The following is a 144,179-nucleotide window of genomic DNA, read 5'->3' on the forward strand; positions in this document are numbered from 1 at the left end:
AACAGTTGGTTTCATTGACTTTCTCTTTATCTTTCTTTTCCATTTTCTAGTTGATTGATTTCCATTTGTTTATTGTTTTCTTCTTCCACATACATTTAGTTTGCTTTGCTTTTCCAAGATGGTTAACTTTCATTCAGTTTGAAAGGTTTTTTAATTTTCCTTGTGATTTTTTTCTTGGACCCTTCGCAATTGTTTTTTTCTCTCTCAATCCTACTCTGCCTGTGTACCAACTTTTTTCTCCTGTACATTCATTCATTCAACAAATATTTATTATCACCTACTATGGGGTATTAGGTACTGTTCTAGGTACTTGAGAGATATAAGTGAATAGAATAAATATCCCCGCCTACACAGAGCACACGTTCTATTGTGGGTTACAGTTTTATGATTTGGCCTGTATTTATTCCTATTGAAGGGTTTCCTTCCTTTTGAAGTCTTGACATACTATTTCTTCCTATATCTCCATTATGACTTTACAGTACTTATTTGCAACTATGAAATATCAGTGACTTTTACATTTAAAAAAAACTTAATACTTCATATTTATACCTTAACAGTTGATTCAAACCACCTGTCTACACGTATTTCCTAAACTTATAATCATCTTTTGAGAGAGATGGTGTGTATGGGGAGATGTATTCTCGTCTGTCTTGTTTACGCTTTGTTCTGTCTGAAGGCAGGAGGATGGACTGGATTTTCATAAGCATCTTTTAGCTTTAGGATTCAGTCATCACAAAGGTTTCCTAACATTGCCAACCAAAAAATTACTGAAGTTATCTCTCTGACTGCTGGGATTATGGCGATTTTAATTTTCTCTTTTGCACTTTCACTGTTTAAAAAATGAACAAAGGAAGGAGCCCTTCCAGTGACCTAAAGTCTTGAACATAATTAACACCTTTTCCTGGTCTCTTGCAGAGTGATCCTAGTTTTTAAAATAATGCTTTTTTTTTTTTTTTGAGGAAGATTAGCCCTGAGCTAACATCTGCTGCCAATCCTTCTCTTTTTGCTGAGGAAGACTGGCCCTGAGCTAATATCTGCGCCCATTTTCTTCTACTTTATATGTGGGACACCTACCACAGCATGGCTTGCCAAGCAGTGCCATGTCCACACCCGGGATCCGAACTGGTGAACCCCAGGCTGCCAAAGTGGAACATGTGAACTTAACCACTGCACCACCGGGCCAGCCCTAAAATAATGCATTTTAAAACAAACAAATAAATATAAAATGAAACAAAAAATGAATACTCGATAACGGATTAATATCCAGAATATATAAAGAACTCCTACACATCAACAAAAAACCCCCCAACAATTGGATTTAAAAAATGAGTAAAAACCTGAATAGACATTTCTCCAAAGAAGATACAAATGGCCAATAGGCACATAAAAAGATGCTCAACATCATAATCATGAAGGAAATGCAAATCAAACCCACAATGAGATACCACTTCATACCCTGTTAGAATGGCTATTTAAAAAAAGAAGAAAATAACAAATGTTGGCCCAGATTTGGAGAAATTGGAAGCCTTGTACACTGTTGGGGAGAATGCAAAATGGTGGAGCTGCTGTGGAACAGTATGGTGATTTTTCAAAAAATTAAACACAGAATTGCTATATGAGCCAGCAATTCCACTTCTGTATATATTCCTAGAATAAATGAACATAGGGACTCAAAGAGATATTTGTACACCCATGTTCATAGCAGCGTTGTTCACCACAGTCGAAATGTAGAAGCAACCCAGGTGTCCATTGGTAGATGAATGGATAAATAAAATGTGGTATATACATACAATGGGCTACTACTCAGCCTTAAAAAGGAAGGAAATCGTGACATATCCTACAACATGGATAAACCTTGGCATTATGATAAGTGAAAAATAAGCCAGTCACAAAAGGACAAATATTGTATGATTCCACATATCTGAGGTACCTAGAGTAGTCAAATTCATAGAATCAGAAAGTAGAATGGGGTTTCCCAGGGACGGGAGGAGGGGAGAATAAGGAGATGTTTAATGGGTACAGAGTTCAGTTGGGGAAGATGAAAAAGTTCTGGAGATGGATGGTGGTTATGCTTGTAGAACAGTGTGAATGTACTTCATGCCACAGAACCATACACTAAAAAATGGCTAATTTTATGTTATGTATATTTTATCACAATAAACAAAAATGAGTACCCCGTCTTGCTGCAGGTACTATGCAGAGGCAATTTTAGAAAACAAGAAGCCACCATATTTCAATGCCAGATAGTACATTTTCTTTTCTTAAATTAAATTTAAAAAATGATTGCTTTGCTTTGGGGTCGTCACACTTATGGCTAGTGATTGAAATCTTAAAATCACAGTAAATTCAGCTCTGAGTTCCTGCAGCTACATCAATTTCCTATCTAATTTTAAAAGCATTTAAATTAGTCTTATTACTGCTCATGTGCTTATTCAATGTGCAATTTAAAATGTATAGGGTTGTGTAACATGGTTGAGTTAACTCTGTCATGGGAGCCTCATTAATAGAATTCATTGACGCTATATTATTTTTAGTACTGCCTTAAGACATCTTTATCAGACACTCTTATTCAATGATTCCTTTTTCCTTTATTTAATCCCCATACTTTACCTTCATTGTTCTTTAGTTTGATTATCCTATTACTACAGCAGAATATCTTCTAAGTGCTTTATGTTAAATTCATAGGCTATTCCACTGCATCTTCGCAGCAATCCTATCTATTTTAATAGATGAGAAAACTCAGGCTCAGAGAGGTTGAATAACTTGCTAACAGTCACACAGTAAGTCACTGGCAAAATAGAAATTAGATTTAGAGCAACCTGTATCAAAAGTCTTGCCTCAACTCCACCAGCGTGCTTTACTTTACATTGTTTATCAGTCTTTTCCTGAAATCTCAATTCTTCCGTGATGTGGGAAGAGAAGATATAAAATGCACATCCCTGAAGAATGGCCCTAAGCTAAATAGAAGCTTAAAGAAATGATACATGGAACAGCTTCATGTTAATCTGGACTCTTTCTTTCCTTTCTTTCTTTTGCATTTGTTTGCATTTGGGAATATTTCCTATTGTTCTTTGTTTCTGAGTTTACATCGTGTCCTGAACAGTGCAGTAGTTTATTTCAATTAATGCTTTCTTGTTCCTCGTACATAGTTTCACTCTGAGTGCTCTTCTGATAGGATGAATGCTCGGCTCTTTCATCACACGCAGGCAGAATTCTGCTTTCCTCAGTAACTCGCCCCTCTCCTTCAAACACTCCCTGCCCAAGGCTGGAGCCAAGTGTTCGTGCTAATTCTCAGAGTACAATCCAGAATCTTTTTGACCAGATCAATTGACTTTGCCACCAGTACTTCCACACTACTCTACTCCTACGCGTTTTCCTGTTGTGTCATGTACCATTGTGGCAGACACTGTCTGTCATGGCCAAAGTTTCCGTACCTATAGGAAACCCTCTCAAGGGGTTCAACCAGCTAATTCCATAGCTGGAGGCCTGGTGTTTTTCATAAAATGAAGTATGGAGTACCCTATCCCCTTTAGGTCTGGATTGGTGGTCCATGCATCAGGAAAGGACGTACCCAGCCTTCTTAGCCTGGAGTTTTCAGGCACTTGCAAGAGAGGCGGTGGTTTATGAAGCCATCTTCAAGGAGCCCACAACATAGTCTGGCAATGGGTGGAAGACAGCAGCTTGACCTTTCCTCACCCTTATTCATTCAACAAACATTCATTGGATACCTCTGCTCTTCTATGTGGAGCTTTCAGTCCAGAAGGACAGACAGACAGACAAAGTGGTAGAAAATTCTAACGCATTATAGGAGCACACAGGAGGGCACACAATCCCACCTTAGGTAAGAGTGGTGTAGGGGAAGGTGATTCCTGAGAGGAGTAACCAGATGAAGGGGCTAAAGATATTCTAGAAAGGGAAGAGAGTGCAACAAAGAGTCAGAGGGAAGGAAGATGTGACACAGTAGCCAGAGGGAATACCCCATGAAGAAGGGGGCTGCTCTGGTAAAGGGTCTTGTGGAGCTGGAGGGTCTAAGAATGTGTATCTAAGTTGCTGCAGTAGTTACTAAAGAAGAATCTACGTGTGAGATTAAATTTAAGAGGCCTGAAGGAGCCACATCATGAGGAGCCTTGTAAGCCATTCTAAGAAGTATGGACTTCCCCTCAGGGCAGTGACAAGAACTTGAAGGGTTTTCAGGAGAGGACTAAGTGATCCCTCTGGTTACAGTGCAGAGGATGAACTGGAAATGAGTGAGACTGGAGACATGAAGACCAGTTAGGAGGCTGTTGGAATAATCCGACTATGAAGGGGAGATCTTCCATTGGACCCACTTGCTGCATTGTGGTTGTGGGTCTCTGGGGGAAAATCCAGAGCAAATTTGTTTACTACTCCACCAGAGAGTACCAGTATTCCAAGGCCAGTGGTTCTGCAACTGCAAACCCACAGCTGGCCACTGACTGGGGTCAACACATCATGGCGAACCTGTTATGCCTGGGGTCCTCCACTGGGCAGGATGTGGAAAATCACAGAACGTGACACTCATCTAAATTCTAAGCCTTGTCCAGGGGAGTTGTTGCAAGTCTGTAAATCCAAAACCTGGCACATCATCAATTTTTCACTGATCCGTTCCCCCACTCCCTGGCTCCATACACTTTCATGACCATGTAAATTCCTGTCATCTGTCCATTTGAGTGCCAATTTCTTTTTTTTTTAAGATTTTTTTTTTTATTTTTCCTTTTTCTTCCCAAAGTTCCCTGGTACATAGTTGTATGTTTTTAGTTGTGGGTCCTTCTAGTTGTGGCACGTGGGATGCCGCCTCAGCGTGGCCTGATGAGCGGTGCCATGTCCTCGCCCAGGATCCGAACCAGTGAAACCCTGGGCTGCTGAAGCAGAGCACACACACTTAACCAATCGGCCATGGGGCCGACCCCTCAAGTGCCACTTTCTTCATGTAATTTTCATTTTCTAGGCTCCAAATGAGAATTAACTGTCCTTAGAACTTTGTGTAGACAGTTAAAAATTAATTGGGACAATGAAGAAAGTTACAAATAATAGATCAACTAGACTAGGGCACAGTCCTACCCCTTACCCCAGATAAATCACACAGTGTTTCATTGCTGGGTGCCTCCACATTTGCAGTGCACTGAACAACTTGGCTGAACTTGTCCTAAGTAATCAACTATACCTCCATTTAACACTTACTTTGACTTAGAAATAGTTTATTTTTATTTAACAAATATTCATATAGCACTGTGTGTCAGCCACACTCTAAGAACTTTACAAATAAGCCTCTTAACAACTCTATGATGTAGGTACTAATATCATTCTCCCCATTTAGAAAGGAGAAAACTGGGCCACTGAGGAGGATTTCACAGCTAATAAGTGACAGAACCGAGGAAACCTGGCTCTAGGGTCTGTGCTCTTCACCACAGTTATACGTGACCTCTCTCTCTTCCAGTAGATCATGGAAGCACCAAGCACTGCCAATTGTTTTTTTTCTGAATTGTAACTGCAAGCCCGAGATGTGGCAGGAGCAGGGAATACAAATATAAAAGACACAGCTGTTGCTCTACAGGAGTAGACCAGTTGTGTTTTGGACATAAACCCACAAAACTATGGCTAAAAACAAGAGCCACAATTCTGTCATCTGGGCCAGACTCACCCATTTGCAGACTGGAGGATCAGAGATGGCCTTACTCACGTCTGGCATCTCAGCTGGGGGAGCTGAACAGCTGGAGTCTGGTTAGGCTTCTGCCGTGGTCTCTCGTCCTCAAGGAGGCTAGCCCAAGTTTCCTTACCTGGTGTCTAAAGGCAGCAAAAGAGCAAGAGAGGATGCAGCGAGGCCAAATCCTAGGCTTGGAACTCACTCAGTGTCACTTCTGCTGCATTTTTTTGGCCCAAGCAAGTCATAAGGTCCACCCAGATTCAGGGTGGCAGATGGTTATCCAATGGCTTGAATTCAGGGACGTGTGATTCCTTCGGGGCTTTTTAATGACAATCTACCACAAAGAAGCTAACAGTTTTAGTGGGGAGACAATGTCACAGAACACAGGGCTATAATAGAGATGGGTTACAGTGTGATAGGGATGTGGGGAAAGAAACCCCTAAATCGGTTGAGGGGAGTCAAGGATAGCATCATGGAGGCAGCATTAACACAGGCCGTGAGACTTGGAAGACAGGTCATGTTTGGGAGGTTAACTTCGTGGGTGGCCCACAGAGGGATGGGGAAAGGAAGGAAGGGCATTCCAGGCAGGTAGAGCAGCAGGTGCAAAGGCATCAATATGTGGTACAAGAAAGCATGTTGTGGGGCCGGCTTAGTGGCATTGTGGTTAAGTTTACATGCTCTGTTCCGGTGGTCTGGGGTTTGCAGGTTTGGATCCCAGGCGAGGGCCTACAGACCACTTGTCAAGCCATGCTGTGGCGGCATCCAATGTACAAAATAGAGGAAGGTAGGCACAGATGTTAGCTCAGAGACAATCTTCCTTAAGCAAGAAAAGAGGAAGATTGGTAACAGATCTTAGCTCAGGGCTGATCTTCCTCCCCCCCAAAACGAAAGCATGCTGTACTTGGAGAATAATAAATAGTTCAGAATAGTAAAGGGCGCCTGAGCAAGAGTGAGGGTAAGGAGGTTGAAGAAGGAGGCCGAACCAGATCAGGAAGTGGCATGCGTGCCTTCCTAAGAAGTCTTCAAATAGTACCTTTAGGGAATAGGTCAGTGAGAAATTTTGATCAGGGCCAGCATTTGATCTGATTTGTGTATTTGAAAATCACTTTGAGAGTCCCTGAAAGGGGGCTGAGATGGAAATCAGGAAGACTGGTGAGAAGCCAATGGCAACATATCAAGTATAAGAAGATGAGACCTGAGAGAACAATGACATAGGGAGGAAAGAAGAGAAAAATGGTTCCAGAAATATTTATGAGGTAGAATGAATAGGATTTGGCAATTGAAGGAGGAATATAGAATGACTCCCAGGTTTCTGACTTTGGCAACTGAGTGGATACAGGTGGCAGAGTTTTAAGAGGAAAATGCTCATTTAAGTTTTGTATTACTTGATTGATTTTGAGATGCCTGTGTGACAATCTATAGAGATGGGGGGTAGACAAGTTGGATATACAAATCTAAAGCCCAGGAGAGAGGACCACACTGGAGATACAAATATAGAATCCATCAGCAAACACGTGGTAGTAAGAAGCCATAGATTTCCCAGAAGCGAACAGAGTAAAAAGAACAGAGGCTGGGAATGACTGACAGGGAGGAGCTACATTTAGCGATGAGAAGAGGAAGAAAAGTCCAGGTAGGAAACTTAAAAAGAAGAACTAGAAAGACTGGAGGAAAACCAGGAGGGGTGGTGCCCCACAAGTCAAGGGAAAGAAGAATTTCGAAGAAATTCAGAAAAATGCTTATCAGATTTGACAATTGATCACTGGTAACCATACTGAGAATAGTTTTATAGGAGTTATGATGCCAATATCCTGATTGCTATGGATTGAGGAAACCTGTGAGAGAATGCTTGTAAGTGTGATGATGGGTGAGGGGAGTTGCAGGAAGTCAAAGAGTTCCTTCATAGAAAGCGAAGTGATCTATGGAGAGGGAAATGTTTGGGCTTAAAGAGTGTGTGTGGGAAAGGCTTGTAATAGTGCTGAGAAAGAAAATCTTCTTTGAATGCCACTTCCTGCCAAGTTTCTGCTCAATATTCTTCTCACTTTCATGCCAAACTTGGGGAAAAATAATTCTCTCTTCCCTTTCACTCCTTAAAAACACTTTCATTGTACTCTGGCATTTGTCTCTATATAACAATGACTTTCAAAAAAAATCAGTGACTTTTGTGTTTCACCTGATGTACATTGTGTCACTCAATATTTTTTGTTCAAAAGAAGGAATATGCCTGATTTTCTTAAAAACGTACCCTGGGATTTTGTCTACATTTTTTAATTCTGATGTCCAAAAATGAAATGGGAATATAAGCTGGCTCTATTTCCTCCTAACCTCAGTGGAATGTTGGAGTTGATAAAGTGAGACTGTAAGGCACATTGACCACCTCTGAGATAAGTAGCTATAATTATATATTATACATATATAATTATATAGCTATAATAGCTATAATCTTCCTAATAGGATTGTTTCAGGGATTAAATGAGATAACGTAAAATTCTTAATAAATACCTGACATATAATAGTAAATGGTAATGACTCCTTATGTTTTAGTATGAAATTTAGCAAACCCAAATTTAGCGAGTGAAAAAAGTAGATCCAGCTATTTGGGCGGTACTTAGGTAGAAAAATATTTGGTGTTTATTTATAATTCTGGAAATTGCTTCAAAATAATCTTCCATGTTGGAGGTGGGGGACAGGAATTATTCTAATTTTGCATACATTTGGAAATTTCATAATAAAAAGTTATGATTTGTTTCACTCTATGTAACTATGTTGACGCAAAACACTTGGTATATTTAAATGTTATGAAAACTTAGTTTGTAACCCATCAAATGACTGCGGTGCAGACATCTTTTACCCCACTCCACTCCCCAAAGTAAAGGAGTAATGCAAGGAAGATTTAACTTGAAATGGAGATAATGATTTGAATTTACGGCTTTTATAATATCATAAATGGGCATCATTTCAATAACTAGTCTCAAAATATCTTTTCCACCTAACCAACTTCAGTCATCGTTAGAAAGAAACTACAAGTCCCAGGATGCACTGCACAATTAACGTCAAATCGAGGACCTCGCGTCTCCCAACTGGTTGTCCTCGCCTTATTAGAATGGGAATAATCCCGGAGAAAATTGACGTCTGTGACCCACAGCAGATTTTCGAGGCTTTGTACGGCGGAGTCGGCCGAGCGTGCCGTTCGCAGGGGCCAGCATGCTACCTTTCTGTTCAGGCGTCGCCTCGGGCAGCCTCATCATTTTCTGGGCCTCTGTGAGGCGGGAGGACTCCGTTAGTGCGCCTTCAAGATGGCGACGCTGTTGGCGGTAAATTCGGGTAAGTGCGGCCAGGGCAAAAGGGAAACTGGGACCCAGCGACGATCTTCAGTGAGAGACCCGGGCTGTCAGGTTGCTCGGAGTCCAGGCCCCCACTTGTGTTTGATGCCTGCTTTTCCTTAGCTCTGGGCCTAGACTCTGCCCCTCCCCAGTTTGAATGGCGCGCGTCGGCGCTGCGGCTCTAGCCCTCGAGTTGGGTTTGAGGGTCCGGGCAAGGCGGCTTGGTCTACCGGAACCCAGCCTGCAGTCTCTTGCAGCCCAGGGCTGAGCCTGGTCCCTCCCCCCCCCCCCCCCCCCCCCCCCATATCCCGTGGGGTGTCTGTGGCCTAGATTTCGCCTGGGCATGCAAGGTTCCGGCAATGAGTCCGGAGGACCCCAGGTATTTTCAGTCACGAGTGCAGGCTGAAAACTCGCACCTCAAAGTAGGGCACCGGGGCCCCTCGTGGAGGTTAGAGGGTCCTGCAGGAAGCGAGGATTATGAAGCCCGCAGTCTGGAAGGTGGCCGGGAAGGAGGTGCCATGGGTACAGCAGATGACTCCGAGCTCTGCGGGTGTGGCCCATCCCTGGATGCTCCTGGACCTTCGGAGCAGTAGATCTTCGCGGCGGGGTAGAATCTAGAAGGTAGTAAAGGAACTTGGAAGATTTGGGGTGGATCCTTTTCGGGTTCTCAATCTGAGTCGGTACTGCCCCCCAGGGGCGTTTGAAGAGTTGGGTGCGTTTTGATTGTCACAATTCCTGCGTTCGGCTGCTGGCGCCTAGTGGGCGGAGCAAGGATGCGGAAAGCCCTGCATGGGGCGGAGCGATCCTGAAAGCGAATAATTTCCAGCTCAGAATGTCACTGCCTGGATTGAGACGCATATAGCTTCATGGGCCAATTAAGAGTATATCTATATGGTAAATACTTGTAGAGAATGTCATTCAAGAGGAGTCTTTCCCCGGGCCTGGCCCTTGGCTGAGTGGTTGAGTTCCCGCGCTCCGCTTCAGCGGCCTGCGGGCCAGTTCGGATCCTGGGCACCGACATGGCACCGCTCGTCAGCCCACGCTGAGGCGGCATCCCACGTGCCACAACTAGAGGGACCCACAACTAAGATACACTACTATGTACTGAGGGGATTTGAGGAGGAAAAGCAGGAAAAAAAAAAAAAAAAAAGATTGGCAACAGTTGTTAGCTAAGGCGCCAATCTTTAATAAAAAAAAAAAAGAGGAGTCTTTCCCGGACTCCTTTTCTTTCTGTCTCTAATTATACAGTCTCTTTTTTTTTTGGTTTTGGCTTGTTATACTTTCCACAGGACTGATATTCATGAAAAGTTATCTAAATCTGAGTTTTGCAAATCAAACCATTTTAGAAACACTACGATAAATTCTTTTATAATAATGCATTATGTTTATTGAATACCTGCTGTGTGCCAGGCATTGGACTAAGTGTTTTACTTCCATTATCTCATTTAATCTCCTTTATACACCTATGAGGTAGCTGCTATTAAATACCTCATTTTTCAGATTTGGAAATAGAAACTTAGGGTAGGTAAGTAAGTTCCCCAAGGTTATACAGCTAATGATTCTAAGCCAGTCTTAGGTGCTTAAACTACTACATGCTACTGCTTAAGCACAACGTAATTCATTTTATTACATCAAATTTTCATATATCTGAATGTTAGTAATGAAGTTACTTCCTTAATATTGCTGTCCTGCCCTCCCACTCAGAAGGAAACTTAAAAGCGAGGGTTACATGTTTTGTTTTGTTTTTCTCTGGGAGAAGATTTGCCCTGAGCTAACATCCATTGCCAACCCTCCTCGTTTTTTTTTGCATGAGGAAGATTAGCCCTGAGCTAACATCCCTGCCAATTCTCCTCTATTATTTTTTGTATATGGGACAAGCGCGGCTGGTGAGTGGAGTAGGTCTGTGCCCGGGACCCGAACCCATGAACCTGGGCTGTGGAAGCTGAGTGAGCAGAGCCTTAACCACCCTGCCACTGGCCCAGGCCCAGGGTTGCATGTTGTAAGTGTGGTTATATACATTTCTTTAGTACATACTCATCCCAGTTACCATCATTCAACATAAATCATTGAAGGGAAAAGGAAAAGGAGTTGCCAGCAGCTGCAAGGGTATACATTATATAATAAGGCCTTGTGGCAAGAGTGTTTAATTGGTAACATAGAAAGGAAACGTTTTTAAAAGCTAAGAGTCAGGAGAATTTTTTTTTTTTTTAAATTAAACATTTTAGGGAAGCAGCCCAAGTGTCTGTACAAGGATGAATGGATAAACAAAATGTAGTATTGTACATACAATGGAATCTTATTCAGCCTTAAAAAGGAAATACTGTCACATGCTACAAGACAGATGAACCTTGAGGACATTCTGCTACGTGAAGTAAGCCTGTGGCAAAAAGACGAACACTGTGATTCCACTTATAGGAGATATAGAAAGTTGTCAAACTCATAACCAGAATGCTGGTTGCCAGGGGCTGCAGGGAGTTAGAATTGTCGTCTAATGGGTACAGAGTTTCACTTTTGCTAGATGAAAAAGTTCTGGAGATCTGTTGTACAACAATGTGAATGCACTTGACACTGCTGAACTACACTCTTAAAAATGCTTAAGATGGCAGATTCTATCTTATGTGTTTTTTACCACAATTCAAAAAAATTAAACGTCTTAGAGTTGTAGAATGGGGCAAAAATAGAAGTTGCAGAGTTCTAAGGCCTGCGCTTGAGTTTCAGCTGGGTGACTTACTAGTGACGTGACCTGTCTCATCCCGGCTGAGTAGACATACAGGCTTGTTAGTAAGCCGCCATTAACACTACCTGACAGTCCCTCTGTGGCACTCTGGTCACTATTGTCCTGTTCACATCACTGACTATTTCATACCTTTTCCACGCTCCTCAAATCTTTATCCTCCAACTGACCCCTCAGTCTCCTAGTCACAGAGAAAATAGATGCAAATGGACATGAGCTCTCTTTTCACCTTCAGATCTAGAAACTATATCTGTCCCTTTTGAATCACTTTCCCTGTGGCTTCCTATCTAAGGTAAATCCCACCCTTTATGCCCTTCTCCCTATAACCCCTTCTCTCTCGTATATTCACATCTCTTTCTTGCTGCTTTTCTTCTGCTAACCTCCCCTCTTTATCTTCATCTCATGTCTCACTCTGTCCTCTTGCTCCTCTTCACAAACTGTTCAAAAGATTCATCAGCATACACTGAATCCATTTCCATTCCTCCACTTCCTCCACCCACTCTAGTCTCTTCGCATCCTCCTAAACAGCTTTCAGTAAGGTTAACATGCTCTTCTATTTCACGAAGTCCAGCAGACATTTTTTAATTTTTATCTAGCTTGATCTTTTAGGATAAAGACCCAAATTGTTAACAAGGGCTAGGAAGCCCCGCTTGGTGTTGCAGTCTCCTCCCTTGCCAAACCCTTTTCTGTACTCTAGCTCTCTTAGCCTTCTTCTCTGTTCTTTGAGAATGCACTGTTCCCTCTTGCTGTGGGAACCCATGTGCTATCCTCTCTTCCTGGAATGCCTGTCCTTACCTCCCACCCCTCAGTTAAGTCTCACTTTATCCTTCAGATTTCAGCCTAATCATCACTTCCGGGAAGGGAATCCTTCCCTTCTCTTATGTCCTTGGCTAGGTCAGATTCCTCTAATATGTGATCTCTTGCCTTGGGTACCTTCTCCTTCATAGCACTTACCAAATTGGATTTTATGCTAATGTATAACTGTGTGATCCGTGTGTTTCCTCACTACACTATAAGCTTACCAGCACCTAGTACATGATGCATGAGTCAATAAATGTGATTTGCTGGAGGTGTCCCTAAACATTAAGGAAAATAAATGTATTTCTCAAATATACAGAATACTGTTGTTAAAAATACATCTTTAGTAATTTGGAAAAATTTTTAGCCTCCTTTCATTTGTAATCAAAGACAGACTGACAATAAATCTTTGTTGCAGTTACCTTCTGTGATGTGTTGATGTTAATGAGAGACTAAGGAGGCCAGCATACGTGGGTTTTTTGTGTGGAGATTTTTGACTTGTTATTGGATGCCTCCCATAAAGGAGGGAAAATAAAGTTTTTCTCTAAAACTCCCTGAGCTTGTTATGCTAAGTATGTATAGTACAAAGAAATGTATTTGTTCTTCAGAGGTTCTATTGTATATTGTGTTACTTTTAAAGATTTTATTTTTCTTTTTTCTCCCCAAAGTCCCCTGGTACATAGTTGTATATTTTTAGCTGTGGGTCCTTCTAGTTGTGGTATGTGGGACGCCGCCTCAGCATGGCTTGATGAGTGGTGCCATGTCGGCGCCCAGGATCCGAACTGGCTAAACCCTGAGCAGAGCGCGTGAATGTAACCACTCGGCCACGGGGCCAGCCTTGGTGTTACTTTTAAAGGCAGAGAATTGACTTCTGTCAGCTTTTTGTTAGATTTTTGAAATACCTGTGGTAAGGCAAGTTTCATATTTGCCTAGGAGTCATTTTTGATGTCTTTCCATTATACCCTGTGCAAATAAATTACCAATTCTGACCCTTCTCTACTGACAGGCCTTTCCTTTCTATTTGGCTGCCTTATCCTACTTACATTTCACCACCTCATGAGTGGCTTACCTACCTACCATCCTTGGTTCCTGACACTTCCTGTTCTAGTTAGTCCATGAACCACACCATTGTCCCACAATACCAATTGTGTTTTGTCATCTACTACTTGAAATTTTTCCACTTACTAATAGGAAAAATTCCATCTTGGACTGGAATCCAAGGCTCAAACCTGCTCTATCCTTTGCAGTTAGAGAAGGCCAACAAAATAATCTCTAGGGAAGTCAGCTAGTCAGCATCCAACTAGCACCTCACAGGTGGGCACCAGGATCCAGGGTTGGGTCCTCATTTTGACAGATTTGAACTCTGATATTTGTTAGTGTAGCCAGAGTAGATTACATCCCAGTAATTGATTTTTCTCCAAACTCAGGATCTAAGACAGATATATAACCAGTAAGCCAATTTATTGATCTTTTTTTTTTTTTGAGGAAGATTAGCCCTAAGCTAACATCTGCCGCCAATCCTCCTCTTTTTGCTGAGGAAGACTGGCCCTGAGCTAACATCCATGCCCATCTTCCTCTACTTTATACACGGGACGCCTGCCACAGCATGGCTTGCCAAGTGGTGCCATGTCCGCACCTGGGATCCCAACCAGCGAACCCCAGGCTGCCGAAGCGGAACATGTGCACTTAACCACTGAGCCACCAGGCCGGCCCCCAATTTATTGATCTTTAATAGGAAGTATATCTGCATGGGTAATCTTATTGGTTAGTCAGCACATTCTTTACTCTAGAAGCTTATATGACAAACTGTATTTTTTTTTCTGCTTTATCTCCCCAAACCCCCCCACAGTTGTATATCTTAGTTGCAGGTCCTTCTAGTTGTGGGATGTGGGACGCCACCTCAATGTGGCCTGACAAGCGGTGCCATGTCCGCGCCCAGGATCCGAACCCTGGGCTGCCGCAGCGGAGCTCGCGAACTTAACCACTTGGCCGTGGAGGCGGCCCCCTATTGGTTTTTTTTTTTTTTTTAAAGATTGGTGTCTGAGCTAACAACTGTTGCCAATCTTTTTTTTTTTTTTTCTTCGCTGCTTTATCTTCCCCAAATCCCCCCTGGTACATGGTTGTATATTCTTAGTTGCAGGTCCTTCTAGCTGTGGGATGTGGGATGCTGCCTCAATATGGCCGGATGAGTGGCGCCATGTCCGCGCCCAGGATCCGAACTGGCGAAACCCTGGGCTGCCACAGCAGAGCGCGCGAACTTAACCACTCGGCTAGGGGGCCGGCCCCAAACTGTATTTTTTAATCAGAGGATTGGCAAGTATGGGACCAAAGCAGGGGAAGCAAAGCAGGGAGCTGGACGATCTCTTTCTCTGTAAGGTCTAGACGTGCTGATTCCCATTCCTCCATATCCCCACGCCAAAGACCTAACACATCGCTTCCTGCCCTGCCCTTCAGATTAGGTTAGATTCTTCCTTTTATTTGTTCTCGCACCCTGCACTTCTCCATCATACCTTATATTATACTGGTAATTGTTTTTGAAGTCTGCATTCAATGTCTGTCTCTTTTGTCAATCTGTAAGTTCCATGAGGCCTGGGATCCTGTCTGTCTTGCTCAGTCTGTAGTCCCTGATACATAGAAGGCCCTTAGTAAATATTTGTCAGATGAATTAATGATCTAGCTTGACTGGTTTAGTCTGTCCCCTCCCTGCATATCCCCCATAAAAAATTTTTTTTGCAGTACATTGCTTTCTTCTGACAACATTGTTCATAAGATTGTAATGCATTTCATTAGGTTACAGCTCTCTTTCCTGTCATTCTTACTGTCCTGGTAGCTTTATTTGGATTTGTATTTCCTCAGATAGTAGTTAACCATTTACAACCACCCTTTAAAGTGTAGGCTATAGTTACTTCCAAGTTTCTGTTTAATAACTGGTTGGTTTTGACTTGTTTCCTTTTCATAGTCTTTATAAACACATATGAGTACCATGTCTGATTGTTTGCAAACAGAAATCTTGGGCTTCAGGGTAGTGTTTTTCAAACAGTGGGTCTAAAATAAACTCAATGGGTCCCCCATCAATAAAAGGAAACAGAAGACAAAATATCAGAGTGCATTTTTCTAATAAATGAATATTCATTAGTATTTCATATTAAACTTTTGTTTCACTTTTGCATGTGTGTGTGCACTGGGTAGATATGGAATGTTTCTTACCATGAGTTATAGTCAAAAAGGTTCGAAAGCCACCGCTCTGACCTCTGTAATCTCAGTGCTGCTCTTTGAATTCTCTGTCTTTCAGACCTATCTTTGAGCCTTTGCTCACACTTTCCCTTGGTTGTTGGTTGGATTTTCTTCGTCTTTCAGATTGCTACCCAAGTACAGCCATCCCTTAGAAATCCTTGACCATCATTTTACTCTCTTGAAATTCTTATATCTTTTGTGGCAACAATCATATTCCTTTTTTGTGTTGTCATTGAAATATTTCATTTATGTATACTTTGTCTCCCAAACCTGATTGTAAGTTTTTAAAGACCAGGATTGTTTCTCTTTTCCCTTATGGTATTTTACTGTTCATTAATGGAGCTTAAATATTTTTAGAGAAGTGAATTTGGATGAGTTTAGATGAATTTGCCTAAATATGTCTAGATGTAATCTTAATTTCTTCACTTACCAGAATGTTTACCAGATATGTCTGAAATACCTAAATCATCTTCTCAGACGTTTTCCCTTTCCAAATATTATGTATGGAGGCACTAATGCTTAGTGACTAGGGCGCATTCTGATGCTGCTGCCTCAGTTCACAACCTATTTATCCAGTGTGACCGTGGTGAGTTTCTTGACCTCTCTGCTTCATTTTCCTATCTATAAAATGGAGGAAGACATACTGCTGACCTCATAGTGTTTGAAATGAAATAACACGTGTAAAGACCTTAGAACTGTGCTCAGTAGCACATAGCACAACTCAGTATTCCTTATTATTATTACCTTTACAAGTCAAAATGGGATCCTTTTCATATGAATTTACAGAAGTATTCCTTATGTCTATGCTGTTTTGTAATAGCTAGTGTCCCAGCCAAAATAAAATACTTATTTTTCAGCTGCTAAGTTTTACATGAAATCTGATCCCCCCCCCCCCGCTTTTTTACCCTTGCTTTTCATTTGCATTCTAGGGAGGAACAGAAAGGCACTTATATTTGAGTGCCTACAATATGCCAGGCACTGTATTGTGCGTTTTATCTAGTTTATCTCATTTGATCCATTTAACCCTGTGAGGCAGATGATGTGACTATTTTATACATAAGGAAATTGAAATTTAAAAAGGTTATTTCCGTGTCTTATAGCTAATAAAGGGGCAAAATATCAGGTTCAGCTGATGTTCCAATTTAAAGTCAGGATTTACTTTATGTTGTATTAAGTTAGATAAAATGATGTTTATATTGTTGCTTGAGAATTCTAGTAAGTACACTTTTAATGTTTGGTTTGTATGTATGTTTGCTTTGTATGTATAACTTTGTACATTTAAAAGTAGTTGTGAGCATGGGTAAAATGTATAGACAGTAACCTTATATTATTTTCCAAATATATGTTTTATTTGATACTAGTTTTACTTATTTTTTCTTTAAGCTGCTAGTCTCTGGGGTCCTTACAAAGACATCTGGCAAACAGTGGGCAATGCTCTTTGGAGAAGACAACCTGAAGCTGTCCATCTTCTTGATATGATTTTGAAGAAACACAAACCTGACTTCATCTCATTGTTCAAAAACCCAGTAGGAAATTTTCTTTTTTGCTTCTTGGCTTTGCTTTCTTTTTTAAAGATTGAAGGAGCAAGTAAATTCTTAATGTATGTAAATGAAGTATGTTAGTTGTCCTAGTTCATTGATTCAAGTTTTTTCTAAAAATGTGGTTTTTCCTAGGAGCAGTTATTATCTTCTTTTTGTTCTCCATGGAGGTTACTATTATATTTATCTTTAGCTAGGAGATATCTTAATAATATTTGAATATGATTTAGAAAGTTCAGTATATTCCAGAAAAATGAGCTCCTTGAAATTTCTGACCTATAGTTAATACATCTAAACTCAGTAAGATTGATTATTTTATTAATTTCCAGGTACATTTCAACATTTTAACTCTTCATAGTGTCATGCAAGTTGTGTTAGCTGAAATAATTAATTCTTGCATATCATTAATCACTACATCTTGAGATCCTTTTTAACCAGGAATAGAGTTCTTTAGTGAATGGGATTCATATTTGGAAACACCTTTCCTTGCTAATTGACAATTTTATTTTTTAGACTAAGAAGACCATCTAAGAATTATTTATGGGTTCATCTTACCAGAAATGGCCTTTTGCTTTTTTAGCTTTTGTTTCTATCGTTAGTAGAAAGAGCCCTAGCCCGGGAGCCAGTTGAGCTGAGTTCCAGTCTTGGCTCTACCACTAGAGTTGTATGCCCACAGGCAAGTCACCTGACTTAGCTGGGCATCAGTTTTCCCATCTGTTAACAGAGGAGTTTGATTAAATGACCTTTGTGGCCTTTTTCAAAGTGTAAATTTTTAAGATCTTATGATCCATCAAGTAATTCTATTCTCTGGAAATAAGACTACATTTTCAATAATATATTAATAAACTATCATTATTAGCCCTACTCGTTAATTCAACAATTCATATATCCATTTATTTCCTACTTAAAGCCCTTATTGTTTTTATTTATTAAATATATAATTGGAAAAGTTCCTTAGGAACTTGAAAAGTAGTATGCTATTTTGTGTGCTTTCTCAAAATTTTGTAGTTCAGAGTTTAGGAGAAGCAGTTATTGAGAAGGTGGTAATAGTATAGAAAGTTGAATGTAATACAAAATGTTACCTCATAAAGGTCTAATTATAGATTATCTGACAAGAAATACTTCTTTTGTTGTGTCAACCGGGCTGCCTTATCATGAATAAACTTCTTTAGGTAACAATTTAATAGACCTTGTTTCCAATGTACCGTTTTCATTACATGATCTTATTTATTTTTTTTAATCATGGTAGCCAAAAAATGTTCAACAACATGAGAAGGTTCAGAAAGCCAGTACAGAAGGAGTCGCCATCCAGGGTCAGCAGGGGACCCGGCTTCTTCCCGAACAGCTCATTAAAGAGGCCTTTATCCTCAGTGACCTTTTTGATATTGGAGAATTGGCAGCTGTTGAGCTTCTCCTCGCCGGTAGGTTGACATTTAACTGAACCTATGGTAAGGTAGTGCAGAATTATAAAATTGTTCACTCGCACTTTAAAATATTACATCATTTAGATTGCAAAATGGTTTTTAAGTACGTAGTTTATTTTAAAAAACATATTCAAAATATTTCCTTTTGTTTATCTTTGAGTTTAGGAAGGCTTTAGTGATTGGAGTTGTTAAAGGTAATTTAACTGTTTTAAGATAGGCTTTTACATGGTAATTTACTAGGAAAGAATAACTGGCTGCATCTCAGAAGTTTTATCACACAAAGCTTTAATTGCCATATAATGAATAAGAAGGTATAGTCACTACTTTTTTGGAGTTTCTTTCTCATGGGGGTGATTCAGACAATGAATATGTCTAAAAAAAGATAATTTCAATAATGCTGAATTCTAGGAAGAAAAGAACACAAAGCAGTGGGATATAGAGGGTAGGAACTGATGCGGGGCAACTCTAAATAGGACACTTAGAGAAGGCCTCTCTGGGTTTGGGACATTTAACCTGAGACCTGCATGATGACACAGAGCCAGAGTTGTTGGCGAAGAGTGTTCCAGGCAGATCAGACAGCGAGTGCTTGAGGTGAGCACAAAGTCATGCTAAAGGATAAAAGACCACTGAGCCTGGAGCATCAGGAGTGAGGGGGAGAGTGAAGGAACATGAAGATAGAGCAGGAATCAGATCATACTCCATCTTGCAGACCATGAAAAGTATTTGGACTTTATTCTAATTGCAATGGGAAGTTGTTGGCCTGGGCTTTAAGCTGAAGAGTTACAGAATCTGGAATAAGTTTGAAATTATTTCTCTGGCTGCTATATAGAGAAAAGATTGAAATTTCCATAAAATAAATAATTCATTTTAATTATAATAGAGCCATGTGGAGAAGTCATGTGGGCCTTTTAGTTGAAAGAAAGTCTAATATGTCTAAAGATACCTCGTGGCTGCCAAAGTCCTTTTTAACCTAAGGCTACATAAAAAGTGTGATTTTGAGAACGAGTAAGGTAGTTTTCCCGTTCTATGATGGAGACGTTAACTGGACATGCTTGAGTTTTGAGTTTAACTCAGAACTTTCATTTAGCAAACATTTGTTTCGTGTGTGCTGTGGGCCAGGCTCTGTGTTAAAACTTCAGGGATATAAAGATGATTAAAACTTCAGCTAGTGTAAAGGAGCTCAGGGTCTAGTAATTGAGAAAGACATGGAAACAAATAATTATGACACCATTAGCTGCATCAATGCAAGTTTGTTGCAAGATTTAGTGAGGGTACAGAGGGAAGTGGATTAAATTGACCTCATGTTGTAGAGAGTTTTCATGAAGATCATGAGGCTTAAGGCAGGTGTTAAAAAATGAGTACATAGGCATATGTCAAGTGCAATAGGTGTGCACTCAGGAGGACAAAGGGCGTCCAGAAGGAGAAATCACTGGTATAGAGGTGTGAGGCAGTGAGATGAATTTGGGTGACAGAAGGGTGTGAAGTGCAGGAGTGATTGGGCTAAGGGAAGAAAGAAGCCATGGGAAATGACACTGAACTGTAGGCGAGTTACTTTACAAAAGACAAAGTGGAACTTATTCAAAGGAGAGCAGTTAAAAGGGCAAGTGAAATTGAAACATAAGAAAAGCTTATCTCATTTCCAGAGAAGACTCTAGGGAAAGGAACTTCCAAATATTTGAAAGATTTCATGTGAAAGAGACTAAAACAGTAGATGGATGTTTGAAGTAGAGGACCTTCAGGGCCCTGTAAACCCTGAGATTCTGTGATTTCTTTGAATTGAACATTGGTATACTGATTTTTGTCTCTTCCTAAACACATATGAGTTTATTTACTAATTATTTCTTAACTTTCTTCTCTAGGAGAGCACCAACAGCCGCATTTTCCTGGCCTCACTAGAGGATTAGTAGCTGTTCTTTTATACTGGGATGGAAAACGATGCATTGCAAATTCCCTGAAAGCCTTGATACAGTCTAGACGAGGAAAGACATGGACCCTTGAACTCAGGTGTGGTGCTTCTTAGGATTTCAGGGGTTAATTAGAAATTACTTGAAGAGTTATAATTTTAGAAAAACAAAAATTTCTCATTGACGTGTACAATTTTAAGTAAAGTATGTAACATAAATTGAGTAATAAATACTCCCTTATTCTGCCAAGAATGACACAGTAGTTTAAACTTGCTTTATTTTTTTACAAATATAAAATAACTCAAGTTATGGTTAGAAGCTTATTGAAACCCAATGATCTAGAAAGAATGAAAAGAGCTAGGTTATAATTCATCCTCGTTGTTTCCAGTAATGCAACATTGTTGTCAAAAGAGCAGCAGGGGCTGGCCTGGTGGTATAGGGGTTAGGTTTGCACTCTCCGCTTCAGCTGCCTGGGGTTTGTGGATTCGGATCCTGGGTGTGGGCCTACATGCCGCTCATTAAGTTCTGCTGTGGTGGCATCCCACGTACAAAATAGAGGAAGATTGGCACAGATGTTAGCCCAGGGCCAATCTTCCTCACCAAAAATAAATAAATAAAAATAAAAAGAGGGGCCAGCTCCGTGGCCAAGTGGTTAAGTTCGTGCGTTCCACTGCGGTGGCCCAGGCTTCGGATCCTGGGCACAGACATGGCACCGCTCATCAGGCCACATTGAGGCGGCCTCCCACATCCCACAACTAGAAGGATCTGCAACTAAGACATACAACTATGTACAGAGGGGGTTTGGGGAGATAAAGCAGAAAAAAATAAAAAAAGAATGGCAACAGTTGTTAGCCCAGGTGCCAATCTTTAACAAAAAATAAATAAATAAAAAAAATAAAAAGAGCATTTGCTGTGTCCATATAACGAGGACGTATAAACATTACTGTTCATTATAACTTTGTTTATTGATTTGTTTTCATTACAGTCCAGAGCTAGTTTCCATGACAACACGCTTTACAGATGAGCTGATGGAGCAAGGATTGACTTACAAAGTCCTTACTCTGGTGTCACAGATTGATGTGAACAATGAGTTTGAAAAACTGCAGCGCGAGAGAGGCTTGGGCAGTGAAAAACATCGCAAAGAGGCAAGAGTTTAACGAGATCACCTCATGGTTGTCTGTGTCTCGGAGGCAGAAAAGTCATGATAATTAGAACATTCTTCTAATGCAGGCATACAAAAATTAGTAATGCGTGTTAAAGTGTGTAGGCAGCTGTGTCCATGAAATTGACTTGCAGTTGTTTCAGCTTCTTTCTAGTTACTTATGTGCCATTCTAGCTCTTTTTCTGGAATGAACTCCTCAAGGAATTGATTATCCCATAAAGGAGCTTGGAACTTAAGAATGAGGAATTAACATTAGGGTTTGTTCAGAATTCCAGAGCTGTGAGTTTAGGGTCACTCGTGGATTCAGATACATTTGTTTAGTTAGCCTTTGTAAAAGACAGTTTACATTGTGGAGTAAGACCAGGCTTCACTGTAATTTATTTATCCTGATAATCATATATTTTTATTTCTAGGTTTCTGATCTCATCAAGGAGTGCAGGCAGTCTCTAGCAGAAAGCCTTTTTGCCTGGGCTTGCCAGTCACCTTTAGGCAAAGATGACACTCTTCTCCTTATTGGACATTTGGAAAGAGTGACAGTTGAGGCTAATGGCTCATTGGACTCAGTGAATCTGGCTCTTCTTATGGCACTTCTCTACTGCTTTGATACCAGTTTTATAGAACAAAGCACAGAGGAACGTGATGGTATTGGATTTTATACCTATTAATGCGTTTATTTTAAAAAATCAGATTTAAAATTGTGGAGATAACATTTAAGAAGGGTAATATTTTAACTACTAAAATAAAAAAATTGTATATTTTATTCTTTTGTGTGCAATTCATCGATATTTGAATTTTTAGGTATAAGAGCATGTTTTAAAAATAATTGCAAGCTGTTAGGTGTTTCTTTTGTCATTGTGGGTTTTGGAATGGGCAAGTGCTAAAGGATATGTGATATGTTTTCATGAGTTATGCATGCCGAATTTACCTAATTGTTTGTTCTTTACTATTTATTTACATTTTAAACCTTTCATGAAAACATTCTGAGGGAGGATAATCATAATTCTTAGTAATATATTATTTTTTACTTTTATTTTCTGTGAAGTAGGTAAAATTTCTCTTGGTAGCCTTATAAACAATTACTACCTAGAACTGAGGATGTCAAAAATGATTCCCAGAAAGGAAGTATTTATTTTAATTTTTAAAAATTATTTAATATTTAATCATTTATTTAATAATCCCTTTTAATTATTCCAACAGCTATCCCCTGTCCACTTTTGACTGTATCAGCTAGGTCTTCTCTCATTAGGTATGTGAGAAGAGTGACATTTTCCACTCATCTTTGGTGACCATCCTTAGCCATTAGGAAAGGCTTATTTAAAACACAACTACTCCTTACCACCAATCAGGTTGTCACACAGTACGTCGTATGTCACATAATAAGTGCCACCTGTTCTCAGATAGGGATGCTGCCAGTTAATGCATTGGTCAGATTTCCCGTATTGAATCAAATGAACATAGCATTAAGTAGAGGTAAGCTGTGTTAATGAAAGTTTAGAAGCTGGAACTTGGAAAAGCTGAGTGGAATGCCTGGAAAGTTTCATAGGTTTACTAAGATGTGTGGTTTTTGGTATTAGGTTGTAATTGTGTCAGTTTAGGGTACTTGTATTGATTAGCTCATTTAAATTATAATTTCTTAATGGTCATTCTATGTATCTTTGATTAACAAATGGGAAAAGTGAATTATTAATTAATGTGCAGTAGTAGACAGAAGCTTTCAAAATACAGGAAATTAAATAAAGAATGTATTATTCCTGGTTAAAGTTTGGGAACCACTGAAGTAGTTATTCACAAGATGACATCAAAAGGAAGTATACGAAGTAGCAAAGTAAAATAAATGAAACTTTAGGGGGTCACTGGTGTTTCCAGTTATTTTAGTATTTATGCCAAATCCTGTGCTTGTTTGAGGTACCATAGTATAATTGAACTGTAAATTGGAAATTCTTTGTTATTTGGCTATTTTATTTATGTCATAATCAGAGTAGATAAATTATTTGCAATTTGCATCCTTTGTTTTGGTCAGCGTTTTTTTGGATGTTTTAAATTCAGGCTATTTACCTAGTAAAATTGTCTTTTTTGATCTTTAAATAACATTGATTTATATTTTAGAATTTATACACAAAAAATGAGTGGCTTTTATAGCTTAAAAAAATTTTTTTTAATTAAGATTATGATAGTTTACAACCTTGTGAAATTTCAGTTGTGCATTATTGTTAGTCATGTTGTAGGTACACCACTTCACCCTTTGTGCCCACCCCCCCCTTCCCCTGGTAACCACTAATCTGTTCTCTTTGTCTATATGTTAACTTCCACCTATGAGTGGAGTCATACAGAGTTCGTTTTTCTCTATCTGGCTTATTTCACTTAACATAATACCCTCAAGGTCCATCCATGTTGTGAATGGGACAATTTTTTCCTTTTTTTATGGCTGAGTAGTATTCCATTGTGTGTGTGTGTGTGTGTGTGTGTGTGTGTGTGTCTTCTTTATCCAATCATCAGTTGCTGGGCACTTAGGTTGCTTCCATGTCTTGGCTATTGTAAATAATGCTGCGATGAACATAGGGGTGCATGGGACTTTTGGAATTGCTGATTTCAGGTTCTTAGGATAGATACCCAGTAGTGGGATGGCTGGGTCATAAGGTATTTCTATTTTTAACTTTTTGAGGAATCTCCATACTGTTTTCCATAGTGGCTGCACCAGTTTGCATTCCCACCAACAATATATGAGGGTTCCTTTTTCTCCACAACCTCTCCAACATTTGTCACTTTTTGTGTTGGTTATTTTTGCCATTCTAACAAGTGTAAGGTGATATTTTACTGTAGTTTTGATTTGCATTTCCCTGATGATTAGTGAGATGAGCATCTTTTCATGTGTCTATTGGCCCTCCTTATATCTTCTTTGGAGAAATGTCTGTTCATGTCCCCTACCCATTTTTTTCACCTGGTTGTTTGATTTTTTGTTGTTGAGCTGCTTGAGTTCTTTATATATTATGGAGATTAACCCTTTGTCAGATAAATAACTTGTGAATATTTTTTCCCAATTACTGGGCTGTTTTTTTGTTTCAATCCTGTTTTCCCTTGCCTTGAAGAAGCTCTTTAGTCTGATGAAGTCCCATTTGTTTATTCTTTCTATTGTTTTCCCTCATCTGAGGAGTTATGGTGTCTGAAAAGATTCTTTTGAAATTGATGTCAAAGAGTGTACTGCCTATATTCTCTTCTAGAAGACTTACTGTTTCAGGCCTAATCTTTAGGTCTTTGATCCATTTTGAGTTTATTTTTGTGAATGGTGAAAAAGAATGGTCAATTTTCATTCTTTTACATGTGGCTGTCTAGTTTTCCCAGCACCATTTGTTGAAGAGACTTTCTTTTCTCCATTGTAGGCCCTCAGCTCCTTTGTCGAAGATTAGCTGTCCACAGATGTGTGGTTTTATTTCTGGGCTTTCCATTCTGTTCTATTGATCTGTGCATCTGTTTTTGTACCAATAGCATGCTGTTTTGATTACTGTTAGCTTTTTAAAATTTTATTATAGTACACTTATAAAAATCACTGAAAATAATGAAATTAAAATTTAGGATTATTGTCTATTTCCTGTTTCATTTGTAGTTTGTATATAGTTTTTATTGTAGTATACTGTAAAGTAGTGTTCTTTTTGGTATGTGAAACATTAATGTTAATTGGTCATACTTCTTTGATGGGTGTACTCTGATTTTCTGATTTTGGACGTTATTCCTGTATATCAAAAGTGAAAATTTTTCTGCTTTTTAGTATAATGGTCTATTTTTGTTTTCAGATATGATTCATCAACTTCCGCTGTTGACGGAGAAACAATACATTGCAACAATTCACTCTCGCCTTCAAGACTCACAGCCTTGGAAACTACCTGGGCTGCAAGCCATTGTTAGACTTGCCTGGGCACTGGCATTGAGGGGAATATCTCAGCTACCTGATGTGACAGGTAAATTGATTGTAGACAATTTTACTGTGAGAAACAAAATATCAACATTTAACGGCAGTTTGGAAGGGAGGTCATCTTTGTATATGTATAAGCATGAGCATAGGAAGATATCTAGAGTTGCATTAAATGAAACTTCATATTGTTGTGAAATACAGACTTTTTTTTTCTTGTCTCCTAAAAGAAATTATGTGAAGTATTTTTTCCCTTTCTTGGAGCCAGTCACAATTCTGTTTTAGCTTCTTTTTTTCCTTAAGAGTTTAAAATTTGAAATGACAGTACCACAATATTTTTTTTAATTAAAATTTAGTTTCTTTTTTTTACATTTTTCTTCCTAGTTTTGTTCACGAACTAATTTTTCATACTGTGTCAAATTAAAAACTAGTATTATTTTTAAAGATTTTATTTTTCCTTTTTCTCCTCAAAATCCCCCGGTACATAGTTTTGTATTTTGTTTTTAGTTGTGGGTCCTTCTAGTTGTGGCATGTGGGATGCCACCCCAGCATGGCTTGATGAGCGGTGCCATGTCAGCGCTCAGGATCCGAACCAGTGAAACCCTGGGCTGCTGAAGCAGAGCACACAAACTTAACCACTTGGCCACGGGGCCGGCCCCTGTTATTATTTTTAAATACAATATATTACAAAAGAGATATTTGGGTCAATCAAGAACAGATGTGGAGGGGCTGGCCCAGTAGTGTAGCGTTCACGTGCTCTGCTTTGGCGGCGCAGGTTCAGAGGTTCAGAGGTTCAGATCCTGGGTGCGGACCTACGCACTACTTATCAACCCATGCTGTGGCAGGTGTCCCCCATATGAAATAGAGGAAGGTGGGCACGGATCTTAGCTTAGGGCTAATCTTCCTCCAAAAAAAAAAAGAAGAACGGTTGTGGAATTCTGGCTTTTAACAGTCTGTTACCCACTCTAGCGTATCGTATTCTGCTGTTTACATTCATGTATTTATCCTACTAATAGTGGTTTACTCTAACAGGATGAGAACTATGCTTTCCTTGTAATTTGGAGCCCAAAGAAATGCCACTTCTGTAGGTTTTTGTGGTAAATATGGAAAAGTTTTATTAAAATTTATAATTCATGTCAATGTTTTCTAGTCTTAGAGTGTCAGCAGATTCCAGTATCTTATCAATCGTATGTTTTCGGAACATTTTGTTCACTAGTGTCATGCTGTTCCCACGGGGTCTGCAGAAAGCTGTTTTTGTTAGGAGTCTTTCTTTGGCCAAGCATTTTCTGTGTTAAAGCTGATGGTTGGTGAATTAGACGTTTACATTCATGTGCAAGTTCTGTTTCTCAACTCTACCCCTTAATTCATTTACAAGTCTTATTTCTGGCATAAAATTACCCTTTAAACTTTTTAAAAATTATTTTTTATTTTTTTAAAGATTTTATTTTTCCTTTTTTTCCCCACAGCCCCTCGGTACCTAGTTGTGTATTTTTAGTTGTGGGTCCTTCTAGTTGTGGCATATGGGATGCTGCCTCAGCATAGCTTGCTGAGCAGTGCCACGTCTGCACCCAGGATTCGAACCAGCGAAACCCTGAGCCACCGAAGCAGAGCATGCGAACTTAACCACTCGGCCACTGGGCCATCCCCCTACCCTTTAAACTTTTAAGTATATGTGACAGTTAATCAAATTCATATACTGTAATTTGCTGTACCATTGCCCTAATCTCAAGAGGCACAGTAGAATATGTTATAGTTTGCTATAGAATAATAGATAAGAATAGTCTAGGAATCCAGACCCTGTTTCAAATCCTAGATCTTTGGCTACTTAATCTCTTTAGTTTTACATGCTTATACCCCTTTATAAGCTTTGATAATTAGGGCTATTATAATGAACATTTTTAAACTATAAGTATTTTTCTATTTGTATTTTAAAAATTGATAGAAAAGAAAAATTATCTTATATTGCAGAAATGGTCATTTCTTGAAATAATCCAGACAAGTTTTAATGAAGATCTCAATTTTGAAAAATTAGTTCCTACTTTCTTCATAGACTTCTGAAAATTTATCAAATATGTTTATTACATTATTTTATAAAAAACGTTTTTAATTTTACTAAAGTTTATAAAATTTTAATGTACTTTTTTAGACATTAAAACTCAATTTACCTTAAGATGTTAATGCTGCTTTATTACCTAAATAGTCTTCAAGAAGTAGTTCTTGAATTGATCATCTTGCAATTTTTTTTTTTTTTGAGTTAATGATAGGTTACAATCTTGTGTGATTTCAGTTGTACATTAATGTTTGTCATTCGTGTTGTAGGTGCACCATTTCACCCTTTGTGCCCACCCCCCACCCCACCTTTCCCCTGGTAGCCACTAATCTGTTCTCTTTGTCCACATTTTTAAATTCCTCATAGATCATCTTGCAATTTTAATTCCACTATTTCTGAATTCAAGTGAAGGTTTGGAATTAATCATTACTGTTATTAATATTTAATTAACATTAATTACTAATTTTAGTAGTCATAATTATTAGTCATAATAAAGAATTGAGAAAATATTTTTTTCTCAAGGAGTTTGTATGGTATGGGTAGATATACAGGCTGTGTTTCAAAATGCAAAACAAAACATAAGCCAGAAAAAACCGCCACTCTTCTGTTTTCCTCTGGTTGAGACTATCCTGGCTTATATCTATTTCTGACTTTCAAGGCAATGAAAATGTATTGTTAGTAGCACACTATGTATTTGATCTCTATGACAGTCAAGCAGAATAAGCTATGTAGCAGTTCTTTTCCAAAGGCAGATTACCACGACATTACCTAGCAATTTTATATTTAAAATTTGAAAGAAGTAATGGACAATGTATTTTTTTTTAATCTTTTGTTTTTTTTTAAGATTTTATTTTATTTTTTTTCCTTTTTCTCCCCAAAGCCCCCCGGTACATAGTTGTATGTTCTTCGTTGTGGGTCCTTCTAGTTGTGGCATGTGGGACGCTGCCTCAGCATCGCTTGATGAGCAGTGCCATGTCCGTGCCCAGGATTTGAACCAATGAAACACTGGGCCGCCTGCAGCAGAGCATGCGAACCTAACCACTCAGCCACGGGGCCAGCCCCTGGACAATGTATTTTTTGATGGAAGGACGTCATCACCTGTGACATATTTTTTACCCAAAAAATTGAATGTAGTTGATCAAGCTTCTCTAGATCACACTATCCATTTTTAGTATACTCAGAGCACAGGCAAATATATTAAACATACCACTGGACTGCAGTGCCAAACCACGTTGTGGAAAACTCTAGAGGATGAAAGACCCACTGTTTTCAGCAAATACAGGGCAAGGGAAAAATAAAAAAGACGTGGGAGGAGCCTGCAGATGTTTCAGTTAATTACAACGTGTAGAACTTATTTTGATACTGATTCTAGCAAACAATTACGCAAAAGATAAAAAGCAAAAGACGAAACCAAAATATTTCATAACGTTTGTGAGACAATTGTAAATTTGACCATTATCTGTATATTTGATACTGAAGAATTATTTTTTAAGATACGATAATGGTATTGTGTGTGTATGTGGTTTATTCTTTGTGTTTTAAGTATCTTTTTGAGTTGTATACTGAAATACTTATGAGTGAAATGTTAAATTGTCTGGAGTTTGCTTCAGTCTAGTTTAGATGGAGAGGGGGAATGCATGGAGATCTAGATGAAAGAAGACTGACCGTAAATGGCTAAAACTGGAGCTAGGTGATGGATATGTGGAGGTTCATTATACTAGTCTTGTCTATTTTTAGATGTCTGAAATTTTCAAAATATAAAGCTAGAAGCATTGCAAGTAGACCAGTGTGTCTTTAGGTTAAGATTCAGTTCTTCAAGTTTTGCTAGTTGTTTACCAAATTAGTAGAGCAACTTAACTGATCATGTTTTTGGTCTTCACTTGTTGGCTGTGAAGACTTTTTCTGAATGATCTAGTTCATTTCATTGAGATTAAAGCCTTAGGATCATTTTAATATTTTAATAATAGCTCCCTGAGTACATCAGTGTTGCATGATACATCTCTAAAGTAATTTTTTTAATCACTCCTCGTTATTTTGAAGAGCATGTGGTTTTCTAATGTACTTTTTCAGTAATTCTTAGGGGTTTGTGAGTCAGTTATAGTTACACACAGTCTTATTTTGTGCATAGGACGTGCTAGAATGTTGAAAAGAGTTCTGAATTTTGAACCATCAGCAAAGTATTATGAGATATTATTATGTAGTTTAATAACTTTTCCTCCATGTGCTGTTTTTCTAAATATATTTTTAGCACTGGCTGAATTCACAGAAGCAGATGAAGCAATGGCAGAGCTCGCAATTGCTGACAATGTTTTTCTGTTCCTCACTGAATCTGTGGTGGTATCAGAAAACTTCTATCAGGAGGAATTTTATATTCGTAGAATCCATAATCTCATCACAGATTTCCTTGCGCTTATGCCAATGAAGGTAAGTACAATAATGTAGGATGAGTAAAAAGTAGTAGAAGAATTTTATAAAATAATTTAAAACTGATCAATTAACTATGTTTTGACAACTAATAAAATCTTTTATTATAGACTAAAATTTGGCAGCAGTTGTGTTACAGCTTGTTAATTAGTTTGTGATTCATCAAAGTGAAATAAGACCCATTCACTGAGAATAAGCTAAAAGGAAGAAATATTTGACATTGAGAATGGTTTATAATGAGAAAGTAATAGGCAAATGAAAATGCTTCTATGGGTAGAAAATTATTAACCCTATGCCATCCTAGAGATCAATGCTGAGGTAGCTTTATTTAATACTTTTATATGTGATCTGGAAGATATATAGGGAAAAACCTCCAGTTTTATAGATAATTGTTTAGACTCTTAATTATAGTGCATAAATGGGCTTCTGTGTGGATACAGGTAAAGTAACGGATTTAAGAAACTAATGCAAAGGTTAATTTTTCCTTTTTTTTCATGACATGACTAGGTGATGGGCTGCCCACCCCTACTGAGGTTACTTTTGAATAAGGGGCTCGAGCTATAACTTTGATCCAAAAAAGGGTTCTTAGAACCATTTCAGACAGTTCCTACATAGTATATGTTCTGTGTGCCATTTTATGCCAAGGAAGCCCTCAAAGTGATGACAGGAAGTAAATGAGGGTGTAAAGCCCTATGAAACCACCTTTTTTTGTGTATAAAAAAAAGGACCCTGAAAGGCCTATACTTGTATTAGAGTTGTCCAGTTCTGATGCTGTATCTCTTGAACAATAAGGTAAATGGAAAAAGTACCCAGAATGGCCACAATCAAGGAGTTAATTGCTTATTCATTATGTAATGAATCAAGTGTTTTTTGAGTTTCTTCTGTGTTCCAGGTACTATGCTAGGAGTTGTAAAGAAGATAAATAAGTAGAAGCTTCATTCCCTGCCAGCAAGGAATGTATAATCTAGTTGGAGAAATAAGATATACACAGAAAAATATAGGGAGTAAGTAAATGAGAGGTATAGACAGCAAATTACAATGGATTTCTTTAGGCTAAGGATAGCTCACTCAGGACTGGAATTGTCAAGGAGTATTTAACAGATAACTTGAGCCCTCGTCAACCTTGAAGGACTTGATAGATTAACATCACAGAATTTTGGAATAGGAAGAAATCCTTTCATTTTACATTTGTGGAAATGAAGTCTTAGAAAGGTTAAGGCTTAAAGCTTTTCCTAATTATTAGTCTTTAGGACTTTGGTTATGGAAAGATAATGGTCATCTGGAAAGATAAAGGAAGAGAGGGATTTGAATAGACAAAATCATAAATGGCTTGACTAAAGTGAATTTATTCACACAATTCTAGGGTACTAGAATTTCGTTAATAGATATAGTACTATATAGCTTATCTATTTCTTCTTGAATGAATTTTGGTACTTTGTGTCTGTCAATGAATTTGTCCATTTCATTCAGATTATCAAATTGATTGGCATAAAGTTATTCCTGTATTTTACTTTTTATGTCTGTAGGATCTGTAGTGATGTTTCTTCTTTCATTCCTAATGTTGATAATTCGCTCTTTGTTTCTTAATTAACCTGGCTAGAGGTTTATCAGTCTTAATTGATTTTTCCAATGAACAGCTTTTGGTTTCATTGATTTTTTTTTTTTGTATTTTCTTTCACTGTTAGTGATTTCTGACCTTTATTATTTTCTTTGTTTTGCTTAGGTTTAATTTACCCTTAGCATTTAGTTATTTAAGGTAGAAGCTTAGATTTTGATTTGAAACCTGTCTTTTTCTTAAATATAAACATTTAGTATTATAAATTAGTCTCTAGTTACTGTTTTAGCTGCATCACACAAATTTTGATATATTTTCTCTTTTATTCAATTTAATATATTTTCTAATTTTCCTTGAGACTTATTTTATCAATGGGTTATTTAGAAGTGTGTTGTTTAATTTCCAAATATTTGGGGGACTTCCAGATATCTTTCTGTAACTGATTTCTAGTTTATTTCTGTTGTTGTCAGAGAACATATTTTATAGGATTTCAGTTATGTTAAATTTGTAAAGATTTGTTTTGTGGCCAAGAATATGGCCTATTTTGGTAAATGTTCTATGTGCATGTGAAAGGAATGTATGTTCTGTTGCTGTTCTGGGGAATGTTCTATAAATGTCAATTAGGTAAAGTTGGTTGATGGTGTTGTTCAAGTCTGCCATATCCTTACTGGTTTTGTGTGTACTTGTTCTATTATATATTGGGAGAGGAGTGTTGAAATCTCCAGCTGTAATTGTGGATTTGTCTAGCTTTGTTTTTTTTTTAAGGGAGAAGTAGTTTCTTATGTCAGTTGGCATTTAGTTGACACAAATATTGTAAGGCAGTGGTTCTTTTTTTTTCTTTTTGAGGACGATTGGCCCTGAGCTAACATCTTTCTCTACTTTATACACGGGATGCCTGCCATAGCATGGCTTGATAAGTGATGCTAGGTCCACATCTGGGATCGGAAACAGAGAACCCCGGGCTGCTGAAGCAGAGCATGCGAACTTGGCCGATATGCGACTGGGCCAGCCCAAGGCAATTGTTCTTTTTTAATGCATTTTTTTTTTTTTTAAGACTTTATTTTTTCCTTTTTCTCCCCAAAGCCCCCCGGTACATAGTTGTGTATTCTTCGTTGTGGGTTCCTCTAGTTGTGGCATGTGGGACGCTGCCTCAGCGTGGTCTGACGAGCAGTGCCATGTCCGCGCCCAGGATTCGAACCGTCGAAACACTGGGCCGCCTGCAGCGGAGCGCGCGAACTTAACCACTCGGCCACGGGGCCAGCCCCTACAATTGTTCTTTTTTAAAGATTAGCACCTGAGCTAACATCTGTTGCCAGTCGTTTTCTTCTTCTTCTTCTTCTTCTTCTCCCCAAAGCCCCCCAGTACGTGGTTGTATATTCTAGTTGTAGGTCCTTCTTGTTGTGCTATGTGGGACGCTGCCTCAGCATGGCCTGATGAGCAGTGCCATGTCCCCTCCCAGGATCAGAACCAGCGAAACCCTGGGCCGCCGAAGTAGAGCACACAGACTCAACCACTCGACCATGGGGCCGGCCCCCCAAGGCAATGGTTCTTAACCAGGCTTATGATGTCCCCTAGAGTGTGTTTGGGAAATGAGTGGGGCCAGTTTTGCTTGTTACATTGACTGTAGTGGTGTTATTGGTAGTTAGTAGGTAGTTCCAGAGATGCTAAACATCTTGCAGTGTTCAGGATTATCCAACCCAGTGAAGAAATGACCTGCCCAAAATGTCAGTTATTGAGAAACCCTGTTGTTAAACTCAACTGATCTATAGTGGAAAACGCATTGAAACTTTAAGATATTGTAAATTATAGATAATAACGTTGCAATAAAACTAGTATATTTCTTCACATCATTAAAGTGGAATAAATATTTAAACAATGTTTTTCTTTTATATATCTCTTGTAGACAGTTGTCTGATTTCCTGATTATGAATACATATAATAAGTTTACATATTAAGCCATATGTAATAAATTTAACAGGTGAAGCAGTTGAGGAATCGGGCAGATGAAGATGCTCGAATGATTCACATGAGTATGCAGATGGGTAATGAACCCCCCATTTCACTTAGAAGGGATCTGGAACACTTAATGCTCTTGGTAAGCCATTCTATTGGATGGATTGTCATCTTCCTCCTTCCATTATTTTTTCCCTAACTTTGGAAAATTTCTGGTCTAATATCTTAAATATACAAGTGAGTTCAATAAAAATGTAAAGTTTTATTTAAAACTAATTTTTGAGTTATAAGCTTTTTTCCACAATCTTTGTTTACTCTTTGCAGATTGGTGAGCTATATAAAAAGAACCCTTTTAATTTGGAGCTTGCTCTAGAATATTGGTGTCCCTCAGAGCCTCTTCAGACTTCCACTATCCTGGGCTCTTACCTTGGGGTGGCTCATCAGCGACCCCCTCAACGCCAGGTGAGCTCTTAGTTTTTCTACTTTTATACTCTGGGACAGTAATTGGGAGTCTTGAAAACTTGAAAGATGTCATTTCCTGATGTTATTGCTATTAACACAAATAAACCCCAGTGTAATTTTTAGACATTTATACTTTTTCCTTTTGTTTAAGGAAATTTGAAACTCTTAAATTTAAGTTCTGATCATTTTGGAGTTTATGTAGTCAGCCTTTTATTAGATACTAATATGTGTCGAATCATTAGAGGCAGAAAGGTGTCCTCTTTCTGAGTTACTTATTTGAGCTATGGTATTATTTATTGGCATTAGTCTGTCCTCTACAGGCATGGCAATAACTACTATCCATTATTCTTGGCGAGTTGGGGAAGGTAGGAGAGGTACAAGTACTAGAGGAAAAGGCCTAGGTGTTCTAATTGATGACAAAATGCCTGTGAGTCTGTAGGAAAAAGTCCATTTTCTATCCTATATTGACTGAAGTATGGTATGTAGTAGCTAATAAGACGGATTACCATATCTGTCTTCATCTTTTTTGGGATTTTCTGTTCTAGAAGCTTTCACGTTATATAATTTTCTCTTATAGTAGAATCTAACTAAGAGTAGACAGTTTTTGTTTTTAACTGTATTTCTTACATTTATTGTTCCACTTTTTTCCCCATTTAAAAAATGTTTTGGAGAAAGATTTATTAAAAATTTTTAAAGATTAACAAAATACCTCTATTATGAAAGTTTTCAAACATATGGAAGAGAAAAGAGTTATAATGAACAATCAACATCTTAATTTAACCACTATTAACATCTTGCCATGTTTGCTGCTTCTACTACTATAAATTCTACTACTTTTATTTTGCTGAGGCGTTTTAAAGTAAATTATAGGGAGCTTGACGTTTTACCTCTCGTTTATATCTCTTAAAAATAAAGGATATTTTTCTATATAATCACAAAACTGTTGTTATACTTATTAGGTTTAACAATAATTTCCAGAGATGTGTACATTTTCAGTTCTGAGTTCTAACTAATTAGTCTGAATAGTATTTTTGGTTGTTGATAATAGATTAAAGGTATAAGCAAGAGAAAAGGAAAAGGTACAAAGTGGACTTATGAAACAAGAGTATTGGTGAGGACACAAAGCAGAATGTTTAGGTTACTATCAAAAATTCTTTTGGGGCCAGCCCCATGGCGGAGTGGTTGAGTTTGCGTGCTCCGCCATGGCGGCCCAGGGTTTTGCCGGTTCGGATCCTGGGCATGGACATGGCACCAGTCATCAGGCCACGCTGAGGTGGCATCCCATGTGCCACAACTAGAAGGACCCACAACTAAAATACACAACTATATACTGGGGAGGATTTGGGGAGAAAAAGCAGAAAGAAAAAAAAGATTAGCAACAGTTTTTAGCTCAGGTGCCAATCTTAAAAAAAAAAAATGCTTGCACCATACAAAAAAAAAATTCTTTCAAGTTTCTAGTTCTTCAAACTAAATTTGACTGGAATTTAGGAACTCCGAGTTCTAGGAACTCTGAGTTCTAGGTGTATCTTTGAATTTGCTGATTAATTTTAGATGAGTAAATTTCTTCAATTGTCCTTCAGTGAGCATGTGAGTAGTCTTATGTTCTGTCACATTGAGATGTTTTTAAAACAATGTACTTTATGTTCGCAAAGATATTATTCTATAATCGCATTAAATTGCTAATGACAGGCTTGAAAATGCAATTTCTCGTAGATAGAATACCAGATTATTTTGTCTTTGGGGGGATTGAATCAGAGCACTTAATTAGTTTTAGTTCATATATAGTCTTCATCAGTTAGTCCAATATTGGCTTAAAGTTAAGATATGCTTTATGTAAACTATTGGTTTTTTCTTTGTTTCAGGTTGTCTTGTCAAAATTTGTTAGGCAAATGGGTGATCTGTTGCCTCCAACTATTTATATTCCTTATTTGAAAATGCTCCAGGGATTGGCCAGTGGGCCCCAGTGTGCCCACTACTGTTTTAGCCTGCTCAAAGTCAATGGTAGTAGTCATGGTAAGAAAAATCTGAATATTGTCTAAGTTTGTTGTGACGTTCTTGAGTTCCGTATCCCCCTGTCTATCAAAGAATATTGGTTATTTGTGCTAAGTTCAACCAGGGCTATAAATTATTTTCATAATGGGGAAAGCAGCACACCAGTGGCTTTATGTACACTGATATCTTGATTATGATCTCACAGATTGGGGAATTTTACTATCTGCTTTCTAAAATACATTTTAGTTTAAGAAATCAGAATTGATATACATAAATTTTCAAGAACACATCTGGTGCTCCAAACAAAATATATATACTCTTGCCACCTAAGTTTGATTTCTTTAATTTATCTTCATAAGTACTTGTTTTCTAAATTTCGGTTCTCATAGTTTTTCTTTGGATCCTCTCCCAATTTCCTCATTTAATTTTCAGACTTGAGTCTGCTTAAACCAAAAACACTGTGAAAAGGGAAGAGAAAGAAATATTTATTAAACATCTGCTTTGTTAGGTAGATATTATTACTTTTATTTTTACATGTGGGGAAACTGAGGTTTAGAGAAGTTAAGTAATTTACCCAACATCACAAGTGCTTGGGGAACCATGATTGGAACTGAGATCTGCCTGGTTCCTAGGCCAGTGTTTTGACTACACTATCAAGGCTTGCTTGTCTTGGATTCTGTGCTTTTGCTCCCAGTGCTTGGTATGTAATGGAGTAGTGCAATTTACAAATCTAGACTGTAGTTTCTCTCTTTGGGAATTTAAGCTCAACATGTGGGAACTATTCAGCAGGAAAAGCAGCCTTGTACACTTACATGACAACACAGAGAACTCTCCTGGATGTGAAGTAGGTAACTGATGTCCAAAGTAATTTACCTTTATTTTTACATAGGCACCACTCATTCTTGGCCCTATGGAAAAATTAATCCATTTTCAGCACACTGCTTATCTAGGACAAAGGCAAACAGAGTTTATTGTTTTAAATTTATTTTCTTCCTCTGTTTCCAAGGAAATGCTTAGACATTTTTGAAAGAAAATTCTGTGCTGTGTTTCTTTACAGTTGAAAATATTCAGGGAGCAGGTGGAAGTCCTGTTTCTTGGGAACATTTCTTTCACTCCTTAATGCTTTACCATGAACACCTCCGGAAGGACCTTCCGAGTGCAGATAGTGTCCAGTACCGTCACCTTCCTTCACGTGGCATCACCCAGAAGGAGCAAGATGGATTGATTGCTTTTTTACAGCTCACATCTACCATCATTACTTGGGTAGGTAACTCATCCAGAGCATGAGAGAGTATAATTTTGTTTGTATTCCAGCACAGTGGCATAAAGAATATTATTAATTAAAAAGAAAAGTTATTTACCAAAATACTCTTTTTTTCTCTCCTTACACCAAATATCTTACCTGCCACTACCGGATTGGTCTTTGTAAAAAACATTATTTTCGTTACATAATTTCCTCCCTCAGAAATCTCTTCTAGTTGTTTCTTTTCTAGAGCAAAGATAAGTTGCTCAGTCTGACATTCTCTCTGAAGGATAGGAATGGTGTCTTCTAACTTTTTGGTTTTTCCAATAACGTTTAACCTTATTATACATCGAAACATAAAGTTAGTAATTATTTCTCATTGAATTAAAATAGAGTAATACTTGATACTGTATGTGTGTGTATATACATATCCATTTTTTTCTCAGAAAAGGACAAGATATTTATTCGTTCATATATTAACATTACAGTAAAATATATTACGTTGTTGCAGGAAGGATTTAAAGTGTCTAGATAAGATTTATGTGATCATGGCAGACCATTTATCTCTGTTTTTATGTATTATTTTCCATGCTTAGAGCTGTAAAAAATAATTCTACAAAGGCTATTTCTCCTCCGTTCTTTACATTGACTGAGCCTGTGACTGGATTTGACCCACTGGGAGACTTCAAGCACAAGTCATAGGCTTATCTTTGCTTTAGTATGTATTAAGCCTAGAATACTCAGTATAAGTGCTAGCAATTTAGATGACTGTTGGTCATTTTCCTTAGCTTTTAAAACTGGAAAGTCTTTCTTGTCCATTTTGTGTTCAATTCTCAGAGTGAAAATGCTCGTCTGGCACTCTGTGAGCATCCTCAGTGGACGCCTGTTGTGGTGATCCTGGGACTCCTGCAATGCAGTATTCCCCCTGTTCTAAAAGCTGAACTACTGAAGACACTTGCAGCTTTTGGAAAATCTCCTGAAATTGCTGCTTCCCTCTGGCAGTCATTGGAATACACTCAGGTAGTGTTATGAGCTCTTATTTATATTATTACAGTTTGGAAAGTGAGACTTTATAATAGAAGCAAGAACATCCAATTTGAAACTTGTAGTATACCATAAACTTCCCACTTGGAAAGTTAAGGTTTTGGTACCGAGCATAACATCAGAAAGTAAGCTTGGGTTTTTCTCTTGGATCTGTTGACAACTTCATTAGGTTACTGGAGATTGGTTCTTCTCTTAAGACTTTGTTTTTCAGTGTCTGTAAGATATTAATAAGTGGACAGAACTCCTCAACTCTCTCTTTGAGACCAGGCTGATAGAAGCCTTCAGAAGTCATCTGTCCTCATTACATGTGGGGAATGCCTGTTTTTCTTTTCTGCTTCTCCCTTCTGCACCCTTCCTGACTCATACCAGAAGAGTGAACTATCAACTTCTCTTTCTTTAGATATAAGAACTATTGGAATTTTTCTGTCAATCTATAGTTACTCTATATGTGGTAAAGTAAAAGAGGAAAAAGAATGTGCTCTATAGAGCTATCTCTAGGAAAATGGTTAGATGGAATGTGTTTGCCTTAGAAATAATGCAACATAAGGAAGCCTGTGATTCGAATGCATTCATAGAAGCAACCTTTTTGAAGGAGTATTCTAGTTATTTTCTAACATATGTGTCCTGAAGATGTTAATGATACTTTATTAAAAAAGCAAAAATTAAGGGAGTTGATATGTGCTGAGAGGCTGAGCCACTTTTTGTTTAGTATCGATACTTTATTTTTTCATTCGTGAAGTGTATCAGTACTTGTCAGTGTTCTAAGTGCTTAGTGCTTCTTTATACCTAAGATGAAATGTGACTGGGTTTAGATTATTTCTATCTTTAGAGCAATACTTTTTTTAAAGGGTTCCACCTAATAGTATATTCTCAACTTGCAAGATAGTTAAGTAAAATGACATTAAGTATAGTTAATTATGCCCCTAGCAAGGTCAGGACAGAACATCTTAACTCAAACTTCTGCCCACATAAGAAACCTGTTCTTAACAAATTTACTTCTTGGTTTTCTGGTGCCAGCAGAACAGTGGGTTGTAAACAGATCAGTGCCTTGAATACTGGTGAGATTTCATCTCATAAATCCTTTCAAGCTTCATTTCTAGAATATCTGAGAGGAAATTTGCTGGAAACATATCCTGTGTGCACTTAGAAATTACTAGTTTTCTGAAGCCTGGATAATTAGAAGTTCTACCTGAACCTGAGACAATTGCTAATGAAAATCCATCAGACTTCTCGCTTGTCATTTCTAATTGACATTGTAAGATGTGTGGATGTGGTGGGTAAGGCATGACTGTTATATTGCAGAGCCACTGCTTTTCCTTGTTGAATGAGGAGTGCTCCTAACATCTCATTCTTATTTTTAAGATACTTCAGACCGTAAGGGTTCCAAGCCAGAGGCAAGCTATTGGTATTGAGGTAAAGTTTTCCTTTTAGTTTAAATGCTATATTCACATGATAAAAAGACTAAGAAAAATTATCTTACCCTCTTAAGTTCCTGTAATTTTCAAATTTAACATATTTTCGTTTGAAGGGTTTTCTGATCAGTATTGAAATGGAATTGAAACTTTTTATGAAAAGAACCAAAATACCTTAGGTTTCAGAGTTGGAAAAGGATGTTAGTTACATGGCAGCCATCCAAACTGAAAGTTTGGTTTGAACTCAATTTAATTAGGTTACTTGGGTCAACCTGAGGTACGAATTTACATGTTTTAGTTTCTTCTCTCTGTCTCTGCTCCCTCTTTTTCTTTTTCTTTTTTTTTTTTTGAGGAAGATTAGCCCTAAGCTAACTACTGCCAATCCTCCTCTTTTTGCTGAGGAATACTGGTCCTGAGCTAACATCCATACCCATCTTCCTCTACTTTATATGTGGGATGCCTACCACAGCATGGCTTGCCAAGTGGTGCCATGTCCGCACCTGGGATCCGAACCAGCGAACCCTGGGCCACTGAGAAGCGGAATTGTGCACTTAACCGCTGCACCACCAAACAGGCCCTCCCTCTCTCTTTTTTAAAGAAACATATAAGATTTATATTTTTTATTTAAAGTTGGGAACAATATGTGGGAATTTTAAATTCTTCCATCCGATTGATCTAGATTCATATAATACTTCTGTGTCTTTTCCTCTAAATGAAAAATGGTAATATCTGTTAAGTGTCTTTTGTTGTGATATTATTAGCAATATTAATGAGTTAATGTCTGCAAAATGTTTTGCGCTTTATAGCTGATAGTTGTATATTACTAAATTTTCTTTATTTTTCTTTGGAAGGTTGAACTAAATGAAATAGAATCGCGGTGTGAGGAATACCCGTTGACTCGGGCCTTTTGCCAGCTTATTAGTACCCTGGTGGAGAGCTCATTTCCTTCTAATCTGGGCGCTGGACTGCGGCCCCCTGGCTTTGACCCTTATTTGCAGTTCCTTAGAGATTCTGTGTTTCTCCGATTCCGCACAAGAGCTTACCGGAGAGCAGCTGAAAAGGTTATGTTCAGAGAAAAACTTTTTTCTCTTTATTCCTTTATTGCTGCTTTTTCTTTCATTAAAAGTATAAGATGCTATAAATTCATTTTAGCTTTTGAAAGGTAGTAAAATTTATAGTCTTGATACTGAAATGTCCATGGTCTGATTAGTTTATATGCATCAAAAACATAAATTTGCACATTAAAACCAAAGCACTGACTTTTTTAGTGATCAGTAATTTAACTGATATGAATTCATAGTCATTCAGATCCTTAATTGAACACATTTTGACCAAAATTGAACCAAAAATGTTACACCTTTGTCAGTTGAAAACACTATCCTTTAATGGGATGATTTAGATTAGGGATTGAAACAAATTTAAACTTGCACACCAATTTCTATTGATTAATAGCACTTCTGGGTTGTGGATTCTTGGCTTAGAGGGAAAGCATATTATGATCTATTAGGTATGGATGCTATGGATGGATAGAAGCTGAGGGAGCGCTGACATTTATGTACATATTTGCTCTGGTTGCAACACACTCACAACTGAGTTTATCGTGTATATCATCGTATGTAATTCCAATATTACTGGGAGGCAGGTACTATTAATATTCCCATTTTACAGATGGAGGCTTAGCAAGGTTAAGGAACTTGCCTAAGGTCCAGGACCAGGATTTGAACCTAGGACTCTGATTCCAGATCCAAGCTCATAACCGCTAAGCTATGTAAGAGACCCTTCCAGGTTCTGACGTAATTCACTTTAGTCTATAATACTGTTTACTACCTCACAGAATACGCTTGGATGTATCTTGTAGAGACATTTCTGCTTTATTTTTATAGTTTGCTGTTTTCGAACCTGTTGGGTTTATTTGTTGTTGTATTAGCGATTATAGAAATAATTTAGTTCATGCTAATTTGGGACAATTAGGAAAATACAGAAAAATATAAGAAGAAGTTATATCACCCATAATCCTATTGCCAAAGGAAGGATAACTATTTCTAATCTTTTTCCTATGCATATATACTTAAATTGAGATAATTAGTTACATTAATTTGTATCCTTTTTTGGCCACTAAACGTAGTGTCATGAGGATTTTTTTCATGCCATGAAAAGATTCTTTGAAAACAATCTCTTTAATGACTGCATAATCATTACTTGTATCTAGCATAGTGTTTTTATTCATTACCCTATCATTGGACATAATTTGTTTCTAATAGTCCCAATTAACTAAAGTTCATTTTTTGTCAATTGCTTTATAAGTTTTGCTTCTCAGGTAGTAAAAATAAACGCTGAAGGGGTATACGTTTTATTTAAGCCTTAGAATTACCTCGTTAACATATATTTCCTTATTGGGTGAAAATAGTAACAGAACTATGCCTTATTCATAAGTCATTTCAGATGAATAATGGCTGCTGATAATTTCGATCTCTTCAAAGTGTTCTGGTACTTTTTTGCATTTGTTTTAAATATCCTATTTGTCTTTTCTTAAAAAGGTCATTATGACCCAAGTGTTCAGAGGTTAAGTCACCATGTTCTTTCCTGGTGTTATTTTGCACCCGTGCGCATCTACATTTCAAGTGCTGCTGCTTTCCCCGGCTACCAGTGATTTCAGTTCCACACGACACATTTACCCTAAGAAATTCTCCCTCAATTTTGTGAATTTATTTCACTTGAAAGTGTTCTTCAGGTTTAACTTGTATCACTAGATTTTAGAGCACTAAAACTGTGATTTGGATTGAGATAAATAACAGTGTTAGAGGCAGTGTATATATTTATCAACTCTAAAATCCAACATTATGTGGTGCGAAACCTTGTTTATTTAAATAAGTGACCTTAAAAATTTTGCAAAATATGGAAAAGTGAATAATTTAAAAATAATAATTAAAAAATCACACTGTATAGTCCCAATTCCCAAAGTTAGCCTTGATAAAATTATGTGCAGTGGAAATAATGATTTTAAAAACCATCCTGTCAACGGTTACCATACTCAGCCTTATTAAAATTCTATGCAATGGATTTTTTAAACAAAACTCTAATTTCACTGTACATTTTTGTATGTTTTTCCTTTGGCATAATTATTTTTCCTTGTTGTTGCATAGCTTTTAAAAGTATTTTTAACAAAGAGGTGATAATGGGGTCATTTGGGGCAAGCCTACCAATGATTGTGTCTTCTTAATTTCTTTGGCTAGAGCCATGGGATAGAACGCTGTTCTGGGAATTAGAAGGCCAGGGCTTGACTTCCAGTACATTTGCTGCCAAACTTTATGGTCTTGGGGAATCATTCATTGCTCTCAGCTTCACTTGATTCACCTGTGAAATAAGGGCGATTAGATGAGATGATGTCTCAGATAATTTCCAGCTGAGATTCTTAGAGAACATTATGAAATATTTGACACTTTGGAGAAGTGTCCAAATCTGGTGTTATTTAATTATAAATTGAATATGACTAGATTTACTAAGTGCTTTAGATTTGTGAATGAAGCCCAAATATCTGCTATAGAAATGTTTCTTTAAGAGTAATGCTTTTACAAATGTTTTACCTTGAAAAATTAGCCAATACGTTATCATTTAGCAAAATAAAGCAAAATGAATTGGGATTTCTATAGTACTTATCATAAATTAATAAAGTAGACAAGGGACTTCACTCATTTTCTGGAGAAAAGTGGGAGGAATAAAAAGCCTAGGAAGGCTATCACCTTGGGCTATTTTATTGTTACTGAAATATTTGTGTCTTTCTATAGTGGGAAGTTGCTGAGGTTGTTTTGGAGGTGTTTTATAAATTGCTCAGAGATTATGAGCCTCAACTCGAAGATTTTGTAGACCAGTTTGTGGAGCTACAAGGTAATTTAATTCTGTTACTTTCAAACAAAATGTTGGCTATTTATAAAGCTATTTATAATTTATAAATTATGTGAGATATAAATTATTTCTAAGTTTATAAATTAAATTAGAATTTAATCTTTCTTGTTGCATTGTTTTAGTCATTTTAATTGTTCTGAGCAAGAGGAAATAAAGTAAAATTTTACTGAATGGAAGACAAGGACACCACTTTAGAGATTCTTTAATGAGTTAACATATAACAGGTGACTAACTGCTATGAGCAGATCAGCCCTTTTGGGAATTACCACTGTATATACAGTTTGTATCATTGTCTCTAAATTGAAACTTGCCTTCCATTTAATTTACAAGTCTCATACATTTCATATAAACCAAGGATGTGACAAAAATACTAATTCACCATCTCCTGGACTATGTTATGTTCTATTTAGGAGAAGAAATCATAGCCTATAAGCCACCAGGATTTAGTCTGATGTATCATCTTCTGAATGAGTCACCAATGTTGGAGCTTGCTCTTAGTTTACTGGAAGAAGGCGTGAAGCAGCTTGATACCTATGCCCCTTTCCCTGGTATGTACCTGAGTGCCTTCATGTCTTGAAAACAGTGTTGATATTTTTATCTTCTGTAAACTGGGGGTTTGAAATAAATGATCTCTGAAGCTCTTTTTCACTGTAAGATTCTCTCTCTCTATCAACAGTGGTATTTTCAGTGAATCATACAGTAAAAGTATATTAAAAGTGAAACAGACTAAAACACAGGCTCTCACTATAACTGTCTCACTGCAGGGTCTTTTATACGTAATTATATCTTTCTTTCACTTTAATAATCTTTAACATGCCTACATTTAAATCTAAGTACTTTTTGTTTTGTTTTCCATATAGTATTTGTGAAAGTACTTACTGTAGGGCCTGATGCATAGTGTTCAGTACATTTCATTTAATATCATTATTACTACTAATTATTATCATTTATTGAATACTTACTATGCATTTGGTGCTTTTAAAACCACATTACATGTGTTAACACATTTAATCTGTACAAAAGCCCTATGTGATAGATACTGTTATTTCCAGTTAACAAATAAAGAAATTGATGCACAAAAAGGTTTCATATCTTTCCCCAGTAAGTGTCAGGGCTTGGTTTGAACCTAGCAGTTTGGCTCCAGAGCCCATGTATTTTAAATTTCAATGGAGGGATTATAAGTGATCCTTGTTTATATTTTCAGCTTCTTTATTTTCCAGAGTGTGTATGTATTACTCTAAATCAGTGTCTCAGCCTGGGCACCATTGAAATTTTGGGCCGAATAATTCTTTGTTGTGGGGGCCGTCCTGTGCATTGTAGGCCTCTACCTACTAGAGGCCTGTAGCATTTCCCCAGTTGTGACAACCAAAAGTGTCTCTAGACATTGCCAAATGTCCTCTGGGAACAGAATCACCCCCATCTGAGAACCATTGCTCTAAATAATCAGGGTAAAGATATAAGAAAAATAATTGAGAAGCCATTGCATAAAAGTAATCATGACTTGCAAGGTTGAGCAGTTTTGTGTAGTTGCTGCTGAAAGTTTGAAAACTTGAGGGCTTTTTGAGCCTAGAATTTGTCCTTTATCTTGCTTTCCTAAGAAGTGACTGAGTTTCTAAGATTCATACAGAACTTTCTAACTTCAATTTTGGGTTTATAGGGAAGAAACACTTGGAGAAAGCAGTACAGCATTGCCTTGCACTTCTCAATCTTACTCTACAGAAGGAAAATCTGTTTATGGATCTTCTGAGAGAGAGTCAGCTGGCTCTCATAGTCTCTCCTTTAGAACAGCTGCTGCAGGGAATCAATCCCAGAACTAAGAAGGCTGATAATGTGGTGAATATTGCCAGGTAAGTTACATTTGTAGGTAGAAAAATGATGAATCAGATGGGCATTCTGGCTTTGATTTCCAAATCTAGTCAGATCCCTCACGCAGTGCTTTAGGGGGGATGGGGCGGGGCTCATTTTGTTCTTGCCTTCTTCAGCTCCACAGAACCTTAAAGGTTCTTTTTCTTCCTAATTTATTCTATGTCCTAAACATTTCTAAGTATAAAATGACATAATATTGTTTGTCTTATGTCGGGGAATTGGATGTTTGGATGATATAGAGGATAGGGCTTGGGAGCAAACTTTTTCCTGTATATATCCTAGCTTCTGGTGGTTTGCTAGCTATGTTTGCTGTTCCATGACTTGTAGAAGCATCTTCCTGATCTCTGCCTTCAGCTTCACATGGCATTCTCCCTGTGTGTGTGTGTGTGTGTGTGTGTGTGTGTGTGTGTGTGTCCCCAAATTTCCCCTTTTTATAAAGATGCCAGTCACTGGATTAGGGCCCTCCCGAATGACTTGCTCTTGACTTGATTGGCTACATCTCCAAAGACCCTACTTCCAAATAAAATTACTATGGGTTCAGATATCAACATATGAATTTTGGAGGAACGTGATTGAACTCATAATAGGGTGTATCTGGTTAGAAGGGGAAAGCTTTGTCTAATTTACCCAATATTGCGTATGGGTAGGAGAAGCACTGGTTCTAAATGTTCTTTATTGAGAATAGTGAGAAGCCAAAAGGTTCATCACATTGTTCCTCAAATCCTCAAATGTTTTCTTGTTTTGAAGATATCTCTATCATGGCAATACTAATCCAGAACTGGCTTTTGAAAGTGCCAAGATCCTCTGCTGTATCTCTTGCAACTCCAACATTCAGATAAAATTGGTTGGAGATTTCACACATGACCAGGTAACTGATTTTGTTGTTGTTGTTGTTATTTTTTGGTGCATTCTGAGCACGTACAGAAGTCACAGTGTCTATGGAGAAATCTTATTCTTGTTTGTGGAAAAATTCTCTGAGAATAAGTGTATAAGTTGTCATTTTTAAAATCTTTGATTCAGAGTGTAAGTCAGAAGCTGATGGCTGGGTTTGTGGAGTGCTTGGATAGTGAAGACGCAGAAGAATTTGTACGTCTGGAAGAGGGTATGTTTTAGACAAACGTATATATTTTTTACTTTATGTAAATTCTTAATATAAGGAAAACTGTTAACTGTCTAGTGGTGATATGAGAAATTTGAGAATTTTCTAGCCTAACTGTTTAGAGCTTTTGGGAAACCCTGTAAACAAATCCGAACTCAATATCATGGCTAATTAGGTAAACTGAAACTAAAGAGAACATGGAAATTTGGAATACAAGTTTTATATTTTTAAATTTGACTTATGTTAACTTTTTATTGTTTTGTAATTTTGTTTTGTGATTTCCACATTAAGGATCAGAACTTGAAAAGAAATTAGCTGGAATCCGTCATGAAACAAGAATCCACATCTTGAATCTTCTTATCACCTCTCTGGAGCGCAATCCACCCAATCTTGCTCTCTATCTGTTGGGCTTTGAATTGAAGAAACCTGTCAGTACCACAAACCTACAAGATCCAGGTATAGCCATAAGACACACAGGCATTTATTTCTTTTCATATTTATGTAGCTAAATGGTCATTTATTGAATTCTTGGCTCATGGGATAGTTAATGAAAGAAATAAATAATGTATGAAAGGTAATCTAATGTAATGGGTCGACCTTTAGGACTTAGATCAAGTCTGGACACACTAAGCCTTAGAAAATTAGTCTTTATCAATTTTCTGTATCAATATTTGAAAGAATGTTTACAGTAAGCATATATTTATGGAGTTTAACTTTTGTAAAGGTATTTTAAGGTTTTTAATGCAGAAGTTTTAAAAGAAAAGTTGAATTTCCTTTTGATTTCATGTAGGAGTGTTAGGTTGCCCTCGGACATGCCTTCATGCCATCTTAAACATCTTGGAGAAAGGAACTGAAGGGAGAACAGGCCCGGTGGCAGTGAGAGAATCTCCTCAACTCGCTGAGCTGTGTTACCAGGTATATAGGAGGCTGCACTTTGTAACGCTTAATAGAAGGAACTTAACTAGAGACTTCAATACACCACAGATACGAAAGTATAACAAGACCGAGTTGAAATGGGTTCATTTTGTAATTTGACCAGTCTCACTTATAGATAAAATCCATAAAGCACAAACCCCAAGATCCTATAGATCTACAGATCCTATATGTTGATCACCTAAAAAGTGAGGGAAATTGGATTTTTGTGATGAACTTCGACCAGATAATGTAGAGACTTTCCAATGATGCTGTGTTTCAAGTTGTTTCTTTTTGGTGGAGAGGGTAGTGAGTTTGGGTCAGAAGACCTCTGGTTCCTTTCTCTGCCCCTTAACTAGCTAAGTCACCTTGGGCATGCCATGAAACTTCCCTGAGTTTTTTTAATCTGTGAAAGGGTCTGTTTTGAGACTTAAATGAGAATGTAAGGATGTAAGTGAAAGCAGTTTTTAAGAATCACGTCAATTATGCAGCCCTATACATATATGTAAAGTGGTAGAAAGTCAAATTAGTGTAAAGTTTAAACTGTAATGAGAACTTTTGTTTTACTTGTGTTTGTTTCTTGTTTTATTCATTTTATATGTATTTTAAGATTTAGGCTTTATAAGATAAGCCTGATTTCTCAATTTAAATGACACCCTGCTTCAATTTTCATGATAAGAAATGTATCAACTTCTAGTAACGTAGAAATTTTTCTTTGTTATTTTCCTGTTTTTCTTTTTGTGATTCTTTACTATTTTCTTTTGCCCCTTGGTTGTCCAAATAGCCTTTTACTTACGGTACTACAGCGAGGTCTTCCTGTGAATCAAAATTAATTATTCCTTCATGAGGGAACACACTTGATGTACATTTTAGTATGGTATTACAGAATTTGGCATACTTAGGTAGAAGCAATTGATAAGCTTAATCATCTAGGCTAAAGGAGTTAGGTAGTGAATTAAGTGAATGAAGCCAGATTTAAAACAAAAGTGTGGGGAGAGGGAGGGAGAGGAGAATCTGACAGACAGAAGAGCATGTGCCCTGCTACTCAGCCCCTGCTCATTTTTGCCATGTCGGAATGCAGGCCCTGGTTTGCCATAGCCTCTGATTTTTAAATCATTGTATTGGCCAAGCAAAACATGTCTGTACTAGCAGTCTGCCCGTTTATTACATATGCTGTGTGACTTTGCTACTCAAAATGTGGACTGGTATCCTCACATCATCTCCTGGGAGCTTATTAGTGCAAAATCTCAGGCCCCACTGCAGACCTGCTGAGTCGGAATCTGCATTTTTAACAAGAAGCACTGCTTAATTTTTTATGAAATATTCTTCCTGCACCTACAGGTTTATACTCTACTTCAGAAAAAAATGTAAACTTCTAAGAAGAGCTTTTAGTTTAAAAATAAATCTCATTATACTAAAGAGAAATAATTTGAGGCTTATTGATACCTTCATCATCCAGCAATACAAGGCCTTCTGGGTGAAGAGGTTGAGACTGAGCCTTGTGCCTTTGCTCTCTGCTCTTTAAGGATGGAGAGTTTTCCTGCCTCGCCTTGGGAACAAGGAAGGATATTGGGCGTACCCTTGTAACACGGCTTGTTGTGCTTCTGGGACGCACTTTTTTTTTTTTTTTTTTGACATGAAGACATCCAAAATATATTTAAAATGAAAAAGACTAAGTGCAGCTGCAGTACAATGTATGGTATCAGCCGATTTTTGTTAAAAAAAAAAAATCTTGTATACATGTAGAAACATCTGAAGACATTGTTTGCAGATTACTTCTGGAGAAATTAGGCACACGTATTTTTTAATTTCTTAAAGTTGCATTAAAATACAACTTAATTAAAATTAATTTTTATTACTTACAGCTAAGAATATAAGAACACTATAGTCATATAAGAGAAAACAATTATCCAGATGAGAAATAAAAGCTCTAAATTAGAGTAGTAAGAGTAAAGATAAAGTGGAGGTTGGAAACTATGAAAATTTCAGAGAGAGAATTACAGATTTTATCAACCAAGAAGATAAAGAAAGGGATGCAAATTTTTTAATTCCAGCTAACACAATAGTGGCCATTAACAAAATAAAATCAGTAAGTATTCTGGACGTGTTCAATTTTGAATGGTCAGGTAAATATTTTTATTGGCAATATGGATCTAGATCCAGTGCAAGAGTTATATTTCAGAATTACCCACAAAGAGGCAATAAGTGAAGTTTGAGAAACAAATGGATATATAAAGAAGTGCATAGAGAACAGTTTTAAGGGGGACAAGGGAAAGAACCAACATTTAGAAGATGACTGAGAAGGAAGGTAAAACAGTACAATCTAGTTTTTTTCCCTATTGAAAGCAAAACCACTTTAACACTATGAACATTTTATGACCTCATGATACTACCATTTTTCAATCCCACCAATCAATATCATATCCCAAAGCCATCCCACAACAGGGACTTCCTTACTATTAATTGCCTAAGTACTAAAGAAAGTATGTTACTAAGGTATGACTTATTTTTCTGTAATTTAAAAAAGGGGAGCTTTCTGTTCTGTTCTAGTTCCCAATTAGACAGGACAATTTTAATTGAAGCTACTCCCTCAAACCAGTTTGTCAGCTGTTATAAATTTGTTAATGGACAAATAACACACTCATGACAAAAATTTCCTTAATTATATAAAAGTATAATTCTATAACTTGCAGAACTAAAATTTGATGCATTTTTCCTAGTCTTTTCAATGCTTCATATTTTATTACATATATGGAAATATTATTTATTGAAGGATTACTAAATATCAAACCCAGACACTTTACCATCTCATTGTGCTTCCAACGAGAAGTTAAATAATTTGCTCAAGGTCACACAGCTAGAATTTAAAACCGCCTATTTACATCTCAGGTATGACTCCAAAGCCCAACCTTAACTACAAAATTGCATTATCTGCTTCTCTTCTCCCCCATTTAGCATAGCTTCAGCATTTCCCAAAACATTAACAATAATAATTTATTGGCAACTTAACCTCTTATTGTATAGATAGACCATGATTTCCTTTCCTATTTACATAGCATTAGCTGAATGTGTATGTGTTGCTGTTATAAATAACTCTGATTAACATCTTTGTATCAAGATCTGTCCATACTTTGAATAATTACCTTATTGCGATAGTTATTCAAAATAAATAGGGAAATTCACACACACACACAAACTGGCAACCAGTGCTCCTCTGATTTCAGTTTCTTACCTTTCATATTGAATGAACAACTGTAGTAATATAGGCTGAAAGAGAACAAAGGTAGTATTGAAATACAACAGGGACCATCTAAAACAGCATTTGAAAGTAGAGCTCATGCTGGTCAACATTAGCAGGCAGAGGGAATAAGAACAAAATAAACGTGAGGCTGTCTTGGAAAAGCCAGCTTATTACTAAAGTTAGGTTTTTGGGGTTTTTATTTTTTGGTGAGGAAGATTGGCCCTGAGCCAATATCTGTGCCAATCTTCCTCTATTTTGTATGAGGGACACCACCACAGCATGGCTTGAGGAACGGTGTGTAGGTCTGCACCTGAGATCCAGGCCAGGAAATCCTAGGCTGCCAAAGCAGAGCACGCAAACTTAATCAATACAACACTGGGCCAGCCCTTAAAGTTAGATTTTGTAGGAGACTATAGGTCACATATTAGTCTCACCAATAATGTGAGTCCATTTGCAAGGAAAATTTTCACAAATAAAATTATATACATATATAATGTATAATATAATACAAGTATTTTTTCTATAATTTCCAAAGCATGCTCATTCACATCTGACTGACTGATAGTACACAAACATTCTTTTACAGTAGGCCAGGACATCTATGTTATCCTAATTATACAAAAACAAAGGCAAAATAGTATTGAGACTTCCTTGCATTGTAAGACTGAGAATATGTGCATATATTTTTTTAAATCCCTTTATTCCCATTCCATCCGTTTGTCTAATTATTAATATAATATCTACCCTCTTCTTGTACTTCCCTCTCTTGTGAGAGGCACACTATCCAGTCACCCAGGCCAAATCCCCTCCTCCTTCACCAACCCCCCACCTCTGGTTATCAAGTGCTAACAAGACATCTTCCTCAGTCTCTCTGGAATTAATCTTTTCTCCATTAGAGTTCCCTTCTGCAAGTCCATTGCTTCATAAATCTGATATGTGAGATTTTAATTGCTCGGCTGCAGTTTTCTCTTCTTCAGTCAGTGATGATAGCTCCAGGTCTGTTTGCTTTTGTAGTTCCTGTATCATGGTCATAGTCTTATTGAAAGTAGCACAAATTCGGCTCTTAGTCTCCTTCTGCTCAATAGCAACTGGTTTAAAGCATGCCTGCAAAGTTTGGTATCGAGACTTTATTGCCGACAATTCCTTTAAGAGTGTAACTGGATTTTTCATCAGTTCCAGCTTAGCGACCTCCGCCTCCATGTTGAATAGTTCTCTGGGACGCACTTTTTGTGTCTGTCTCCCTCTAACAGTATTACCTCTCCCACGTCTTTGAGGCTGTGTTCTTGTATCTTCTTCACTTGCCATCTAATGTGAATAGCTAATTTTTGTTTTGAGAAGTTCAATATTAGCTTATTAAATTTTTATTTATAGAGTATCAAAAACAATATCAAAGCTGTTTGAAAGACATACATCTAGAGCAGAACTATTTGTGTTACCTTGTGTTCCCTTCTTATCTTTTTCCTTATGTAGACATATTATTTAGTTATGTTCAGCAGACATACAGTTTTGTATCCCCTCATAAAGTTTTTTTTGCTTCTACAGTGTAAATTACTCTTAGGTTGTTTCCAGTTTTTTAACTCTGCTCTAGTGAATATCTTTAGTTACTTTTTGTTGTTTTGTATTTTTTTTAAGAATGTATTTCTAGACATGGATTTACAGTCAGTTGTCATTATTCATTTTATAAAGTCACAGCAAATGCTGAACCATTCCTCCTGGGGAAAATGTAGGGTTAGATTCCTGCAAGAGCTCCTCTGGTCCCCACATTGTCATCAGCTGATGAATATGTAACCTTGGTCTTCAGAAGTTACTTCCAAGTAGTTTGCTACTAATGATAGTTAAAATACTCAAACTTGATAAAAATTAAGTATATGTATATGTATATTAATAAATACATTGAGGGCGATTTCAAGTTTAGTCCTGCAATAATGGCATCAGCACTCTTCAACCGTATTTCAATACATTTTCTTGAATTAGGGTGCCAAGGACTACTTACAACCCTCAGCTTCTGTTTTACACATGTGTTCCTCCATTTTGCTTGAGTTATTGATGGGTCTTAGTTTCCACTTATTATAGTTAAGTTCACATTTTATCTTAAAATGTATAATTCAAAAAAACTGGGACCGGCCCCATGGCTGAGTGGTTAAGTTTGCGTACTCCGCTTTGACGGCCCAGGGTTTGCCGGTTCGGATCCTGGACGCGGACACAGCACTGCTCATCAGGCCATGTTGAGGTGGCGTCCCACGTGCCACAACTAGAAGGACCCACAACTAAAATATGTACAACTATGTACTGGGGGGCTTTGGGGAGAAAAAGCAATTTAAAAAAAAAAAAAAAGACTGGTTAACAGTTTTTAACTCAGGTGCCGATCTTTAAAAACAAAAGCTGATTTGGGGATTTTCTTGTTTTATTATAATTCTTTAGGTGATATATCAGTTATGTGCATGCTCTGATACATCTGGTCCTACTATGAGATACTTGAGAACCAGCCAGGATTTCTTATTTTCTCAGTTGCAGCATTTACCATTTTCTAACAAAGGTAGGACATTGTTTTCCCTTAATAGTATAACAAATTTGTAAAGTCCATGTTGAGTGATTTTATTTATACAACATTTGGGGTTAGCAGTTACAGTGTTTGTGGAATTATTTTCTTATTTTGTTATTTTGCAGCTTCTTTACTTAGGGTTCCTTTTGTAATTTGTGCTAAAGAAACCTGATGTTTTAGCTGCTAGCATAAAATTTTTTAAAAATAGACTTTCAAGGATGGAATTTGATCCTTTTACTAACGAATACAATTTAAAAATTATGCTGAAGGGATAAGAAAATATATAAGAAGATTCTGGAAATTTAGATTTTTTGAGTGATAACTGTTTTGTAAAACTCTCTGTTTTACTTTTGTTTCTTGTGTATATATTGAAACCAATTCAGGTCTTGAAATGAAAAATAGAAAACTAATTATGGTGGAAACTATTTATAACTTAGTTTATTGACCTGACCAACACAATTATCCTAGACTACCTATGTTTTATAGGATTCTACTTTATATAATTTTCTTTTTGATCAGTTTCTAACAATTTTCTGAGTTCATATTATGTCCAGACAGTGTTGGTCTATTGAGTTTTTTTTTTAATTTTATTTTGTATCATTTTTATGTTTTAGGAAATCTGGGCTCACAGCTTTCATACTAAATTTCCATTACTAGTAATTATCAGCTTCTTATTTACTTTTTAGAGCAATGGTGTGAGAGACCCTTGGTAATTTTCTAATGGCAAAAAAATTTTCACTTTATAATAAGTGTATCTTATTTTTAGCCTTAAGATTTTGTTTATATAAGAAGCGTTTTAAGAAACCCTCTTCTATACCTAATTAGAAAGAAAAGTTAATATCGTGCCTATTATGATATCTGTTATTTTAAAATCATTCTAGCTTTGCCCATTATTATAATTAGTAGTAGTATAGTATTTGGTGAATTTTATGTTTATGCTCATAACTTAGCCAGGCATATTAAAATAATATTAGATTCAAAAACTTTTACTGTGTAAGTCATTCCCAAATCTAATTATATGTTAAACGAAATGTCCTTGATTATCTTGAGATATCATAAAGTTATGCAATTTAAATTTATTTTAATTTTTAAAAATGTGTGAAATCAAACTGTATGATAGTGGGTTTTTTTGGAGGAAGATTAGCCCTGAGCTAACACCTGTGCTCACCTTCCCCTGCTTTGTATGTGGGACACCTGCCACAGCATTGCTTGATAATTAGTGTGTAGGTTCACACCCAGGATCCAAACCAGTGAACCCCAATGTGCTGAAGTGGAGGGCACGAACTTAACTGCTATGCCACCGAGCCAGCCCCTATGATACTTTTTTTCTTTTTGCAAGTTAAATATTTGAAAATTACTTGGGGGTTTTGGGGGTATTAAGTTCTGTATTAATGTCAAAGTAAGACAGACTCAGAGTTTTGTAGATCTCTGTGAAATTATCCTGGTAACAAACTTGATTCTCTTTTGTTCTTCATTTGCTTTTGCTTATCTTTTGTAGATATATACTAGCTTATATTTTCTCCCTTCGCATCTCTTTTTTTCTTTTTTAATTTTACAGAGTGATAAATTATTATGTTGCCTAGTTTCATAAATTATTGACAGTTTTACATGAGAAGATGTCTGATGAGTTAGGTCTGTTCTGATTTTATCTTATTATTCTGGGGAGCTAAACTTAAGTGTTTAACTTCCAGAATATGAAATATCTATGCTGAGCCAAATGTCATGGCTGATGAAGACTGCTTCAATAGAGCTGAGGGTAACTTCTCTGAATCGTCAACGGTCACATACCCAGAGGCTCCTGCACCTTTTATTGGATGACATGCCAGTAAAACCATACTCAGGTGAACATGTGAATGTTGGCATTTGTTTTATTGGGCTACTGACTGGTCTGTGTAAATGCAAGCACAAATCTGAATCTTGTACTTAGTATGTGATCGTAGACCAAATGAGTTCTTCCTGCCTTTAGAATTTTTTTCCTTAAAACATGAAATTTAAAAATCATTCCACAATTGCCATTTTATTATTTTTTGAAGCAGCCACATTTTGCTATATTCATATACACAAATATTCAGTGGAGTTTATCACACTGAGCCAGCATGACCCAAAATATTTTAATATGTATTGTATATGCAAATTAAGCATAAACTTTCCTAATCACCTCATTGGCATGATTGGGTCCTGCCTCTTTTGGAGTTCTGATTGTCCTCTTTATGATTGTGAAGTGGATCCCATAGGGATGGAAAGAATTAGATGAATGTTATTGGTAAGTCCTCATCACCATTGTGTTTTAATTATCCGTTTGCAAAATGCTCTTTGACTTAGGAACAATGACCTAGAAATAAAATACCTTATATTTGCTATTTCCAAATAAATTATAGGAGTATGTTGTTTTTCTCCTGATCCGTTATTACTGATGTTCCAACAGATGGTGAAGGAGGACTAGAAGATGAAAATAGGTCCATCTCTGGGTTCCTTCACTTTGACACTGCCACGAAAGGTAAAGCCCTTTGAATTGGTAATAAATCTTTAGATAGCTCTTAAAATTTTAATGGATTATTATTCCTGTATCTGCAAATTCTGGACTGGTATAGAAAAGTTATATAAAGGATTGTCATCCAAAAACTTTTTTTAATAACTAGGATGAAAGGATGGGAAAAATGTATCATTGTAAATGGGTGTATTAGAAATAAAATCAAATTTAGATTTCAATACAGTCTTCAGTTTCTAGACTAACGCCCTTTCTGCAATTAGCACTATCTTTGAGAGTGAGCTGAGTACAATGGTTTGTTCTTCTCCTCAATGTCCCAAGTAAAATTTAACTACTTTTTACTATTTCTAGTACGTCGAAAAATTCTAAGCATTCTCGACTCGATTGACTTCAGTCAGGAGATCCCTGAGCCTTTGCAGTTGGATTTCTTTGATCGGGTCCAGATTGAACAAGTTATTGCCAACTGTGAACACAAGAATTTACGGGGACAGACAGTCTGCAATGTCAAGGTGAAGATTGCTCTAAAGTGTTTGCAGTATTGTGTGGTTCAGACTTTGAGTCATCAGAAAAAAATATAATCATATAATTGTCGTTTCCTGATAGAGATATTGGTTTATTGGACTGTGGTTTTCATTTTTCAAATAGCCAGGAAATAAAACTGAATGGGCCACCCTAATTATACCTCTTTAAAAGATTCCCCCTCACCCTTCCTCTTAGTAGTCAACTTACCCAGCTATAACTATGGAGTGATTTTAACTGTTTTACTCTCTGCCTCACTAGTAGGAAGAAGTTAACCAGGGCACTTATACTAACTTACCTGCCACAGAGGCTCTTTGGTACCACTCTCTGGAATGTGAGGGATACCTAATTTTTTTTTTTTTTAACTTTTTTTGCTGAGGAAGACCCCCCCCATTAAGCTAACATCTGTTGCCAATCTTCTTTTTGCTTGAGGAAGATTTGCCCTGAGCTAACATCTGTGCTAATCTTCCTCTATTTTGTATGTGGGTTGCTGCCACAGCATGGCTGCTGACAAGTGGTGTAGGTCCATGCCTGGGAACTGAACCTGGACTGCCAAAGTAGAAGGTGCCCAACTTAACACTAGGCCATGGGGCTGGCCCCTAACGTTTTGACTAGAAACTGGATGGTGCTGCTATAACATTATTAAGATATCCAAAATTTTCCCTTCAGGGCAGTCTATAATAATTTCTAGGTGTTCTACTATTGTCTGAATGGTCTTGTTTTTCCTCTTTTTTCCCAATTATATAGCTTCTTCATAGGGTTCTTGTAGCTGAAGTCAATGCTCTTCAGGGTATGGCAGCCATAGGACAGAGACCTCTACTAATGGAGGTAAGCCCTATTGAGTATATGTTAGTTTTAACCTTTTAACTACTTAAATTGCTGGGTAGGTGATAAAACAGTAAATTGACATGTAGTTCATTAATTAGTAAAGTCCTTAAAAATTACATTTTAATGGAATCTTTCACTTTTGACTCTATAACTTTTATAAACTGAACTTAAGTTAATGTCTAGTTGCCAGAATAAATAACATCTTTTCTGCTAGGCTAGTTAAGGATTTGCAACCTGTCCATATTGTGTAGTAGACTTCACTTGCTCCCTATCAATGAAGGAGGAGAGAATCATTTGTCATCACAAGTGAGGAGTGATGGATTAGAGGTCAGGTGGGAAGAACCACATACATGGAAACAGCTGGCTAGGCCAAAGTAAGAGGCAAAGAAATAAAAGACATGTCAGGGAAACATACCATTGAATTTGGGTTTTAGGCAACTCTGGTGCCCCAGAGTAAGTATCAGTAGACAGTTGGCAAGGAGAAAGAAGATAGAGTTAAAAGCTCATTTTCACCCATACCACCTCTGCTTCCTGTCTCATGCACACACGCACACACACACACACACACAGCCTTATATATTAATTTTCATAGCCCTTGACACCAGTATCACATGAAAACATATCTGTTGACTGGCATGCATATGGCAGGTTTTTAAAGCATACTAAAAATGTTTTCGGATTAATGGACAGTGTTAGAAATAGGAACCTGTTAGTAAAAGATATCATCTGTCTAGGTGCTAACCTTGTGATTTAATTTCTGCGGCTTTAGGAAATCAGCACAATACTTCAGTATGTGGTAGGAAGAAACAAACTGCTGCAGTGTCTTCATGCAAAACGGCATGCGCTGGAGTCATGGAGGCAGCTGGTGGAAATTATACTGACAGCTTGTCCCCAGGACCTCATTCAGTCAGAGGATCGACAACTGATTATTCGTGATATTTTACAAGATGTGCATGATAAGGTGACATACTTCCTAAATTACTTTATACTGCTGGGCAAATATTTATGTGTCATTTAAACATAAAGTTTGCCACCTCCTTTTTTTCCATTTTAGATTAGGAGTAAATAGAGTTGTGGAATGCCATTGTTAAGATTTCCCTTCAGAAACCTATTAATTCTGTATAGTAGCGGCTAACTAGAGTGTGTATTAGAATTACTTAGGAAGCTTTTAAAAAATACACATTGGCTGGCCTGGTGGTGTAGTGGTTAATTTTGGCATGCTCTGCTCTGGCAGCCCAGGTTCTCAGGTTCAGATCCTGGGCCCAGACCTGTGCACCACTCATCAAGCCATGCTGTGGTGGCAACCAATACACAAAATAGAGGAAGGTGGGCACAGATGTTAGCTCAGGGCCAGTCTTCCTCCAAGCAAAAAAAGAGGAAGATTGGCAACAGGTATTAGCTCAGGGCCAATCTTCCTCACCATAAAAAATAAAAAAATAAAAAATACTCATGGACAGATCCCACCCCAGACCTACTGAATGAGACACTTTAGTGGCGAGGCCATTTATATGAATTTCCATTAAGAAACCTCTCTACGGAATTCTGATAGGAATCCCTTCTGGTTTAGGAACATGTGTTACCCAGCATCATATTTAAATTTCTCTCTATACATTAGCTTTTATTTTCTTTGATCAGTATAGTTCCTTTCTTACGTTCTTATGGTAACTGAAAAGCTAAACGTATATAAAACATGTTAATGATTGTAGCTGAAAGCTGGGTCCTCACTCTGATTTGTCTTTTTGCTTTAAGATACTGGATGATGAAGCAGCACAGGAGTTAATGCCAGTGGTAGCAGGTGCTGTGTTCACCCTGACGGCTCACCTAAGCCAAGCTGTTCGCACGGAACAGAAGCAACCATTGGTCCTGGGACCTGGAGAGGCCCCTTACGCTTTTATGCTTGATAGCTCTTTCACCTCACCTCCTCCAGCAGAGAACCCACTGGTGGGTTTTGCTTCTATTGGAGATTCTTCACTTCACATCATATTGAAGAAACTGTTAGACTTCATTTTGAAGACAGGTTTTTTCATCTAAATTTTCTATAAATTATAACTTTTGTATTTGTTTTAACTTTAATTTGAAAAAAGGTTTTTACTTTACTATGTCTCCCTAGGTGGCGGATTCCAGAGAGTGAGGACACACCTGTATGGCTCTCTGCTTTATTACTTACAGATCGCCCAGAGACCTGATGAACCAGACACCTTAGAAGCAGGTAGAATTTGATAGATTTCTAATCTTTTCTGCTTTTAGAGATTGGTTGCTTTAAATGTTAAAAAGTCGCTTTTCCATCTTTTGGCAAGCAAAGCTGAAATTGAGTCTTTATGGGATCATTAAAGCACTTACTCTGAAGTCGAGGAAGAATGTTTAGTTTTCTAAAATTATGAAGCTAACACATGAGTACTGTAAAAACAAACCCTCAAATACTGCCTTATTAGCTTATATATTTATGTAACTCCCTCTCTTGCCTCTGGTTCCACTAAACAGTATGCTGTGTGCTGTATGCAGTGTGTACACCAGCTTTCTTCCCTTTGCAGTACTTCACAGAATGTATCTAGTTGAATTTTTAAACGGCTCTTATTCCATTGTATGGATGTAACGTTTATTTAACCATTTGCCTTATTCATAGGCATTTAACTTGTTTCTAATTTTTTGCTATCACAAAAATGCTGCACCAAATATTCTTTTATGTGCCTATGTATTTCTCAAGAAGGGTACTTCATGGTGGAATTTCCACATGAAAGAGTGTGCACGTTTTTATTTTAATAGAGTCTACCAAATGGCTTTCTACCAGTTTAAACTCTCATCAATAGTGTACATATGTCTTTTTGTACTAATGTGACGATTTTCTTGGACAAATTTCCAGAAATAGAATTTCTTTGTCAAAAGATGTGTATATGTAAAATATTGATAAATGCTGCTTTCTGTAATATAGTTAGTGTTTTTAATTGAGTAATAACCTGGACCCTTTGGTTTCCAGATAGGAAAAATGTTTTTAACTATTCAGCAGACTGATATATAGTACTCTCTGCCAGAGTTATTCTCCTGTTTAAGAACTTGTCATAAGCACCTTCTGATAATGGATTCCTTGAGAACCTTTATGAGTATTTGTTATTTTGTACACAGATTCTTAAAAACCACTCTGTGTGTAAGACCCAGATTATTTCATATTAATTCTTTACTGGCTATACATTTTATATATATATATTCTTTATTGGCTATGTATCTAATCTCTTCCTTAGAAGATAATAATAGCCAAATGAAGTGTTTATAGAAACGTCCTACCCACTTGGATAATGCACAAAAATATTTTTAAGGTCCTTGAAAATAAAAGAATAGTTCAGAGAAGCTTTTTAAACAAATAGGAGCTTTTTTTAGAGAGATAGTAATAGGAATTCCACTCCCCACTCCTCCCCCTTACACACCTCCCTTGTTTTTCTCCCATCTAAATTTTTTTTAATACTGCATTTAATTGAATTTGCAATCACCACTTAACCACTAGGTGGAGCTCTACACATGCTTTTTATAAGAAGATATCAAGATATGGTAAAACTGTATGAGTATAAAAGAAAATTCTCCTTTGTTGTTAATTTTCAAATGATGTATTTTTAGAGTAATTTCATCCCTTAATTAGTTTTATTCATGTCATAATTACCACTTATTTTGACTTATTTTAAATAGCAAAGTACTTTATTCCCAGTTACTAGTGTTTAAGCTTCAAATTAGAAATATTAAATTTAATATTTATTTTGCACACACTTTTGTGCCACTGTACTTACTTTATTTTTGTTTAAAGAAAAACTGAATTTTTAATGTTTATATATTTATTTTTCCATACCATATTTTACTTTTACTTAATTTTTCAAAATTTTTATTTGGTTGCTGAGGAAGATCAGCCCTGAGCTAACAACTATTGCCAATCTCCCTCTTTTTTGCTTGAGGAAGATTGTCACTGAGCTAACATCTCTGCCATTCTTCCTTTACTTTGTATATGGGATGCCAGCACAGGATGGCTCGATGAGTGGTGTGCAGGTCCATGCCCGACATCCAAACCCATGAACCCTGGGCAGCCAAAGTGGAGCGTGAAAACTTTAACCACTACACTACCAGACTGGCCCCCTTTTACTTTATTTTTAGTATAACCCCTGTATACTGGATACTGGGTGGCCTTTTTCTCTGTTTTGTGTAAAAAGGATCTGACTTACAGAGACTAAATGACTTGCTTGTTTGTGATAGATATGAGAATTAGAATTCAGTTTTCTCAATTTGTAGCAGAATGCTGTTTTTCTTGACTTTAGCACTTCACATCTTCATCTTTTATCTTTTTGTAATTTGTAATTTTTTCTTATTGTGATTTTATAGATAATACCTACCAATAACATGTTTGTAACTCATATCACAAAGGACTAATTTCTAATACATAAAGAGCACCTACAAGTCAATGCTGCAGTTGGAAAATGGGCAAAGGCTATGAGCAGACAGTTTAGGGAAAAGGAAATTCCAATAGCTCTTAAGCTATTTGTAGTTAGCTTCCTTTCAGAAAATCCCTTTGGGTGGATCCTGTTGCTCAAGTTGGCAATGCAGTAGATCTGGAGAGGAAGCAAAATACATATTCTGTTGATAAAATTCTTTGGAGGATTCTTATGTCTCCCTAATTAGAAACAGTGTAATTAAAATCTGACATTGCTTTTGCATATTAATCCCTGGGGGTTAATTGACATTATGAATATCTCTCTTTGTATTCATTTCACCTTTTATTTTCTCTCTCTTTTCTACCAGTGACCACTAGGAGAAAATGTGAATACTTTGACCAGAGCCTGAATGTTTAATATGAAGCCTAATTGTTATATTCTTAATTTCTTTACTGGTTTGTTTTTTTAAGCTCTGGTGTTATAAAAATATTTCACATTTAAAGATAGATTGATAAGGACAAAGATATACATTTTTCAGGATATTTTTAATCAGATTAACAAAGTTGTGCTAACGCTTCAGTGTAGACGAGGTAGTGCATCCTCCTTGGTTTTATTTCCGTGGGACTAGCCGTGTTTGAGTGTTCTGTAGTAATTTCAGTAAAATTGATTATATTGCTTTTAAAACAGATTCATTATTAACTTTCCATTTTCTAGGAGCTTATCATTCAACTTTAATTTGTAACTGAATGACATAGCTGTATGGAAGATGTTAGTTTGAATTCTTAATTTTAAAATTGTTTAAATTGTTGCAATTTTAAGCACTTTTATTATAACCTTTTCTGGTATGTTCTGTTTTCTTTTAAATTGCCTTTTCTTTTTGTTTACATTTGACAAGTTAATGGTATTCAGTAGTGTTTTATTTATAAGTAAGAATTAGGAGTTATAGTAAACATAAGGGGCCAGCCCAGTGATATAGTGGTTAAGTTCATGAGCTCTGCTTTGGCGGCCCTGGGTTCACAGGTTCAGATCCCAGGTGCAGACCTAGCACCGCTCATCAAGCCATACTGCAGCAGCATCCCACATAAAATAGAGGAAGATTGGCAACAGATGTTAGCTCAGGGCCAGTCCTCTCAAAACAAACAAACTAACTAACTAACTATATATATATGTGTGTGTATATATATACATATATATTTTTTTTTTCCTGCTCTGCTCATAGCTTTTGGGGGTTATTGTGACTTTGAGCAAGAATATTCTTTTTTTTATTTATTTATTTTTTTTTTTGAGGAAGATTAGCCCTGAGCTAACATCTGCCACCAAACCCCCTCTTTTTGCTGATGATGACTGGCCCTGAGCTAACATCTGTGCCCACCTTCCTCTATTTTATATGTGGGATGCCTGCCACAGCATGGCTTGATAAGCGTGTGTAGGTTTGCACCCGGAATCCAAACCGGTGAACCCCAGGCCACTGAAGTGGAATGTGTGAACTTAACCACTGTGCCACTGGGCTGGTCCCAGTATTCTTGTTTTTATTTTTTTATGAAACTATGATATCCATTCATTTTTTTAAAAGAGAATATTAGAGAGCCAGCCCTGATTGCCTAGTGGTTAATGTTAGGCATACTCTACTTCAGCAGCCCAGGTTTGGTTCCCAGGTGTGGGACTGCACCATTCATCTGTCAGTAGCCATGCTGTGGTGATGGCTTACGTAGAAGAACTAGAAGTACCTACAACTAGAATATACAACTATGTACTGGGGTTTTGGGAAGGGAAGAAAAAAAGAGAGAGAAGATTGGAAACAGGTGTTAGCTTAGGGCCACTCTTTCCCAGCAAAAAACAAAAGAGTAGATTAGAAAACAGCAGTGTATTGCCATTATTAAACTTTTGAGAATCCTATAGCGAGATTTTCAGTTTTTATCGTCTAGGCATTGGTATGATCTGGAATTACAGTACAAGTACAGCTATGATTTTAGTCATAAAGTAGTGGGACTAAAAGGATTTTATAGAGCATCTTGACTGTTGTTGGTTCTGTTCTTTTGAGTCTGACTCCAATAAGTGACTTAAAAACACTAGCTATGGTTCTATATATGTGTGTCTATAGTAAGTGCAGGCTTTTTCCTTGATGTGAATTTAGATGTACTTTTCTCATCACTCCTTTTATTTTTTTATGACCTGAGTCAGGTCCTAGAATCTTAGAACCTCTCTAAAACTTAATAAATCATGTATTTAAAAAACTATTTTAGCTTTTATTTTGTATTTCAAAATAAATACTGATTTTAAGAAGTTTAGAACATCCTAATAAACAAGAGGAAGAAGAATGTCCCATATTCTACGCTTCTAAGATAACTATCACAACAGTTTGGTTATAGCTAGTCATCTTTTTGTATTGATTTATAACCTCCCTTTTCACTCAGTATTTTATGAACTTTTCCCCCTCATTAAATAACATTTTTAATACCTCTATAGGTTTTGCTACTTATGGATATACCATAATTTATTTAGCCCACTTGGTTTTGGACATTTAGATTATTTCCAGTTTTTCACAACACAAACAGAAATCAATAATCATTTGCTGGTTGATTATTTTCAGTTGTTTCCAGAAGCAGGAAACATTAATTGAGTTCGTGTTTTCATTATGTTTATATCCTAGTAGAAATGGCAATATATGTATTTATAAAACAGTAAGTGTTAAATTAGATGATATAGACCAGATGCCAGCAAACCTTTTCTGTAAAGGTGCTGATAGTAAGTATCTTAGGCTTTGCAAGCCATATGCTGTCTGTTGCAACTCCTCAGCTCTGCTATTACTGTATGAAAGCAGCTAGAGACAATGTGCAAATGAATGACCATGGCTATGTTGCATTAAAACTTTATTTACAAAAACAGGGGGCATGCCGGTCAGATTTTGTGCATGGGCCTTAGTTTGCCAGCCTCAAGTAGAAATTATAAGAGTTAAGAGAAAGGAAATAAAGACTTTTGCTAGAGTTTGTGGGGAGAGTTGCATTTACATAAGAATAAATGGGGGGGCTTTTCGGGCAAGGCCCAAACTAGGAGGGAGCAAAGAATGAGGAGGATGTCTTGGCTATGAGCAAGGGAGAGGGTTGATGGAATAGAAAGTCAAGTTGGGAGGGTAGGACCGTATTATTAATGACCTTGCAAGTGAAACTGCAGTGTTAAAGCTAGTTGAATAAGCAATAGATAGCTATTTAAAATTACTGAGAAAAGTGATATGAAGAAGTTGGTATTTAGAAAAATTTGTATGGCAGTGATTTATAAGGTATTTTGGAAGAAGGGACAGATTGGCGTATAAGAAACCAACTTGGTAGTTTCTAATGAATTAATTTATCCTTCAAAAATGAAAATTTAAAACAAAGTTCTAATTAAATTGCAGGCTTAGATTTTTCTTATTTCTAGGTAGTACTGTTAATAAATAACATGTGGAACTTCGAGATCCAGTCACAATTTGAAAACAGAAATCAGGCATTGTTTTGATACTTCACTGGTCTTCTGCAAACCACTGTTTTTTAGATTTCACTATGAAGCCCTAGCGGTTGTTGCAGGGTGCCTCAGGGGTCGTGTGGAAGAGTGTGCAGAGTGATATCCCAGCATCTCTGTACCCTCATTTCAGCCAATTTAGAATAAGGAATCTGTGGCTAGAAATGTTAAATCTATGACGTAGTGGCTTTCCAACTTTTACTCAAAGCCTTTAGTCAAACAGAATTTTATGGCAATCCTGTGTGTAAAACAGAAGAGAAGATGGCCATAGCTCCTCAGGCCGGCTTCCTGAAAACCCACCCATGGCACCCCACCCCGAGGGCATCTGGTGGCAGCCCTGGAGCGGTGTTTCTGAACTTTTAAGTTGTCAGTCAGTCAGTAATTAATATTTGCGCTCCTTTGTCCCAGCCACTGTGCTAAATACTGGGAAAATATGGTAGACAAGACAGAATCCCATTGTTCAGTAAGCTTACATCCAATGTGGGGAGATAGAGAAAAGCATGGAAACCAAAAAATAGCACAATCTGAGGTAAATAAGTACTATGGAGAAAATCAAGCAGTACTGTGATATTTGTGTGTGTAGGAGTGTTGGATGTAGTTGAGGGAGTGGTATTTGGTAGAGGCTGGAATGATGAAGAGCAGACAGCCACGCTAAGATCTGGGGAAGAACATAAAGAACTGCTAGTGCAGAGATGCTGAGACTGAAGGAAGTGGAGAATTTGAGGAGCAGAAAGGCTAGTGTGGCGGTCGAGGAGGCGGTGAGTGGAAGGAGATGAGGTTGAGGAGTAGATGGGACCAGATGACCTGAGGGAGTGACAGGATTGAGAAACATAAAAATCTCCAAATCTCCTTTGACACTATTTGAAATTAAAAATAAGTATGATTAAAAACCAAAGTAGAAATATTTTAGGGAAAAATATTTTTAAAACTCTGAAGGTGTACCTACCGCAAACTTTATAGTAGAATGTAGACCACAACATTACTTTTGTTTTTCATGATTAAACCTGCTTCATTTTTACTCTCCATTCTGAAGTACCTTGATTGATTGATTGATCAGATCAATTCTGATCTTATTTTGAGAATCTTTCCCCAACTTGAAAACTGCTGCTGTAGTATGGATTATCCTCAGAAGGTTAAGAATAGATCTACCATATGATCCAGCTATCCCACTGCAGAGTATTATCCAAAGAACTTGAAAACGCAAAGGCATAAAGGTACACGCACCCCTATGTTCATTGCAGCATTATACACAATAGCCAAGACTTGGAAGCAACCTAGGTGCCCGTCAAGGGACGAATGGATAAAGAAGATGTGGTATTTATACACAATGGACTACTACTCAGCCATAAAGAATGATGAAATCTGGCCATTTGTGACAACATGGATGGTCCTTGAGGGTATTATGCTGAGTGAAATTAGTCAGAGGGAGAAAGTCAAATACCGTATGATCTCACTCATAAGTAGAAGATAAAAACAGTGACAAACAAACACATAGCAACAGAGATTGGATTGGTGGTTACCATAGGCGGGGGCGGGCGGGGGCAAAAGTGGTGATTAGACTCACGTGTGAGGGGATGGACTATAATTAGTTTTTGGGTGGTGAACATGATGTAATCTACACAGAATTAGAAATATATTACGATGTACATCTGAAAGCTATATAATGTTATGATCCAATGTTACTGCAATTTAAAAAATAAAAAAAGTTAAAAAAACACTGCTGCTATACAGTAGTTGGAAAAAAGTTAGAAGATTAGTTTCAAATAGAGATTATTGCTTTATGTATCTGTGCAACTTTTCTAAAAAGTTTACATGAATCTTATGTAAAATATGTGATCATATCTTTAATTACCATTGTACATTTAAATTACTTTCATAATAGGTATGCTTTTTCTTTTTGAAAGTTTTTCCATTAAAAATATAAAAGAATAAAAATATCTGATTTTTTGGAAGCAGATTTTTGTCTACTTTGTACCCGATTCTTTCTAGCCCAATTCTCATAGATCTCAATAAAGGATAAAAATAGGTTGATTAGCAGAATAAATACAGGATATTGGTTCTCTTGGAATTGCATAATTCATTTTGATTTCTTTAAGAATAGTTTATCCCTTTCCTGATAGCATTGTTGTCTTAGTGTACATGCATGGAATATGTGCTTTGTACTCTTAAAGTTTACTTGCCCGGACTCATTGGTTGGTTTATCTTTGTGTACATGCAGTAATGGAAGGATTTTTTGTTGTTGTGTATGAGGTGTAATTACTCAGTTACCAAACTGCTTATTTTTGGGAATGTTTTAAACTTTTCTGTTGTAACCCTTTTAGCCAAGAAAACCATGTGGGAAAGGCTGACAGCCCCTGAAGATGTATTTAGTAAATTACAGCGAGAAAACATAGCCATCATTGAGAGCTACGGTGCTGCTCTCATGGAAGTGGTCTGTCGAGACGCTTGTGATGGTCATGAGATTGGAAGGGTACAGTAACTCCTGTTTAGTATTATAATTGAATACATATTCTGACTTATTAAGGTATAAAGTGAACCAGCTTTTCAAATGTATGTTACATATTGAGATTATTTTCTGCAATATATTTTAGTGAATTTGCTTATTTGCTATAATTTGGAATTTATATTTTGTTTTTCATATGTTTTGTTTAATTCTGTTCAGAATCTCAGTTCGGAATTTTCCCTCAGAATAATCTTTCTGCTGATTTTGAGGTTGGCCTTAGACTAGTAGAAACAACAGATATGCTGCTTAATAAAGATCTTTGGTTAAGAGAATGCTGGATAAACAGCTTTTATACTGAATATATCTTTCTCTGCTTTGTGGAGGAGAATTTGCACTTGTGTTTCTTTAAAATATTGTGGCATACTGGTGATAATGCAGTGAGAAGATAACTTCCTGCTTGTGGAAAACAATGTAGCATTTGAGTCATGCTTTTGAAGGGTAAAATATAAATGGTATAGTGAATTGTCACTTATGTTAAAAAATGTTTGTGTTTTTATGCATAGAACAAAGACTAGGGGGAAATAGACCAAAATGGATTAACTGTGTTTATCAGACTATGTATTTTATATACTTTTCTATGCTTTCTATAATGAGCATGTAAAACTTCACAATTGGGGGGAAAAAAGCTATTTTTAAAGATCCGTTTCCTCTAACAAGTAATGTTTAGATTCTACTAAAATATATTTCATACCATTATTTTAATGTATTAGGTTTTGTTTCAGAAATGTAACTTTACCCAGAAATTTTTCCTTTTATTAATAAATCAAGATTCTGTATATATATAGCTTTCAATTTCTCAACAAAACAGAGACAGAAAGTTTTATTGCAAGCACCCATTCTCTTTCTAAGGAAAGCTCTGAATATTTCCAGATAAAGGCATTTTCTGTTGTTGATTTTGGTAGCCATCTTTATGTTTTGGCCTTTGATTTATTTTTCTTCAGATGCTGGCACTGGCTCTCCTTGATCGGATTGTCTCTGTAGATAAGCAGCAGCAGTGGCTTTTGTATCTTTCTAACAGTGGCTATTTGAAGGTGCTTGTGGACAGCTTGGTAGAAGATGACCATACTTTGCAGAGCTTACTCACTCCACAACCTCCCCTTTTAAAAGCCCTTTATACTTACGAATCTAAAATGGTAAGGCTTTATATTCATTTGCAGTTAGATGGATAGCTCCTTTCTGCCTAGGGCTGTAGATATATTAAAGAACAGCAACGTGGCCTATGTTTTGAATATTTCTGTCTTGTAAGCTGTAATCATTTCTAAGGAGTTTTAAATTTGGGGACCTCTGCTAGAAATGTGTCTTCTAGGCATGCCAAGGTTGAGTTGAAAAGATCCTGAGAGGGTTAGTTGGGTAATGGGTCTGCTGCCTCCTCACTCAGGTTGCTGCTGATGATGAATGATATGACACTCAGTGCTCTGTGAGGAGAGCAGTGAGCAAAACTGTCCTTCACCACAAAATTCAGTCTGTATTAGTTACCTGTTGAACATTCCAGTGCAGATGTGCTGGTCATACTTTAAACAGGATTTTCCATACCGTATATAATTCATCATTTCCTTTCCCCCAAATCTGTTTTAATTTCTCTGTTTCCTCCTGGTTAAAAATATCACAATGTCATAATAATAGAAGCACTAAAGTCTTTAGATTCTTTATTGACTCTTTTTTTCCCTCCTTTGTTCATTCATTCAACACGTATTTATTAAATACCTCTTACGTGCAAGGCATGGCACTAGGTACTAGAGATACAGCTGTGAGCAAAACAGTGTTTCCTGCCCTCCATAAGCCCACACGATGATAATAACAGAAACTACAGCTGAGTTGAATATTTATGCAACATACTGTATGCAGCACTTCAGATATGCTGTGCCATTTAATCTTCATAAAAATCCTATGGGTGTAATGTGCCCCTTCATAGCTAGCTCAGAATTTCTCTTCAGTGATGATTAAAGATCAGACATGTGCCATGAGTCTTATTTTTATCTGAGGCCCTTGGATATGGTTTCTGTCCTGATAATTTTCCTTTTGTAACTTCTTAGGCATTTCTCACAAGAGTGGCTAAGATACAGCAGGGCGCTTTAGAGCTGCTGAGGTCTGGGGTCATTGTGAGACTGGCACAATGCCAAGTCTATGACATGCGCCCCGAAATGGACCCACAGGGGTAAGTGTCCCTATAGATTGGTTTTGTTAAGTTCCCATTAGAGGATTATTAAGGGAAAAAGAAATTCCAAATGTAATTTTGCCACTGATGTATAATTCTGTTTGAGCAGTACTCTTTCAACTTGATGATTTTTTTTGGTCATATACCCCTGACATTTACTAATAAGTGCAAGTTGCTAATAAAGGTAAAAGTGGGTAGGGACCTAATGCTTTCCATTTTAGAGTAGTAATGGGAGAGGGAAATGGAAGAACATTTTGTTAGTAAATTTTTTTTTCCCAACTTTATTGTTTTGCTCAATAGAAATACATATTTTAACTTCTGGTGGTCTTTTAAAGTATTATAATGAAATTATAATTTGTTGAGAATTTTCTCTTGCTGATGATTCTGATAGAATTTTATATTTTTCTCATTTTGACGTTTTGCCAACTACTTGCTAATTTGAAACCTTCGTGTCAAATTATTTAAAGTTTCAAGCTTTTTAGCACATTTGTCAGTTGAGTTTGAATATGGATTTTCTTTTCCTTTTTTGTCTACTTGTCTACAACATTGTTAGGCAGATAGCATACCCTCCTAGCGGTAAATAACGCTTAATTTTCTTCGAAAGATCCCTTGCTAAATTGAATAGTTGTTCTTTCAGTTTAACTATAGAACTAGATTACCTCTAGAAAAAAAATTTTTATATTGCTTTCTAAAGTTTTAAACATGAGAGTTACTATTTTCATCTTAGGTGAAGAGGATTGAGTTAATTACATTTCTCAATTCATGGCATATTATTATCACTTTTTCTGTGCAAAGCCTTTCTCTTATTTCCTTTTATTTCCGTATTCTGCATTCATTCCCTTCTCTTCAACACACAACCATTTTCTTTTGTCTAAAAATTTGAATACAAACATTTATAATAAATAACTGGTTTATTAAGATAGGGTTCTGAGATCTAATGTTAAAAGTTAAGTGATTTTACAACATCTTTTTAACTTTTAAAAATCTTGTTTTTTACAATATAATGGACATTGTAGATGCATTTTTGGCTTTGGGTATAGGAGAGGGAAATTTGGGGAAGGTAACTTTTGTTTTTATCTATTTCTTCCTCATAGTCTCTATGGCCCAAGGGAAGATTTAGAATAGAATAAATATGTTTAGGAAATTTCAAGCGCTGTCTTTTCAAATTATACAGATTTTCTTACTAAGATTTTTCAAAATTCAAATAACTCCATTTTTACTAACTGTCTATATGGGATGCAGAGTGCTCATTTGTACTCACATTTTAATCAGCCACCTGTGATTATTTGCCACGAAGATGGTCAGGGACTGCTAGGAGTACCTTAACTCTTGGACCGTTGCTCTCTCCTTGTTCGGTGGAAATGAATGCAGCATGTTTGGCATGAGAGATCCCCCAGTGTTCATCCCTTCTCCGGTGGACCGGTACCGTCAAATTCTCCTTCCAGCTCTCCGCTTGTGTCAAGTTATCCTCACATCTAGTATGGCCCAGCACTTGCAGGCAGCAGGGCAGGTAAGAGGAATCCTTAGTGAGGAAATCACCTGGTGTAAAGTCCTCATTTTACATATGCAGAAACCCTAGGCATAGAAAGCATAAGTGAATTTCCCTTAGTCATACTGTTTGTGGCAGTCCTGGGTATCAAAAACAAGCCACTTGTACTTTGCTCTGAACGTCACTGGCCCATTTTTGTATTCTTGTTTGAATGAAACACCACTGCTAATTAATAGAAGACTGAGATGGAAAGCAAGAGATCTAAATTTGTTCTTCTGTAAAAGGAAGCAATTATTGTGGTAGGAATAAGCTGGCTTCTAAAATGTAATTTAACCAGGTATTTATTGAGAGGAGGCTGTGCATTGTACTAGGCCTTGCAAAAAATACGAAAGATAGATAACACCATATTTAGTTGTGATATTTAGAGAATGAAGTAATTTAAATAAGTGAATTTTCTAACTAATATAACTTTCTTTGAGCACCAGAAATTAGGTTTATCCTCATTGTTTTTCAGTGAAAGCTTCAAGAAATATATTTCTTTGTTTCCTTAAACTAATAATACAATATATAACTTAGCCTTTCACTGATTATTTAAGCTTATCATTATGAATCTGCAGTCTTTTATTGTGTTGCTCTATTATTGTGATACCCTCAGGGACTCTGTCCTAATGATTTATGGTAATTTTACCTGCTTTCCCTGCTGTCAGTCTTCAGGCTTATCTCACCAAGGTAGAATCCTGCTGTTTCTAACGTGACACATTAAATAATAAGTCATTTTCACACCCACTTACTTATTTTTTGCCTCCCCAAAGCCCCAGTGCATAGTTGTAAGTCCTTCTAGTTTTTCTGTGTGAGCCTGTCATATCATGAGCACGGCTACTGACAGACGGGTGGTGTGGTTCCACAACCAGAAACTGAACTTGGGCTGCCAAAGTGGTGAGAACACCAAACTTTAACCACTAGGCTCTCAGGGCTGGTCTCTGTACTCACTTATTTTAAACTCATGTTCTAGTTCCATTTGGACAAAAAAAAAAGGAAATAAAATAGGGGTCAAATAATAGTTTTCATACAGTAGTTCTAAGTTATATTATACTCTTCTATAGTAGCCTCTAAATATATTAATTTCTAAACTTTGAAATAATCCTTATCTTTAGCTTTCTTATGAATTTTAGGTAAATATTTACTTATTGAAGGAAAAAACTATGTAAGTGCAAAACACAATTGCTTATCTAAAATTCTTCATTACATTGAATTACTGGCTTCCATGTTGTTAAAAAGATGAGTTATAAATTTATTTATAATATACTTTTCTGCTCTTCCACCTCCTTTTCCTTCTTTTTTTCTTTGTCCTTTTTCTTCTCCTCCTTTTCCTTTGTGTAGGTGCTGCAGTTTCTCATTTCGCATTCTGATACCATACAAGCAATCCTGCGCTGTCAAGATGTTAGTGCTGGGTCTTTGCAGGAATTGGCTCTACTGACAGGAATTATAAGTAAAGCAGGACTTCCTGGTGAGTTGATTATGTTGAATGGACTTTTAAGAATTCTTTACAGATTGACATACACTTAATAGAATGAGGTTTCTATTACTTTGCAGCTATATATGACCTATTTGAAATTGGTACTCACAGAGTTAACTGCCTTTTTTAAAAGTAATAAGTTTATATTTATAAAAATTATGTATACTCATATAAAAAATTCAGAGTTCAAGAAAATAATATGCAAAATCCCACTACCTATTGAGGCACTTGGGGCCTATGCTCATGCTGAGGAGATCCCAGCCTCCACTGTACCCGACTCTGGCGTGTCTCAGTCCTGTGGGCTTATTATGCTCATTTTCCCAACTCATTCCAGTGTCCTTAGATGATGCCAAGTCAGGCCACTCTTCTAGTGTCTGAGGTCCCATAGTGCTATGTAGTTGTTCTCCTAATGGTGTTTCTCTCGATTTCTCCATGGCTTACCCAGTTACTCTAATAGGCTTCTTTGAAATTGTAGTGTCTCCATGAGAATTTGCAAGAGTCTCTTGGTTTATCTTCTTTCCTCCATACTGCTTCGGAGGGGTAGGGTAAAGGTCATGAGCTGAATCATGCTGCTTGCACCACCAGAATTTTCTCTCTCTCTCTTTTTTTTCCTTAGCCACCACCATTTTTGGGTATTTATGGCATAAGTTGGCCCTTTCCTTTTTTGGTGAATTTCTTTCATTGTGTACGTTGATGACAGGAGAGAGATTCTAGGATGCTACTTCATTCTGCCATCTTAACCCAGAAGCTCTGAGTTAGATATAAAGAAAATTTGCCTTTTATCTTATCCTCTGGCAAAGTGGTTTTATTGATAAAGTCTTTTTTCTTGAATTTTTTAAAATGCCTAAAAATTATGTATTTTGCTAATAGCAGCATTTGACCCTGTCAGCCTATTAAGATTATATTCTGAAAAGCACAATTTATTTTAATATGCTCATGATAAATTCAAACGAAATAAAAGAACAAAGTAAAATTACCCTGACCAACACTTCCTGCTGTCTAAAAGGAACCAGTTATCAATTTAGTTTATTTTTCTATAAATTTCTATGTATGTTTGTGTAGAATTTCCCCCCTCTACGCAAATGAAATCATACCAAACACATTGCTCTGTAATTTTTTTTCCCGTTGTGTCTTGGAGATCTTTTCTCATTAGCACGTATAGCTCCTACCTCATTCTTTTTAATTGGCTGCATAGTTTTCCAGTTGTGAGATAACCAGACCTCTGTTGTTTAACCAGTCCCCTATGACATGTTGACTCTTTCTAATCTTTTTTAAAATTTCAAACAGTGTGGCTTTTAATAACTGTGTGTGTACACATATGTATACATGTACATTTTTGTAGATTTGAGCTGCTATGCTTGATAAATTCCTGGCAGTGCTTGGTCAGAAATATATGTACTTAAATTTTTTTTAAGATAATGCCAAATACCCTCTCCAATTTTTAAAATAGTTTTTAAAAGTTTTCACTCCTCTCAGCCCTACTCTGCACGGGTTAGTCCTGATTGCGTATCATTTTCTGTTATCCTATAACTTACTATATATTTTTATCTTAAATGCTCCCATTAATTTATAAGCCTATATAACTTTGTATCCCCCATATTGCCTAGCCTAGCACTAAATATGTCCTCAAATACTTATCAGCAGGTTAATTTTTCTTCTAGGACCCACAGATAGTGAAAAATGTTTGGAGTTGAGAGTGAGATATTTGGTACCTGTAGGTAGGTGGCATCTAACAGAAGGGTCTTATAGAAACTGGGAGTTGGTAATCTTTTTAAGTAGAGGCAGCAGTTGATGTGCAGGAGGAAAAAAAGAACTGGGGAATAGCAACACATGTTGCAGAGATCAGTAAGTTTGAGGACAAAGAGGAAAAAGCCAAAGTTCCATGATAGTGTTAGGTGCAAAACCCAGCTAGGGGGATTGAGATTGGAAAGGAAGGCATACAGATTACAAGCAGCTAATGTAGAAAAAATATTTCAAGAATTTGATCTTAACCAGGGTTTTGCTTGTTTTGTTTTGTTTTAGAGTACAAGGGAGACCTAAACATATTTTCAAATGGTGAGGAAAAACCCTCTGTGGCAGGGTATATTGTATTATGTCAGAAAAGAAAGAGATTCTGGGAGCAGCCTCTCAGAGGAGATATAGGTGGAAAGGGGTGGAATCTAGTGGAATAATGAGGCCCAGGTGAGGTATAACAAGCCGGCATGTGCCAGATGATGGGAGTATCTTCTGTAAGTTTGCTTTGAGCTCATGGGTTGAGAAATCGAAAGAGGAGGGCTTGTCATTGTAAGGAGCAAAGGATAAGGTTCTAGGTTACGTGCTATGGAGTGTATGCTTGGAAGTAAGAAGTCAATCCAAGGGACTGTGAAAACACATGGAAAGTTAGGGTGGTTAGGACAGGTTCGGGTGGGTTCTCCTCAGCACAACTACAGTCGTGAAACAAATAAATCAAGGGGAAGAATGGTTGGCTTGGAGGGCTTGATAGAAATAAAGGGAGTTCGTGGTACTGTAAGAGCTTGATCAGCTTGATTTAGGAATTTGAAACAGGTCCAAACTGAGAAGTAGAATGGAAACTTTTTTTGTGTATATGCAAACTGTACTTTGCCTAAGGGAAAAGGAAAAATCAAGTGATATAATACTTAGAAGAGTTAAAAGAAAAAATAAATGCATTTTATTCTTAGTGTTTTATATTCTAAACTCTTTCATGAGAAAGTAATTTACTGCTGAATTTAGAAAATTTTAACTTTTATGATAAATAAAAAGTAACTTTTTCTCAAAAACTTTAAAAACTGCCTTTTAAAAGCACTAATTCAATCTAGATTTAGATTGCATATGAGTGAATATGTGATAATGCACTTACAATCTTTGTAAAGTCATATTTCTGAAAACTTCATGGCATTGTATGACTATTTATGCACATAAAGAATATAAAATAATAGAACTGCCATTCCTAGTTTTTAAAAATGTTTTTATTTTGTTGATTATAAAACTACATTTAAAAGCATTCCAAATTTTATAGGTATATTAAGTGAACTTGATGTTGACGTAAATGAAGGATCTCTAATGGAGCTACAGGGACATATTGGAAGATTCCAGGTAACTAATTTGTATTTCTTTAAAGAGCAGCTATAAGACTTGTAAGAAAATACAGCAGTCCTCTCACCCGTCCCTGTTCTCCCTGGATTTGGGCAAACTGTTTCAACTGATTCTTTGATATCTCTAAATATGATTATATTGCTACTAATCAATTTTCCAATTTTAGGAATCATCAATGACTTTCCATTGAGGAAGTGAGAATTTAGATCTCTTGACTCCTTTTCTTCCACCATACAACATGTACATTTCTCATACACCCCCTTGAAACTCAATATAATTGTATCGTAATTTTAATTAGATTGATATTTAGTGTTACATTATTGTTATTATGTAAATACCATTTATGATTAAACCATGGACAGTATGTTACTTTTCTGTGCAACATTATGTTTTCCCTAGAGTAAATAATTGTTTCTTTTTTTATTTGCTTTGTTTTTATGTACTTATTTCTTAAGTTATTCCCAAACTCTCCTCCCATTCTATATTCTCCTTTCAGTATATTCAAACATGATAGATAGCTTATCAATTAGATATTTTATTATAGTCTTTCTCGGAGCCTCTGGCCTTCTTTGATCTGAACATCTTTACTTTTTATTGGCTGCAGAGTAATTATATTCTAGAATTTATATTTCATTGTTTTGGATACAGTAATTTACTTAACCAATCTTCTTTTCATGTATTGTTTTTTAAGTTTTCAAAAGAAAAATTCTGCAATCAGCATTTTTGTGCACAGATTTTTAACCCATAGGTGAAATAACATAGCTGGGTCTGAGGTATACACATTGTACATTTGAGTCACTGGCAGGCAGCACTCCAGAAAGGGCTGCACTCTCTCCAGTACAACCCAGAGACTCCTTTTTTTCCCTCAGTCTTTTAACTTTTTTCATTGGTAGAGAGGTATTTTTGATGGATCTTTCATAAGATGACCTCTGGAAATGTTTTAATCTATCTATTTTATCTGTAAGAGTGACAAACAGCCTGTTAATAAGTTTTAAAAATAGATACAACTATTTTGGCAAAAGAAGTTTATATTATAGGCTCCTTAATATATTTTGCCTTATCCAAACTTACTACTTAAACTAATGTCAGTTTAAATAGGATATTATATATTATGTATGTGTAATACTAATTTTTAAAATACTTGTTTTTATTGTTCACTTACTATGTGCAGAACACTATACTAAGCACTTTAAATACAATTCAGTGTCTTAGGTAATCGTGACCACAATCTTGTAAGGTAGAATTACTATTATCACTCTAGAAATGTGAAAATAGAGGCTTGAAGAAGTTAAGTAACTTGTTCTAGGTCACAGAGCAAGAAGTCATGTACCTGCGATGGAAACCCACATCACTGCTTCCAAACCCATGTACTAACCACCAGATATACTGCCAATTTTGAAAAGCTTGTCCTTTTCTCTGAGAACTTTAGGGAAAATTGTATTTTCAGGTGAAAAGTAGCAACATTTCAAGCAGATGACATTTGCATTTTACCTGCCAAAGCTACCTGTGTGTTCCCAACCCCTTTATGAAGTCCCCAAGAGCAGCCACAGGAGTAACAGCCTTTAAATTTGAGCCTTAGAAGACAGAATTATCATGCACCTTGCTTGTTACTAACCATCTCCTATTTGCCATCTCATTTTGCTTTTCATTGTTTATCAACTTGTGTTTATTTAATGGGTATCTACCAAAGAATTATTTGATGTGGTAGTAGAGAAAATTTGTTGGCAAACATAGATTATAGTGGGGATTAATTGCTGAAAATTGACATTCTTTTAATGAGTTGACTGCCAAGCAAATACGTTTGCAAAAAGGTGAATTTTAATAGTGCTAACTTTAGTTGATTCGGTTGGATGTAAGAAATCAGGCACTTTAAAGAGTGATTGCACTCCCCACTGAGTTTTTTCTTTTTTATATCCCTCAAGAAAGAGAGGGCACTAATTTTAAACATATCCAACTACATATGAACAAATATCTTTTTCTTTCTTAGCGCCAGTGCTTAGGGTTACTAAGTCGCTTTGGTGGCTCCGACAGACTACGTCAGTTTAAATTTCAAGATGATAATGTGGAGGGAGATAAAGTGAGCAAGAAAGATGAGATTGAATTGGCTATGCAACAGGTAAGAGGAGTGAGAATTATGTAACTATTCTTTAAGATTTTACTGTTTTTGGAAATATTTGGTAACAGATGTGAGTAGTTTTACAAATTGATTTCTAACTGTTGTAATTTTACAAATTGATCTCTAATTTTGTTCTCCTTCAAATCTGGATTTCCATGATATTAGGGCATTTGGAAAGCTAATACTTTTGTTGCTGCTATTTTTCCATTGTAGATTTGTGCCAACGTCATGGAATATTGCCAGTCACTCATGTTACAGAGTTCCCCTACCTTTCAGCATGCTGTGTGTCTCTTTACCCCTAGCCTGTCAGAAACCATTAATAGAGATGGCCCCCGGCAAGGTGAGCCTAGCTCTTTCTTTTTGTATTTGAGGAATTTAGTTGCTGTGATTATGACAAGCTCTAGTTGGCTCCAGTAAGATGCAGTTTTTTCTTTACAAGCAATTAATGGAAAAAATTTTAAATGATTTTAAGAAGGAGTGATGAGGAGGTACTCTTGTCAGATCTGTAGATAAGCTGGAGAGCTCAAGAGAATAGAGAAGTTCAAGATTTCCTGAGGATAAATCTAGAAGAGCCTTGTGGGGAGAGTATAGTTTTGATTAGTACTTGAGATCCCAAAGAAAGGATCTAGTATTAGAGAGTAAGCTAGTTGGGTGAAAAATATGAAAATATAACAGACGGTTTGTATGTTAAATCATGTTAAGCTGAATACAGTGTCTAAACTGGGTTTTGTGTCAAAGCTCCAAATTTCTATAACATAGCAATGTAAAATTTAGATACTGAGTAAGCTGACATAACCTGTGATTTCCTAATGGCACAGTAGGGAAGATTTGGAATATGAGGCAGGGTTATGGATTGATAAAAGCTGTTAGCCCATTGAACACCTAAAAGACAAAGCCCATTTCAGGTCTTGGTGGTGGGAATGGAATGGAATGGAATGGAAGTCTTTTGTTTGAAATTCTGAAAATCATTTTGTCACATTTCATCCTCTCTAAGATCTTATTTTCCCTGAAAATTGCTTGATCACAAAAAATACATATTTAATAGAATGATATTATAAAAAAATATTAGTTTAACAACATATAACTTCTATCTTATATAAATTGTGCTAAGGACTCTACTTGTCTAATTCTATTATAAAATCCTAGCTAGTAGGATTAAAAAACTTTATTGAGGTATTATTTATATACAAGATTCACCCATTTTAGGCATACAGTCTCAATAATTTTGGTAATTATATATAGTATATAATTAACACCACAATCAAAATACAGAATAATTCCTTTCTTAAAAGTTTCCTCTTGCCCGTTTGCATTTGATTGTTTCCTTCGACCCCTGACCCAGGCATCTGCTCTTCTGCTTTCTGTCACAATCGTTTTGCCTTTTACAGAATTTTATATAAATAGAATCATACAGTACATAGTCTTTGTGTTTTGACTTTTTTTACTTAGCTCAGTGCTTTTGATGTTCGTTCATGTTGTATGTATCACTATTTTCTTCCTTTTTATTGCTGAACAGTATTCCATAGTTAAAATATACCACAATTTATCTATTCACTAGTTGAAAGACATTTGGGTTATTTCCAGTTTTTTGGCTATTATGAATAGTGCTGCTACAAATATTTGCATATGGAAATTTGTGTAGGCCTATGTTTTCATCTCTTGAGTCGATACCTAGGAATGGAATTCCTGGGTTGTAAGATATGTTTAACTTTATAAGATGCTGCCATTCTGTTTTACAAAGTGACAATTATTTTGCATTTCCACCTGCCATGTATAATGTTCTAGTATAATGTATAATGTTCCAGTTGATCCACTTCCCTACCAGTGCTTATAATGTCAGTCTTTTTAAACGTTTGCCATTCTAGTGGGCGTGTTCTTATATTCCATTGTGGTTTTAATTTGCATTTCCTTGATTACTAGTGGTGAGCCAATTCCAGTTCTAGCACCATTTGTTGAAAAGACTCTTTGTCTGTTTGAATTACCTTGAGAACTTTTGTCAAAAATCAATCAACCACAGGAGCCGGCCCAGTAGTGTAGCAGTTAAGTTCGCGTGTTCTGCGTCAGTGGCCCAGGGTTCACCGGTTCGGATCCCGGGTGTGAACCTATGCACTGCTTGTCAAGCCATGCTGTGGAAGGCATCCCACATATAGAGTAGAGCAAGATGGGCACGGATGTTAGCTCAGGGCCAGTCTTCCTCAGCAGAAAGAGGAAGAGAAATCTTCCTTAAAAAAAGATCAATTGACCACATAAGTTGGGGTTTATTTTTAGATTCTCAGTTCTGTTCCATTGATCTGTTGTGTCTGTTTTTTCTCTAATACCACACTGTCTTTCTATGGTCTATACTCTCTATCTTCCATGGCTTTACAGTAAGTCTTGAAATCAGGTACTGTAAATCCTCCAACTTTGTTCTTCTTTTTCAAAATGTTGTCTGCTTACGGATTCCCTGGTTTATCTTTTTCCATCCATTTACTTTCATGGTATCCACGTCTTTGTTTAAAGTGCATCTCTTCTACACAGCAGAGTTGGGTCTTTTTTTCTTTTTAAATCTGTTTTGACTATCGCTGTCTTGTAGTGGAATGTTTAGTCCTTTAATCTTTAATATAATTATTGGTATGGTTGGATTTAAGTCTATTGTTTAATTATTTTCTATCTATTGTTGTTTTCTGACTGCCTTTTCTGGGTTTTTTGTTTTTCCTTTTCTCCTTTCCTGTTTTTTTTTGTTGTTGTTGTTTTTGCTGAGGAAGATTAGCCCTGAGCTAACATCTGTTGACAATCCTTCTCTTTTTCTGCTTGAGGAAGATTAGCCCTGAGCTAACATCCATGGCAGTCTTCCTCCACTTTATATGTGGGTTGCCACCACAGCATGGCTGACAAGTGGTGTAGGTCTGTGCTTGGGATCCAAACCCATGAACCCAGGCTACTGAAGTGGAGCATGCCAAACTTAACCACTATGCCATGGGGCCAGCCGCCTTTCCTGCTTTTTAAAAAATTGTATCTTATAGAATTTAATTTTCCCGTTGGGTTTTTAGCTATACTTCTTTGAATTTTTTTTGGAGGTGCCATAATTTTTTATGGAGGTGCCATAATTTTTTAAAGGCTATTTATTGTTAATATTGTACCACTTCATGTAAAATTTAGACCTCTTGTAACTGTATAGGTCCATATTCTACCCCCTTTCCTTTATAATTGTTACATGTATTTCATCTATATGCATTATAAATCCCATTAGAGGATACTGTAATTCTTACTTTAAACATTTTAATAGTTTATAAAGAAACTAAGAACAAAAAGGTAAAAAGTAAAATAATCTTTAGCATTTATCCAGATATTAACCACATTTGATGCTCTTCATTCTTTCCTGGTTATTGGAGTTTCCATCTGGTATTGTTTTTCTTCAGGCCAAAAATTTCTTATAGTACACATCTGCTGTGATGAATTCTCTTCGATTTCTTTTATTAAAAAATGTCTTGATGTTGTCTTCATTTTGCAGAAGAATTTTGCTGAATATGGAATTCTGAGTTGGCAGTTTTTTACTTTCTGTACTTTAAAGGTATTTCTGTACTTTGTTTTGGCTTCCGTGATTTCTAATGAGCAGTGGCCATTGATGGCAGTGTTGTTCCCCTATATGTCAAGTGTTGTTTCTCTCTTGCTGCTCTTAAGACATGTGCTCTATCTTCCAGCAGTTTGACTTTTATGCCTTGGTGTGAGCTTCTTTGTTTTTATTCTTTTTGGTGTTTGTTGAACAACTTGTATCTATAAATTTCTTTGCTTTAGCAATTTTGGGAAAAATTTGTCCATTTTCTCTTGAAATATTTCTCAGCCCTGTTCTCTCCAAACATGTATTATAGACTGTTTGATGCTGTATAATATGTCCCTGAGACTCTGTTCATTTTTTTTCAATCTTTTTTCTCTCTGTTCTTTTCCTTGAATATTTTCAGTTGATCCATCTTCAAGTTCACTTATTCTTTCCTCAATAAACTCCATTGGCTGTTAAGTATATCTAGTGAACTTTTTATTTCAAAAGCTGTATTTTTCAGTTCTAGAATTTCCATTTGGTTCTTTTATATCATTTCTATTTTCTCTCTGAGATTTCCTGTGGTTTTTTTTTTTTTTTTTATTTTTTTTATTTTTTTTATTTTTTATTTTTTTTTTTTAAAGATTTTATTTTTTTCCTTTTTCTCCCCAAAGCCCCCAGTACATAGTTGTATATTCTTCGTTGTGGGTTCTTCTAGTTGTGGCATGTGGGACGCTGCCTCAGCGTGGTTTGATGAGCAGTGCCATGTCCGCGCCCAGGATTCGAACCAACGAAACACTGGGCCGCCTGCAGCGGAGCGCGCGAACTTAACCACTCGGCCACGGGGCCAGCCCCGATTTCCTGTGGTTTTTATTGATTATGAGCATATCTTGTTTTCCCTAAATTAGAATAGTTATAAAAGTTACTTTAAAACCCTCATTCACTAGTTTCCAACATCTGGTTCATCTGTGATTATTCATGGTTGATTTTCTTGTCTCTTGAGAATGTGTTCCATTTTCTTAGTTGTTTATATGTTGGGTAATTTTAAATTGTATACTGACATTATGAAGTTGCAAAGTTTCTAGATTCTGTTATTTTTTCTTTTCCCCTATGAGTGGTATTTCCTTCATTTTAGCTGGCAATTCCCTTGGCTGTATTTGAACTGTGAACACTGATCCTGAGGTGGCAGGTGCTGTCTCAGTTTAAGTCTTTTGCCTTTAGCTGAGCTGTTTTGAGTGTGTTCCATGCATACCTGGTTCAGGGCTCAGTCAGTGATGTGGGTAGCCTTGGGGATCCCCTCTCTAGCTCTTCCAAGATTCCCCCAACTTTTTCAGCAGTCATGGTTTCCCAGCTTCCTAGCTTCTTTTTTGGTTTCGCAGGCTTGAATAACTGCTTTTTCCATCAGCACTCCTGCCCCTGCACTGTGGTGCTTGTGCTACTGCCAGCTCTACTTAGCCCCAGGCTGAAGGCCGTGGAGATGGGAACTTACTCATGCAGTTGTATAGGTTCTGTCTGCCCTCCTCCCCACCAGTGTCTCTCTGCTTCTCTTCACTCTCTGGTGCTTCAGGCAGTTATTTTCTGTATTATAGCTAGGTGTTTTAGTTGTCTGCTATGGGCAGGAGGTGGGGAATGGGCTGTTGTCTGATACGGTTTTAGTTTGTCATACTTGGAAGCAGAAGTCCTTAATAGCTAATAAGATACCTTTACGTAAAGATACCTTTCACTTAGTGATTCATTTGGAGTAGTCTTACTTAGGTGAGGGTATGTCTTAAAGAAATTGAAGAAGTAGCTATGAAGATTTATAGTGGATCATAGTGGAGCCGGCCTGGTGGTGCAGCAGTTAAGATCGCACATTCCACTTTGGCAGCCCGGGGTTCACCATTTCAGATCCTGGGTGCGGACATGTGCACCGCTTGTCAATCCATGCCATGGCAGGCGTCCTGCATATAAGTAGAGGAAGATGGGCACGGATGTTAGCTCAGGGCCAGTCTTCCTCAAAAAGAAACAAAAGAGGATGATTAGCAGCAGATGTTGGCTCAGAGCTAACCTTCCTCAAAAAAAAAAAGACTTATAGTCTGTGGGGTAAATGCTTAAGTCATTTAGATTGGAGATATAAAACAATTCCTTTGACTTAATAAACAAGTTAATTTTACATAGTTCTAGCTTTCTCCTATATTCGAAAAGTTTGCTGCCAGGAAGATCACTAGAATAAAAGATGCTACTATGGGAAGATTTCAACCCCTGCCTGCCCTTGCCAGCACAAGGGGAAAGTTACCTTTCTAGTCCAGGTAGCTTGGCAAATGTGAAAAGAGTTCATCTTCACTTTGGAAGGGTATGGAATGATTGGGAATCCTACCCAAAGACCCCTTTTCATTCAGAACAGTGGTTTTCCTGTCACCTGATAGCGACATTTAACCTAATCTGTCTCCTCTCTATCTGGCAGTTGTAAATGAATGTGAATCTGTTTATTAATCCCTGTAGATCTATAGCTTGATGGAGACCTCTAACTCTGCCTCAAGAAGACAATCTTGGGGCCGGCCCCGTGGCGCAGCAGTTAAGTTCGCACGCTCCGCGTCTCAGCGGCCGGGGGTTCGCTGGTTCAGATCCCGGGTGCGGACGTGGCACTGCTTGGCATGCCATGCTGTGGTAGGCGTCCCACATATAAAGTAGAGGAAGATGGGCACAGATGTTAGCTCAGGGCCAGTCTTCCTCAGCAAAAGGAGGAGGACTGGCAATAGTTAGCTCATCTTCCTCAAAAAAAAAAAAAAAGACTATCTTTTTCTAACCCCTTGAATATAACTTTTAAAAACAAATTTAACCTGAACATAAGATTTTCAAACCAAATTGTAATTTCGTCCTGTATTCTTCAAAAACATTAATCATATGCTAATAATATATCCCTAGTAATTATTAAAATTTCATTTAGTTCTCATTTTGAGCCAATCTTTCGCATACCATATGATCTTTAATACTTAAAGGTGAACTTTATGAAGCCTTATAAATTGATCTTTATCTCTCATCAGACTTTTCAAAGAGTTAATAAGCATATTTTCCTCTGCCAATTCTAGGCATAAGAGTTAGTAGCTATGTGGTAGTTTCGAGAATACTTAGTTTTAAAGAGGCAATTTGACCTAGTGGTTAAGACCACAGACTGTTGATGAATTGCCTAGATTTTAGAGCCAGTTCTACAAGTGACTATTGGTATGACTTCAGAAAAATTACTTACCCTCTTTGTGCCTCAGTTTCCCTATCTGTAAAGTGGAAGTCATAACCAACTCTCCTCCAATGAATTAATGTAAGGGTTAAATGTGTTAATATATGTCAAGTGCCTTAGAACAATGCCTGGCACTTAGCACTACCTAAATGTTAGCTATTATTATTTCCATTATTGCTATTGTTATTGCTGTTATCATTTAGTATATTTACATTACTTGTGATCCAGGGACCCTTTCCTATAGCACTTCTAGTGCCTAGACCTCGTGATCTTTCCTGCAGAATCTGTTTCTGTAGTCGAATTTCTCAGGAGCCATCCTCATCTGATGTCTAAGTCTGGAGCTTCAGAACTAATATTTTCTAGACTTGAGCAAGTTAGTGTTTGAGAACTCCTGAAATGCTTTGGAGTATTCTCAGCATTAAGTTATCCTCTTTGTGGATATCTTCCTCCTAGTATAGGTATCACACAAATGTGATCTGGGGACCAGGGTACCTAAGTTCACTAGAAGTCTCTCTATAATGACCTATATCGTTGAGACTGTCACATCTTCACTGAAGACTGGAAAGGGAAACCTGGCAATTCAGATGAGTCTGAGGTATCCTGGTTGGTGGCAACATCCACTGACAGGGGCCTGCTCTCTCTCTTCCCCTCCACATGAAGATCTGTGAGATCTGACTTTGGAGCAAGGGTAAGGGAGATGGTAGTGAAAGAAGCAAATGCAGATCTCTCCTTCAGTATTCATGGAAGTTGGCCATGAAAGAAAGATTATTTTAAGTTGAACTTGAAATTACTTAGGTATTTCTGAAGAAATCCCTCAGTCGTAAGAGGAAATTGCTCTATTTGCACTATACAAACTTATCTCTGGAATGGTAGTGTTATTATTCTCTAGTTGTTCTTCCCTCTGCGGATAACTTCTCCAACATCCCACTGTCCTTTGCACCTTCACCAGAAGGTAGTCAAGTAAAAGGCAGACCATTTTGTTTTGCTACCCAAGTGGAGTTACTGTGGTAAAAGACTTATTAAAGTTCAAATCCACTTATATTTTTTAATATTTAAGTTCGCGTTCTCCTTATCTCTTTGGAAGAATGACTTTGAGCTGGGAATTTAGCAACCAGAAAGATGCAGACTGTAAATGAGTCCATATGACTAGAGCTGTAGGGTGAGGCAGGAATTTTTCACCTGGGATCAGGAAACTGCATACTTGTATAAATGGCTTCTGTATGTGTGAATATTGGTGGTGGTGGGGGGATACGGGTGTAAAGGTTGATAACTAACATAGAGTTCTCAAGAGGTCTTCACCCAATAAAGGGTAAGCTCTGTGTATGTCCATCAGCCAAATTTTCTTATTCTTTTAAGGTCTCCAGCTTACCTACATACCTGATACAGTATGTACAGTAGCTCCTAACCACTCTTGAACTGTCAGTGATATTTGAAAGTAGTCTTGGGTTGGTTTTAATAATAGTTTACATGCCCTTACATTCCTGGGCGTTCCTTGTTTTAAAACAGGTCATTTGAAATTCATATAAAATGCTTCTAATTGGAACATTGTTTTTTATCATCAACTGTTAGATACCCAAGCTCCAGTAGTTCCGTATTGGCGCCTGCCTGGTTTGGGCATTATCATCTACCTGCTGAAACAGAGTGCTAATGATTTCTTCAGCTATTATGACAGTCATCGACGGAGTGTCAATAAGCTACAGAATGTGGAGCAGCTTCCACCAGATGAGATAAAAGAGGTATGACTCTTACAATGATCTGTGGAGACTTTTGAAAAGCCATTACTTGTACTAATAAGGGGCAGGGTACTGGTGTCAGACTTGTGAGTAAAGATGATGTATGCAGTGAGACAAAAAGAATTAAAATGATTCTTCTCTGCGGCTTGAAGAAGAGTCCCTCACCTTAGCACCACACCTCATAAACATAGAAACTCTCGAATGAGAGACAGTGAAGTTGCACCATTCAAGAAAACCACGTGCCGTTCAGTAGCACAGCAGCTGGCCTTTGAGTAGTTTTGGTAATTTATACTCTAGACTCGGTGGTAAGAAACTTAGGTTTCTATTGCAGATGCTTATTCAGTAAAAGCAATTCCATAGGTAAGATGTCTCTGTGCCTTCAGCATCTTCACTGTTTAGTGAATTTTTCAGACAAACGGGATGGTGTATCAGACTTGACTGCCTGCTCTCAATGACCCAGAATCATTCCCTGGCATTTATTGTAGCTAGAGATACTGAGTTGCCAGGCTTGCCTCCCAAGGAGTCTGCTTTCTTTCCCGTTTGGCACTGTTAGGCATCTCTTGGCCAGTGCTGAAGTTTCTTGGTGTCCTGTGGCAGCCTGGATGTTGAACCATTTTGCCATTCCTGGTTCGCACCAGCTGTCCTGAAAAACTCCATGTCACTCTTAAGAGTAGTCAAAGCCCACTCCCTCTTGCCACTCTTCTGATATCACAGGGAGCATTTATTGAGCGTTTATGATCTGCCAGCCCCTGAGCCACAAGTTCTACCTGAATACATGAGACACATGTTGTTGCTACTCCCATTTCCCAGATGAGGAAGCTGAGACACTGAAAGTTGAATAACTTACCCAAAGCCACGCAGCCAGCAAGCACAGTACAGGTTGGGGCAGGAGTTGTTGGCTGGGTTCAGGTAATCCCTGAAACTGTGTGGTTTACACCTGGCAGCCCTTCCCCCTCTCAATGCTAATGCTCGCAAGGGGAACTGTAGCATCACGGTAAAATATGTGGCACTCCACCAGCCCCAACCCAGTGTCCGAATTTTCAGTTGAACCGCTGTGCTTATCAGTATGCCAAATAGAAGAGTGAGTGGGGTGGTTCTGGTTGATGATCCTATTGTTTATGCTCTAGCAGTCTACTTCACGTTTTCTTCAGAAGATACGTGACAGCTGTTACAGAAATTCTCTATGGCATTGCTACACCTACTGATTGAAAAAACCTGTTTTGTTTTAATTTGACAGGAAATTCAGGGTTGCTTGGCCTATCAGCAGATTGGAAATATCTGTTTCAGGGGCAGGACTTTTTCAGAAAGCAGCAGATGAATATTCATTTGTGAATTCAACTGCTTCTTTGGCTCTTGTTTTTTTAAGTCGCTAGTGTCCTAACTAGATAATAAGTCTTGTCTGCAAAGATGTTTCAACTTATCTGAATGTTTTTCACAGTACTTATCACAAGCAACCTGTTTTATAGTAGATTTTCATTAAACTTTTGTTAGAATTTATGTCGTTCTTAATACTGTGTTTGTTTCTTTTTCTTAGTTGTGTCAGTCTGTGATGCCTGCTGGTGTTGATAAAATCTCCACTGCCCAGAAGTATGTTCTAGCAAGAAGGCGTTTGGTGAAATTGATCAATAATCGAGCTAAACTGCTCTCCCTCTGTTCTTGTATCCTTACTGAAATCATAGGGGGACTTGAATGGTGACCTTTAAGAAAATCTTCAAATGTAGGAACTGTTTACTTATTCTCACCTTATTTGGACTTCAGAACCATATGGAAAGGGCCATAATTACTGTAAATGCCTGATGTATTTCCAAATTAAAATTTTTTTTCTTACCTTTTAGAGTAGCTAGTAATCTCTGTCTGGGCAGGAGATCCTTATCTCACATACTCCGCAGCCCCCACCTCCTTCCTCTCTGCACACCTTGCTGCTTTTTGGGGAGATGCCGTCAGTGCAGTCTTACCCTGTCTGTTAGACTGAGGCCATGGGTACATCACTCAGTACTTGCAGTCCTTTTTTCTCCTCAGAAACTAGTTTGTAAAAAAAAACATGTGATGACATTGTTTTCCTTTAATCTGAGCCTTTATCTGTAGTTATCATAGAGACCTGCCTATTTATTCTTTGGCGCCATTTGGAGTACTACTTGTTACATTGTACACCCACGGATTCTCAAGATTCCTTATTTGCCTCCAGGACCTTATTTAAAAGCAGAAGACTACATGGTAACCTTTATTCTGAAAATTAGTAAACCATAAATGCCTATAGATTTTAGCTCCTTGAAAAACAGTTACATTTTAATTTATTTTTTATGTTTCCATGTAACTAAGAGTGAATTAGGTAATTGAGAGCTGTTTAGTTACTAGACGTAGCTATTTTTTATATTTTACCTCTGTCCCTGGGAAATTATGGGCAGCATAAGAGCTTCTTGGAGGCTGCTCCTCAGCTTCTTGCAGGTTGCTGACCCAGCTCCAGAGCTCCAGAGTCCCCTGGTCACAGATAATTTTCCAGAAGAATGGAAGCAGGTCAGCCTAGGCCATGTTTCTTGTTGCTGGTCTGAGCCTCTAACTGATGAGCATGTATTGGAACCCTCAGCGGGGAAGAAACAGAAGAAAAGCGTGAGAACCCTGGCCTAGAACAGGGAAATGCTTCCCAGGGGCTTGCGTTTACTGAAAGTTAAAATAGAGTTCTCAATCTTGACCCATGTTTTTCATTGTCATCAGCTTCTTCCACCGTATAGTAGAAATGTACTTGCAAAGCTGGTTTGACTGTGTCTTTATTTCTAGATTCCTTTGCTTCAGAAACCAATCTGGATTTTAGAAGTGGACTGACTGTGGTAAGCCAACATGACATAGACCAGGTAAGGTTCTGTTGTCATTCTCTTTTTTTTCTTTTTGAAGGGAAAAGGAAAAGCCTAATATATTAACAAGATTATAGTTTTCACAGTTGCATACAAAGACTTCATTGGAATTCTGGCATAGCCACCTAACAGATACGTGACTTTGAACAACTTACTTAACTTCTGAGCCTTCATTTTCTCGTAAGAAATAGGAATGATAATTCAACCTCAAAGAGTTCCGTTAGAATTAAATGAGGTTTCATATGCGAGGCTCGTAGGGTAGTGCCTAGAATATAGTTCAATAGTTGGTAAGCATTATGATCTGGAAACTCCTAATTTCTTTTGATTAACTTTGTAGAATTTTTAGGCTCAAAGTATCACTCAACACTTAATTTTTCAGAAAATAACTTAATGGAGAGATCGTAAGTAGCCATTAACAATTCCACTGTAGTAGAGTATAATATCGTACAGCATTATGTACTTAGTAACAATTTGATCAGTAGTATTGGAATGAATGAAGCACATTCCAAAAACAATTAAAATGGAAACCTCATATGAAACTAATAGCAAAGTCTTAGAAACAAAGTAGTTACCAGGGTGTATGATATTAGGGAAAATGAATTAGAGCTAGCTCAGCTACTAGACATCTGACTGTCCATGCCGTGATTTGACAAAGTCTCTGCTCTTCCCTCATCCCTCTTGGTCACTGCCTTTCTTAAAGCTGAAGGTTGGGCCTTATCCGGGAAAGAGAGGTGCAGTTACAGCATCCTCTAGACCACACTTAGCCAGACATCATAGATGCCAGACTCTTATCCCAGCCCTGACTACACTTGCCCCTTAGTGACTTTGTAGCAGGAATTCATTTTTTGGCTAGACTTGTTTAGAGAAGCTAATGTTAAGTGAGGCCATGTGCATAATTAGCCAAAAAAAACATCTTCCAGAAGATGTCTAAAAAATATATGTTGGGGCTGGCCCAGTGGCATAGTGGTTAAGTTCGCACACTCCACTTCAGGCATCCCAGGATTCACAGGTTCAGATCCCGGCTGTGGACCTACACACTGCTCATCAAGCCATGCTGTGGCAGCATCCCACATACAAAAGGTAGAGGAAGATTAGCACAGATGTTAGCTCAGCAACAATCTTCCTCACCAAAAACATTAATAATAACTAAATAAATATATGTGGACTTAATGACCATTTCTGTTTCATTAGACTGGTCTGTTATAAAGTTAGAAGAAGTACAAGATTAATAAATAATTTTCTCACTCAGTGCTCTGATTTTAATGCAAAACTGAAGGCAGGTAGGTTCACTAATTTTTTCTTAATTTTAGTGTTTCAGTATACTAAAACGATCCATCTGAAATGACATATGCATTCTAAAATAAATATGAATTCTAAAGTGTGTACCAGGTTCCCTCCTCGCATTTATATTTTTTGAAAGTAAAAGCATGCAAACGTTTTTTTTTTTTTTAATTGAAAAATGAAGTAAAAGCATCTTTCCAATTTGTCCTTTGTTTCTTTCCCCAAAGGCACCCACTCTTAACTTCTTGCATGGCCCTTCAGGCCCATTTTGTATATGTCCATGTATCAGCAGCAGCAGCAGCAGCAGCAGCAGTTATTGCTATTTAAAAACAAATTTAAATTTTTATACATTTATATAAGAAAGGAATGGGAAAAGCAGTATCATACCAATAAACTCTAGGGTGGAAAAAGTGAATGTTTAGTTAATTTGGTATGTGAGAAAGGACCACATAACAAAAATTCAAAGGTATTTTAAATTGGAAAACAGAATAAAAGAAATATTTGAGACTGCAGTTTTAATAATGAAATGTCATCTGTGTTACCTCTAGCTTCAGGCTGACGCCATCAACGCTTTTGGAGAATCACTACAAAAGAAACTTCTGGACATTGAAGGATTATATTCAAAAGTTCGATCTCGCTATAGTTTCATACAAGCTCTTGTCAGACGTATCCGAGGCTTACTGAGGATATCACGGAACTGAGAGCCTGTGCTAATATTCTTCTAGGGAAGAGATGAATTGGGGAAAACTGTCTCCGTTTTATAGATTAGTTTGTTTCTAAATTATGACCAAAAAATATTTTGCTATTTCTTTCTTTATATATGGACATCTTTTCTGTAAACTTCTGTGCCTGATTTCATCCTCACTAGTGAAAAATAAATGCTTTTTAAAAAAACAAACAAAACAAATGTATGACGGGTCTTTTGAAATTTTACCTAGAAAATGATCATTATTGGGAATCCAACAAACAAACCTTCCACAGTCACTGGTGGTTTTCCCCCAGGGATATTACTGTGAATGCTAAATTAAAGGCATAATCGGGAAAGTCTTAATTTTTTCTCCCTTTGTACCTACACTACACTTCCGTGATATTGAGTGTTACTCCGTGGGGTAGAGTGGATAATAAACTATACTCATGCCCTTTAACAGAATAGAATAGTACTATGAATAGTATATTATAGAAATGTCTCAAAAAGTTAAATTTCTCTTCCCTAAACTTATCTTTATCTTTTCTGCATATAAATGATGATATAATAATTTACATTTGTTCCTTAGAAATGATTGTGAAATTTCTCAAATTAATCATCTGCCTATATTTCTCATATAATTAGTATAAAGGCTATAATTAGGGCAAAAGAATTAACACAATCACCACTCTATTTCTTGCCCAATTGTATTTATGTTAAGTGACTACCTCATCTGTAAGTCCATTTTTCCCTTTTTGCCCACCAGTTGTTTCAGCCTAGTATGTAGGAGAGACTGCCGAGAGGAAAGAGTCTCGACTCTCCTGTAGTAGCAGGAAGTTAATACTTAGTTCTAGTGTGTTGCTATTTTTTTCTAATCTAACAATAAAATTGCCTTGGCTTTTAAACATCTTTTTAAAAAGGCTTTGTCATTGTTAGAGTTTGAAATTAATTTACTGCCCACCACTTACAAACATTAATCTTTAACTGGAAAGCATCCTGTTAACAAATAGAAATCTTAGAGGGGTGTGAATGAATAAGTGGGTCCAAAATGTAATAGTAATGACTGTCGCTCCACTCGTCAGGCATATGGTAATCTTTATCATCTGGAACACAGGCTTGAACCCAGAAATAATCAGAACAAAGCTTGGGGCACAGAATCAAAGCATTTTATAAACCTCTGAAGTCTGAAGCCTTCCACAGGATAGAGATAGTAGCTAAATTTGGCTTTAAGATTTTGGATTTACTAAACTTCATTAGCTTGTTTTCCCATCATTTCTTCCAAAATTACAGCAGACTGTGGATCAGAAGTTGGGGCAGGAGAGAAGTGTGTGGGAGGTAGAGGCAGGAAGGATGGCAGCTGTGTGGGTGCTGCTTAAAAGGCTGACCAGAATACTGTTTGTATGATAAATAAAGCAGGGAGAGGCTAGTAATCAGGACTGCGGAGCGCTTGCCACCTGACTCAGCGTTCTGTTACCTGGGCCTGGAGAGAGGCTGTGGGTTGCAGCACGTGCTCTTCAGCAAGGCAAGGAGGATAAAAATAAATTTTAAATATTCAATGTAAAAAAGTTTTAGCATTTAAAGGGTAGGGTCATCTATTCTTCAACAATACTAAATAAGCATCAGATCTTCAGTGTGTTGTTTTTTACTGAGTTAATCAGTTTGATGGGGTTAGAAAATCAAAAGAAGTGAATACTTTCTTGCTAGTTGTTATTGTAGTTTTCATAAAACGGTGATGCATAAATATTTGTGCCTGAACTTAATCTGAGCATATGCAATCTAACCACTTCTAAATATTTGTCTATTGTTTTCCCAACTTATTTGGAAAAATTTTGACTCTTCACAAGAGTTTAAAGAAAATTACAGTGAACCCATATACCTTTCACTTAGCTTCACCAATTGTTAACATTTTGCACATGTGCTTTAGCTTTTTTTGTATGTGTATAACTGGTTTCCTTCCTTAACTATTTGAAAACAGGTTGTAGACATCATGACACTTTATCTGTAATATTTCAGCAAAGAAGAACAAGGTTATTTCCTTCCTAACCACAATACCATTATCACACTTAAGACATTTGACAATAAAATGCAGTAAAATTTTCTAATATTCAGACCATGTTCAGACTTCCTCAATTGCCCCAAAAAGGTACTTTTAGAGCTTTATTATTTTACCCAGGATTTAATCACTCACACATTACATTTAGTTATCCCTTTATTCTCCTTTATTCTGAAACAGTTCCCCTCCCTTTTTGGAGGGAAAGGAGACTGATATAACATTGACATTTCTGAGCTGTTTGGAAAAAGTTCTCACAATTAGTTTGATTTTTTTTAATTAAATTCAGCTTGAACATTTTTGGCAAGAATATTACAATTCTGCAGGTAATCTTATGCCCTCAGCATATCATATCAGGAGGTACATGTCAGTTTGTTCTATTACATTAAGTTTGGTCTTGTAGTTAAGGCAGTGTATGGCACATATCTCCGTTGTAAAGGTTATTCTTTCCCCAGTGTAATGAGTAAGTAATCTGGGTGGGTTGCTTTGGGTCGATACTTTGAGACTGTGAATATCTTGTTTCCAAAAACACCTTTCAACTATTGGTTTTATCATTTATTCCAATTTTTAAAATTGTGTGCTGTTTCAGCCGTACAAATAATATAATCTGTATAATAAACACAGATATTCTATCCTCATGTCATATACCTAATTTGATCAAATCTTAAAATTAGTCACATTTGCTCCAGATCTTTTTTTTTCTTTAGGAAATAAATGATGGTAGATACAGGTGAGGTGCCTGTGAGCTCCCGGGTCCCATTCCCCTACTTCTCTCCCAGAACCATTTTCAAGAATTCATTGTTGATCTTCACCATTCACGTTTTATATTTCCACTACAAATGTGTGTATTCCTAGGCATTAAAAAGTATTATTTTACAGGTTGTTAATCTTTATATGTGCGTCATCATCCTGTGGAGCAATTTGCGGGTTGTTTTTCTTGTTCAATATTGTGGGTTTTTCTTTTTCTTGGAGATTGGCCCTGAACTAACATCTGTTACCAATCTTCCTCTTTTTCTTTTTTTTTTTTCTTTTTTTCCCTAAGCTCCAGTTCATAGTTGTATATCCTAGTTGTATCTCCTTCTAGTTCTTTGTGGGATGCTGCCACAGCATAGCTTGATGAGTGGTGTGTAGGTCTGCGCCCAGGATCTGGACTGGTGAACCCAGGCCATCAAAGCGGAGCACGTGAACTTAACCATTACACCACTGGGCCGGCCCAAACATTGTGTTTTTGATAATTCCTCATGCTCATTTATTGCAAGTATTGAATAGTAGTATCACATTGTACAAACACCTTAATTTATGCATTCTACTGTTGGTGGACTGTTATACATTTAACTTCCAAATATTTTGCTATTATAAACAGTGCTGGAATGTTCATTATCATACATGTCTCCTTGGATGAGACACATGACATGTAAGGGCTTCTCTGGATTATATAGCTAGAAATGGAAATCCTGAGGGAGAGATTAAGAGCTTTAATTTCACTAAAATATTGCAATATTTTTCTTAGTGGTTGCACCAATTTACTCCTACCCAATGGACTAAGAGTTTCTGCTTGTCCATACCATCAGTAACAGTTCCAATTGTCATACTTGATTTTTCCTAAAGACTTTATTTTTTTAGAGCTGTTCTGGGTTTACAATAAAATTGAGAGGAAGATACAGAGATTTCTCATATACCCACTGCCCCCACACACGCGTAGCCTTCCCCATTATCAACATCACTCATCAGAACCATACATTTGTATGAAGGATGGTCCTATGTTGACACATCATAATCACCCAAAGCCCATGGTTTTTACCTTAGGGTTTACTCTTGGTGTTGTGCATTCTGTGGGTTTGGACAAATGTATAATGGCATATCCATCATTGTAATACAGAGAACTTTTACTACTCTAAAAATCCTCTGCACTCTGCCTATTCATTCCTCAATCTCCTCTGACAACCAATGATCTTTTTATTGTTTCCAAAGATTTGCCTTTTCCAGAATTTCGTACAGTTGGAATCATATAGTATGTAGCCTTTTCAGATTAGCTTCTTCCTCCACGTCTTTTCATGGCTTGAGAGCTCTTTTTTTTTCTCTTTTTCTTTTCTTTTTTTTTTTAGTGCCAAATATTATCCCATTGTCTGGATGTACCACAGTTTATTTATCCATTCACCTACTGAAGGACATCTTGGTTGTTTCCAAGTTTCGGCAATTATGAACAAAGCTGCTCTAAACATCCCTCTGGAGGTTTTTGTGTGGACATAGGTTTTAAACTCCTTTGGGCAGATACCAAGGAGGGCAATTGCTGGATCATATGGTAAGAGTATGTTTAGTTTTGTAAGGAACTGTCAAACTGTCTTCCAAAGTGGCTGTACCGTTTTGCATTCCCATCAGCAATGTGTGAGACTTCTATTGCTCCACATCCCTGTCAGCATTTGGTGTTATCAGTGTTCTGAATTTTGGCCATTCTAATTGGTGTAGAGTCGTATCTCATTGTTTTAATTTGCATTTCCCTGATGACATATGACATGGACATCTTTTCATGTTTATTTGCCATCTATATATCTCCGTTGGTGAGGTATCTGTTTGGATCTCTAGCTCATTTTTTAATCAGGTTGTTTGTTTTCTTATTGTTGAGTTTTAAGAATTCTTTGTATATTTTGGATAACAGTTCTTTATCAGATGCATCTTTTGCAATACTTTCTCAAGTCAGCAGCTTGTCTTCTAACTCTTGATATTGCCTTTTTCAGAGCAGAAGTTTTTAATTTTAATGAGTCCAGCTTATCAATTATTTCATTCATGGATCATGAGTTTGGTATTGTCTCTAAAAAGGCGTCACCATACCTAAGGTCATCTAGGTTTTCTCCTATGTTATCTTCTAGGAGTTTTATAGTTTTGTGTTTTAACTTTAGGTCTATGGTCCATTTTAATTTTTGGGACAGGTATAAGGTCTGTGTCTGGATTCTGTTTTTTGCATGTGGATGTCCAGTTGTTCCAGCACCATTTTGCTGAAAATACAATCTTTGCTCTGTTGTACTGCTTTTGCTCCTTTGTCAAAGATCAGTTGACTATATTTATGAGGGTCTATTTCTGGGCTTTCTAGTCTGTTTCATTGATCTATCTGTCTATTCTTTTGCCAATACCACACTGTCTTGATTACTGTAACTTTCTAGTAAATCTTGAAGTTGGGTAGCATTCATTCTCCAACTTTGTTCTTCTTCAATATGGCATTGGCTATTCTGGGTCCTTTGTCTTTCCATATAAACTTCAGAATCAGTTTGTTGATATCCATAAAATACCTTGCTGAGATTTTGATTGAGATTGCATTGACTCTATGGATCAAGTTGGGAAAAGCTAACATCTTGATAATATTGCATCTTTCTATCCATGAACATGGAATACCTCTCCATTTATTTAGTTCTTTGATTTTGTTCATCCAACTTTTCTGGTTTTCCTCATATAGATCTTGTACATATTTCATTAGATTTATATTTAAGTATTTCATTTTTGGGGTGTTAATGTAATTGGTATTGTGTTTTTAATTTCAAATTCCACTTATTAATTGTTGATATATAGGAAAGCGATTGATTTTTTTATGTTAAATTTGTATCCTGCAACCTTTCTATAATCACTTACTAGTTCCAGGAATTTTTTTTGTTGATTCTTTCACATTTTCTACATAGACAATCATGTCATACTTTTAAATTTTTTGCCAATCCAATGGCTGTAAAATGGTATCTCTTGATTTGCAATATTTTGTGTATTGTTGATCGTTCTTTTTTTTCCCCTCCATTTATGAGCTTTATCCATTTTTCTATTGGGTTGTCTTTTTCTTTTGATGTGTAGGAGGTAATTATAAATTCAGAATGGCTTTTTTCAGTTTATACATATTTTCTCCCTGTCTGTTGGGTTATCTCTTCAACTTTTTTATGGTGTAGAAGTTTTACATTTTAATGTGTTATATCTGTCTTGTCCTTGATGGTGTGTGTTCTTTATGTTTTATCTTAAATTTTATTCCAACCTGAGATCATAAAGATACTCTTCTATATTATCTTTTGACAGTTTTAAAATGTTGCCTCCTCATTAGGCCTTTAGTCTCTCTGGCATTGACTTTTGTGAATGGTATGATCTAATTTTACTTTTCTTTTCTCCCATATGAATAATCAATTTTCTTTTTATGATTTACTGAGTAGCCCATTCTTTCTCACTGATCAATAATATTACCTCTGTTATATGCCTCAAATTTGTAGGAACTCTTTATAAAAAAGAAATTAGGCCTTTGCCATGTGTACAAATGTTGTTTTCCCTTTCTTTTTTTCTTCTTCCTGTACCAACACGTTGCTTTTTTCACTTATCATGAAGATCTTTCTATATCAACACCCAAAAATCTCCTCTCTCTGTCTCAAATACACACACAGTACTGCAATGTATCTATATAGCACAATTTATTTTAATCAGTTACTTATTGATTAACACTATTTCCTATCAACACTATTTCCTATCTTTTGCTCTAATGAATGTTTTTGAGTATACACAGTTTCACACAATTGTTGAGACAAAGTATATGCTCATTTAAACATAAGATAGTTTTGGCCAAATTGTCCTCCAAGAAAGTTTTAACAATTTGTATTACTCTCAGTACTGTATAGCTGTGCCTGTTTCTCCACTCTTTCCAATACAGTGTGTTATTAAGCTTTTTGATTTTTGCCAATCTGGAGAAAAATGATATCTCCTTATGGTAGTAATTTACATCTCTCTTAGTATGAATGCCACTGAGTATCTTTCCATATGTTCTAGCTATTTGTATTTCCTTTTCTAAGAGCACTTCACATCCTTTGACCACATTTTGTTGGATTGTGGGTCTACTGATTTGTAGGAGCTTTTTCTATAAAGGAAATTCATCTGTCACTTGTTTTACAAATTATGCTTTTATTTCTTTCCTTTTGCCATACAGAAATTTTTTATTTCTATATAGTTCATTTTACAAATATTTTCTTTTGTGGCTTCTGGATTTTGTATTATGCTGGTCATGTGAAAAACTACAATTTGGAGATTATAAAAGAATTTCTCCCTATTTTCCCTAGCAATTTTAATGTTTCTTTTTGTTTTAAATTGTTATTTATCTGACTTATTTGTGTGTAAAGTATGATGTAGAAACCCAAAATTATTCTTTTTTCCAGGTGGAAGAAATACCAGCAAACCTAGTTAGATCAATATGATTTGCTGAATGAGCCATCTTTTCTCCATTTGTTGCTCAGAATCACTGGTATGGGACTGAAAAAGGCAGATTAATCATGACTTAGAGTTTTAAAAGGCAAGTATCATAGAAGGTCAATGAATAAGAGAACTGAGGCTAATGTTCCTTGATTGAAATTCTGATTTCCTAGGGTTTTGACCAGCTAGAAAAGGAGTGAAACCAGGAGGGAACTCCCAGCTTATGAGAATATGGAGAAGCTGAGAGACTGGAGATATGGCTAAGGTCAAAGAGTTGATGGGTTAGGACGTAGGATTTGGAAATATACTACTTCACAGGTGGAGCACGTCCAGGAGACAACAAAGTGTGGGTTATGAGCATGGCAGTGGATTGCTGAAGTGGGGTGAGGATGAAGGTCACTGGAGGTAAGGATTCTAGAAAATACAAGTGTAGATGGCCTTGGAGAAAAGCAGAAATGGAGAGAAAATGCTGCTTCAATCCCTGATCACCTTCCTGTTCTCTATCATTGTCCCCTGTATCTCTATATTACACTCCCACATGGTGTAAGCTAATATGATTTGGTTATTGTCGGGAACCAGAGTTCTACTCAATAAAGCAGATGTGGGTGAATTTAGAAGGCTGAGAACAAAGAGAAAAGGGTGGTCTTGCTTCATAAGTGTGTATGTTGGTGGAGGTTGTTGAGAGATTTGAAGAGCAGGAGCAGGAGATGGCCCACAGCATGGGGGGTAGCTCTGTGTGGAGAGAGGACCCCAGAGGTCTTCCAGAGCTCACTGCCCACACCAGACACATGACAAGCATTTACTGATCCTTCACATTGTCTCATTTGATCCCTGCAACAATTCAGCAAGGGAGCTGGTGCTAGCCCCATTTACAGAGGAGGAAAGCAAACTTCAGAAAGGTTAAGTAACTTGCTCACGGCTGCCAGGAAGTGCAAGGCGGTCATGAACTGGACCCAGCTGTGACAGACTCCAAAGGCCTCCGTCTTAACTACTTAAGCACCTAACCTCTATTAAAGGCGCTCCATGCAGGTTACCTAGCATATCCGTGGAACTTTTGAAAAATACAGTGCTCCTTCCCTCCCAGAGATTCTGCTTGGGGCGCTGGTAGAGTATGTTGCAAAAGCATCACCAGGTGATTCCGCTCCCCCATGCAGTCTAGGTCAGGAAGTCCTAAGCCTGGCTGTGCATCAGAATGGTTGGGATGCTGGTAATAACGCAGAGTCCGGGGCCCCGACCGAGGTTTACACAAGCGGGATTTGGGACTGGGGCCCCGGAATGCAAACGTTCAAAGCTCGGTTTTGGACCCGCTACTCCTCACAGGCCTTCCCGCCAGTCTGACAGTTCAGGCGGTAATCCCGGGGCGCTCCGCCAGGGGGCGCGGAAGCGCGCGGAGCGGCTTCCGGGTGAGGCGGTGCAAGGAGCGGGCGGGGCGGGGCGTGACCCGGAAGCTAACGGCGGGGTCCGCTCTTCGCGCTGCGGGAGGCGGCCTCGTACCGGCCCACAGAGCTGCAGCCGCCCTTCGCGCCCTCCCGGCCGACACCATGCTCCAGTTCCTGGTGAGTGGCGCTGCCGAGGAGCTGGCCGGGGTCTCCGGACCCCGCCAGGCTGGCCTGGGCCCGGGGCCTGGGCGTGGGTCCCGCGTGCCCGCAGCCCCCGCGCTTGCTCGTCGCCTCGCCTCTCAGGCTGGCCTGCGGGGTTTTGTTTCGGCCTCGCCCACATCCCTTTGCCAGTATTTTTCTGCAGCCGTTCGAATCCCTGAAACTTTGACTTGTCAGACAGAGCATGCGTTTTCAGAGCTGCTGCTGATGGTGCCGTGCCCGGCGTGCACCGTGTTAAATCTGGTTAAAGCCTAGGGCTCCTTAAGGACTTTCCGTAACCGGCCCCCCGCGTGGACACGTACCCCCTCCTGACTTGGAGCGCTGCTGGTTGGCAGTTTTGAGAGTAGGAGGGCGGGGGGGCCAGGAATAAATTCGGAATTAGTAAGCCGCCCCACGAGGCGCAGAAGTAGCAGGTCGGAGCTAGAGGCTTAGGGAGCCCTCGTCAGACGTTTTATAGCTTCCAGACTTTGCGGGGGGCTGTTTGCTGGCATGAGTCAGACCCTGACCCTGGTCTGCAAGTAATTTTTCCAGAATGCTCATTTTGGGGAAAAATGAGTGTTACCATGAGTATACAAATTATTTCTCAGGGCTCTTTATTTCAGTTAAAAACGGGTTTTCTGGCAAAGCTCAGGGTATTTCAGATTGCCGGTGGAGGTTTCAGGAGGTCTTGCCAAATTTCCAAGTGGAAGTCTTTCTTCCAAGCTTTTGTGCCTTCAAACTTGATGCTTTCAAGCTCCAATTCTGCTAAGAAGCAGGTATTCTAGCATCTTCTAGGTGGCCAGTGAAAGTCTGGTGCTCTGGGGAAGAGATGCTTTCCCAAAGGTTATATTGTTTATCAAGGAAATTAAAGAAGAAAAAAATGCCCCTTCTGTCCTTTTTGAAATGGTAATTGATTTTTAGTTCTTTAAGCCAAAAGGAGGTATCCTTGACATAAACTGCCCAACTAAGACAAGGCAGCTGCTCTGCCTCGGGAAGTTTCCCCAGTGTTAGCTTAGGAGTCAACAAAAATAATTACTGTCACTTAGTTGTAGGAAACACTCAGGTTAAAAACAGCATCAGTCAGCCGTAAAGTGTAAGATGATATAATCGAGCCACCTACTCCAGCTGTAGCTCACTGGTAACCTGGGAGGACATTGATTCAGTTATAATCCTTAACTTTGTGAGTGCTTTTGCAGAGTGAGTTTATTTGGTTTTGCAGTAAACTTTTGCTGGGTATAAATATGGATGTGACTGATTGGAGAATTCACAATTCTCAATATTTAAGGAGAGATGCTGAAGCCATTCATTAAATTCCCAACTCAGAAGGAACTGGAACATGGATGTTCTCTTGCCGTCTGTTCTTCCACCTCCTCATTGCATTTGTTAAAAAGAAGTGGGTAGCATTACTTTTCACCTTGACTCTGCGTCTGTCAAATGGTTTACTAGCTGTGAACTTGGGCAAGTCTTTCTCTTTGCCTTCAGGCATTTCATCTATAAAACAGTGGGGTTGAAGTAGATGGTCCCTAAATTCTCCTCCAGCTTTTAACCTGCGACATCATGTCCTAGTGCTGAAGAGGTCAGACTCCTGGGTTTGAACACCAGCTTCATCGTTTTTAAGCTGTGAGGACTTGGGCAGGTTATTTAAGTTCTCCATGCTTCACTTTCCACATCTGAGAATGGGAACCTACCTCATGGGTTTGTTGTGAGGGTTAAAAATGAGTGAATACATTAAAGTACTTAAAAAAATGACAATAAGGACACAGATATTGTTCACTTTCTCTGTTACAAGATATCAGTTGAACTCTGATTTAGTTTCTTCTCAGAAATGGGGATTAGTTTACTCTCAGAAGGGTAGGTGATGGGAAAAGTTTTGGAAGTGATGAACAGTCACAAGTTAAGCGTGTGCTGTCATCACACATTTTGGAACCCTCCAGGTTGTTTCCTACAGTTGTCATTTCCTGGAACACTATCTGAAAACCAGTGCACCTGATTGTGTTGCTTATACATTCATTTGTTCTTGGATTAAAATGTTTGCCGTCCTCCCGGTCTCGAAAACTTGTGCCTGTGGTCCTGCTGCCTCTTTTCCCCTTCCTTTCGCTGCAGTAGCTTCTGTAATTACAGTAGGGTTTTAGCTGCAATTGTAAGGAAACTTGAAGGTTTTGACTGGAAGCCTAACATGACAGTGCTGCTGGGGGCTCTGTGTACGCTGCCTATTGTACTGTGACTGGGGTCACATATTGCTTTTCTTACCTCTTGAAGCAGCAGCACTTGGTACTCTTAATCACTTCCTCTTTAATCCCTCCACCCTTGGCTTTGGGATCCTGCGTCTCAGTACTTTCCAGTGTTCCTTCACGTTGTAACACACAGGGAATTATTTTTACAAAGAACCTACACAGACTGAAGGTGACCAGCTCTGGGTGCTGGCTGCTCCAAGGGCTGAAGGGGTCCGTATCTTGGGGCACCAGTTGGGAAGTGGCACTGTCTAATGCCTCCTGTTTGTACTGGCTAGTTTTCCCTTCTTTTGGTTACTGGTTGTTTCTCAGGGCTCAGGCCTTGGCTCTCTGCTCTGCTCTTGAAACCCACCCTTAGCAGGTGTGTTCTTTGTTATGCCGTCACGTTCACTTCTTTTGCTGACAGCTTCCAAAACTACCTTGAGCCCTTTTCTCTGTGTTCCAGTTGCCTGCCGTCACCTGCCTACTGAACGTCTTCTGTCATCCCTCTATCTCAGACCCATCACGTCTGGACTCGTTACCTCTTCTCTTCCTCACCATCCACAGCCCAACACCTAACTTCTTTCTCCTTTCCCTGTCTCTGGCTTTTTCTCAGTTTGAAATATTGACATAATCTTTGATTATTTCTCTCCTTCATTCCCCATTTCATTTAGCTGCTGTGTGCCTGGCACATATATTTACCTGCTTTGTAATGTTGGGCAAGTTACTTAGCTACTCTGTGCCTCAGTTTCCCCAACATAAACTGGACAGTAATAGTTCCTGCTTTGTAAGGTTGTGGAGAACATGAGTTCATTCGTGAAAGAGAGAGCGCTCCCTTGCTCGCAGCACTCGGTAAACGTCAGCTTCTCTTTAAGACATCAAGCCTCCATTCCTCACCTTACGAAAAGTTCTTTCTCTTCCTGCTGCCAAGTTCCTAGAGCAGATCCTTTTCACTCCACCCGTGGACTAGCTACACTAGGCTAGCTAGTGTAGAAATGGTAGGTTTTGAGTTGGAAGAGTTATTTTAGGTTCTCTAGTCCAACTAACACACTGATGCTTCAGTCTCCACTGCTAAGGGGACACCCATTTTATGTTTGGTTGCCTCCAGTTACAACAGGCCCACTATTTCCTCAGATAATCTCTTTCATTTTTGGTTGATTTTTCCTTACTGAGTTCTACTCCCTGATGTTAAAGAGCAAGTCTTTTTTTTTTTTTTGAGGGGGAGAGGCAAGGAAGATTGGCCCTGAGCTAACATCTGTTGCCAATTTTCCTCTCTTTGCTTGAGGAAGATTGTCCCTGAGTTAACATCTGTGCCACTCTGCCTCTATTTTGTATGTGGGATGCTGCCACAGCATCGTTTGATGAGGAGCATGTAGATCTGTGTCTGAGATCCAAACCCGCAAACCCCGGGCCACCAAAGTGGAGTGCCTGAACTTAACCATCACGCCACTGGGCCAGCCCAAAGAGTGATTCTAATCCACATGACAAGGCTTCACATATTTGAAGAGCATTATCTTGATACCTCTCTCTGTCTCCCCACCCCCACCAGTCTCTTTAGGTTAAACATCTCTGCTTCTTCCACCCATTCTTCGAGATTTTAGGTTCATGCTAGTTACCCTTCTCTGAATATTCTAGTTTGTGAATCCTTTGTAAAACATGCCACTCCCACTAGTCTGATCAGCCAGAGAAAAGCAAGACTGTCGCCTCTGCTTCTGTGTATGTTTCCCTTGATGCCCTTGGTTTTGTCCTGTCTTGCAGCTGCCAGAGTAATCATCCAGGATTAATTGCCTTATTCCCACGCTCAGAAACTGTCAATGATCCCTGGGTCCTTCCACATCAGGTCATAACCACTCAAGTATTCTTTGCTAATCTGGCCCGATTTTCCTTTCCCCTGTCCTTCAGCATCTATCCTCTGTTTTAGATTGGCTAGGCTAATCTTACCATGCATACCAACCCGTGGACCTTCTTGCCTTCATACCTTCCCATGTGGTTTTCCCTTTATCCTCCTTTTTGCCTTCCCAACTACTTTAAATGTCCCAGCTCTCATCTTTTTCTGTGAGCCTCCGTGGTGAGTTTAAGCTCCTGAGATCTTTATACTGTTATGATCCATCTCCCCGTTTATTTAGGTCTTCATGTCTTTCGTCAGCGTTTTATTGTCTGCTCAGTAATAGTTGCACCTTGTTGGTTAGATGTATTTCTAGATAGTTTTTGTTTAGTTGTTGTGAATGGCATCGTTTTTAAAATTACCTTTTCAAATCCATTGTTTCTGATGTATAAAAATGCTAATAATTTTGGTGTATTGATTTTGTATCTAGCAAGCTTGCCTGTCTTTTAGCTCCAATAGTTTGTAGGTTCACTTGGAAGCGAATCAGTGGAGGCAGTACTGTGAAGGCAGTCGTATCTCCAGTGAAGGCAAAAATGACAAGTTTTGTGTTCTTTTCCAATTTTTTATCTCTCTCCCTCAAGACTTCCACTAGTGAGAGTGGATATCCTAGTTTTGTTTCTGCTTTTAGTAGAAATCCTTCTCAAGTTTTAGTGTGATATTTCTGTATCTGATATTTTCTAACATTATCAGAAATTCTCTTCTATTTCTAGTTTAGTTTTTATTGTGATTGGCTGTTGAATTTTATCATGCTCTTTCCCCATCTGGTGATCATATGATTTTTCTCCTTTAATATGTTAATATGATTGACATTTGATTTCTTACACAAAGCACTCAAACCTTTTGGCCCGTTCAGACTGTCGTTTGGTGATGTGCTGTGTTTTGTTCACTGCACCTTCCTGTATTTTAGTCTTGTCAGTCTAGAAGAGACCATAAAGTAAATGGAAAGAGCAGCATAGCTTATCCTTAGATTTCCCAAGCACATGGCACTTAGTCAGTACTTTGTGATTGATTTCATTTAATTAGATAGTCCTCTTTTGCCTAATTACAGCTCTCAGATATTCATGAGATATGTGAATATTTGAGTCAGCCTCCTTGAGAACAGGCAAACCACTTCTACCTGATGTACCTCTTTCTGGAGTGTTACTGCCTAATTTTTCGAGAATGTCCCTATTTAATTTACTGGCTCAATTGAAGAATTAACAGTTTGGTTTTTTCCTTTCTTCATTCTCTAAGGAAAATTAGTGAATATAAAACCTAGCTTATCTCTTAAAAATGTGTTTCTCTGTGGTGGTAGTAGAAGGGGTATAGGTTATGTCCTCAGCAGATTGCTGTTTTACTGTGTAGAATGTGGGTTTTATTATTCCTTGAAGCAGTTGTTAGACACATTGGGTAATGTTCTTCACACCAAGTCCTGAGTGTTTAAAGACTAAGGCACAAACAAGGGTGCATTTTTTTCCGCTTTCTTGGAATGGAGAGGTCTTCTGACTGTTTATCCAGCTGAGACTAAAACTGAGAAATAAAATTATCAGTTTATCTTTTATTAATGTTATATAATGTGTGTTTTTGGTTTTCTTGTCACTGTGTAGCTTTTCTCACCTGAGACCATAGAACATTTTTAAGTGTCCTTTTGAATGCTAGTGGTAACTATATTTGCTAAATAAAATGAGATGATTTGTGGATTTCTTAAACCCTTGTCAGTAAATCTAATTCTATGTCATAACTTGGGTTTGGGTATATACTTTTTGAAAATGTAATTTGTAAGTCATATTTCAGACTTGTCAGATAGTATTAACTCTGGGTTCTTGCCAGGAGCCATCCCCAGACAAAAATTATAGCTTTATTTGCTGATCTACACACATAACAACTTTTTTTAATTTGTTTTATTTTTCCACCGAGCGGAGCATTCGAGCTTAACCATTCAGCCATGGGGCTGGCCCCACATAACAACTTTTTGACTGGGGGAGCTGAGCAGCAAATGATGAGGAGAATCAGATTGATTTTGGAGTGACTTTCTACTTTTTAAGACGCAGTGCTTCTTTATGTTAATAGATAACAGTGTTGTGACTTACCTGCTCAATGTGTCTATACATAAAAGAGTCAGCTGACAACATTTTCCATGGAACTCTCATATACAAAGCCAACCACTTATCTGAGTGGTCCTCATTTTTTCACTCTGACATTTCCATTCTTTTTAAATTGTCGTCCAGTCTGGGAAACTTGAAGTTGTCTTTGATTTCCTCAGTTTTATCCCATAGAGCTGACATTTTACCAAGTCTTACTGATTTTTTTAATAGTTTTGAGATATAATTCACATATACAATTCACATATCATACAATTCACCCATTTAAAATGTAGAATTTAATGGTTTTTAATATGTTCATAGAGTTGTGCAACCATCACCACAATATAATTTTTATATCTAATATTTCATTACTCCCAAAAGAAACTCCATACATTAGCATTCATTTCTCATTCCCTCACTCACCCCCAACCCTGGACAATCACTAATTTATTTTGTGTCTATGAATTTGCCTATTCTGGACATTTCTTTAAGTGGAATCATACAATACATGATCTTTTCTGACTGCCTTTCATTTAGCATAATGTTTTCATGGTTCTTCCATGTTATAACATGAATCAGTACTTCATTTCTTTTTATGGCTGATAATTACATTGTGTGGATATAACACATTTTGTTAATCTGTTCACCAGTTGACGGGCATTTGGGTTGTTTCTACATTTTGGCTGTTACGAATAATCTTGCTATGAATGTTTGTCTACAAGTCTTTTGTAGTTATATGTCTCAGTTCTCCTGGATATATACCCTGAAGTGGAATTTCTGCATCATATGGTAACTCTGCTCAACTTTGTGAGGAATTGCCAGACTCTTTTGCAAAGTGGCTGCACCATTTTCCATTCCCACCAGTAATGTATGAAGGTTCTAATTTCTCCACATCCTTGCCAACACTTGTTCATCTTTTCCTTTAAAGTCATCCTAGTGGGTGTGCCATGACACCTCATTGTGGTTTTGATTTGCATTTCCTTAATGACTAATGATGTTGAGTGTCTTTTCCTGAGCTTCTTGGCCATTTATTTGTGTATCATCTTTGGAGATGTGTTTATTCAAAGCCTTTGCCCATTTTTAAATTGGGTTGTCTTTTTATCATTCAGTCATAAGAATTCCTTATACATTCTGGATACAAGTACCTTGTCAGATATATGATTTGCACATATTTTATTCCATTCTATGGGTGTCTTTTTGCTTTCACGATGGTATTCTTTGAAACACAAAGATTTTTAATTTTGATGAAGTCCAACTTATTTTTTATTTTGTCATTTGAGCTTTTGGTGTTATACCTAAGAAACCATTTCTACCTAAAGGTCCTGAAGATTTACTCCTATGTTTTCTCCTAAAAGATTTATAGCTTTAGCTCTTACATTTAGACCTTTGATCCATTTTGAGTTAAGTTTTGTTTATGATGTGAGGTAGGGGTCCAACTTCATTCTTTTGCACGTGGATATCTAGTTGTCCCACCATCAAGTCTTAATTAAAAAGACTATTCTTTCTGCCTTTGAATGTCTTAGCACTCTGGTTGAAACTCACTTGACCGTAGGTGTAAAGGTTTATTCTTGGACCCTCCACATTCTGTTCTGTTGATCTTCATTGATTTTTTTTTTTTTTAAGATTTTATTTTTTTCCTTTTTCTCTCCAAAGCCCCCTGGTACATAGTTGTATATTATTCGTTATGGGTCCTTCTAGTTGTGGCATGTGGGACGCTGCCTCAGCGTGGTTTGATGAGCAGTGCCATGTCCACGCCCAGGATTCGAACCAGCGAAACACTGGGCCGCCTGCAGTGGAGCGCACCAACTAAACCACTCGGCCACGGGGCCAGCCCCTGATTTTTAAGAAGAAAAACCATTCGTGTTGCTTGCTGTCCCCTGTGCCACCACACTAATCTGAGCCTTCTCTAATCTGTATTTATTCAGCCTTTTTTGAGTACAGCTGCCAGGTGAATGCTTACAAAGCAGTGCTTTCATCGTGTTGCTGCTGGTAAAGAGTAGTCACTGGCTCTCTACCATTTTTGCCTGTGAACTTTGCTTGCTTTTTGAGGTCCATCAGCTAATCCTGCCCAGCTCTCCGTTTTTAAATTCAAATCCTCTTTTCTATCAGGCCTGTTTCTTTTATTCAGATCATCATATCCTCATTCCTGTCTTGTGCCTTGATTCTCCACATTCAGTTCCCTTCCTAGTTGGAGTTTTAAGACTTCCTCAGCATGTTTAGAGCCTTTGATAACAAGTTCAGTACATCGGTCTCTTTCAGGTATGGTTTCTTAAAAGAATCACCTCTGTAAGTGATTTTGCTACTAATGCAGGACCCAATTCTGGTTAGTTTTTCTTGCGTTTGTTACATTCAAGGTCCCCTGCTTGGCGCTGCCTTCTTGTTGATATATAACTATTTTACTTATATGTAGCTTTTCTTCATATACGTTGTATATGTTCTTTAAGGGTAGAGACCATGTTATAATCCTTTCACAGGGCTGCATATAAAGTTAATTTTTAGTATATAAGGGTCTGCAATCCTTTAATCAAAACCTTTGGGAGCCAGATGTATTTGGGAAGTCAGATATTTTTTCAGATATTAGAAGGGTATTAAACTGCATATACAGTACTTTTTTACTTAATAACCCCAGCAGGGTCTGGGATAGCACTCTGTAATCAAATACATTTAAATTTTTGCTGTTAAACATATTCTCCAGTGGGGTATAGGGTGGGATCCTGTGTTTAAAGATTACTATTTCTATCACGAAGCGTGAGTATTTGTACTAAAGTGTGATAAATAGACTATAAATAGTCTCATGGCAGTTCAGGTCAGGTGTGATTTTGCTGCCAAATGAGTTATGTTAAATGTGTTGAGTAGAGTTTTGAGTTTCAGAATGGTGGATTGTGGCACTTCACCGATTCTGAATATACCGTGTAATTGTAGGGTTGGAAAACACTGTCTCTTCTAGTGTGCACTGCTGTGTGCCAGTTGACTTCCCTCCCTGGGCTCTTCGCTGCAGCCTCTTCTTCCCACCCATTTGTCCTCTCCATCACTTTCATCATGTCACTCCTCTGTCCCCAAACTTCTGGTGCTTTACCATTTATTGTCCCCAATGTGTTTGTGAGAAGCAGCTACATATTCTTAAAGTCTCAAAATGATTGCAGAGAGGCTGTGATAGTCATGTATGTGGTGCTGAGCTTGGGAAGAAGGCATTCCCCTTCTTTCTGCACTGACTTCTCTGCAGGGAATACTATGAGGGGGACCATGTGATGTGAAGGGGAACCATGGTGATGGCAGCCAGCCCTTTGGATGGACTACTGATGAGGCTTCCAGGTCTTGGCCTGGAAGAAGTTAAGCATTCTTGGCTTGCAGAGAGGTTTCAGACTCATTCAAGACCTTGTATCATCTGGCTCCAGTCTAACTTTTCAGACTAATAAGTCACCGTTCCTCAGATTTAGATTTTACTTTTTTATATTTTTAAGTTATTTATGTTTTTCTGTCTAAACTTGCCTATTGACCATCCCATGAACAATATATAAATGCTTTTCTGGCTTCATGCCTTTTCCCCAACATTTCTCTTAATATGCGACTTTTCTCTTCTTATGTTGTGCATTTAATTTTACATTATCCCATTGGTAGATCTGGCAGTATTCTGAAACCAGAATTGGATTATGACTTATCTAGAAGCCCATGATTTTTGTTTTGTGTTTTAAAATAACTGCTATCTTTTCATGTGCCCTATGCCTGGTGAAGTTGCCAAAGTGAAGCCACATTAGATAGGCCATATTTATTCTGAGACACACATAGTAAGAACCAGAAATCCTAGAGTGGTGAAGCTGGAAGGAATGTCGTGAGTGTAAGGTTTTATAAACCAGGAAACTCAAAGCAGCAAAGCTCCAAAGTGGTCAAGTGTCTTGCCTAAAGGCACATAACTAGATAGTGGTATAACCAGAACTCTAGTTTATGTGTCTTGAAATTTTTTCAACCCTTTGTTCTTTCTGTTCAGTGTTGGAGCTACCATTCTCAGTTGATTTTTTTTCTCTTCTTTTAAGCAAAGTTAATACTCTTTCTGAAAAACCTCTGTCTACCTGGTTTCAACCCACAGGAATGAAAAAAAATCATTTTGCTTCTTAGTACCACCTTGGTAAAAATATTATTTCACAAGATGTAACTGATGAACTTAATGATCAAAAAATGGTCTGTGATTAGAGACTAGATAGCCTGTTTTTATGCTTTTTAATTTACTAACAACAAACCAATTTAAATTATGTTTTTGGTGTTTAAAGCTTAGTAAGCGTAAAGCTTAGTAAGGACCAAGCTATATCCTGTTCTCCCGTATGCATCTCTGACTGGAAGACAAGGTCAGACTACACCATGTATGACTGATGGTCTTAAGTGCCACACTTTGTTTTTCTATGTTAACCTCTTCTATATATTGAATAGGAGCAAGTTGGCTTAAAGAAAGTGATGAGAAAAAATCAGGTGCCAGTTTAAATTTATGAAATTAGAAATTAGGCATCCTGTTGGAGATTCTTAATTATTGGGGGAAAAGACCTCGGGTAATTATAGACCATCATTAAAACTCGAAGCTTATGGAGCTTTGGCTCTTTTGATGTGAAAGGAGTGCTTTAAATTTTCATGAAACAGTTTATGTTTATCCAGTGGGATACATATTTATAGTTCTCTAAAGATCATGCCTGTCTCTCTTGTCGCTGAGTAAGAGCTGATTAGGGGACCTGTGTTCCCCACACGTCTTAACTGTTCTGCCCGTTAGACTCCACCCATGGCAGAGGGCCAAGCCATATGATCTCTCAGTTGGATGTTAGAGTTTCCTGTTCTTTTCTGTCATTGTATACAGTCATGCGCTGCATAATGACGTTTTGGTCAACGATGGACCTCATATATGACAATGATCCCATAAGATTAGTTCCGTATAGCCTAGGTGTGCAGTAGGCTATACCATCTAGGTTTGTGTAAGTGCACTCTCTGATGTTTGCACAATGATGAATTGCCTAACAAGACAGTTCTCAGAATGTATCCCCATTGTTAAGTGACGCAGGACAGTATTTTAGTTTTTGAGTGTGAATCTAATTTAGGTTGTCCTCTGCTCCTTGTTGTGAATGACCCTGAACAAGTTACTTTGCTATCCCGGTCGTTCCTCTGGAAATATGAAGAACTTGAACTGTGAAAGTCCCTTCATTTTCTAAGATTCTATGATTTAACTGAATACTTTTTTTAATTGAATATTTTTTATTTGATGAAGCAAGGAATAACAGTACTTTGTAAGATCCTATGATTTAGCTAAATACTTTTTTTAATTGAATACTTTTTATTGATGTAGCAAGGAATAACAATACTCATAATCAAAAAAGAAAAAAAAATTGCAGCTTTTAACAAGAATCAGAACTTTGGCTTGGGTTTCTAGAACTTGCAGTCAAGTTTTTAGGGGAGTTCTGTGGGTCAAGGAGAATTTAGGATAGATTTGTTCAGCGTTGCCGCTTATTTTCTATGTACTTTAACCTTTGGGAGGATATTTCTGTGTTTATTTTATAGAAGAAAGATGTGAATTTCATCCTGTGCACAACCCCAGACTGGACACTGGGGTCTTTAGGAAACTGTCCTGAGCTCCTTAGGAGAATGTCTGTGTGGCTTGGTTTGGTATCAGATGGCACAGAACTTGCTATCCAGTGTAACTCTTCCTGTTCTATCCTTTCAGCTTGGATTTGCTTTTGGCAACGTGGTTGGAATGTATCTGGCTCAGAACTATGACGTAAGTGACCATATCCACCTCCTCCTTGATTCCATGTAAACTAATTTGTAGTAACTTGTACCTGTTGAAGTAGCGTGCATTCCAGCATACATGAGGTCCATAGGTCTGAGGAAAAGGTTCTGAATTTTGCGGAAAGATTTTCCATTGTTTGAAAAAATAATGGAACTCACGGAAGCATCTGTCCTCCATGTCACCACAAGAGGGCAAAACCCCATCAGTCTCGATGGTCTCATGATGATCCTGAACTGCGTTTGTTAGCCCAGAGTAATTATTAAGTTAGAGTTTACAGTTCTGTGGAAAATCATGTGAAGTGAGAATTTAAAGATTAGTTGGATAATCTGTTCAGCCTCCCTACCCAGTAGTAAAGAGGACTAGAACTTTGGAGGTGGACCTATCCAGAGCAGCACATGTGGGGACAGAGTTTTGTGAAGTGGGGAGCTGCAGTAGTTCACTTTATAGATGGGGAAGTTGAAAACCAGGTGACACAGTTGCTCAGGAATGGGGATCCTGGAAAGGTAATGTTTGTTTTCAAGAGTCAAGGAAGGGAAACCTGATAGTAACTTCTGACTTGTTTTGTAGTGAAGCTTTTAGGGTGACAAAGGGGATTCCCTTTGGGAACCTTCACTTGAGTCATGTGGTTTTCTGGGCAGGGGCGTTATTAATTTGTATCACGTTTGTTATTTATATAACAGCTTTTACTTGGAACTGGATTGAGGGGCTAAATGGGTAAAGTAGAAGTCAGGGTCTGGCTTTCTGGGAGGGAGCATATTTTAACTCACAACTTCTAATATCCTTCTGATGCAGTTGTGAGGCTAAGAAATATCACTATTAAGCAGGCCTCTTTCAGAGGAAAATAAGTTGTACAACCATTCATCTTGGAAGGAAGAAAAGTAAAAGAGTATTGATTAGATAGATGCAAAATTATGATAATCTTTTTTCTCTTTAAAGATACCAAACCTGGCTAAAAAACTTGAAGATATTAAAAAGGACTTGGATGCCAAGAAGAAACCTCCTAGTTCATGAGGCCGACTCCAGTACTGCCTTCTGGATGTACTGATTCTGCTGCTCTTGAGGGCCTCCTTTGCTATCTCAACCAAAAGCTTTTGTTTTCATCTCCAGCCTCAGCGAGTTTCTTCTTTGCTGGACCCTGTGTTGCCTTAGAGCACAGTTGGAGCCGCAGTTAAGAACTACCCTACTTTTCCAGCATCCTCACCTCTGCCCTTCCTCCTTCCAGCCTCTTGGGAGGTCCTAAGACTGGAATTATGGTGCTAGATTAGTAAACATGACCTTTAATTAGTCTCCCCTTATTCTTTGGATCTCTGCTACCTGTTTTCAAAAGAGAAATTGATGAGTTTTATATAGCTGATTAGATATAAATGATGCTGATTTCACAGTTTAGCAATTATAATGGGTGTTTAAACTTTTGGTACTAAATTATGTTGTTTCAAAGTAATTAAAATTAAAATCTAGAAGCCAGTTTCTGGTGAATTATCTATTTTTTTTATACTGTTGTCAGGCAGCTCCATAGTTGCTAATTTAACCAGTAAATCGTTTTGCTATGCATTAACCGAGAAACTATATTCTGAGAACCCTGTCAGGAACTGGGGAATTTAAATATACATAAAATGATGGCTTTTGTCCTCAGAAGTCATAGTCTAGTATGCATGTTTTTCCATAATGATGCATTTGATCTGGCTCTCTTCCCTCAAAAGAATCATACTTGTTTTAAGGGATTACAGGTGCATTTGATATTACATGGTGGATACATGAGAAGTTGTCTATAAAGGAAATGTTATGCCTTTTCACATTTAAAGAAATGTATGTACATTATAACTTTAGACTGATTCTTATAAGAAAACTTTCTTTTTTGTTTTTTTCTGCAGTCAGAAATTATCCTTGTATTTGTCAAACATAGAATCAGTCCATATTTTTTTAATTGGAAAAAAAGGTTTAAATTAACTTTTTCCTCCAGGTCAAGATACAAAAGTGTTTTAAGGGCCCTCCCCCTCCCCGTCCTCCAGTGCTGTCCCCAGTTTCCTGTATACTCTGAGAAAGATTCTGTGCCTAAACAAACACACGTTGCATGGGGGTTTATACAGATAACAAGCTATATACAATGTTTGCCCTTTGCCTTTTTTTAAAATGGAGATCATTCCATATCAGTATGTAAGGAACAAAGAACCTCTTTCCTTTTTTGGCTACATAAGGTTCTATTGAATGGATATACCATAATTAATTTACTTTGCTCCTAATGAACATTTAGGTTATTTCCTTTCTTTTGCTTTTACAGTGATAACCTTGAACATAATGTTATTATGCATATCTGGGCGGGGTATAGCTATAAGCTAAAGTCCTAGAAGTGTAATTTCCACTAAATATAGATAAAGTCCCACTTCAGTGGGTGTTTTGTTTCAGAAGGCTTTTTGGGTAGTTTCACTGGTAATGCCATTTCTGAAGACACTTTAGCAGAATCAGTAAACTGGAAGAATTAGTTAGAGCCACCTTTTTTCAGACAGTGATGACACTAATGCTATATGTGATTATAAAATAAAGTGATTCTGCGTCTCTTTGAAAACATGGATCTCTCATATATGGAGATAACTTTTATCCCTATCAGGGCATCCTGGGTGTGAGATAGATTAAGATCATAGTATGGTTTGGCTTCTCTCTAGCAGTGTGATCATAGAAAAGCAGCTTATTTTTCTGAAACTTTTGTATTCTCTGTAAGATGTGGATGCAATACCTACCTCATAGGGCTTCCATGAGATGCAGTTAAGATAATGTATGTGATGTGTTGCACAGTGCTTTGCAAATTGTCCAATAAATAGTAGATATTAGTCCAATCATGCTGCTTTTGGTCAGAATACTTTTGTTTTTCTGCAGTTACTTTTGGAACCAGGGTATGAACCATGCAAAATTTGTCATCATTCTGTGGTCTCTCTCTTGGTTGTTGAAAATCTATAGTATCCACCTTGATCATACTACCTGGCTCACAAGGTTTGATCTTGCATGACTGAATTGTTATGAGAATGAACTACAGCATTAAAGGATAAGGCTTACCATCCTTGAGGGTGTTCAAAATGCTCCAGGCTTAGACATCTGTTTCCACAGAGGGATTCCTTGTTATCAGCCATGGTAGGATTGTTATTTGTGTATGTGATCTCCCAGAGTGGTTGCTTTAGGGATGAAGTTCACTTGGATGTTATAAGATTACGTCTCTATGTATTATATCTTGTAAACAAAGCTCATTTGAATTTAGGGCTTCCCTCAAGGGTGACACTCAACCTTGCTGATAGGATCATTTCTACCAGCGGGAGCCATCTAGCAAATCAGTCTTTGCATTCACCTTCACCGTGTAAACTGCTACACAGTGAATACAGGCTGACTTAGTGGTCACCATTCAGATACCCTCTCATAGTTTTAGGTTCTTGCAGCAGTGACAGGGAGCTCAGAGTTCTCAGGCAAGGTTATCTTCACTGAGATAAATGTTGGAGGAACCCAGAACATCGTAGATTGTAGGGTGTAGTTTCAAGTTCGTAATGCGGGTAGGGGTTGTGATCATTATCCTGACACTGAAAGTTCCCTGGGGGCTTTGTAAGGACACTTACCTCACAAATCACTTGAGGGATGGGAAGAACCACTGCAAGACATTTGGGTTTTTTTTCCTTTAAAAAATGTTTGAAAACTCCTATTGATATGATTTAAGAACTTTTTTGCACACCTGGCTGTAAAAGGAGGATTACATAAAATACTACTGAAGGTTACTCGCATGTGAAAAATAAGACTTCACTTGATGTAGGGAACTTAATAAAGGAACTTGAAAGCTTATCTTTAAACTGTCCCCCTCCCAAACAAAAAAACAAAGGGAGAGAAAACCCAAAACAAGCTTAAAATCACCAAATGGGGCTGTATTTTATGAGTTGAAGTTACCAGTTGATGTCTTTTGACTTCTAATTTGGTGTTTTATGCAATTAAGCAGTTACTTGCTTCTGATTTAGAGGAACAATTTTATTTCCTTTTTTCTAACTCATTTATTCAATTTTCATTTGTGTGACTTTAGAGAAAGTTAAGATGTGTGATTTATCCTGTTGTCTATACTTAGGGGTTCATAGAGCATATGTCCACATGCCCCATGTTTTCATTTCCACTAAGCAGTTTACTCCCTAGATACTATGCTGGTGTTTGTTTTTCTGCTGAAGTTTCCCACATTTTTAATGCTTTTTCTGTTATTTCTCCTGAAGGAACACTGTATACTGTACTGTAGTAAATGGGGCTATTCTGAAACTTCTCATCTTGGACTTTGCACGTAGTATTTCCATTCCTTATGCAGATGAATGAGTTCTTTTTTCCCTACTGACCATTAGGGCCTTGCCTTGTGGAAAGGAACAAGGTGGTGAAGGGAAAGTATTTTTGAGACCTTGCCTGGTCTCAATAGGGAGTTTGTGACAGACACTTAGATTTTCAAATGTTCAGTTTATACCTTTCCTAAATCTAGATGCAGCTTATTTAGTCAAGTACTGAAGATCTAATGGATGGCATGTTTTACAAGGCACTGGGAAAGAAACAAGACCAGAACAGTGAGGTTTTGTGGGAGGTACTCAGGGCAGGGCGTTGCAAAACCTGAGTCCTAAGCCTGCTCGAATCGTTGTCTCTGCGGTAAGACCTTATGAAAGGTGCAGTGTGGTTGCATCATTCTTACATGTACAGTTGTCCAGGATTGGGACAAGAAAAGGGGCCATCTAAATAGTGTGGGCCATTGTGCTCAGCATGGATTCAGTGAGGACAGCCCCAGAACCAGCCACCTGTGCTCACGGGTGGTCTCTGTTCCCTTTGTGTACTCATGGTTCCTGCAATCTTGTTATACTGAAAATGATTCTAGTGTTTAAACCTTTTCAAACATGATCCCTAAATGTGAAGCCAACTACTTTATTTGGTGTTCAGCTGAAGAAAGAGGGATCTATTCTGACATTGAAGAGAAAACTAGCTATTTTTTGTTTATTAAAAGATGGCACATGAGTCTTTGGGCCACGTAAATGCTAATATGAAAGATTGTATACCGGGTACTTCATGAGTGACTTAAAGGGATTTCAGAGGCAGCTTTGACTAAGCAAATTTGATTTATAATTGACTTGAGAATAAGATGCAACTAAGTGTCTTTATTTCGTAGTTTCCTCGTCTGTCAAACCAGCCAGTATAAGATGATCATTTTCAGCTTTTCCATCCGTAACGTGTTAATGATCTTAGCAGATAAAAATCAAGTCATAAATTTGCAAGAGACACAAGACTACTAAGGAGAGCTATTAGTTATTGTCCAACCGTGGGGTGATTTTAGGTGACAAGGAGTTGTTACTCATAGCTGACATTTCCTGTCATTGGAATGAGCAATGAAAGGCCTGAATCTCAGGTTTTGGGAAAGAACAGTCCTGCTGTTTAGAGTGGTCAGTAGACCAGACCGAAATAGATGCTCTTTCTCAATCGGCCGGTTGAGTGCATTAGCCACTTGGAGCGCCTGGCAGCAACTGTGGTGGGGAGCTGCACCGCTTTCCCTTGAGGAGTGAGTCAGCTTCTCAAGTAGCTGAACAGTGGCCAATAATTCTGAGTCAGCTTAATTCAAAGTCAACTTTTCTTTCTCTTTTTACTTATTTATACTCCCAGAATCTTATTATCTGCACCTTTGTCGTATTGTCTGACTCAGAGCTTAATGTCTAAGTTCTGTAGCAGGACAGACATTTAACCATTTGGCTACCCCGACAATAGGAGTAACATCCCGACCCTTCTGAACATTTTAAAGCAAAATAACCGTATAGATGCTGGCTTAATCAAACCAGCTGTTGTGTACCTAATATTGGTATTTCATTTGGGCTCAGTAGGTCTTCGCTTTTCTAGTGGTCGAATAATCTGGCCTAAGCCAGTTGACAGGGCAGAAGCAGTAATATTCCTGGTTAAACCTGGTCAGTCACATGCTGAGGTGGGAGTGTGCAAGTGTTAACTGGCACAAAAGAAACTTTACAACTCACAGGTACTTGATCAACTAAGGGAGTGATTTTTATTGATCAGTTATTGCTGTGGGAAAACTGCACATGCTGTCAGTAGTAACTTAAAATAATTAAAACAGTATAATGACTATGGGGTGCTCCTTTTCCCATAAGATGTGTTTAGCAAGTAACTGATGGTAGAAATCGGAAATATGTAATGCTCGAAAACTGGGGGGATAGAGAGCTATATCCAGTCAGAGAGCAAGGAGTCTGTCATGGAGAAAATGGCATGGTCTTCAGGAGGAAGAAGGAGGCCTTCATTCCAAAGTGATTCTTCTCAAGGGAACCGCTTACTGAGCAGTTACAGTTTACTGTATTGCATAAGTTGCTGGGGGCTTTAAGAGAAATAAGACATCTCCCCTTCCCTCGAGGGGCTCGTCAGCATGTAGAAAGTGACTGATGTGTTGGACTCTTCTGTACGTGTCCTCTCAGGAATGAACTACTCATTACATCCAGAAGAAAGCCAGCCAAATATCATTAATAGTGCTGTGGTTTAATTATCGTTTTGGCCTCCTTAACAAGACAGATACGAAAGTTTTTTCTCCCTCTCAGCACTGAACCAATGCAGCAGTATTGATGGTTAGTGATGAGTGAAGAGAGAGACACTAATCCCAACGTGTCCTCTCTCTCTGCTTCCTTTTCCTTTCACAAAAAGAACAGCACCAGCCTCTTCTAAAGAGAACACTATTTCGTTACAGGAATTTGGTGCCAAGGTAAAGAGAAGCCATTGAGAAGAGACGCTTAAAAGGGAATGAGATAGTGATAGTGATAAAAGAGTACTGACTGCCGCAAAGAGCACCTACTAAGAATTACCTTTTTGTGGAGAGAACTTAGGATAGAAACACTTAAGAGAGAGTAGCTGGCATTAGGTCTCAAGTTCTGGGTGAGATTTTTCCCCTGAAAGATGTCACTGGTTTCACTCTCTGTGCATAGGTAGGATTGTTTGGATTTCTCCTTCAACTCCTAAAAAGGGATGAAGTTAAGAACAACATAAAACCTAGTGAGGATAGCCAGTTTGTGAGGCTTAGCCTCTGAGGGGCAACTGAGACATCCTGTCATCAGAAAGAATTGATTGGAGAGACTAGATACAAGGAAGTGAGAAAGAGTGCATGCTTTCTGGAGCTCTGGTACTAAGGATGGAGGGCAGAGAAGAAGACACATCCAAGCATGTGTTTTTGGTTGTTGGAGGCTTCCTGCGCTTCACTTTTGGTGGTAGACGATGGAATCTTCTGGTGGGGGTTGTGTGCTCCTGGCGGTTTTCTTGGCCTGTTGGTCAGATTCTGCTGGGTGCTGGCAGCTCCTTTGATTGGGCTGTTTGCCCACTTGAGTTAGGCCTGATCAGTGATGTTACTAACCTTAGCCCAGGCTGGATAAGTATCCAGGTGGAAGAGGCTAATTCCCCATGTATTGATGGCCACCATCACTATCACCAGGCCAATGACATTGACTCCCAGGCCAGCTTTCACCTGCAGGACACAAACCAGCACACCCTAGTCACTCTGAGCAGGCAGCAGCACAGATCCCCAAGGGCTCCCTATCCATGCCCCCCAGCTAAGCCTTGCCCCTGATGTGATCACAACCCACCCACGTGGCCCTCATTTGTTCCAGTCACTGCCTGGGGTGCTCTAGTGTTGCCTCGTAGGGTAGCACAGGATTGTGGAAGGATGGAAAAGGCAGGGAACGTTTGGGGCTGGGAGAGGGCTATTAGCCTCCACCTCTACTTGCAGCATTCCCACTATGTAGTGGAGGCCTAGAAGGTATATAATTGGAAGACCACATCTCGGAATGTGAGTTACAGTGAAAAAGGGTGCTGCAGCTACGTGATAGGGAAATGTGTTAAAAAAATTAACCAAATCTCTTTAAAGCAGGAATGCCTCAACCTTTAAGGTGCTGACACATATGGGGGACTTGTAGGAGGGGCTGTATTCTATGAAGCCTTTGCCACTGTTACATTTTCTTTTTTCCCAAAGAAGCGCTCACGGAAGTAGTGTACCTTGGGTTAACCCGTGGAAAGAGGTCAGCTGCCTCTGCTCAGCCCTTCCACGGGAAGGTGACACAGTGTGCTAGCTTTGCCTCCTTCTTCTGAGAGAATGTCACCTCAGCGACTCTGACCCCTTAATTTCTGCCATGGCATTGACACTCCCAGGCTGAGGGGGGATGTGAGGGATGACGGATAACAGGCCAGGGCCAGATGGAAAAATCTACAGTAAGGATGGCTTGCATCCTACCAAGGAGAAACCAAGCATACAGTGTGTAGCAAAAACAAGTCCACTAGTTGGGATTCAGTTGGGCAAGTTGCAAGGGAGAAGTGAATGCTAGGAAATTCTTCCAAGCAAATGACTACATGTGTTGCCTCTCTGCTTTCTGGCCTGAGCCCTTGACTTATTAATCATCCTGGCCCCCTGGGCCTTTTGGCATGGAGAACCGTCCATGTTTCCTCACAGGTGAGAGGGGACAGGTTCTAAAAGAGCTAAATTAAGCTTTCTTAGAGTGGAAGAGGACCACATAGGGCATCTAGTGTGAACCTCCTCATTTAGCAGATGAGGAAATTGAAGTCTCAGATCAGTGCCTAGGCTGGGAATAGAACCCAGAGCTGGCTCACTTCTTGTCATCGGTACCTTTGAAAATTGCTGCTTCTGATCACTTGCTTCCAGGGTAGAAGGCTGAGGGTGAATGGTGGGGGCACACAGCAGAGGAAGTGGGGGGCAAGAGAGTTGGGGCAGAGCTCAGTTTGAGCAGGCTGAGGGTTGTGCAGTACGATATGAGGGGGAGAGAGGAGTGGCTGTGGCCGCCCTTCCCTGGAGTATTACAGATGACTTGGCTGAGCAGTTTGAATGGTAGAAAGGACCTGAATATTTGAGACTCCCTATAGCTCTTTCTTCCTTTCCTCCATTTGATACTTACAGAGCAGCTGATAACGAGTTTGGACTCTAGTGAAAAAAAAAATGTGTAAGACCCTCAGCAAGGGTGAATGGGCCCTATTTTCAGACAGTTGGGCCCCAGTAGTTTGTGTTAGTTTTTTTCATCCTTCCCCCACCCCAGCAGCCCTGGATATTAAGCATAGCTGTGAGTATAGGTTAAGGAGTGGAGGGTGGATATGCCCAACACTAAAATCAGCAGCAAGATGTCTCCTCACAGCCATCTTTTGTGAGCCCAGCTGGAAAGTAAGGAATGAGCTGTGGATGCTTCATTTTGCATTGTTGCTTCAGGGGCTTCTTGCCTGGGGAGAGAGCTGAACAGAAGCACCCTGTTCTCACAAAATGCCTGTCACCCTAGGTTCCTACACTTTCTCATACTTCACCTTCTATGAATAAACCGGCAACTCTGAATGAATATCCCCACTGGTCCAGTGGAGAAACTGAGGCAAAGACTTGTGTAAGCTCACCCCCCCTGGAACTAGGCCACATCCTGTGTCTGTTCCAGCTCTTTCTGTCCATGTACCCACTTTCTACCAGATAAGGGTTGGGGAGAGCACATTATTGCTATTCTTGGCGCTTATAGACCAACCAAAAACCTTTTACCAGTACCATTCTTTCTGCCACACCAGATTGAGTGTTTCAACGAACCAAGGATACTGCTATAAAATAATAAACTTTAGGAGAAGGCTGTGGAGCCAGTCATCCCTGTCCTCATGACAGCTGGGCCTGGCAGGAAGAGGGCACCCATGACTCACCATATCTTTGATCTGGCAGTGCCCATAGCTGAAGACGATGGCGTTGGGGGGATTGCCCACAGGCAGCATCACTGCAAAGGAGATGCACATGGTGACTGGGATCAGGGTGTAGAGTGGATTAATGTGCAGCGTTTCGGACTAGGAGAAGAGAGAATTCACAGAAACATTAGCTTTGACATTAGCCTTGGCATTTCCTGTTCTTATCACAAACATGCTTTAAGTGATGGCTTGGTGTTGGCTAACCTTGGCCAGACACCATGTGCTAGGGTAGTTAAATCACTGCTCTCAAGGGCATGCAGTGCTGGCCAACCCAATGGGCTCATGCTGCTCACTCACTTCCCATGGACACATGGGTTAAGAGTTACTTCCTAGAAGGGATGTTTCAATTCTGGGTGCTGATCTAATTTTATTTAGTTGAGAAATTATTTCTTCAAACTCAAATCTCATGAGTAAGCTTCTTTGATTGAAGTAGGGATACCTCACCCTTGGGGTGCAGAACTAAGGATTTTTTTTCTAGCTAAGATGCTTGCTTTGTATGGCATTTGAAACCATGGTCTTGCCCTCAGTGTTGCTGGGTTTTAACTAAGTGCACTCCCATGCTCATACAAACAACATGATGGAAAGGAGAAGTTGGAGGGGGACATCTGAGCAATCAGCAAAGAGTAAGGCTAGAGGGCAGTTTGGTGTTAGAAAGAGGAGGAGGTTGTATTTTGCTGGGGAGGGTCATTTCACAGGTCCCACCTCAAAGAATGGGACGCTTGCAGTGTTGTGTCTGGTGCATTCCCTTTGGAGCTGCTTAGCCAGCCTAAGATCTGGCAGTTGCTCCGCTCCCCTGTTCCATTAATGAGAAATAGTTCTGAGACCGTGGAATGAGGCTGGCCTTGCTCACAATTCTCCAAACCTCCTGGACAGAGAAATTGGGTGGAAGTGGTGATGATAGTTAGAGCTTAGCCTTGGTCTTCATAGCTATGTGTATTTCTGGGAGCATTTTTGCCCCCACTTTCTGTAGTTTTCTGGGTCTACTGTTAGATCTTATCTCAGGAGAGAAAGGTTGATAAGGATTGTGGGGAATTGGAATCCTAGGGTTTTAAGGTTATTTTGTCTATTCTCTTATTTTCACTCAGGGCTGCCCCTAAACTAATCCTAGTGTTTTGGAAAGGGTTTCCAGAACTCTTGCTCTGATTTATTAATTTATCTATTTTACTTCTCCGTTGCTATTTGAAAAGCTTCATTTTAAAAACTATGACTTGAACACCAATCACTGAAGGCCGTGGCAGTGACCAGAGGAGAGAGTACAGCCATGGAACTGTTCTCTGCCACCTCAGGCCCATGGGGCAGCCCATCTGGACATCTGGGAGCCCTGTTCTACTTACCAGGCTGCACAGGATGGGCAAGAAGATGGTGATGGTGGCTGGGTTGCTCACAAACTCTGTGACAATGGACACGAGAATGCATGCCAGCAGGGTGACAGCCCATGGTGGGAGGCTGCTCAGGGACAACATCTGGTGCCCAATCCATGTGGAAAGGCCTGAGCTCTGCAGGAAGACAAGGTGATACAGTTAGAAGAAAGGAGAACAAGCACATTACACTGGAATTCTTAGACTCCTGAAGGTCAGGGATGCTGGGGGACTGGAAGGGACCACCAGGAGTCATCTAATTTGCCTCCCTATTTTCAGGCAGACTGGACCCAGCAGCATTCCTGATTGATATGATTAGAACGCTTTTGTAGCCTGGAAGATTCTTTTTTATGAGTGTACAACATTCAGTCTTAGGTTTCCTGGTCAGTCTCACAGGGCATGGAGAGCCACCCATGCTAACTACCATGATTCTTCTCAGGACTTTGCCGTGATGGCTTGGCAGGGATTGGAGATCTGTGGGGCCGTCAGGCCCTCAACTTCAATCTCATTACTCTTTCTCCAGCCCCTGACACCCTCACTCTGTGCATCCAATCAACAGTGCCCTTTACCCAGACTACCAAGCGTGGTCCTTAATTGTGCTTTCAAAATCAATTTCTCTTATTTTATCACCCAAGAAAGGGGGAAAGTTCACAACATCTTTGGATGGTAACCTTTCTAGTGGTTTTGAGGGGATGAGTGGGCAGGGCTGAACATTAGAAGTTTTCCCGAGTCATGAAAGAGAGAGGGGTTATAAGTCTATCCCTGTTTAGTGGGGAAGGTGCTGGCTGCATCGCTGGCCCGTAAGCGTAGTCACTCAGCCCCAATCTGTTTTAGTTTCAAATCCCATCATGGCTGACATCAGGATCTACAATCTGCTAGTGCTTTTTGCAACACAATATGTGAAGGCATATTGCTAATCTTGAACCTTTTCCGTTAGCAACATTAGAATAATGTTAGAATTGAATAATTCAGTTGGCTGGAAGCTGTTCATCTGTGCAGTGTGAGGGCTCTGCCCCTCCCCTAAAAAATGAAGGGCACCATTGAGTTTTTGTACTCAAAACTCCAGGTTGCTGTATGCATTTTCCTGCCCTCCTGCCTCTCCCTTCTATGGTTGACATGCTCTACCTTTTCCTATTTACCTTAGAGACAGCAACTGTAATAAAGAAATGGTGAGAAGGGGAGAAAGCAAGGTCAGACATTTTATGATTCCTCAAGCTGTAAGTCCTACTCATGTTTTACTATTAAAGACAGCCTCCCTACATTGCCAGCAGGGTACCTTTTCTCCTCTTTTCTAAATCCATCAAAAGCTCATTTGACCTCCACAGCACCCTGGCCACCTAATAGACAACTATGACCAAAGGCCTTCAGAATTCTCTCTGTTGTATCCATTTTTACCTTGGAGCACTCTTTCTTTTTTCTCTCAACTTGAGAGCTGCAAATCCAGTACGTGGGGACTATATCAATTAACGGTTGGTACAAAACCTCAAGGCCTACAGGGACTCCGTAATTGTTATCTCTTGTAACACGTTACACCTTGCTCATTGGACAAAGACCAGGGAGGAAGAACAATTAGCTGAGTCGAAAAATTACATTTTATAAAGAAATGGAATTTTATTTATCATGTTATCCAAATAATATTCAAAGTAAAATAATTTAATGACAGTATTTTTCAGTAGAACTGTTTTATAAATTGATAAATTAGACTGCAAAGTTAGAAAGAAATACAACAAAGGAAGTCTTAATTTTTTAAAACCTTGATATGAAAACATTTTACATTGATTTTTCCTCACTAATGTTAAGACTCTGAAATTATTTCAAACTCAGTAGGAATCACATATATTATACCTGAATTATATTATTAAAATTAGTAGAGTCAGCAGGTTTTACAGAAAGATCAACTATACTGTCTGTAATACACGCACAATTTTGGTTAAAAAAAAAGATCTTTCTAGGCTAGACTTAGGGGCCAAAACTAACAACTGAAATTCAGTAAAGATAAATATGATATCCTGAATCTGGAATTAGAAATACTTCCAGCACATATACAGGATTAGTTTTAGGACTTGCGGTTTATTAGTTGCTAACAATTAAAAGAATGAAGGGTTTTAGTTGACTGCAATTTCAACATAAATGTTGACGTGAATGCCAATGAAGCCTTGTAAAAGCTTCCATAAAAATCCTGATAGTGCTTAGATCAGAGGTGAGAGATGGGGCCTGGGTAATAGAACTACTTTGCTTGCAGTAAACTGACCGCCTCTGGGCCATATTTGAATACGGCCAAAGGCAAACTAGTGAGTCCTGAGGAGAGAGACCGGCATGGTAAGGGGTCACTACTTCTATGAGGAATGGTTAAAGGAACTAGGGAGTTTTACTTGGAAAAAAATCACCTGAGGGGATCTAATGAGTCTTTATTATTTTAGTAACTAAGACCTAAGACAGGGTTCCAGAGAACAGAGCAAGAGCCAATGGTGGAAGACATTCAGAAGACCCAAGCTGAAAGTAAAGAACAACTATTCTTTGTTTCCGGCTCAGGGAGTCTCTGTCACTGGTGGTGTTCAAGCCAGGAGCATCATGGAGGGAAATCTCACATTGGGTAGGAGATGGGACTCAGTGTCCTCCAAGGTTCCTTCCATGTGTAGGATTCTGTGACCTTTTTTTTTTTCCTGCTTTATCTCCCCAAACCCCCTGTACACAGTTGTATGTCTTAGTTGCTGGTCCTTCTAGTTGTGGGATGTGGGACGCCGCCTCAACGTGGCCTGATGAGCAGTGCCATGTCCGCGCCCAGGATCCGAACCCTGGGCCGCCGCAGCGGAGCGCACGAACTTAACCACTCGGCCACGGAGCCGGCCCCCATGACCTTTTTATTAATGGTGCAGATAGCATTTAGGCCCTCACTGAAGGGGCAATCAAAGTTTAGAGCCAAGATTAGAATGGGGTAATGTATATAGAGAAGGTGGAGGGAGAAACAAGTGGGAACCTTAACCTGATTCATTCTTAGGGTCATTCTCTATTTCAAGAAGGGCTAACACGTTAAGAAATTCAACTATCTCCTACCAGGCCCCCTTAAAATATTTCACTTCAAATCCTCCCAATCAGGAAATCAAGAAGTATTTACATCAGCTTTAGCATAGATTCTCCAAAGGTGCTCAGTATATGCTTATGGACTGACTGAGGGACAATTTGCTGTGTCACTTGGGGCATCTCTGGGCCCTTACAGACACTATCTTCTATCACCTATCCCTACTGTTAAATCCCCAGAAGAAGATGGCTGCAAATCCGATAAACCTTCTGCTTAGGGCAGTGTGGGCCTGTAAATGAGATGTGAATGCCCGTGTGCCATGACTCCGTGGCACAGCTGATCTGAAATTCTCTATTCCCAACAGCGTTAGCTTAGAAGCTGAGGGTGGGACAGGGTACCTGTTCCTGGCTGTACTGCTTCCCTTCCCAGTGACCTGGGTGAACATTCCCCTCTCCCTCACATCCTTTGAATCTTCTCTCCCAGAACCATAATGACTTGCTAGGTAAAGCTGCTGGAAACATATCTGGCCCAATAAGAACAGAATTCAAGGGTTACCTTGCTGCCAGAAGCCAGAGCATAGCCTCCTCCCACCAGAATGACGATCTCCCAGGGCATGGTCTTCTGGAAGTCCTTCCACGTGATGATGGGCTCCGTCCCCAGTGAGGGCTGCTGGTTCTCCCCTGGATCACAGACAGAGGTACAGCCCCATAAACCCTGATGGGTGGGATTTGTGGAGATGGGGGCCTAACTGATGATCTGGATAATTTGGGAGGCAGCTCTGCTATTTGGGGGGGAATCAGAAGGGCCTTGGTCAGGCTCCTTCTGAAAATTCCGACTTGGTGTTTGACTACAGTCAGCCTCAACTTCTTCCCTTGACCTCTTCTCACCATTATTCTTTTTCCCAAAGCAAGGCTTCTTCGCAGGAATCAGGAAGAGGAGAAAGCCAAGGAAGACAGAGACCGTGGCATCGGTGCGGTAGCCTTTCCTAGCAGAGAGACAAGCAGAGCTGGAGGAGAGGGTTTGGGAAGCCTCAGGGGTAACACGAGGTCTCAGGACAGTCTGAACACAGTGCCTCTTTTTAGGACCTAGTCTAGAGAGGACATCAGCCTTACTTCTTGCCATTGCTGCCATGCTATCCAACTGTGGTTTTAATGGGCAATGGTTAATGTCAGAGCCAGGGCCTGGCTAGGCTAGATGTCTTAGTATGAATTTATGGGCCCATTAGAAGGAGGGATCAGGAGTCACTTAGATAAAAGAGAACAGAAAAGGATGAGCCCTCTTTCCTGTGAGGGTCACATCTCCATGTGTCTTTTCTCAAATGGGAACCTGGTGCTGAGGGTGCTTGTGGGAGCTTGAGCCTGGCCCTCGGGGGAATACGCAGGGGAGGTACAGGAGGCTGTGTCTGCCTCTCTCTCCGCTGGCCTCACCAATCCACAGCCAGTCTCTTTACAGTTGTTATTTTACTTTATAGACATTTTCTCCTTTAACTTTCATAACAACCTGTGAGTTAACTGAGGTTCCAAGAGCTTAAGGAACCGGACCAAGGTCACATGGCTGGTAAGTGCAGCACCAGATGCCAACCCCAGACTCAGACTCCAAAGACTGTTTTTCTTCCTGACTCCACACTGCAGCTTCCCTTAAAAAAGGGGACTTTCCAGGGAACAAAGTGCTTCCCAGGTTCCTGACTGCCCCTAAGAGTCTAGGAGGGGAAACCAGTGGGAACTGCCTGAAGAGTTTGGGTGAGGGGGTTGTTCTTAAGGAGGAGACAGTATCACTTACTTTTCAAAGAAAGAATCCCAGCCGGGAACAAAGCCAGGCTCCCGGGTAAACCACAGCACGGTCATCAGGATGAAGAAAAAGCCAGTCACCATTTCAGGGTAGCTATAGAATGACACAGAAAGACCCGTTCCAGGAACTGGGGAATTTTTGTTAATGTTTTCACTTTGCTCGGGATACTCCTGTGTTCAGAGCTCCAACACTGGTTAACTGTTGCACCCCCCTGAATGGACGACTGTGAAGTGGGAAGAGGGCTGAGATGATGCCAGAAAATGCGACACTAACCATGTTCACCAGAGAAATTTAGGTGGGAAGGGAGCGATAACACATCACCATACATTTATAAAATAAAATATAGCCTGCAGGGGGAATGCGGTGAAATGAGCCCCTCAAACACTGCTGGTGGGGGTAGGAATTGCTACAACCTTTTTGAGGTAATTTGACGATACACATCACAAGCCTTACATTCAGTCATTCCTTTCATCTAAGAAAATTACCAGCAATGCATATTGAAACATTACCTATTAAAAAATTAAACATTAAAAAGTAGAAACAACCCTACATATCCAATGATATTCCATAAGATTAATACATTTTGGTATAACTATATATTAATATGAGATGCATCTAATAATCATGTTTCCACAGCAGAATTAAGGACCAGGGAACATAATGACAGTATAATATTAAGTGAAAAAAGGCAAGATATAAAACCGTGTTCAGTATGGACTGAATTTTACCAAAAATACATACAATTTTGCACAAAAAAGCATGGAAGGAAACGTACATCTTGTTAGTTGTTAACACTGGGATGCTAGGAATACAACTCAATTTTAATTTTTTCTTTATATTTTCCTGTATTTTCTTAATGTTCTACAGTGAACATGTATTCCTTTTATAAATTAAAGTTTTAAAAAATACAGCTTATACCTGAATCCTATTACCCAAAGTTGTACATGCCAATTGCCATAAAAAGAGAAACAGCCCTAATATAGGATGCTGGGTCGCTGTGGGAAAGCTGATGGTTGTGGCTGAGGGTTGGTGAGTGATTTCTCGGACACTCTGTCTTCAAGTCTTATATGATGCTGCCTGATGCTCTAAATGCAGTACAAAGTGCCCGGCTCCCTAGGAGTGGCCACTGGACCCTGCGGTGGCCCATTGTCAGCAATGTGGGGAGTGCTGACTTTAGAGAGCATTCAGCCTGTCCCAAGAGGGTGGCTGTGCTGACCTGCATTGTTCTTTCTCCAGCTGCCTCATCTGTGACATTCTAGCCCCATGCCATGGCTATACCTTGGACTTGGAATATAGCAAAGGGAATAGGCTGATCTGGAATCAGCCAGCTGGACTTTGGCATTAAATAGCTTCTCTAAATGCCTGGAATCATAGTTGTGGGACAGCTGAAGGCACTCTAGAGAACAAAGCTGCTTCTGTGCTCACTCTCCCTGCCCTGCTTTCTCTCCTGGGGAAGGAGAGAGGTGAATGGCTGATTTTTACCTAATGGCTCCCAGCTTTTCATATTCCTCTTGGATCCTCTTCTCTGACAACTCTTCTCTTTTGGTCTTCTTCTTCTTGCTCAGAGAGCAGGTCTCTTTAAAACTGAGAGGGGAGAATGAGCAAAAGAGTAAAGAAAACACGCTTCTGAGGCCCAGAGGAGATCAGGCATTAGGCAAATACTAAACCACTGGCTTGCTGTGGGCACTTTTCTTCTCTTCACTCAAGCTCTGCCCCTCCAACCCCACCTATCATACGACTTTTATTTGCCAAGTTACACAGCCTCTCATCTGCCCTCTCCCCTAGCTTTTCAGGCATATCCCTGTGGTATATCAATGTGAAGTTACGTCTTACGGACTTGTGCAAGTATATTTATGGGGGGTTGTTTCTACAAACTTGTCTTTTACATAATTGAGAATCAATGTGATGTGGCATATGGGTATAGATGTTTATATATTTGTGTGTTGCACACACACGTGTGTGTTTGTTTATCTGTCTAGGTACAAGGATTATCTGGGGTGAAAGTGGGCGTTGAGTTTCTATTAGTATCACTGGAAGTATAGAAATATCCAGCTATCATTGAATTGACAACAGTTTCTGAGTTATTGAAAAAAAAGTCAGCTCAGAGAACATTCCCTAACCAATGGGAGTGTTGGGTTCCATGGACTAACAGCAAAACATTGTATATGTCTTCCCTTTGAGTGTCTGAAGCTGATCAACTTTGGAGTAGTTATTGGTTGTGAAGAAAAGGCTTGCTAAGCAGATTAGTATTAGAAATAATAGTGCAAGAGGAATGTCTAACATTATTTTGAGGGACATAAGCATATTCCATACAATTACTAAGTATAAATCACTCATGTCTATAAAATTTAGCCTAAGGCAACTTCTACTTGAAGTCATATTTCTTTAGAAGTTAATTCAAATTATTCTATGCTTTCAGAGAAATGAAACTACATTAAACACTCTCCAATTCAGACTTTTTATAAATCGGATAGTTCCTCTAAGCAGTTAGCTGTAATTAAGAACATTTCATTGTAGAGCTTATAGTGAAGTCCAGGTAGGTTTGGAGTGTCTGGAACAGACAATGCCTAACTCCCTGTCCAGACCACTGCATTCTCTTCAGAGCATCCTCGATGGTTACTCAGCAGCTCCCCCTTGAGTGGTGCCCTCCAGGGCTTGTGTCATGGCCTTGGACAGACAGGGGAGCCTCAGTGCCTTGCTGGCAGGGCCCTGGGACTCACTTGCAGCCCAGGAACAGCCAGTGCATCCAGAACCAGCTGACCACCAGCATGATGAGGGAGATGGGAAAGCTGAAGAGGAACCAGGTGCCGAAGTTGACCACCTCTGCAGCTGGATATTGGCTAAAGGGGAAAGAACCAGGTCAGTGATTAGAAAAGGGTGAATTTCCATGTGGTGTTTTGGGGATAAAAAGCTAAATGCTCCTTAAGAAGACATACAGCAGAGCTAACGGTAGAGACAGTGATAACAATATGGTGAAACATTATCTAGAACTCACTTATTTGATAGGTGCAACTGTACACAACCCAGCCAAGAATTATGAAGTAAGCTAAAAACGGCATCTAATATCATTGAAGTGTGTATAGTTTGCACTCAGGAGAATCACTCAGGGTCTGTTTGCTCTTAATTTACGTAAAGATGACGGTTAGGTTTACTCATCTGGTTTTCAAGACAATAGACAATAGAGAGGGCAGTCTGGTATACATTGTTTCTAAAGTCACTGAAGGAATTTGAGTTTGTTTTTTTTAAAGATTTTATTTTTTCCTTTTTCTCCCCAAAGCCCCCCGGTACATAGTTGTATATTCTTCGTTGTGGGTCCTTCTAGTTGTGGCATGTGGGACGCTACCTCAGCGTGGTTTGATGAGCAGTGCCATGTCCGCGCCCAGGATTCAAACCAACGAAACACTGGGCCGCTTGCGGCGGAGCGCAGGAACTTAACCACTTGGCCACGGGGCCAGCCCCATGGAATTTGAGTTTTGACTGGAGGAAAAAAGGTGCCAATTCTGGAGAACTTTGAACTCTAGAGCCTCATGAAGGTTCCAGGTATTGACTGTGTCCATATGAGAACCATGACTTGGAATCTCCACATCTTTTGTCAACATCCGCTTCTGTCTTAGGGTGCCAGGGAAGTTGCTCAAAGGACGCCTCATTCATCATCAGGCAGAGCTGTCGCCCCAGCCCAGGTGTTTACTGGGGAGCCAGATGGACCACATGTGAGCCATGACTTTAGCCTAGACCAGACCTGTGTTTCTTTTCCCTTGGGCCCTTCTTGTGGGACTGGGCACAGAACTCCTCTAAGGTGGGAGGAGACTGTGCCCCTCTTTTCACGCTAGGCACTGCCTGGAAAAAGAAGGGCCAAGAGCAAGATCCCCTACAGAGAGAATGCAATGGAAGGACAAGATGCAAGAGTGTTTCATCTTCTTTATCATCACAGGAACATCCACTCTTTTGCACTGTGCCCTGGTTGTGGACTTGCCTTTACTAACACATGCCTCTTGGAGAAGTTACAACAGCTCGTGCCCTCCCTAAAGGCCAGAGTGGGTCACTGATAGTGGGCACTGGGAAGAAGGGCTTTTGGAGCTAGAAGGACACCCGGGGGCGTAAATCATTCAGTAACTTACTATGGGCTGCCCTGGGCTAACAGTCATAAAGTCTGTTGCATCATCTCTTCTCTGTACATAAAAGCCCAGGCCCTGCTCCTGGACCCAGGAAAAGGAATGGACTTTTAGAATAGATTAAATAGACTTTTGTGGATTAAATGTGAGGGCCTAATACCATTTATAGCACTTTTAAAAGTGAGAATATATATACTGACTGTAACAACTAATTTGTAGATTTTTGAAACACAGCCAAAGTGAACTTTGGGGGTGGTCTGTTTGCCAATGCCAAGAAAAACACCATGGTGGTACCTTCAGACCAGTGGGGATCCCGTGAGCCTACCTTCCTTTCCTAGAATCCCTATTGTCCAGGTAAGTTACAATTATGACTAAATGTACCATTTCATGACCCAAGAAGGAGACTAAGGGAATATGAATTGGTTCAATCACAATATGAACCAGAAATTAGAGGCAGAAACTCAGAGTAACGTGGTGTGAGAAGTCTCTGAAGCTCAGGTCCCGGGGATTAGGTCTTAAACCTTCATTGAGCCTTCATCCTCCCTCCTCCTCTCCTTCCTCCCTTTTCCTTCCTTCTTTCCTTCCCTTTCCTGCTAAAATGAAAGGTGTGTTTCTCCTCTTGTCCATGATTAATTTCTTCACTCTGCCTGGATCTCATCCCTTCTTGTTTTCTCAGCGACATCACTCTATCAATCATCTCCTCTCTCAAATCTTTAATTTTCTCTCATCTGGAATGTCCCTATCAGCATTTAAATATCTCCCATCTTAAAACCCACTTCTTGACCCTTTATTATCTCCCTTTATTCTCATCCCATATCTTTCCTTCCCTCCACAGCCAACTCTCCATTTCGTCACCTCTGTCTTACTCCTCAGCTCACTGAAATGTGGCTTCTTTTCCCACCACTTGATCAAATTGCTATTGCCTAGGTCACCAGTAACCTCTAAGTCACCAGATCTAATGGACGCATTTTCCCCCTTATTTTTGCTTGATCATTCAGCAACTTTAAACAATGTGGACCACTCCTTCCTCCTTGAAACACTTTCTCCCTTGGGTAGAATGACAGGAGATTTTCTTCTTTCTTGTCTGATACCACATTATTCTCTCTTTGGTAGTGCACTTTAAATGTTCAAGCCTAATTTTTATGCTGCCTGCTCTACTCACTCTATATGTTTTCCCTGAGTGATCTTCACTCTTGTGGCTTCAATTTCCACATGCATGCCACCAGGACTGACACCATCTAATTTGTGGGGCCCAGTGCAAATGCAAGGATGGGGCCTCTTGTTCAAAAACTATTAAGAATTTCTGGATGGTGATAGCACAGCATTAAGCCAAGTGTAGGGCCCTTCTGAGCAGGGTGGCCCTGTGTGACTGCACAGATTGCATGTCTATGAAGATAGCCGTGCAGGCTACTGACTTCAAATCTATGCCTTCAGCCTAAAAATTTCTCTTGACATTCAGAGCTGTATTTCCACTGGACATCTCAACCCCTACGTCAATAGTTCCTCATCTTTCCCCTCATTTAGGTCAAGGGCAACTCTTCCCCCAGTTGCCGAACCAGGAGCCTGAGACTCAGACTTGGGCTTTCCCTCTCTCAGGCTTTTTCTCATTCTACCAAGGCCAGTCAAGTCCACCTCTGAATCTCTCTCAAAACTGACCATTCCTCCTCCCCACTGCCACTGTTGTCCAGGCCACCATCAGCTCTCTGCTGGGCATCTGCAGCAGCGTCCTAAATTGTCTTCCTGCTGCCTGCCTTCTCCTTTCCAAACTATTTTCCATTTTTTAAATCCAGAATGAGTTTTCAAAACTGTAAGTCTGATCACCTCACTCCGTGCCTGAAATTCTTCAAAGGCTTCTCATGACCTTTCAGGTGAAGTCCAAGTTTCTTAGTGGGCCTTGTGGTCTGTGTCCCCGCCTCCCTCTATCATTTCTCTTATGTGCTCCACTCTCTTGCCTCTGAGCCCTCCTGCTCACTGTTGTCTTTGTCTGAAAAATCTCCCTTCATCTACTTTACTTCAGCTCATACTTCAGGTCTCTACTTTCATCAGTGTTTTTTCGGGAAGGCATTTCCTCCCTCTGGACTGGGTGAGCTCCCCTAGCAGGGCTCTCCTGGCAGAATCTTGCCCTTTCCAGTCCCATTTAACTGTAATGACTTCATCGTCTCTTTTCCTTCTGGTATGGAAACTGTTCTATTATCATTTTCTGCTGTATCCTTAGCACATGATCCTGTGCCTGACACATAGTGGGTGGTTAGTAAATACTTGCTGACTGAGTGAATTACTTACTTGTTGAAGTGTTCCAAGAAAATGAGGCTGGTGGAGGTGCCAATGATGGTAGTCAGGCCCCCAATGGTAGCAGCATAAGATATGCTCAGAGAAAGGCACTTGCAGATCATTTGGTCATGCTGGGACTTGTACTTTCTGTTGAGGTCCCGGTTCCTGGGCCCAGGGGTCAGGACTAGTGGCTTTTCCTACCAAAAGAAGATCAGTGAGTCTCTCCAACACAGCTTGAGCTGTCTGGCACTCAAAGCATGAAAAACAGGGGCCCCCTGGTGCAGTGGCAAGGCTCTGAGCTTGGGTGTCAGAAAGACAAGTCCCAACCCCAGTTCTGCCATTCACCAACTTGGGTGGCCCCACCAAGCTGCAGTTTCTTTTTGTGTAAAATAGAGAAAATCCTATTTTCTCTGCTAGACTCTTGTGAAGAGTAAATAAAGTAATATATGTAAAGCATTTAGAACACTTCTTGGCATTTAACAAATGGTAAGCTATTATTATTTTTATTGTTATTAATATTAACAGATTGTTCTGTTTTTTGCTTGAACTCCAGTAAAACTGGCTCTTCTCCACTTTGTGTTTGAAGATCAAATAGAAGATGGTTGTTCTATCTGGAGTTAAAATGACAGTCCTGATTGGGAGATGAGTAAAAAATAAGGCTTGGATTACAAAAGGAATCTACCTTTCATTGGGTAAGAGGGTCAATGTAGGAAGGAAACGTCCTCCCTTCCTTCCTCACTTTTTCTTCCTTCTTGCCCATTGCCTTTCCTTCCCCTTGCACGTAAGCCTTGCCATGGTCCTTGCAGGCTCTTCTTGGTCCAGATGATGGCCTTTCAGGATCAGAGGCTGCTGACCTCTGGTCATAAGTATGGACTAAAGAAGCAAGTGCCATCTGCCCCTCCAGGCCTGCCTCACCTCACTGAGTCTTCATGAGACTAGGAGCAGTCTGGCCCAAATGTCAGCAGGCCAGGTCATAGGAAAACCATGGGGAAGAGGCCACCTTGCCACATTTCTCAAAGCCCTGAACCACTGCCCCATCTTTCTAGGAGGGCCCAGGTAAGTCTGGACCCTTCCAAACCTTCCTGAAAGATTCATCAATTATCAGAACTGGAAGAGACTTCATAGATTCTCTGGTCCAGTGGTTTTCTACAGTCTTTTCTTCTAACGCAATTTTGCATGGACCGCCAATATATAAAACATAAATGTAGTGTTTCATTGGCATACATCTATTTTGTAACTGAAAGCAGATACATATGGTCAGGGAGATGTGGACTTGAATCGAGAGGCTCCTCTCACTAGTTCTGAGGCCTTGGGCACGTGATGTCATCTCCCTGCCTCATCTGTAGAAATGGAGTTCAAAATTGCTACCTCATTGAGTCAAGACTAGAGAGAAAATGCTTAGCACAGTGCTTGGCATATAATAAGTGTTTAATAAAAGGTGGCAGTGATTTATGATGATGATGGATGTTAAATAATCGAGATTATTTTGATGATCACAAAAATTTGAAATCAAGGGTTATAAGTGATAGTTTCAATTTTATACCTTACAGCTTCAACATCTATCTTACTTCTGCATTTTATTTCAGTGATATAGTACCAGGAAAATCCTTATTTGCACAGCAAAGCAGTTGCCTTAAAATCTCAGAGTACTCAAAATATTTGCAATGTCCCTGAGGCACTTTTAAGGAATAGCTGAATACCTCTGATCTAGACCAATCCTCAGCTTTTATGCTTGAAGAAACTGGGGCTCAGACGGTAGAATGACTTGCTGAAGTCAACAGCGAGTTAGACATTTTATCTCCATGGCACACGCAGCCTGGACATGTATGTGGATAGAGTTCCTGGTGACAGCTCACTAGCCTGATGGCCTCACAACTTCAAGACCAGTGGCCCTTGGGAAGCTCAAGGCATTTCATGTAGGAAACAGGGTCAGGAGGTGCAACAGCATTACCTGGGATGGGAGCTGCTTCTTGCCCTGGTGGTGTGCAGTCTTGATGGGGTTGGTGATTGTGGGCACACCGTTCAGGTTCTGTCGGGACAAAGACCATCACACTATCAGGAAGAGGATGTGGTGGGGCTTAAGAAGTACCACCAATCGTCCCAGGGGCGCCCCACACCTCAGCACGGAGGGAATCAAAGACCAGAAGCCAGAGAAAGCGTGCAGTTGTGAGCGACCCCAACTGTGCCTGCCTCCATTTCACAGCTTCCCGTCCAGTTTGGGGTCAAGGACCCCATTGGAAGTGGCTTTTGAAACTTGGCAGAACATGGCTCTGTCCTTATAGAAGAGCTTGACTTTGGAATGTTATTAGCTAATGAAGAATCCTCCATTTTTTCCTTAACACAAAGAAAATGGAAAAAAAAAAACTCACCATAACAACGTCCACAGTTTGGACTGATTAAAGTCCATCTGTTTGGACTGGTGAAGAAGAGATATAAAACCAGCTTTGGGGGCAGCAGTGTGTAGGTAAACTTTGCTTTCTCCTATAAATGTGTCCCTTTTTATTACACCATTTTTGCAAATGGAATCCCCACTGCAAGGAATCCTAAGGGTGAATCTGTGGCTGTTGAAAATCTGGGTGGCTGAGTATTGGATTTCCATGAAAAAAGGCGATCCTGTACTTTATGTGGCTAAACCCACTGGGGTTTAGAACTACCCAGGCCCTCATTAGGGGCCCGTCTAGTCTTCTTTATGTCCAGGCTCGTGTGAGCCCCTCTCTGTTCTCACATCAGTGGAGGCTGCTGGGCTCTAGGACAAGCTGCCAGGCATCTCTGTCCCTGAGTTATCTTGAGGGACTCTCAAGTGATCCCAAAGCACAGAAGGAACCCAAGGCCATACCTTGCTCTGCACCAGAGAAGTGAAGTCTGCAGTGGATGTGCTGGAACAAAGCAAAGGAAATGAGAGAACAAACAGTGGTCCAGACTTCCTGAGATGAGAATTCTCCCCACACATCAGTGTTTGGTATAGTGACCTCTCTAGGTTCTGGTTTTCCAGGCTGCAAAGAAGAGGAATCTCACCCTAGTCTTCCTCGCCTTCTGGACATGCTGTGAAGACTTGTGGGGACAGGGGCCTGCTCCTTCCTGAGGCCAGGGCAGCGCATTTCCTTTGAAGTGATACTGATAAGTATCCTAATAAGAGCTAACATGGAGTGCTTAGTAGGTGCTGAGTGCTCAAATATGGGCTTTAATCCTCAGGACACTGTTAATCCTCATAACAGATCGATGGTGCAGGTATCACTACCTACATTTACAGAGTAGGAAACCAGGCAGAGAGAGGTTACTAACTTCCTGAGGGCACCGGGGTGCTAAGTGGTGGCTCCGGATAGGAACCCGTCTCTGCCTGGACAGTCTGGGACCCTGACCACGTCTTCACTGGCTGACGGGGTCAAGGTCACTATCTAGAAAGAAAAATTTATGAAAGGCTTATCTGAGCCCACAGGAGCAGGGAGGCCTCTGACTGCACGTGGTGAAGGGTGAGTGAGAGAAGATGGGGGGAATTTCTGATGAGAACCTGGACCTCAGGGTGTGGCAGTCAACCGCGTGCTGAGTCCCTCCCACACCTGCTGGTCTGTCCCAGTCTTTGCCTTGAATAGAGAGACGAAGGCGAGGATTTAACTGTCAGCATTACTGACTTGCACTGAGTACTACGCTTCCATTGTGTCTTAGTTCTGAGGACAGTGGGTGCTACGAGCTCGCCCACTGTGAAGACAGAGGAGCGAGGTGCTGGACACACGTGCAAGGCCTGGGGTCCTGTGGCCATCACCCATCTCCAGCTACATCAGGGGAGGATAAGGGGTTGAAGGGGTTCACAGGGAAGCATTCTTTGGAGAGAGTCATTAGTCTAGGAGGAGTAGAGTGTTGTGACGTTTCCCATCCCTCCTTCCCAAGTCGGTGAGGAGGGCAGGCAAGGAGCCCCTCAGACAGCACGGGAGGAGCTGGCCGCCCTGGAGAAGACTGCCATCCTCACGCCGTCAACAGCCCCGGCTCCCACCAGCACCTGGCTGAGAGAGTTCTGGGGACAACTGAGCTCTTGCTTTGGAGTTTGGGGCATGTACTTTTGTCTGGAGAAGAACAAAGAGACCAGCGGGTGCTGCCTGCGAGGCCAGAGTGAGGAGGAAAGAGCCCTGCAATGGGAGCAGCCTGTGCTTTCAGTGCTCAGCAGGGCAACGGTGCCGAGTCCTGTCAGGGCTGGAAGCACAGGAGGATAGCTGGGCTAAAGCCATCTTGAAAAGATGCAAGAGGCAGAGGCGACTGGAGCAAAGGGGATGTGGGCAGTGAGCCACCAGAGCCCAGAACCAAAGGGAGGCTCAGTGGTCCTCCCGGAACGCCTCACCACCACCATCAGGCCCTCGGCTATGCATACGTGGCCTCAAGGGGACACTCCAAAACCCTGAAGGTAGGTGCCCAACAAGTGAAAGAGCTGGGGTCTTAATCTCAGAGACGGCACCAACCCCACTCTGCAAGACCTCTGGCCCAGACCCTTTTTGCCCCTTTATCTTTCCTGCACCCTACAGCCTCTGCCCTGACCCTGGAGACTCAGAAGCAGCTGAGGCAGTTGTGGGCGGGAAGAGGAGAAGAGGGGGTGGAGGAAGAATGAAAGGGGAGGGGACTCAGTTTTACCTCTTATTCTGCAGACCTCGGCTGAAGGGGGTGGGTGTGAGCAAGAGAGGAGCGGGAGGAGCTTTGGATGAGAGACTGAAGCTTTGATGTGAGTCTGGACTAGACTGCTGAATATCTGAAAGTGAGATTTTTCTAATATCTGAAAGGAACCAGAAGAACTCTGGGATCTGCCTGAGATATCATCAAGGGCCAAGGAGGGAAATCCAATATGCTATGATTGAAGACAGTGGTGGGAAGAAAATAAAGGCATTTCCTGATGGCCCCCTGCTGCGTCCATCCCATTAGATAGGCTGGTTTCACTCAATGTGAATTCTCCATTTTTTATGAAAAGGCCAAATTGCAAAACTGAGCTCTATTACAAATCCGGCTTTTAAAGTGTAACATTCATCATGGTTCTCCTTGCAGACTACACCTTGACAAGATTCTCCATAAGAAATGAGCTGTTAAGATCTGTTTCACATGAATGTTTGAGATTGTATTTCTCATTTTTCAGCTTCTTTCCACCATCACATGACTGTCTCACCAGCTGTCCTCTAATCTCCTACCTGTCACCTAATTTTTCTTTGCTGTATCTAACAAGACCAAATCTACTAAGACCATATCTAATATGAATGAAATCCTTTGTGATTCTCTAAGAATCTCCAGTGACATCTGTTACGCGAGTATTCTTCCATTAATAGAGTAAACATATTATTCTGCTAAGAGGGACATCAATTTAGATGAAATTCTACTTGGGAGACGTATGGAAAGTTGATGTACCCCTTCAGATTCAGTTGTAGTCATTTTATCTCTTCTCTCCTCACTGCAACACCCTGTGGGTAAGGAAGCTGCCCTCAAGATCTTGGCGAGTGGCTCCTGGGTGTGGAGGGGAAATTGAGGCAGGAGGAGGTGGTAATGTGGCAAGATGTGAGCTTGGCCCATACATCTGAAAGAGCTGTTTAGGGGATCCGGTCCCAGCTTTCCTGACCCCTGGAATAGACTCAGAGAGGCTCTCTCTGGGTGGAGGGCAGTCATACTCACTCTTCATTGACAAAGATGAGTTCCAGAGAAGGTTGGCTGTTGTTTACCTCAAGACCTACAGTAGCAAAGGAAAGCAGGAAGTGAGATCCGGAGGCTGGAGCTTACCCTGTGGGTCACAGGGTAGTTCAGGGGCTCAGGGGCTCAGGGCCTAATGGGGAAACAAGGGCATGAAGGCTCCTGCTAGAGGTGTGGTGCATGACGACCCACCTTCCCTCTGCTCTGAGGGCATGGCGGGCTCTTGGACACAGACAGGCCCAGGGTTTTGTCATAACCTTTGAGCGTTTGGGGGAAAGGAGTAGTGGTGACCGCTGTAAGTGGGGGAGGAAGGAAGAGTGGGAATGGGGGCCACCGGCACGATCAAGTTCCCAGGGCTGGTATGGGATAGAGGGGAGGGAAGGGGACACAGCAGAAGGTGAAGGGAGGGTCATAGGTGAGGGGGTGGTGGTGGGGACACCGAGCTGGGCAGTATCACAAGAGGAGGATGGAGGAGCAAAGGGTAGGTGAACTCCAGCAAACTGTACTGATGGGCTCAGCCTCTTCGGCGCTGGAGTTGCCGGCCACGAGCTGCTCCTCCTCAGCACTGACCAGCTCCTGCAGCACGGCCTCCACGATGGGCATCACCATGGCGGTGGTGGACGTGTTGGAGAGCCACATGGAGAGCAGCGTGGTGCAGCACATGAAGCAGAGCAGCAGCCTGGAAGGCAGGGAGGGCCAGTTGAGCATGGGCAGTGTGGCCATCTCCCAGGGCCCAACCGCCGACCTCTCAGAGCTCCTTCGAGGCCTCCTCCAGACCACATGGTGCTGGCCTAGAGAACTGTGCCTGGCATTTCTCCAGAAAATCAGGTTTCTATGTCATACAGGGCACCATTCGGCTTTGTACTCCCAGGGCTTGGCACAGAGTAAACATTAAATAAATATTTGTTGAATAAAGGAATCATACTTGATGGGCTACTGGCCTTAGCCAGAAAAAAGCCCTTACTCAAGCAAAGGATAGCTTTGGTACGAGGCTCACAGGGTGTGGACTTACTGATTGCTTGTCTCTCCTGTGCACATTAGCTTGGTGATGGTGTGTGATTTTTGTGTATAAGGGAATTATTTTCTTTTCCCTTGCACCCAGCAGTTCCGTGAGTACCATTACATTCCTTGTTTTGCAGCCAAGCCACTGTCGTTATTAGTGACCAAATAGAGATGAACACATGGAACTCACAGTTCCGCCCACTACTTGTCCCACGGTCAATATGCTGAAAGTATAGCCCCCAAAGTCACAGAGGTGTCCCACAGCACTGTGTGCCTTTTTCGGCTGGTATCTTAAGGAGTCAACACTTGGAGGAACACACTCTCAAAGATAACTCTCAAGTGACTTCTCTTTGACTTTGAAAACATGCAATGTGTGTTTGTACAGACTCGGTTCTTATTTCCATGAGATAAGCCAACATAAAGACTACCTGTGTTTATTATTTTAGGTGGAATCATGGACTTTGCACAGTTTGAGGACAGCACACTCATCATGTGGATTGCGTCCGGGTAGGCCAGAGTCCTGATGGTGTTTTTGTTTAGGCTGACCATGACATGAGTTTGTCTGCCCCTGACGCGCAGGGCAAAGACAGCACCACTGGGTGGAAGCTCGCTGGGGGATGATGTAAACAGAGATGAGTGGAAACTCAAGGGGATAAAAGTTCTTGAAGATAGTACACCTAGGTTTTAAAGAGCCACAGAGTCCCAACGCGATGTGAGGAAATGCCATTGTGTGCCCAGAAGGTTGAGTGTGGCGTACAAGATTACTACTGAGTGAGGGGGTGAATTACAATAAGCTCTAGTTAAGTGGGAGATGGGAACATCCTTTTAAGCATAACCTGTATTCATCTAAATGACTGATGTTGAAAACTAATACCATATTATTTATTTACACTATATGGGACTCCCGAAGGAGTCAGGGCAGCTTACATAAAATGTTGCAAGAAAGTTGTAAACTAGAAGGAGGTGAGATAGATATTCCAAACGGAAGATAAGAGTGGGCTATCCAACCAAGCAGAGGTGAAGTTAACACACAACTGTCATCTTGACTTTCCCACCCACCCTCCAAGGCTGGGAATCCCTCCGCTGGCCTTCAGCAGAGAGAAAAGAGGAAGCAGCGGAGGCCACGCGGTACATTGCAGACTCTGGGTCAAATGCAATGTGTCTAACAGGTCTATGGTCTGAATCAATGACAACAAAAACTCAGGGAGGATGGGAGAGAACCTCCACATCTCCTTAAATGACAAAGGAGAAGACACCACTTCCGTGTCCAACTTGCTCCCTGATACACCGGAAAAAGGTTGGGAAACAATTTACATTGGTCCATCTTGTTTTACCGAATGAGACCCTAGTATTTTGTAACCTGCTGCCCTTGCAGTCTGGGTTGCTCAGGTAAGTTATTTAGATTGTGACAGTCTAATCTGTCACCAGCCCTCTCACTGGAGGAGGAGGCCAGAGCCTGTGGCACTGGTGTCATCCCATCCCCACTGGTAGAAAAACAGCCTGAAGTAGACGTCCCCCTGTGGCCCAGGACCACTGTCCAGGTGGCCCACTGGGAGCTGTGGGGACGCACTACGGCCAGGCACTCCGAATGCAACTTACATGCCCGGCTTGGCTCCGGCCATGATGACCATGCGCAGAGCGATGCGCTTGTGCAGGTTCCACTTCTCCACGGCAGCCGCCACACAGATGACGCCCACCAGCAGCAGCGTGGTGTTCTTGAAGTACTCGGCCGCCACCTGTGGGAGGCCAGCGCAAGTTACCCCCTACCCAACCCAGGGCCCAGTCCTGGCCGGGAGCATAGGCTGTGCCCAACACAACTCATTCTCAACCGGATGCTGGCAGACAAGCAGCCGGGAGATGAGGGCTATTAAAATAGCCAACTGGTTTATATATATATATATATATATATATATATTAAAATGTTAAAAAAATTTTATATACACATCCATCCATCCTACCTTGGACAGGCACTGTGCTAAGCACTTCACAGAAATTATTTCATTTAATCCTGCCAGTAACCCGAGAGGGTAGATATCTTCTTCTCCACTTTTTAAAAGAAATATAAAAACACTCTGTAATTATGATATGAAAATGATTTCAAAGAATAAACATAGTTATAATTTTATCTTAATCCTAAAAAATTATTAAAATAACCTTGGATTTGTCCCCAGATCTCATTATTCTCTTTTTAGCTTTTGGGAAAATTATGTTCATTTGTTATTAGAAAGTTAATACATGTTCATTATGGAGAACTTCAAAATATAGACAAATTTAAAGATGAAATTACCCTTAATCTTCCTACTGTTAATACTTTGGTATATTTTCTTTAATAATTTTTTAATATCTATGTAGATACATAATTGGGTTTATACAATATGTACAGTTTTTATATCCTGCTTTTTAAAATTTTACATCATACACTGATCATTTTCTTAGGAGACTTAAATTTGTTGGAAAAAGCCATGTTAATGGCAGCATAACGTATCAAAGAATTTATTTGGCCATTTTCCTTTTGTTGAATATTTAGGTTGATTCCTTTCTCCCCCCTACTACAAATGGAGCAAAGAATAATTTTCTGCTTAATTGTTAACCTTATATAAATGTGATTATTTCCTTAGGATAAAGTTCTTGAAGGTGTCTTTATAACTTGCCTTAAACCTTAGAAAAAATTTTAAATTTAAAGGACTCCAAATAATTCCAAAGTTCCAAAGCGTTCCAAAATGATAATAGTACAAGGAACACCCATACGCCCTCTTTATCTATATATATATTTTTTCTGACAAACATTTGAAGGTAAGTTACATACATTTTGGCCCTTTACCCCTAAATACTTCAGTGTATATTTCCTAAGAATAGGGTTTTCTCTTACACAACCACAGCACCGGTCATCAATTTCTTCCTGCTTTTGAATGATGAGGAAATTGAGCCATAGGCCTGTTAAAAAGACGTTTCGTGTGTTTGGGGTCCGCGGACCCGCTTTTCACTGATTCCCTCACTTGGAATGCTCTCTTCTCATTTCTGCTTGTACAGACCCAGCAGACCTCAAAGCCCTGTTCAGGCCTGGTGCCCTCCAGAAAACCTTCCTTTGTGACTCTAGCCTCTGACTCCAGAACATTCCCTGTGGGCACCATTAATTCCACACCTCACAGAGCACTAGGCAATGCTTGAATTGTTGCTTCCTGATTGTATTGTTTATTTTTCATGTGTACCTCTCTGTCTCTCAACTAAATTTTAG

General features: G+C 39.0%; 2 protein-coding genes across 2 annotated transcripts in view; one reads left to right on the top strand and one right to left on the bottom strand.

Moving 5' to 3' along the window:
* The first annotated feature begins 8,867 nt into the window (after positions 1–8,867).
* Positions 8,868–91,490, top strand: NUP205 (nucleoporin 205). The gene is made up of 43 exons (XM_046669582.1): positions 8,868–8,983; positions 17,132–17,274; positions 18,536–18,707; positions 20,570–20,714; positions 21,600–21,759; positions 22,190–22,418; positions 25,565–25,729; positions 29,979–30,154; positions 33,688–33,804; positions 33,987–34,124; positions 35,987–36,137; positions 37,174–37,379; positions 38,197–38,379; positions 39,766–39,816; positions 40,667–40,876; positions 43,601–43,700; positions 44,129–44,266; positions 45,376–45,565; positions 46,332–46,452; positions 46,605–46,686; positions 46,975–47,139; positions 47,474–47,598; positions 53,258–53,372; positions 55,070–55,219; positions 55,804–55,875; positions 56,218–56,375; positions 57,133–57,213; positions 57,983–58,174; positions 58,963–59,230; positions 59,324–59,422; positions 67,436–67,584; positions 68,559–68,750; positions 69,651–69,772; positions 71,144–71,282; positions 72,642–72,768; positions 75,794–75,870; positions 77,858–77,986; positions 78,200–78,326; positions 86,284–86,450; positions 87,982–88,105; positions 88,533–88,661; positions 89,223–89,296; positions 91,126–91,490. The coding sequence occupies exons 1-43, from the start codon at positions 8,956–8,958 to the stop codon at positions 91,276–91,278; spliced, it is 6,039 nt and encodes a 2,012-aa protein (XP_046525538.1). The 5' UTR covers positions 8,868–8,955; the 3' UTR covers positions 91,279–91,490.
* Positions 91,491–117,969: 26,479 nt separating this feature from the next.
* Positions 117,970–144,179, bottom strand: part of SLC13A4 (solute carrier family 13 member 4) — a 41,718-nt gene continuing 15,508 nt past the window's right edge. Inside the window, exons 3-16 of the mRNA XM_046669713.1 lie at positions 142,544–142,680; positions 140,449–140,621; positions 139,928–139,982; positions 137,127–137,166; positions 136,242–136,319; positions 134,303–134,487; positions 130,628–130,747; positions 129,390–129,491; positions 127,899–128,000; positions 127,007–127,104; positions 126,675–126,799; positions 123,077–123,238; positions 121,704–121,841; positions 117,970–119,496 (exon numbers count right to left, since the gene is read on the bottom strand). Coding sequence (XP_046525669.1) covers positions 119,359–119,496; positions 121,704–121,841; positions 123,077–123,238; positions 126,675–126,799; positions 127,007–127,104; positions 127,899–128,000; positions 129,390–129,491; positions 130,628–130,747; positions 134,303–134,487; positions 136,242–136,319; positions 137,127–137,166; positions 139,928–139,982; positions 140,449–140,621; positions 142,544–142,680 — 1,653 coding nt within the window. The 3' untranslated portion in view covers positions 117,970–119,358. The remainder of the gene's footprint in view (positions 119,497–121,703; positions 121,842–123,076; positions 123,239–126,674; positions 126,800–127,006; positions 127,105–127,898; positions 128,001–129,389; positions 129,492–130,627; positions 130,748–134,302; positions 134,488–136,241; positions 136,320–137,126; positions 137,167–139,927; positions 139,983–140,448; positions 140,622–142,543; positions 142,681–144,179) is intronic.

This window comes from Equus quagga, chromosome 8 (genome assembly GCF_021613505.1).
Source record: "Equus quagga isolate Etosha38 chromosome 8, UCLA_HA_Equagga_1.0, whole genome shotgun sequence".
Taxonomy (NCBI): domain Eukaryota; kingdom Metazoa; phylum Chordata; class Mammalia; order Perissodactyla; family Equidae; genus Equus; species Equus quagga.

What these genes read in the sequence shown, in the direction of transcription:
- NUP205 (XM_046669582.1), top strand. Translation starts at nt 8,956, where the DNA reads ATGGCGACGCTGTTGGCGGTAAATTCGG. An exon ending in GGCAAGCTATTGGTATTGAG is followed by an intron (nt 39,817 to 40,666) that starts GTAAAGTTTTCC and finishes TTTCTTTGGAAG; the next exon opens with GTTGAACTAAATGAAATAGA. An exon ending in CTTTGACACTGCCACGAAAG is followed by an intron (nt 55,876 to 56,217) that starts GTAAAGCCCTTT and finishes TACTATTTCTAG; the next exon opens with TACGTCGAAAAATTCTAAGC.